Source organism: Melozone crissalis, unplaced genomic scaffold (assembly GCF_028551555.1).
Source record: "Melozone crissalis strain CALT ecotype California unplaced genomic scaffold, PUWL_Pcris_2 ptg000111l_1, whole genome shotgun sequence".
NCBI classification, from domain to species: Eukaryota; Metazoa; Chordata; class Aves; order Passeriformes; family Passerellidae; genus Melozone; species Melozone crissalis.
Genome location: NW_026535888.1, coordinates 6,231,168 through 6,371,757, shown reverse-complemented (window position 1 = coordinate 6,371,757; position 140,590 = coordinate 6,231,168). Strand labels below are relative to the sequence as shown.

The window sequence follows — 140,590 nt, the reverse complement described above, 5'->3', positions numbered from 1 at the left end:
TGGCTCCTGCTTATCAGGATGGCAAATCAGCCAGCCCCGTCTCCATCCCAGCAGCTCCCACTGGTTCTGACTTGCCAGCAGCCCTAAATCACCTCCTGAACTGCAGACACCCCTGGAGAGGAGATGGGAACCCCCAGGCTGAAGTTGGGAGCACCAAGATGTGAAGCAACAGCTTCTCACTGCAGTGTGCGCAGAGAGGGGGATCTGCAAACCCACAGTGAAATAGGGACAGACCCCACTGCAAACCCACAGTGAAATAGGGACAGACCCCACTGCAAACCCACAGTGAAGTAGGGACAGACCCCACTGCACACCCACAGTGAAATAGGGACAGGCCTTACTGCAAACCCACAGTGAAATAGGGACAGACCCCACTGCACACCCACAGTGAAATAGGGACAGGCCTTACTGCAAACCCACAGTGAAATAGGGACAGACCCCACTGCACACCCACAGTGAAATAGGGACAGACCCCACTGCAAACCCACAGTGAAGTAGGGACAGACCCCACTGCACACCCACAGTGAAATAGGGACAGACCCCACTGCAAACCCACAGTGAAATAGGGACAGACCCCACTGCAAACCCACAGTGAAGTAGGGACAGACCCCACTGCACACCCACAGTGAAATAGGGACAGACCCCACTGCACACCCACAGTGAAATAGGGACAGGCCTTACTGCAAATCCACAGTGAAATAGGGACAGACCCCACTGCACACCCACAGTGAAATAGGGACAGGCCTTACTGCAAATCCACAGTGAAATAGGGACAGGCCTTACTGCAAACCCACAGTGAAATAGGGACAGACCCCACTGCAAACCCACAGTGAAATAGGGACAGACCCCACTGCAAAGGCACACAGGCACTCCCAGAGCAGTTACAGACTTATTGAAAGTACTTCTTAAGGTAACCCTGGCTCTGGTGTGCCTTTGAATGGACTCCCCCTGCCCTGGGCCCTGGGTGCCCTGCTCTGAGGCCCTGGCACAAACACAGCTTCACAGGGGTGAATGTAACGCCTGGGACACATCCCATAATGTCACCCATCCGTGTCACTGCTGAACAAAGAGCAGGATCTGTCAGTGTACCTGCAGGGAGGCCCAGGCTCTGCTCCAGCAGGCCCAGCAGTGGCACAAGATGATGACACACAAATGAGCCCAGTGCCTGCTGGAAATGGCTAAAAGCACCACAAAACTGGATCTTTTTCAGCCTCTCTTTTATTTCTTCCCCTCTGTGCCCAAAGCAAGAGCTCCAGGGTGAAAGGAAGAGCAGTCCCAGTTCTCCCAAGAAAGGAACCCACAGGAAGGAACCTCTGGAAGAAGCATGGAAGCTGCAGCAGTGACATCTCAGGAGCTTTGGCCCTGAGCACTGCGTCCTGAGCAGGATTTCCATCCAGCTCTTGCTCAGGAGGTCTCCCAGCAGAGCAGGTCTGAAAACCACGGCTCTCAGGAGCAGCCTGGCAAAGGATTAATGCTCATTCCTGCTTCCCACAGAGCCCCGAGTGCCCCTGGATGGGAGTTCCGCTGTGGTTGGGCAGAGCTGCAGGAAATGACTTCCAGAAAATCCCCATGGGCAGATCTGGGCCCTCAGACCCTGCAGGGACAGACACTGTGGCAGCCAAACCAGCCTCCCAAAGCCTTGGGATCTCCACTTTGGCTGCTACAGAGCCTTGGAAATCTCCAGTTCCCTTCCAGAGTTTTGATCCTCAGTTCCCTGATGCCGTGCACTGATTTCCCTGCTGGAGGGCAGGGATGAGGTGTTTGCTGCCAGCAGGAAGCTCTGCTCTGCCCAGGAAGGCACTCAAGGAGCACTTGCAATTTTGGAGGAGTCCCTTTGGTTTCCTGCAGCCAAGGCACCCCAAACTGGCTGGGCTGCTGGAGCCCTGCCAGGTCCTGGCAGCTGGAAACACTCCTGGCAAACTGGGCATCTGCTTTGGACAATCTTGACCTCCAGAGAGCTGTACCAGAGCAAATTCCCAGCAGAGCCCTCGTGACAGCTGGAAAGAGATGCTCTCTGATCCAGGAGCTCCAGAGGATTTGCCCATGAAGAAATCCAAGGCAATGCAGCCTAATTCCAACTCAGACAATCAGCTATTTCTGTGAAAATAGCAGAAATCCTCCCCAGAAGCCTTCAATTTACAAACCTCACCTGAATTCCTTTTCTACACCCTTTGAGGGAATTTTACAAGTTTTGAGGGCTTTCACAACACTTTCTGGTTTCAGCCAAAAATATCTTTTCTCATTAGAAACTGCATTTGAAGGTAAAAATGCTCATTCCAAGATAAATATCTGTCAAATCTTCTCATCAGACAAGGAAAAAAGATTCAGGAAATTTGGCACTTTTCTCTATAGATAAGAACAGTTTTGACCACACAATCTTTTTACCAATGGGAAAATCCTTCATGTGAAAGTGTGTCCCATTTCCTGAGCCACGTTCCTAAGTGCTCCATATTCAGGAAAAGCAGCAAGATTTGGTTTGCCCTTGCTCCTAGACACACAAAAATCTCCACCTAAAATAAGGGGAAATAACCACATATGTTTAAAAAGGGGAAAAACTTTCAAATAAATTATCCTCTTTTTTTTGCTCCTCCCAGCTCAACTGTAGCTCTTCAAAGTTTCTCCTCTCATGGAGTTGAGTCATTAGTCTTCAGATAAGTGATGCTTGAGCCTTTGATTAAAATGACTGGGGAGCATCTCTGCGTGATTAAAGGGAGATAACACAATAAAAGGAAGAGGACTTTGCACCATTATTATGGCAAATAAGTGCAATTCCCTACCTGGGAGCTGCATCAACTTGTCTAATGTAATAAATGCTTCCCCTGCTGGAAACATGTCAAATTAGACTTTGAGATGTCAGCCTGAAGTGTTCAAAGGCCTCGGAGCCCCTTGGGGCACTGTGTGACCGCCAGGCTGGTGTGACACACACGGAGGTGGCACTGCCCATGGGGGACTGAGGGAGCAGCTGAGGAACACCAGGGCAGGCTCTGCCAGCTCTCACACAGACCCACAGATGGATGGAGAGGAGGAAAGAGTCTGGGGAGGCCGAGGGACAGATGGGAACATGGCACAGGATGCCCAGAGCAGCTGTGGCTGCCCCTGGAGCCCTGGCAGTGCCCAAGGCCAGGCTGGACATTGGGGCTGGCAGCACCTGGCACAGTGGCAGGTGGCCCTGCCCTGCAATCAGCTGCCATTGAAGATCCCTTCCCACCCAAACCACTCTGGCATTCACATTCCTCAATCAAGGATGGAAACCAGCACCAAAACCCATGGCAGCAAATGGAGAAAGGAAAGGAAAGAATGATTTCCTGGCTGGTTCCAGGTGCCCCCAGTGCCATTTGCCACAGGGGGTTTGTAGCCTGGCAAGGCCTGGTTAGAGAGGTTTGGGCTGTGCCAGGGTGCCCAGAGCAGCTGTGGCTGCCCCTGGAGCCCTGGCAGTGCCCAAGGCCAGGCTGGACATTGGGACAGTGGGAGCTGTCCCTGCCGTGGCAGGTGTGGGACAACAGCTCTGAGGTCCCTTTCACAGCCCATCGTGATTCCATGATCTGGGCTCCAGGAGAGGCTGGCTGGACCTGTGCAATGCTCCTGCAGGTCTGCCCAGGTCAGAGCCACCAGCTGCAGGTCCTTGCAGGGAGATTCCCCAGGGCTTGGGCAAACAGCGGGGGAACAGCTTTGTTTAGGCAGAAGAAACATCATTTCCAATCTTAGCCAAAGTAGACTAGGGCTCTGAAGGGGGATAAAAGCCATTTTTTGTCCAAATCCTACCCAAGGATTTAGTCAGACCTACCCGATCTGGCTCCCTGATGGAGACCAGCCAGGAGTCTCTGCTCTCTTTTGGCAGAAAGAATCATTCATTCCCTCCCCAGGCACAATGTGGGGCTCCATTCTCTGATTCAAGGAGCTGCTGTAGTGCTGTAGCTTGTAAACGTGCAGACAGATAGTTCACAGACACATCCTATTTGTGGCTTAAAATACACCAGTTTATCATGCAAATGATATGTCAACAGAATAGCTGCACTTGGCAATACTTCCCGGAGTAAATTAAGCAGTTAAACATACCATGTGTAATATTAAAGAGGTTATGTGTTACATATAATAAGCACTCGAAGCCAAGTTGTCAGGAAGCCAGGTTTCCTCAGAAATCTGAAATTCAGCTCGCAGGAGCCAAGGTGCTCCTTCCCCCTTGAGCGGGCGATGTTTGGGAAAATGGGGGCTCTGCCAGAATGCCTCAGGCACTGTGCTCCCAGCTGGGCCCCATGGAGGGTTTATCCCTGGGATGAATGGTCCACTCTCAGCTCCCTGGTGGGCATTTCAGGAGCTGTGGCACACTCAGGGCTTGCTCTGTACATTTTTCATAGCTTGTGCTCTGTGCATCTGGGAACTATTTGCAACGGCAAAAATATTGCAGGATCCAGTCTTCTCAAGGCTTTGCACTTCCTGCAGGGTGGAAATACCAGGCAGGAAAAGAAAAAAAAAAAAAATCTTGGATTGTTTCAGCTCTGCAAATTGCTCCCTGAGGCAAGTAATTGTTGTAAAAAATATACACAAATATTCAGATTCAAGTTTAACCAAGTACCAGGACATTGGGATTTATTCAATGTCAGCAGCCCCCAAGCTTGCCTGCTTATTTCAGACCCCTCTACATCAGCAAATGCTTTCTGTTTCACAGAAATTCAAAGTCAAACCTGGGGGCTCACAGGGCTCAAAAGAGTAAAATAAAAATGTTCCTTGCATGCCCCATGAACTAGCTCATTACACTCTGCTCTCCACAGTGGGAACAGCTCTGGTGATTTATGGGGAATCAAAGCTAAAATCCCATTTGTTTACCGAGGTGATGCCTGTCTCCAGGCTGTTGTTTTAAAGGGATGTAGTGGAGTGAGGCACGAGGAGTTCCTCAGTCCCCCTTGCCTGGGCTCTGCCCCACCCAGACCCCAGCCCAGACCTCCCCTTCCCCAGCCCTTCCAGGGAAAACCCAGCTCCCCACAGCCCAGTGTAACCCCACTGCACCCAGCGTCTTCATGGACACCTCACTTTGAAAGAGAAGCTCATCTCTGCCTCAGACTCCAAATTTCAAGACTGCTGTGAGCATTAAGGGTAATATTTTTCACACATCCTACAAGCTCATCCCTCCTCCTGCACACCCATGTGCACATTCCTTATGGTTTGCTTCCCATGAGGGCTGCAAGGGCCTGAAGAGATGATAAAGTTTCTGTAAAGTAGGTGTTTCTCAGCCATTTTCCACAGTTCACGACCCTGCTTAAACCCCTGTGAGAAACAAAGAACGATGCATCATAAACCCCTGCAAAAGGCTGGGTTTGAGTTAATTGCTTCAAAAACACGCAGTGATGAGAAATCCAGAAATACAACTGGACAAAAACCCCTCTGCTGTTAAAAGCATCACCCTGCTCCCAGGCTGGGCTGTGCTGGCAGAGCCCCCCAGGCACTGCTGCTCCTGCAGCCTCTCCCTGCCATCATGGGAAGGTTTGGGAAAGGATGTTCCTCCTCCCTGAAGGTATAATGAGGCCATCAGCCAGATACTGCTCTTGCTTTGCTGAATTAAACCATCACACTCCTTGATTTTCCCTCCTAAAGGTGTCATTTCCTATTCATTAGTGTTTTTCTAGCTCTTCTTTGAATCTCCCCCAAGGTTTCTGTGCCCTTTTGGAACCAGGGCTCCTGAGCCAAGCTCAGGTTTATTCCAGCCTTCCTGTGCAGAACTGGCTGGTGGATCACAAGTTGCTCATCGGGGACCTTCTGTCCCCAGGGCTTTCCTGGACCATCAGTTACCCAGTCCTGCAATGATCCTCTGCATTGCCAGGCTCCAGAGCAGGACATCCTTCCCCAGATTTAGCCATGTGGGAGTTGTGTGAGCTGCTCATCCAAGCTGTGTCGCTAGAGAGAAACAGAAACAGGCATTTCCCAGAAGAAATCCATCCCACTCCCGGGGTTATCTAAGGTCCAGTGAATAACTCCTGCTCTGGAGGTGCCTCCTCTCGTCCCAGGACCAGCAGTGCCCCCCCTGCCTGACCTTTCAATGGCCTCAGCTCAGGAACATGAATTATCTGACATTTGGCCATATCAAATACTGTGTTTACTCGACCCAAGGCTCAGTGTCATTAACAGGGCTCTGAGAGAGCCCCTTTTCCTCCCCAGCATTTGTGTCACTCCAACATTTATCCATGAAGATTTTACAGCTTCTTCTCTTTTCTCCCCCTGGCTCCTTCCTGGGGCCATTAAATGGGATGGGGTCAAGACCAGCCATTTCAGGTCTCCAGGAGAAAAAAAGCTCTTGGCCTGGAATCTCCTTTTAAGACTCCATTTGGAAACCAATTACAAACCCCATTTATTTGATGTGCACCGTGTTGATTTTGGATGGCCTCGCTTTATCCATTAGGATTGTCCTATGACATGAAGCCAAATGCTTTTGAGAAGTTTGGCCGACATAAGAACCAGTGTAGAGGTGACTGATGAGCCTGAGCCTGCTGGGCTGGGAGGGCACAAAGGATTGGCACACCCAGCGCTCTGACCCCTGAGCGACATAACTGCAAAATTCCATCCACTAGGCTCCTTTGAAAATCCCAGCTATAAACCTTCCAGGCCCAATTCTTTCCCTGCAGAGCTCCTCTGGCAGCAGAGGTTGCTCAGGAACCTCATTCGGATGCTGGTGGGGACAGGAAGGGAAGGGTCCATCTCCAGCTGCACTCGGGTCTCTCCTTCCCAGCAGCAGACTCCCAAAAGGATTCATATTTTCCATGTTGCTAATTTTAGGCTTTAACTTTGCAACACCCCCAGACTTGGAGACACAGCCCTGCTGCCTCTGCAGCTTAAATGCTTTCTAATGGCCTCAACCCCAAGATTTACACTGAGCCAACTCACTTTGAAACCCTTCCATAAAAACGCCTTCTGCAAACAGATTTGTTTCATTATCGTCGGGCCTGAAAGTGCCTGAAGTAACAAACAACTTCAAACTCCTTCAGATTTATTGTGGCACCAGGTTTGCACTTCACTGCAGCCCCGTGTACCTGGGAGCGTGTCTGAGTGGGGACGGGCAGGGGAGGTGGATGGAGAGCCCTGGTGCATTGGATCGGTGATTATGGTGCAATAAATATGGGAAGGAGGATCTATGATAACATCTATTATGGCTTTATGAAATATTGATAGTGTCTGCATACATATTGCCTGCTGAACAGCTCGTTCCGGAGATGTTTAATGAAAGACATCTGTCGTTTTATCCTTGAATCTCCATGCAGGAGAAGGATGGCCCCGGTGAGGGCTGCAGAGCCGAGAGGAAATGGGCTGAGAGACTCAGGCGCACGTATCCAGAGGCATGGAGAGACACAGACTGCTTTATGTACACAGAGCCTTTCATTTGGGGAATGAATTAACTCCGTGCTCCTCCGAAATCAATCCCTGCACAGACAACTGCCTTTAATGGGGCTAATAAAAAGAATGCACCGACTGCTGTGGAAAGGGGTGGAAGAGACTGGAGACTCCAGAAAAATCAGCTTTTCCTTCAGACTCTTATCCCTGATCCTCCCCTCTCCCCACTGAACCCTGTGTGCAGCGCTAGGACACAAGACTCCCCCCAGGGAATCCAGTCCATGATATACAGTCCCCCCAAATCCTGGAATCATAGAATGGTTTGATTGGAAGGACCTGAAAGCCCATCTCAATCCATCCCCTGCCATGGCAGGGACACCTGCCACTGTCCCAATGTCCAGCCTGGCCTTGGGCACTGCCAGGGCTCCAGGGGCAGCCACAGCTGCTCTGGGCACCCTGGCACAGCCCAAACCTCTCTAACCAGGCCTTGCCAGGCCACAAACCCCCTGTGGCAAATGCCACTGGGGGCACCTGCAACCAGCCAGGAAATCATTCTTTCCTTTCCTTTCTCCATTTGCTGCCATGGGTTTTGGTGCTGGTTTCCATCCTTGATTGAGGAATGTGAATGCCAGAGTGGTTTGGGTGGGAAGGGATCTTCAATGGCAGCTGATTGCAGGGCAGGGCCACCTGCCACTGTGCCAGGTGCTGCCAGCCCCAATGTCCAGCCTGGCCTTGGGCACTGCCAGGGCTCCAGGGGCAGCCACAGCTGCTCTGGCAATTCCAGCCCAGCCCCTGCCCACCCTGCCAGGGAACAATTCCCAATTGCCAAGATGCCATCCAGCCCTGCCCTCTGGCACTGGCAGCCATTCCCTGGCTCCTGTCCCTCCATCCTTGTCCCCAGTCCCTCTGCAGCTCTCCTGGAGCCCCTTCAGGCCCTGCAAGGGCTCTGAGCTCTCCCTGGAGCCTTCTCCTCTCCAGGGCAGCACCCCCAGCTCTCCCAGCCTGGCTCCAGAGCAGAGGGGCTCAGCTCTGTCCAACTGTTCCCAAACTCAGAAGAGATTGGCTCCATTTTAGCACTACTGCTTTATGAAAATGAGAGGAAGACCTTGCCTTTTCCTCTAAATTGCACCACTTCCTACTTGAGGCTTCAAACCAATTTAGTGAACACCCTGAAAGCCCTCATGTGGACATTTCTTACACTGGTAACTTACATGGGATATTAAATAGCACCTTTAGCTGAATGAATGGTAATTTAAGTAGTGTTGTATAAAAATAGATTCATACCCCTCGTGACCATTTATCCTGTTCCAGTTCACTGCCCCAGCCCAGTCTGGGCAGCTGCAGGCTCTCAGCTCACCCAGCTCCTAGGAGGACCAGAGGGACATGGTCAAGGGCCAGATGAGCACTGCTGTGGATCAGGGCTGGGGCTGGAACTTCTCTGCAAGAGGGCAGAGGTCCAACTCTCCCATCCCAGGCTCGGATGGAGATCCCCTGTTTGAACGAGCACAGCACAGAGCCAGCAGCCAAAACCAGGCTTGGTCCTCCCCATCCCACCCTCCTGCACCTCCTGCCACCCACAGCAGCGTTTGTTCTGCTTCTTCCCTCAACACCCCTTGTCCAACAGCATCCCCCCCTGCTGCCACCTGGGTGCTGAGGAGCACGGGGACAGTGACACAGGACAGTGGCACAGGACAGTAACACAGTGATACGGGACAGTGGCACAGGACAGTGACATCGGACAGTGGCACAGGACAGTGACACCGGACAGTGACACAGGACAGTGACACGGGACAGTGGCACAGGACAATGACACCAGACAGTAACACAGGACAGCGACACGGGACAGTGACACAGGACAGTGACACGGGACAGTGACACAGGACAGTGACATGGGACAGGGACATGGGACAGCGACACAGGACAGTGACACGGGACAGTGACATGGGACAGTGGCACAGAACAGTGACATGGGATAGTGACATGGGACAGTGACACTGGACAGTGGCAAAGGACAGTGACACAGGACAGTGACACGGGACAGTGACACGGGACAGTGACACAGGACAGTGACACAGGACAGTGACACGGGACAGTGGTAAAGGACAGTGACACAGGACAGTGACACGGGACAGTGACACAGGACAGTGACACAGAGCAGTGACACGGGGCAGTGGCACAGAACAGTGGCAAAGGACACTGACACAGGACAGTGACACAGGACAGTGACACGGGACAATGACACAGGACAGTGACACACAGCTCTGGTGTCCCTCCTGCCACAGTCTCCTGCCGTTCCTGGGACAGCAGCAGCAGGTTAGACACAGCGGCTTCTCCAGGGGTTTGTGGCTTCCCTGGCAGCTTTCCTGGCTCAGCACGGCCGCTTTGTGCCCCTCTGGGCCCCGGGGACAGGCACATGTCCCCTCAGCAGCGGGACCGTGTCACGCGTGCCGTGTGCGGTGCCACACGCGGCTGGTGGGGGGCACAGCCAGCGACAGCACATCAAAAACACATTAAACAAAGCCAGCAGCCTCAGCTTGGGCGGTGGGGGCTTGGGGGGAAAGGGATTTTTATTTTGTTGTGTGAAGCGAATGAATAATTCATAGGCAAATCATTGACATGATAAATTCCTCCATTTCTCCTCTTTTGTGAATCGACAGCAAACAACTTCCCCATTCCTCCCCTCTGCATTTTCATTATTCAGAATTATTCACTAAACAATTGCTTGGAATAATTCTGGGGAGCAGATTCTCTGCCGAGGATGTCGCTGACGTCAGTGGAGCTGGAGCCAGCAGGAGCTGGGTTCAGAGGCCCTGAGCCCCAGCATCAGGCTTTGGGCTCCAGGTTTGAGCCACTGTCACCGACATCTTTTCATAAAAATCCTTTCTTTAGGATTTTCCCTTCTGGGAAGCTGAGGCCCCAGAAAAAGAATGTAAACAATGGTTATCTGCTGCTGTGGAATGCAACAGGTGCACCCTGTGGTTGGCCCATGTTGGATGTGTATAATTAATGGCCAATCCAGGACCGAGCTCTCTCAGACAGAGTTGGAGAGAGCTCCTTTGTTATTCATTCCTTTTCTATTCTTAGCTTAGCTAGCCTTCGGAGAACTTTCCCTTCCATTTCTTTTTAGTATAGTCATAATGTAACATGTATCATAAAATAATAAATCAAGCCTTCTGAACATGAGGTCAACATTCTTGTCTCTCTCTTCATCCTGCAACCCTTGTGACCACTGTGACAAGCCACCCTGACCAGAGCAGGCACAGAGAGGCTGGATGCCCCCATTTGCCCTCTCATTCCATGAGAGATCTGCAAATCAGGTTTTCCACCATGAAGATTATATTTACAAATGACCAGAGGCTGGAATTGCTGGGATGCAGCGGGAAATTGCTGGGTGTCACACTGGCACCCCCAGCAGCGCTTCTGCCACCATGTCTCATCTGCAGCCCTGCAGGACCAAGGGACAAATTGGGATTTCTCCATTTCATCTGCTGCAAATGAGCGTTGCTCTTCCCAGGAACTCTCTGAATGCACCACCAGGCTCACCAGTGCAGCCCTGCCTTTGATATTCATGGGAAGTGAAAAGAAAACAACCCAAGGTTTGCTTTTTAATTTCATGGGAAATTTTGCAGGTGGCTTTTGCTTGGTTCTGCACTTCATTTATTCATTTACACACTGACCCAAACCCCGCATGAACAACTGAATGTCTCCAGAATACCACAGCTCTGACTCAGAAAGTCCTTGATATTTATCTGCCTGCAGTTTCCAATAAGTTAAACCCAGCTGACCTGAAATACCAAATTCCGAGGGAGCTCTTTGACTGATGACTCCCAGTATCTGACAGGAATTGTCTGGGGTGCATTCCCTGTGTTTATTTATTATAAATGAGACACCTGACACCATGAGATCATAAGCAATTTCCAGCTCTCTCCAAATCACCGGTAGGGTTCCAGTTTGAAGCCTCACAATATCATCAATTCTGCTGCAAAACTTTTCTGTGCTGATTGCCAGTAATTTGCAATGTGTAAGCTGGAGGGAGGGAATTGCTTGGAATTGCTTCCAGTTCTCCTCTTCACCTTCCAGTGGAAATCAGCCTGTGTGGAGCAGGCCAACCAGACTGTTGTGACCACAAAACCCTTAAAAATCTGGAGATCTGATTCTCCTTTGATTGCCAAAATGCAAATGTCATATTCCTGTTTCCAGTCCTGCCTCTGTGAGGATGCTGACTCCTTTGGTCATTTCTTTGGTTTAGCATCTGCCTTCCCCACATCACACCCTGCATCTGGATCTAGGTGAATTCCTGTCACCACCTGTTTACAGATTAATTTCCCAATGAGATACAACATTTCATAAACTTGATTTCTGCAAAAATCTGCAAAAATCAGGATCTTCCCTTGCTGCCAAAACCCTCTTGTCAAAACTTCTCCCACCACAGCAAGAAGGATCTCCCAACGAGGGAATACAAATGCAGAGCTGCTTCCATGGAGCCTCAGAAAAGTGCCCAACAGAGCAGGAAGGAGCTTCCTGTGCAGCTGTGTCCTGGTTTAGGGCAAATTTGGGAGAAAACTTCCAAAAGGGCCCCTCCAGAAAGCAAACTCACATGACCCTTCCCACAACCAGGTTGGGAAGGATTCCTTGGAGAGAAGTGGAAAGAACCTGTTTATTTAACAGGCACAGCACCCCCAGCACACAGAATGAACAATACCAGGTGACACCACTCTGTCACCGCTCTGACAAAGATGACAAATTCAGAAAGTCTCTCTTGGGGGTGGTCGCTCTGTTCTCAGTCCCTCCTGTGCTGGGGCAGCTGCTGCAGCCACAAGGTGCAAACTCTCGGTGTTCCCAGGGCCCAGCCCGGAGCAGGTTCGGGATGGTCCAAGAAAGGGAAAGGAGAAAGAGTCCAGGGAAAATTTGGACTGCTCAGCTAAACTAACTAATGAGCAGGAGCAAAAAGCAAGAGCAAAGCAGAAGCAAGAGCAAAGCAAAAAGCAAAAGCAGCACCATGTACTGCCCTGTTTGTGTGCCCCACCAGCCGTGGGGGAGCGGCTGAGAGCAAAACCAAAACAAAACATTCGCTCTACAGAGCCAGTCTGGAAGGCACAGAACATGATATCCAGCATGAACAGAACACAGGGATGGGGATACAGCATCATAACCTCACCCTAGGACAAGCTGAAATCCTCAGACGTTTCCTCTTCACCCCTTTAAATCCTCCTGTGGTGCTCTCGCCCCTCCAGCCTGTGCCGCAGAAGCTGCAGGAGCAGGAGTGCTCCTGGCAATGAGGAGCCCGTTCCCTCCCGTGTGGGAGCTCCTCACACCTCAGGATCCATCCATCCCACAGCTCCTCGCCCCTCCGGATCCATCCATCCCACAGATGTGTGCATGGAGTCAGTGCTGGGCCGGCTCCAGCTGCGCTGCTGCAGGGGCAGAGCTCACCCACAGCACACAAAGGGATCATCCCGAGGTTCTGCAGAGATCAGGACACGTCCAGGGGCTCGCAGCCTCAGTCTCACTCTCGTTAGGATGTGCAGCCCTGTGCTCCAGAATGTCTCATTTCTGTTACCAAGCAGCTTTTCCTGCCCATCATCCTCCTGGCCTCGTGTCTGGCGAAATCCAAACTCAAGTTCAAGTCCCTGGCTGTACCACGGACCATCAACGTGCTGATCTAGGCCAAGATGACCCTTCTCACTGCAGGGGGTTGGGCTAAATAACCTTTATTTGTCCCTTCCAACCCAAACCATTCTGCCCAGCCGCTCCCACTGTGTGCTGGGGAATGGTGGGGACAGAAAGGATTTCACAGTGTGGCCCCAGACTGGGAGCCAGGGCAGGCAGATGTCCATCAGGGACATCAAAGGGTTCTCCAGCTGCCCAAGGGAACTGTAGGTGGAAGTGTTTCAGGTTGAACCCTGTCCTTTGTTGATGGCAATTAAAAGCAGTGAGTGGTGCAGCAGAGCAGATTGACACAGAGCAGAACCAGTGACTGAGCTTGTGAGACCAGTGAATACAGACCCTAATTATTTCTGACCCCACATCCCCATTCCCCCTTTACTGGGTGCAGTTCACTCTACTGGAAAAGTAGGAGTGAGCTGAGCCATAATTTCTATTTTATTTGGTGAGCAAACACCAGGCAGGGAGCAGCACTGGGCACCCCTGGGGACAGGGCAGAGGGGCTCAGTGTGGGCACTGCCCCGAGCCCAGGGCAGCAGGGCTGGCACAGTCAGTGCCCAGGAAACACAACCCCTCACTGCAGCGTCCTTTGATTTGGGCTCTGGAGGACATTGTGTCCTTCAAAGAGGCTAAAACGGCAAACGAGATCAGACAGGACCTGGACAAAAACCTCCCCAGCCCTGACTCCCCCACATCATCCTCTGAGACAGAGCCCATGAGTCAAACCTGGCTCTTCCTCCTCCCCTCAGAACACCCTCGCTCCTCTCAGCTCTAATTAAAAGGAAGTGAGGGCTGGAGCAGGAGATGAATCCTGTTGTGCAACGGGCTGGGATGAATCATCCCTCGAGGACATGGTCCTCCTGGGGGCTGGAGGGTCCTCCTGGCACAAGAGGAGGCTCGGCAAGGAGGGAGAGCCAGGACTGCTCCCAGCCAGCCCTCAGTGTGCCCTGCGCCAGCTGGCACAGCTGATGTGGTGCTCTGGAGCATCCTCATCTCCCCAGGAGAGGCTTTCACTGAGCTCTCGAGCACTGGGAAATGGAGATGCTCAACTCATCCTGCTCTGCCAAGGAGGAGCACGGGAGGGGGCACAGCTCGTCCCTGGCTGTCACCCCACAGAGGCTTTGCCCTCCATTAGTGACAGCTGATTCATTCCCAAGCAAGCTCGAGCAAAATTGGTGCCTCTGTGATGGGAAAGCAGCAGAAATTTAGCTCTGGCCTAGAAATGACCCACTGTGGATCAGACAGCACAGGGGGCACCGAGAGCTTGGGTCACACTGTCCATGGGGCCTGAGGGTTGGTCCATGCCAGGAGGGTTGTAAATGCACAGCCTTTCCTGGCCAGGAGCTCTCTCCAGCCCGGAATGGCCATTTCACTGTGGAGGGAAGGAGCCACTGCCAGCACCCAGAGCTGTCCCTGCTGTGCTCAGCCCGAGAGGTGGCACCACAGCTGGGAAGTTTGAGCACCTGGGGATGGACCCAAGCTTGCTGTGGTGACAGTGCCAACACCACGGTGTCAAGATGGGGCCCCAGCCCTGGGGTGGAATGCCAGGGGTCCCCCAGCAGCTCCTGCACCTGCAGCGGGGCTTTTTCCTGGGATACCTGGGAGGGAGCAGGGCACCGAGGGGAAGTGGCACAGCCTGGCACAGCCCCCACCCCCAGACACCCACACAGGCTTTGATGCCCCCTCCCTGCTGCCCCGTCCCAGCAGCACAAAGCACCAACCTGCCCTCCTGGGCGCTGCTCACGCTGGGTTCTGTGAGTCACATCACTGATGTCACCTCCCCGCGTCACCGGAGCTCCGAGATGGATTTAATGAGCCTTTGTTTTCCTCAGCTAAGAAAAACCTCAAAGAGGCTCAGTCTCCAGCATCCTGAGGAGCCAGCAGGTCGCTCTGCCACTGTCTCTGTCCCCACAGGAGGACAGAGAACTGCCAAAGGGGCCAGCGGGCTGGCTGAGAGCTTCAGAGACCCAGGGACAACACCCAGGTCACTCCAGAGCACCTCTGTCCTCACCAGAACCTGCCACCCTCTGCACAGGACAAGGCAGGTGAGCCCTGCTGTGCCTTGCACTGCTCTGGTGCCATGAGGGAACGAGGGACAGGTGGCAAAGGGGCAGTGCCACCATGCCTGAGGACATGGGACAGCATCTGCAAAGGCCTCTGCCCGAGGAGCTGAAGAGTGTGACATTCCTGGCTGGAATTGTCACCCGTGTAAACTGACACACTGTCACCATGCTCTGCCCTGCAGCCCTGGGGCCACCAAACCCAAGGGACAGAGCCACCCTGGCCACTCCCTGGGGCTGCCCAGCAGCTTTTGGCAACACCTGGGGACTGAATCCTGATTTACACCAATATACACAAGGAATTTTAAGCTTGTACTGCTTTAAATCCAGAGGAATAAATCACTGAAAAGCAGAAGGGAAAAAAATTCATGACAAAAATCGAGGGAAACGAAGATCACTCTTCTCTCTTCTATGAAGGTCACTAAAAAGGGAAACATCACATGAGGCCCCTGGGAGCCCAGCAGTGTAAATAGTCAGTGGACAGAGGGCATCTTCTATTAAAGAAAGTGTCTCGCTAAAATACATAGGCATCATATCAATTATTGGATAATGAAATTCCAGTTAATTTGCTGCCTGGTCAGCCACAACCCTCCTGCCATGCTCCTGAGCAGAGCCAATAATCTTAAGAAAGAATTACATTGGTATGGAGGCAGCTGGTCAGTGGAATTTGGGAAAGAGCAGCTTCTTCAGGACGGGGGTGGGGAGGGGGCACTGCAGCCCCATTGCCCCACAGCCCGTTCCCCCTTGTCCTGTCCTCCAGGCCCTTTTCCAAAATCCCTCTCCACCTCTTGGAGCACTTTAGACACTGGAAGGGGTCTAAGGTCTGCCTGGATCCTTCTCTTCTCCAGGTGAGCATTTCCATCAGCTCCAGCTCCAGGCTGTTCCCACCTCACCTCAGCAGTGTCCCGCAAGGAGCAGCCAGCAGCAGATGCCCTGGCAGGGCACACGGAGGGGATCACCCCACACAGGCACTTCCCAGGAAATCCCTTCCATCCCTTTCCCATTTTCAGCTCTGCAGTGACCAGCCCTGGTCACTTTGCCCAGTTGCTCCCAGACTTCTCCTCTCCCCGCTGCCCTCAGCTCTGCCCTGTCTGCTGGGGCTGCAGATGGGACAAGGATTGCCTCTGTTCACTGGGACCTCAGGGGGTTCCAAAAAGGCCAGGAGACAGCCACCCCTTTGCTGCACAGGTGCCTTGATGCCAGGGAGGACACCAGACCCAGGAAGGGGAAGGTTGGGAACTTCTTCTCCTTCAAAAGAAGAACTGCAGCGTTTGAAAGTGCAGGATCAGGTCTCAGACCCATGGCGTGGAGTGGGTTTCCAGTACAAATCCCACTCTAACCCCATTTCCAGTACAAATCCCATTCTAACTCCTTTCCCATTACCCTTTTCCTTTCTCCCTCTGCTGCTGTGAACCATTGGCACTTTGTAGTACCAAATATTCTGCATGCTCCATGCAATTTAAAAGCCATTATGTCAGCTGCTCTCTCCCCCCAGCTCTTGAAGCCCCCAGTTGCTGTGTCAGAATGTAATTAGCTTTTGATGGGATGTTAAGATTTCTTGAGCTCCTGTGGAGAGGCAGCGTGGGGAGAGGCAAGGCAGTGGATTGTGATTGTCACTCCCCGTGGGAAGCACTCGAAGACCCTGGAAGACTCATTTACAAAAATGTTAAATAAATAAATAAATAAATAAATAAATCCAAAAGCAGCAGACTCAGTAGGCATTGGTTTAATCAACTGAAATCACTACGATTTTTTTACCTCTGTGCTCTTTCCTTTTGGAGGCAAATGGGAATTAACTCCCTCATGACCAATGGAAAGTGCAATGGGGAGGCCCAGCCAGGGGTCTATTGCACACCCAGCTCCTGGGAAGCTGGGAAAGCCCTTCCTGAGCTGTTCATCCCTGCCCGTGGTAAGGAGATGCTGCAAGCTCTGCTGCTTCCCCCAGCTGTTCCTTTGCTCCTGCATCCACACTGGGACCAGCCCCTCCATCCACACTGGGACCAGCCCCTCCATCCACACTGGGACCAATCCCTCCATCCTAACTGGGAGCAATCCCTCCATCCTAACTGGGAGCAATCCCTCCATCCTAACTGGGAGCAACCCCTCCATCCACACTGGGACCAGCTCCTCCATCCACACTGGGACCAGCTCCTGCATCCACATTGGGACCAGCCCCTCCGTCCACACTGGGACCAGCCCCTCCATCTAGCCCAGGAGCAGCAGGAGACACTTCCCTAAGCACAAACCTGCCACAAACTCCCTGCAGACACAGCGCCCTGAGGTCAACACAGCCCTGGCTGTGCATGGTGCTGTGAAACACAGATGGATCCAATGCAATCCTGAGCCATTCCCACTGAATGCCAGTTCAACTGGATAATGGGCCCTATTGATTGCTGCAAGGGCCAGACCAATCTCACTTGTCCTTTCAATGATTATTGTGGCATTCTCTACATTATTTCTGCTCAGTAAAATTAATTCCTCTTTGCCCACCCCTGTTCCTGTGGATGGGAGCGTGTTCCAGTCTCCATTCCTGCGGAGGTGGAAGTTAAGGAGACCTCTGCAAGGACTGGACTTAATTCACTTCTGAACTGTTGTCAGACAATTTGATATTTTTTTTGTTTCTCTCTAATACTGTCACTGGCATTAGTAGATAAAAAACAATAGCTGCATCTGGTCACTTGAGTAGTCAGCCTCCCCTTCCACAGCTCTGCTGACATTTCTGTCTCCAGCCTGGACACTAATGCATTCCATTTTAATTTTAGCAAATGCTTTCTTTATGATCAGAGACATTTTTCATTTGTATGTGTTTGCATCTCTCTTAAAATTCAATACTTCATTTGGGGCTGCCAGGTTATTGCTGCTCCTCAAAATAAAACATTTGTGGCACAGGAATATTTCAAATTATTTTCTCTGGTTTCCTCCACTCAAGAGCAGCAATTGCCTTTCCAGCTGCTCTGGGAGGAGCAGAGAGGAGTCAGGTCCCAGTCCCAGTCCCAGTCCCAGTCCCTGCCCTCTGCACAGAGGATCTGGAGGGAAATGGGGCTGCTTGGGGCTGCCCTGTACAGAATCACCCAAAACAATCAAAAGGAGAGGCTGAAGGAGATGTTTGCCCTCCTTTGGCCATCACACTAAAGCTCCTGGAAAAGACTTCCCAGCCAACAGCATTTTACATATAATCATATTTCCGTGGGGTGCAGCAGGAGATTCCTCAGGTGGTCTGGATCCCTCCCGTGCTGCCTTGAGCAAACAAACCAAGGGAAGGGCTCTGCAGAGGGGCTGCGAGGGTTTGTTTGCCCGTGCCAACCTGTGCATGTCCACCTCGGACAATCCCAAAGCATCTGGGGAGGGAGCAGCCCCTGAGCAGCCCCTGAGCTCGCAGGGACGGGAAGGAGCAGGAGGTAATGATTCCTGCGGGATGGAGGTAACCAGCACTGGATAGTTCTGGGAGCAGGAACTCATCTCTGAACTCCCCTAACAACGGCGCAAAGGGTGCAAGCCCAGCTCTGCCAGCCCAGCCCTGCTAAACCCAGCCCAGCCCAGCCCTGCCAAGCCCAGCCCTGCCAAGCCCAACCCTGCTAAACCCAGCTCTGCTAAACCGAGCCCTGCCAAGCCCAGCCCAGCCCAGCCCAGCCCAGCCCTGCCAAGCCAAGTCCAGCCCTGCCAGCCCAGCCCAGCCCGGCCAGCCCAGCCCAGCCCAGCCCAGCCCAGCGCCCCTCAGGGGCCCTGCAGGAGTTGTGTTTGCACGGCCCGAGGAGAGGAGAGATCGTATTTTATATCAGCAATAAATGTCAGCAGCTAAAATCAGCCTTCAATTCCTAACTGTCGATTTTCCATAACAATGAAGGCTGGATACCGAGCTGGGCAACCCACAGGTGAGCTGGCAGAGCCAGGCAGCTGGGATTCCTTTAAACACTGTGATACCTGAGGCTATGAGAAATCTCACCTCCTTATCACAGAGCAACCCGTCGTTAACAGTGGATTTCCCACCTCTGAGCATGCTCTGGCATCTCAGGATACACAGGGTCAGACATGTCCCAGTACAAGAGCCCTCAAACCCAGGCACTCTTGCATCTACAGCATTTCCCCCAGTATTTGCTTTCCCAGTGTTTCTGCCCAGCCCAGCTGTAAATGACTGAAGTAATAGAGCTCCCACCATTTCCCCTGGAAGATTATTCCATGGTCTAACAGATTTTGCCATTAGAATTTTTTTCCGTCCTGATGCAATTTAATTTCACTCCATTATATCAATGTATAGAGAGAAAAGAGAAAAACCACAGGGGTGACAGAGAGGGCAGAAGGGTCTAGAAGGGGTCTGGGCAGGATGGAGCTCAGGAGTGACAGTCCCATGACAGCCGTCCCAGCCTGCTGCAGAAGGTTGGATAATCCATCTCCATCTCCTCCCCAGCCTCTGGAGGCTGTGCCTGCCCTGGAGAGATGCTCCCAGTGACCACGGGCTGCCAGCACACACACAGAGCCACCGAATTCCGCCTGAAAACTGAACCCAGGGAAGGAAAGTTCAGGGTGTTGCAGCGCTGGCAGGATGTGCTCCTCCTTCCCTAATCAGGATGTGTTATTGGGGAGCGCTTAAAGCCAAGTCAGGGGTAATTAAAGGTAATTAAGTGCCCTCAGTGGGGAGTGAGGCGCTCGGGGATGCAGAGGAGCTGCCCTGCGGCTCTCGAGGAAGGGGATGAGGCTGTGCCGGGCTCGGGGCTGCCCAGAGCACACAGGAACAGCCCTGCAGGCCAGGCAGGTTCAGGCCTTTGGTGTTCCCCTCTGGGGCATCCTTCCTTCTGCAGGAGCTGGGGGAGAGCTGAGCCCAGGGAGCAGCTCCCAGCCCAACTGTCCTGAATGTGACGGGGCAGGCCCTGTGACAGCTGAGGGGGCACAGGACCCGGGATGGGAATGAAGCAGCTGCTGGGACTGGAAAAACCCTGGCTGCAAATGGGAGCTCAGCCTGAGCAGCAAAAGCTGTGCCCAAAAGCCAGCAGTCACTCTCCACAGCGTTCATCTTCCCTGCATTACTGGGAAAAGCAAGTAACTCCTGATTTACCCCGAGTTCCTGCTCACGCGTGCGAGGAGCTCCATAAATGCCCATTTTACACGAGTCCCCACACAGCTGATGAGCAGCAACAGGTGGAGCTCCAAGCGCTGCCAGCGTCCCGGGAGCAGAGCAGAGCCAGGCCGGAGTGTCCCACCCTGGCCCTGCATGGGACAGGGCCAGCCTGGGCTAAATTGCAGGTGAAAACCCAGCACATCTCTACCTAAACATGGCCAACCACTCGCAACTCAACTTCCAAGATGCTTCCTTGTCTATCATAGAAGAACTGATAGGATTCCATGACCACACCCTAATGGTTGCAAGGCAATCCGCAGCCTAGTCCTCTACCTATGAATCCGGATACTTACAGAAAAACTGTCACCAAGTACAGCTGATGCACAAGAAATCGACCTCGTCTGAACGATCCTCCCAGCCATAGTGCTGGTCATGCTCGCCCCACTGTCCTTACAAATCCTCTACATAACAGACGGCATCAACGAACCCGATCTGACCCTAAAAGCCATCGGTCACCAATGATACTGAACCTACCAATACACTGATCTCAAAGACCTCACATTGGACTCCTACATAATCCCCACTACAGATTTACCCTTAGGACACTTCCACCTGCTAGAAGTCGACCACCGTGGTGTCATCCCTGTAAGCTCCACTGTCCGAGTCATCGTCACTGCTGACAATGACACACTTCACTCATGAGCTGTCGCCACTCATGAGCATCCCCCGAGCTGCCATGGACACAGCCAGGCTGCCAAAAGAGTCTGCATGGGGAATATGGAACAGGAAAGCCTTATAAATATGATTGTCTGGCAAAAGATTTTGAGACTATGGAAACTCTAAGTGAGATTGAAATAAAGCAAGCTTTGAGATCCCTCAGTTACTGAACAACTGGAAAACAATGGCATGGCCAGCTGAAGGTGATCCCCTTTGGATCAAACAATACCCTCTGCTTGTAGACAGGCCCAAGGCTCAGAGCAGATCCTGCCAGCTTGGCAGAAGGGGCCCAAAGAGGAGTTTTTAGGGTTTAAAATGTAACCCAGTGTGGTAATGTAATGATTCTTATAGGCTGTGTGGAAATGCTGTAGGATTTGTATCTTGGACAGGATTGGTTAGTGAGAATGAGAATATTCAACACCGAAGATTTATTGTATTGTAACAGGAACCTTGCACTCTTATTCTCTTATCCTCCTTTTAATCTCTCATCCTCTCTCCCCCTCTCTTCTCTCGGGCCTGCTCTGAGCTGTGTTTGGCAGCTCCCAGCAGGGCCCTGCACCCAGGCCCTTTGCAATAACCCACAAGTTCCCAGCCCTGGCTGCAGAGATCTCTGGTCTCTGTCCATCCTGACTGTGCTACCCCCGGCACTCCTAAAAGTCTGCATGGGGAAGACCTTTGCTTTGGGAAGAACTTGGGCATTAATGAACTTGGGAGGGATTTAAAAGCCATGTGGATGTGGCACTTGAGACCAGGCCAGTGATGGGTTTGGAAGTGTTGGACTCAATCTCAGAGGGATTTTCCAACCTAAAAGGTTCTGTGAGGTCGTGGCTCTTACTGCAGGTTCTGTGTCTGGCTGTGGCTTTGCTGTCAAACCTGGACTCCAGACCTTGCCCAGTTACTCCAGCAGAGCCAGATTGCAGCTCTCTAATTCCAGTTTAACTCACACTAGCAGTGCACAACCTGCACCAAGCTCCTTGGGGATTGCTCTGCCTGTATGGATGTAAAGAGGGTGCTTCAGCCAGCCAGACCCTCACTCACTGTCAGGACTTGGTTCCTGCAGCAGGGCCCCGTGGCTGAGTGCTCCCTTTGCACCCCTCAGAGGAGTTCTGCAGAGCTCATGACCTCAGGAGACAGGGAAAGCACCACAGCAGAGCACTGTGCCTGCAGGAGCATCAGGCAGGGTGGAAATGCAGCATCCCTGGGCTGACACCTTGTTTCTGGAGTTTGTCATGCCCATGGGAACAAAGCCCTGAGCCAGCCCTGCTGCTGGGTGCCAGGGTGCCAAAGGGAGGCAGTGCTGGGTGGGAGCAGAGTGTCCCCAGCCTGTCCCCGTGTGCCCACAGGGCTCTGGCAGGGGCTGCTGGGGCTGCTTGGATGGAGCCTCTCCAAACCCCATGTGCCACTGTGGGCTGGGCTGTCTCCAGCTTGGAGAACCTGGGTGTCCCAGAGAGAGCCCAAAGTGGGGAAGCCATGCCATCTCCAGGCTTTGGACATGAGGAATGTTGGCTTCAATACCGACATTTTGCCTGCAGGTCCCAAAGCATCTTGTGAGGCCCTCACCTGCTCCATCACAGCAGCAGCACATCCACAAAAGGCACTCAGACACCACTTTTGGGCTATTCCTGCCTGATTTATTTATCAGGCCCTTCCCTCTAGGTCTGCTGCACTTCTGTGGATACAGAGCTGTGCATCAAAAAAGGGTTAAAACCCCAAGGGAGCTGCTGATTACATTTTATGTAGTTCAGAAAGGCCAGTGAGGCCCTGGAACCAAACATTTTTCCTTTTAATGACACCCTCATGGATTAAGAGGGACCTGTCTCCCCACAAACATTAAAGCAATGGATGGATTACCCTGGCGACCCCACCTGTGCACTGCTGGGACACCAGGGAACAGCCTGCAAAAGGGCCACAACAGCTTTGGGACAGGTGTGGCACAGGCAGGGCAGTGCCACTTCCCTCCACTGTCCCCAAACAGCCACCCTGGCAGTGGAGCTGGGCCAGGGAAAAAGAAAGTGGAAAGGGGTTTTGGGGTGAGAGGAGGTGTTATTGCAGATGTTTGGGTTATTGCAGGGGTTTGCCTAAAAGGAGGAGGAGGGAAGGGGAGAGGAAATATCTACCAAGCTTTAGGAGAAGCAGATGGTGGCAGTGGAAGGGAAAGTGCCTGTGAGATGAGTCCAGTGAGTGGGATTAGTCCCAAGCTTGCAGAGGTCTCTCAGTGCTCCTGTTCAGGGCCATCAAAGCCTCGGGGGGTTCTGGGCAAGGCAGGGTCTCTGGCTGCCTGGGGATGGTCCCAGGGCTTTGGCAGCATCGTCCATCAGCACCCCCTGTGCTTTGCCCTGGCAGGCACCCAGCCAGGGCCCCTGTGTCACCATCCCGGGGGCCCAGCTGCCACCTGAGCTGTGCCCAGGCCGTGAGCCACCTCCAGCCAGGGCTGGCAGGGGACACAGTGACCCCTCAGGCACTGGCAGGGGATGCTGGCCCTGCTGGGCCTCGCCTGTGACTGGCAGGATGGAAATCTGCCTAATTAGCACCAGTAAAAGCAGCAGCAGCAGCAGCAGGGGCCCGGGCAGCCCCTGCCAAGCAAACATGTTCAAATCAAACTGCAGCTCCTTTGCTCCAAAGTTTACAAGATGTTTCTTTCAAACCCTCATTAAGCCCTTCTGTCGTCCCCCCTGTGCCTCGGTTCCAATGCCAGCACACAGAGCCCTGCTCCAACGCTGTTCTAACCCTGCCCCAACCCTGCTCCAATGCTGTTCTAACCCTGCCCCAACCCTGCCCCAACCCTGCCCCAGCCCTGCCCCTGCCCCTTCTGGGCATGTGATGTGGGCATTGCCGGCACAAGAGGCACGAAAGGGCCAAGGAAGTCTGAGGGATTGGATTTTCCACTGTCCAGGCCATCCTCCTGACACAGTCACCTCTGCAAAAGCCCCAGAACAGTTTGGAAGTGGAACTGGAGCCATTTCCTGGCCAGAGCAGCCCCAAGTGCAGCAGGACAGAGCCTGACCTGGAGGGAGCTCGTCCTGCCCACCCCAGGCAAGGCACACAGGCCCATCCCTGCCAAGCTGCTCTTTGGCATCAGCAGAACGGTCTCACATGGGAACAGCCCGAGCCTTGAGCACAATTTTTGGAAAGAATTTAATTCCTTGGACTCTCATTAAGTGTTGGGCACCAAGTCCTGGCTCTGGGTGAGCACCTGGGCTGTTTCCCTGCTACTGGCACAGCCCCACATTGTCCCCTCCCCAGGTGACACAGCCCCGAGGACAGAGCCAAACCACAGCCCCATGCTCCAGGCAGATTTTGCTCCTGAGCTGACACCTGCCCTTTATCCCACGGGTCTGGGAACACCTGACCAGGGTTTGGGGCCCCCAGGTTTTGTGCCAGGGCGTGGCATCCCTTGGCACATCCAGGGATGCTGGGAGCAGCGAGCAGGGTCATGCCCCAGGGGAGTCCGGCCAGCTCCAGGCACTGGAAAAGCTGAACCCTCTGCGAGGGTTCACTCAGAACTTCGGGCAGTCAGCCCTTTTCCTTTTGCTGAGCTCAGGACTGCGTGAAGTGCAGCTCACAGGCAGCAAGGTGCCCCACAGAGAGCCTCGGAGGTGAGGAGGGAAACGTCAGGAGGGGAAATTAAATGGAGAAACTCAGCTCAGCCCCAAGCAGAGCATCCCTGCTGCTGCCCTGAGCAGAGCCCTTGGAGCCTCCTGAGCCCTGCCTGGCCTGGGCTGCGGCACAGCTGCATTCCCTGCCCTGCAGGGTGGCCCTGAGCAGCACCCTGGCCTGCCCTGGCACAGGCTCTGCCGTGGCATCACCTGCAAGGAGCAGGGGGTAAAGGAGAAGAGAAAGGGCTGCAGGTCAGTGCTGGCTGATTGTGACACCCCAGTGACACTGCCAGCTCCTGGCCAGGGTCCCTGAGCTCAGCCAGAGCCAGAGCCAGAATCAGAACCAGAACCAGAGCCAGAGACACAGCCAGAGCCAGAACCAGAACCAGAGCCAGAGACACAGCCAGAGCCAGAACCAGAACCGGAGCCAGAGACACAGCCAGAATCACAGACACAGACACAGCCAGAGACACAGCCAGAGCCAGAACCAGAACCAGAGCCAGAGCCACAGCCAGAATCACAGACACAGACACAGCCAGAGCCACAGCCACAGCTACAGCCACAGACACAGCCACAGACACAGCCAGAGCCACAGACACAGCCAGAGCCACAGCCAGAGCCACAGCCAGAGCCACAGCCAGAGCCAGAGCCACAGACACAGACACAGACACAGCCACAGACACAGACACAGCCACAGCCACAGCCAGAGCCACAGCTACAGCCAGAGCCACAGACACAGCCACAGACACAGCCACAGACACAGACACAGCCAGAGCCACAGCCACAGCCACAGCCACAGCCAGAGCCACAGCCACAGCCACAGCCAGAGCCACAGCTACAGCCACAGACACAGACACAGCCACAGCCACAGCCACAGACACAGCCACAGACACAGACACAGCCAGAGCCACAGCCACAGCTACAGCCACAGCCACAGCCACAGACACAGCCACAGACACAGACACAGCCAGAGCCACAGCCACAGCCACAGCCACAGCTACAGCCACAGACACAGCCACAGCCACAGACACAGACACAGCCAGAGCCACAGCCACAGCCAGAGCCACAGCCACAGCCACAGACACAGCCAGAGCCACAGCCACAGCCACAGACACAGCCACAGACACAGACACAGCCAGAGCCACAGCCACAGCCACAGCCACAGCTACAGCCACAGACACAGCCACAGCCACAGACACAGACACAGCCAGAGCCACAGCCAGAGCCACAGCTACAGCCACAGACACAGACACAGCCACAGCCAGAGCCACAGCTACAGCCACAGACACAGACACAGCCACAGCCACAGCCACAGACACAGCCACAGACACAGCCACAGACACAGCCAGAGCCACAGCCACAGCCAGAGCCACAGACACAGCCAGAGCCACAGCCACAGCCAGAGCCACAGACACAGCCACAGCCACAGACACAGCCACAGCCACAGCCAGAGCCACAGCCAGAGCCACAGACACAGCCACAGACACAGACACAGCCACAGCCACAGCTACAGCCACAGACACAGACACAGCCACAGACACAGACACAGCCACAGACACAGCCACAGCCAGAGCCACAGCCACAGACACAGACACAGCCACAGCCACAGCTACAGCCACAGACATAGACACAGACACAGACACAGACACCGCCACAGCCAGAGCCACAGCCACAGACACAGACACAGCCACAGCCACAGCTACAGCCACAGCCACAGACACAGCCACAGCCAGAGCCACAGCCACAGCCACAGACACCGCCACAGCCACAGCCACAGACACAGCCACAGACACAGCCACAGACACAGCCACAGCCAGAGTCACAGCCACAGCCACAGCCACAGACACCGCCACAGCCAGAGCCACAGCCACAGACACAGCCACAGACACAGCCACAGACACAGACACAGCCAGAGCCACAGCCACAGCCACAGCCACAGACACCGCCACAGCCAGAGCCACAGCCACAGCCACAGCCACAGCCACAGCCACAGCCCCAGCCAGGGCAGGAGCAGCAGAGCCTGGCAGAGGCTGCAGCCCTGGGTGCAAACAAGCAGCAGGCGAGGCACAGCCAGCACAGCTTGTCCCACCCAGAAGGAAGAGCACAGAAGGATTTTGGCTGGAAAAGTCTTTAATGTCATCAAGTCCAACCATGGAGGCAGCAGTGCCAAGCCAAGCCTCCCCTCCTCCCAGGTTTCTGCAGCCCCAGCTGTGTTAGGGCCCCCTGGGCTGGGGGCTCCAGCAGCCCTGGCACTGGGTGGGACATGCTGGGCTCAGGAGGGATCTGTGCACAGGCACTGGGGTCAGCCCACAGAGCTCCCTTGGCAATGTTCTCCAAGCTCTGCTAAACCTGTTTGGGTTTGGGAGGTGGGGGAAGAACCAGGAAACATCAGGTTTCAACACTCACAGGGTTCTGTTATTCCCCTTTTGATGCTACTTTTTATTTTGATTAAAAAATGCTTTGAGGTCTGACACAAACCTCCTTCTTGCCCACGGAGCCAATGTCAATACAGAGCTCTGTGAGCTCCTCAGGGGGAAACGTTTGGAATTACAGAATGAAAAAATAAAAATTAAAAGCACCAGCCTGATCTTTTCCGAGCTTTGCTCCTTCCTTTGCAGGCATATTCAGAATTTTTCTCTTTTCCCTATGAAACATTTTGGGTTCCCAGAGCACCCACAGCTGAAGCAAACCCCAGCTCCCAGTGGGCAGTGTCCAAGCTTCTCTGCTCCCACCCTGCGTACCATCCCAGGAGAAAGACCCTGGTTCACTTTTCCTTGCAAAATCTCTCCTTTTGGAGCCAAGTCAATCACCTTCCCCTCCTGGCATGGGGCACGGAGCCCAGCCAGGCTATCAGCAGTATTTAGTTAATGCTGGAGAAACCTTGGATCAAAAGGAAAACAACATTTTCCCACAGAAAATGCAATCTCCAACCCCTTCCTGTGCTCGATTAAAGCAACGCCACTAATTAGGCTTCCATCTACCCATCCCACACACTCTCCTGGGCCAGCAGTTTCCTGCCCACCCTTGTGCAGCCTTAGGCCAGCCTTTCTCCAAGTGAAAATGCCTGTGAAAGGCGTGAAATTGGGCAAGGACAGGTTTGCAAACAACCGCAGCTTCTGGAGCTTGGCAAGATTTGATTTCAGCAGAGAAACTCAAACCAAGAGGGACCTTTGCCAAATGGTCTGGCACCAGGGCAGCCAATGCAGGCAATTCAAGGTATTTGTGTCCCAGCCTTGCATTTTCTCTTGCTGTGGGAGCAGGGAAGGGGGAATTCTGTCCTTCCACCTGCATTTTTGTGACTCTGAATGGCTCCAGCCAGCCCCACTAAAGCATCTGCCTGTGTGGATGCATTTGAGGTGCACTGGGGGTGTGAACCTGTTTATTTGTGTGTGTTTGTGTCCCTGCACTCCGGCTGTTTGCTGGAACAGGCTGCACTTCCCCCTGCATATGTCTCTGTGGCTACGTGCCTGGCTGCGTGGGAGAGCTTCCCGTGGCTCCTGGTGCCATTCCCAGGAAGCCCAGACAGCAAAAGGCACACGCTGCACTGGGGAATTATTAGTGAGAGAAGCAGTGGGGAAGGGCTGAGAAAGGGTTAATCTGCAGAAAATAATCCAGATGGGCAAAGAAGTGCCACAGAGGGTGTTTGAGGTGGCTCCTCCCGGAGAGGTGGAAGAGAGAGGACAGGAGCTTTGGGAAGGGTGAAAGGGAAAGCCACAGGGTGGGAGTCAGGGGGCAGGTGCACCCCAGGCTTCCAGCCTGCACATTTTCTTCCCTGGGGTTTTAAAGGGATTCTTCCCACTGAGCCTTTTCTGGCATCAAGACAAGAGGCATCGAGAGCAGCAAACCCTCCCAGCAGCACCTGCATGGCCCCCAGGAATTCCAGCCCCTTAACACTGATGTCACACAAGGCTTTTCCCAATGGAAAGGTCCTCCAGTTGCTCCCAGAGCAACTCCACACAGCAGCCTCTGAGATGACCAGCTGGGATCTCCATCTCCGCAGTTCTAACCCAGGATGACCAGCTGGGATCTCCAGCTCTGCACTTCTAACCCAGGATGACCAGCTGGGATCTCCAGCTCTGCAGTTCTAACCCCAGGATGACCAGCTGGGATCTCCAGCTCTGCACTTCTAACCCAGGATGACCAGCTGGGATCTCCATCTCCGCAGTTCTAACCCAGGATGACCAGCTGGGATCTCCAGCTCTGCAGTCCTGAGGGAGCCCAGGGGCTCCTGTCCATCCCCAGCTCACCCAGGCCATGGAGCAGCATCTGGAGTTCCCTCCAGGACAGGGGTCCCTGGGGGTCCATCCATTACTCTCCTATCAATGCCCTTCTCGGTTCATTTCTTTAACAAATCTTCCCTGTACATCTTGGTGGAAACAGCCCAGAGATAATAACAGTAGATATGGGTTGACCTATGGGATTCCTGGAGTGATCAAACTGTCAGATAACAGAATAAATCTTTCTCGTGGGCTGGGATTAAATCAGAGAGTGTTGGCTGCTGCGGCTTCTTATTTATTTGTGTTCTCTTAAATTGCATTTCCCTTCCCCCCATGAAGAGCACTGGCTGCCTGCAGCTGTAAATTACTGCAGACCTTCTGGTGAGTTGAGACACCGAGTCTCTTAACCTTGCAAACATCTCCTGCTTCCTTTAATGGCTTCTGAGAGCTCCCAGGAAAGAGAAAGCAAAATGGGGGGCATGATTTGATGGGAAGTTCATACCTTGGCATTGCCCCGGTCTGGAGATGCCCTGCAGCCCCTTGCTGTGGAACTCCTGGATGTTTCATGGCCGTGGATGCAGCATTTCCTCTCGGCTTCCCCAGCCTGCTCCTGGCCCTGGTTCCCTGCAGCACCGTGGGGCAGGGGCTGGGGCTGGGCTATGCCTGCAAACAGCCCTGGGGAGCTGGGAATCACAGCCAGGGAACCACAGAGCCATTCAGGCTGGAAAAGTTCTGTAAGAAAAGGGGGAACAGGGTGCCCAGAGCAGCTGTGGGATCCATCCCACCCTGGAGCCCTGGCAGTGCCCAGGGCCAGGCTGGACACTGGTATAGGTGGCCATTGAATCTTAGTGTGTATTGTATAGGTGGCCTTTGAGCCATAGTAAAGCCTATGCATTGTATAAGTGGCCTATGAGTCTCAGTAAAATCTGTGTATTGTATAAGTGGCCTTGCTCCAGTCCTAGTTGTTCTAAATGGGCTGCAGCTGTGATGTCCTTAATTGGGTGGCAGCTGTGGCTAATGAAGATAACTGGGATAAAAGGGGGTGAGTTGGCTGGTCAGGGAGAGCCTTGGAGGAGCTCTGATGAAGAAGCAGGAACAACACTGCTGTGAAGAGCTGCTTGTGAGAAAACCACCCAGAAGGTATGGGACTCTAGAAATATAATAACACACTGGGGCTGGAAGCACCTGGGACAGTGTCCCTGCCATGGCAGGGGTGGCACTGGATGGGCTTTGAGGTCCTTCCAACCCAAACCACTCCATGATTTAGGATTCTAAGATCATCAAGCCCAACCATGAACCTGGCACTGCCAAACCCACCACTAAACCACGTCCCTGGAAGGGGCCATGGCCCTGCTCTCCTGCCCGAGCACACTCCCAGAGTCCCCATTTGCTCTGGCAGGGCAGCACGTGGATTACTGGGCTCAGGCAGCATCTCTGGAGCTTGGCTGGGAGATCCCATGACAGCTGTAGAGACAGGACCCAGGGGCTGGCTCAGGAGGGGTGCTTGGAGAGATGCCCAGAAGGGTTTGGTCTCCAGTGGCAAGTCAGGAGAAAATTCTGACAGGGTAAAATACGTCCTCCTTTAAAAAAAAAGTTAAAATAAAATAAAAAAAGAAAAAAAGTACAAACCAAATCCAAACCAAATCAAGGTGTGAAATTTGCTGTGAAAGGATTCTGGAAAAGTTTCTACATTTCAGTGCTTAAGTCCCAGTTTCAGAGGAGGTTCCTGCTGACCCGCTGGTGCTCTTCCACCTCCACAGAGTGAGCTGCAGGGGAGGTGGAAGGGAGATCCAGGGAAGCTGGGGTGTACGTACATCAGGATGTCAGTCCAGGCCTACATAGAAAAAGCTCTCACACTTTCTAATCCTTCCTAGGAGCAAAAATTTTCTGAATCCCACCCCAACAGCCTCCATTGCCAGAACCAGTGAATTCCCAGGGGTCTGCAGAGCTACCAGCACATCCTCAGGGACAACTTCCCCCATCCCAGCCCTTCCCACAGCCATCCAGCCTCCCTGCCGTGACCTGGACACTCCTTGGTGTAAATCCTGAGGAAACAATCAGGCTATGGGACCTAGTTCCCAGCCAGACATTTCTAATGAATCTGATTTTGTAAAAACAGAAATCCTGGAGATGCAGAGTCACCAATTGCTCTTGAAACCTCATCAAGCGTCCCACGGAGCAGGGAGAGATGAGCTGCTCCGTATTCCCTTTTTGTGCTGTTTGAAACACCATCCCTTCTGGAAGGGAGAAGGGGGATGCAGCATCATCATCCCCAGGGTGGCAGGGAGTGCTGGGAGATGCTCTGCCCAGCACAGGGGCTGCCCTCAGCCTTTCCCCGGCTGCCACAGGCAGGGGAGCAGCCCAAGCACTGCAGCTCAGATAAAGTCAGGCTGAGTTTAGGAAGGGAGAGGTGCAGCACTGAGATCTTCTCCAGAACGTGCACAAGGAGCTGCTGGCAAACCCACTCTTGCCTTACCTGAAGGACCATCCTCCAGCCCACCAGCGGGTCAGAGATGCCAAGAAACTCCAAGGAGCATTTCTCAGTCCACTGGCTCCACCAACACAGTTTCTCTGGGATTGGAAGTCCTCCCATCGCTTTCTTCACCTCCTGGGACCATAAAAAAATTATAACTTGGCCATTGACCCTGAAATGCAGAGGGTCTGGCACATGGAGACCTGCGTGCAGAGCAATTAATGTGGAAGGGCTGACTGAGCTCCCATCGTGTCCATCAGAGATCCCCTATGGACCCCAAGGCTGCTCAGGAAGGGGGAGATAATTCCCTGCAGCTGTTAATCTGCAGAGACACCCAGGACCACAGGAAAATCACAGGTTAAAGCTGTTCCACCTCTTCCAGCAGGAACACCTTCCCTGTCCTGTGAACCTCGAAGACACGACACACAGAGGAAAGTTAGATAATTAATTTGTTTTTCCAAACCATGTCCTGGAAAAAAAAAATCAAAGTTTTTAGCTAGAGGAAAATTGTTTTGGCAGCCCAGCCCTCCAGGAGCTGTTCTGGAGTTCATTTTAGTTGACTGAGTGTGCTCACACATCTGTGATTAGACACTCTACAGATATTTTTGTTAACCTCCCTATTTGAAATTCTCCCCAAACTTCCAGAGCAGGATTTTCTTGTCCAAGCATTTGTGTTTTGTATCCATGCTGAAATACTGCTTTATAAATAGCAAGAGCTTTATCTTGACTCTAACCAACAACCTCAACTTAAAGCTAAATGCATAATTTACTGCAAATTAAACTTAATGGGACTGGAATAATTATGTTGACTTTTGGAAGTACTTAAGGATAAATACATGATTAGATATTTTGCACACCGTGAGGAAATATTTATTTCAAAATACAAATTCTTCCCATTGAGTCTTTGGATGGAACATTTAGAGGTGACATGAGCAGCATAGAGATTACAGCCCAGTTAAAGCTGCTTAAACAAATTCTCCTACAGGACTTGGAGCATTGGAGAGGTGGGAAGTCTCTGTGCCATGGGATCACGGCTTGGGGAGGTGGGCACATTCCTGCCTGGGGCTCTGCAGCCTCTGCTCCCTGTGCCCACTGTGGATGAGGAGCCCTGGGCTGCCCATGGGAACAGGATCATCCTGCCCAGCCAGCCCTGCCCACGCCTGGGCCCCAAACACAAACCCAGCAAGGAGGGACAGGCCCGTGGGCCAGCAGTGGGCTGGGTTTGTCCTGTTCCAGCCCCAGCTGGGCTGGGTTTGTCCCATTCCAGCCCCAGGGCCAGCAGTGGGCTGGGTTTGTCCCGTTCCAGCCCCAGGGCCAGCAGTGGGCTGGGTTTGTCCCATTCCAGCCCCAGAGGCAGCTGGGCTGGGTTTGTCCCATTCCAGCCCCAAGGCCAGCTGCTCTGGGTTTGTCCCGTTCCATCCAGGCAGGCTTGGGCAGCCCCACAGGGCTCTGCAGTTCAGGGTCAGAGGATGAGGATGAGCCCAGCCTGAGCCACAGCAGCTCTTGGCCTTGCAGGGACATCCCAGGTGATAAATGGGCATGTTGAATTTGGTTTCATTTTAATGAATTCATCTGCCAGGTCAGTCAGGAGGGTTAACACAGCCTCCCTCAGCCCTGCCTCTGGCCTGCCCCTTGGCTCGAGGCAGCTTCCAAAATGCCACATCAAAAGGAACAAGGCCAAACTTTAGAGGGCTGAAGTGCCATGAGGTGCTTGGAGGGACAGGGATGGGGGCTCCAGGTGGGACCCCCACCCTGGGAAGGGTGTGGCTTCTCCTGCAGGAAGAGAGGAAGAGGAATCCTTGTCCACCATTCCCTGACAGCCTCGGGCCTGGCCCTCTGTACCGGGCTGGGTGAGCTCTGGGCACCCTCCTGACAGCATTCCTCATGTCCTGCAGAGGTTTTGGGGCTCTCCAGGGGCAGGATGGCCACGGTGGGGGCAGTCAGGACAAAGCTGAGCATCCTCTGGGAACAGCAGCCCCTCTGGGCAGGTGGAGAGGGATGGCACAGGGGTCCCCACCTGCCCCCTCTGTGGCAGCTGCTGACACCCCTGGGCTGGAGCTGAACTCCCCAACACTTCCAGCGCTGTCTGTCAGCCAGGATTAGGGAAAGAGCCTGTGGATGGAATGAGAATATCCAGGTCACCTCCAACAATACCATGACATTGGCTTAGGGAAATTATTACCAGCTCTACCAGGCATGTGTGCTGCAGATAACAGCACAAAGGAGGCATTGAGCTGGCAAGCAATTGCCAAGAGTTGGGCACTGGACATGTATTTGGATGGGTTATTGACATGCAAAGTGCTCCCTTTAAGTGGCTCTGATCCATCCAGGCCTGGCAGAGCAGCAGCAGGACCCGAGCACCTCAAGCCATGCCCATGCCAAGCTCTCCTGGCTCTGCAAAGCAGGGACAGGGGTCCCATCCCATCCCCAGCTACCCCCAACAGGTCACTCACCAGGACACTGATGAATCCAGGGTGGGACAGAAGGACATCTCCACAGGATGAGCACCTGAACTTCTGCTCCTGTCCTGGCTCTGGGGCCCTGCTGGCTCTCTGGGCTGTCCATGCCTCTTCCAAAAGATGCAGGAATGAAGTGAGGAAGGACACTGATGCCACTCACACCCCTGAGCTCCTGGGGCCACAGAGAACCACCAAACTCAGTGGCCACCACCCTTGTCCCCCACAAAACTGCTCCCATTTTTACCTTCACCAGCCACAATTCTCAGATCCTGCTGGGAGCAGCTGCTCTCTCTCTTCAGACCGGTCTGAGGCCACCCTGCCCTCCAGGACAGCCCTGGGGACACAGAGCTGAGCCCCAGGGACACCCTGCCAGGGCTGCACCCACACACCCAGGGCCCTTCCCAAGGGCAGGGCTTGGTTTTAATTTGCACGATCCCCATTTTTATTATTTATCAGTAAAGTGTAATTACTGCTTCCTTCACGAGCCTTAATTAAAGATGAAAAACAATCCTGACAAGTCAATTAGATTTTTTTCCTTGGTCTCCATTAAATTAAGACTCAAGTGTTACTGGAAGTGTTTCATATCACAACACATTTAACTGAAGGCTGCTTCATAATAAATAAATCACTGAAGACAATGCAGGAACTTTTCCTGAAGGCTCTTCTTACAACAGGATTTCATTTTCCAGCTGGGAAACGCTCTGGTGCTCTTTTTGCTCCACAGCACCTCTTCCACAGGAGTTGTGGGCAGCCAGGGTGGCTGTGACCTCCAGGAGGGCACCAACAGCAAAACTCTGGAAGCACAAGGCAACCCCATCTCCTCTGTGCCATGGGGACTTTGCAGGAACCTGGCCCTGCAAATCTATTCCCAAAAATGCCCTTTAAAAGATAGGGCTGAGAGAGAGGCTTTTTCTGCACCTCAGGGCTCCCCACATCACAGCTCCCAGCTCAGAGCCAGGAAAGAACTCCAGAGGCCATCACAAATTTGGAACATTTATTTATGCAACTAATTTTCTTAAAAGGAAAGAAAGCCAAAAATAATATAATAACAAAATAATAAAAAAACCATTAACAACAGCTGGATGTGTGTGGTACAATCCACATCAGACACGTCCCTCCCTCGGTCCCAATGCTCCATCCTCGTCCATGGTGGAGCTGCCTCATGGTCCCAAGTCCCTTTGGCACCAGGTCTGGGATGCTGCCAGCTTTTAGGATCACTTTGACTGCATATAGACAAAATTGTTCCAATTTGCTGTTTTTCTTGGGTTTTAATTTTTTCCTTTTTTTTTTTTTGTTTTGTTTTTATTTTTAAAAAAAGCACCACTCCAATCTGTAATACCAATAAACATTACCCATCTTAAGAACAGTATTTATATTTTTATATATAGATTTCTATATATAGATTTCTATGTACAAGATGTCCTTGCCTCATGTCAGAAGAGCATGTCAGTAGGAGTTGGAGATGGGCGGGGTTTTATAGCACTTGGATTTCAAAATCTGCCCTTCACCAGAGATGCCCTAAAAACCCAGAGACACCAAGCAAGGAGGTATCAAAATAAAATAAAAAGGGAAAACTCTTGATTTTAAAACATATATACAACTCCTCCAGTCTCTGTTGTCTCTGTAGGACTAAGTGGGGTTTTACCCCTCCTCCTTTTCCCCTTTCTGGCAATACTTTACCTGCAGAGTCCTGTGGGATGCTCCCTCCCTCTGGACCACAGGCAGGATGTAGCCCAGGCAGCAGCATTGCTGGACAGCCCCCAGAGCATCCCATCCCGTTCCCAGGGATTTTGGAGGCTCAGCTCAGCCATTTTCATACAAAACCAAACAATTTCTGCACTCAGCATGCAGCACCTTCCCTAGGACAGCACGGGCAGGGCTATGGAGAGATGGGTACTGGGAAAAGGACACAGATTTATCCCAGTGTGAGTACTGGTGTAGTCAGGTACTGGTTTTACTGGACCATTTGGGGGTAAAAAAGACCTTTTGGTGACAAGACAGAATGGGCACACTGCAGATGAGACAGCAGGGATAGCAAGAAGGAAGGAATGATGTCATATAGCCCTTGGCATAAGTTATTGTCAGACTGTGAATTCCTCAGGGAGGAGGTGGCAGAACCAAGGGTCTGGGATGGTGCTGAAATCCCCATCACCACAGCAGTGGCACATTGTCCAAGGGCAGAGAGGGCAGGGATGGCTCTTCCTGCTCTCTTTAACCCTTGGAAGGTGGATGGAAACATCTCCTGGGTTTGCTCCTCCGGCCATTTGAGCTGTGCAGCCTTCCTGATTCCCTGGGCAGAATTCCCTGGGCAAGGCTGGCCAGCCCCAGGCAGGCAGGGCAGGGAAGCTGCCCCTGCCCTGGGCAGGCATGGCTGGAGAGGGGGGAACACAGATGGACGTGAAGGGGGCAGATGGATGAAGGACAGGGCTGCCCTCATGAAAACTCCAGCATCTGGAGGGGTTTCTCACCTGCTCTGCTCCATCCCCCCCAGAAGTGATGGTAAAGGGCTCAGCCTGGCCCTCAGGACAGAACCAGCCTCCCCTCAGTTCCCAGATCTGGATCCCTCGGGATGCACCTTCCCAAGGCCATTTATTTTATTACAACCAGGCTGAGAGCAGTATCTCTGGAATTACCACAACATCAGATGGAAAAAGTGCCATTTCACACCCGCCTGCAGCAGGATGGAGCTAAAACACCTCAGGTACCTTCAGCCTAAAACACCCCAGGTACCTTCAGCCACCAGCCCCGGTGGCACAGGAGTGTGGGGACCTTTCCCTGTGCAGCCCCAACACACAGCCATGGCTTTGGCACAGCTCAGCCCAAAATCAATCCTGCTGCCCCACCAGGCCCAGCAACTGCCCAGGGGTGGCACTCAGGAAGTATTTGGGATAGACCCAAATTTTGAGGATTTTGCTTTAAATGCAGTGATGCACAAAGGCAGGGTTAAAAACAGACCCATGGGTCAGTGGGACATCAGGAGGAATTCACTGCTACAGATGGAGAGGAAGGTGTGGAGATGCTGGGGAACCATCCCCTCCAACACTTTGCAAAAGCACCAGGAGGGTCCAGGTCAGTCCTTGCAGAGGGACATTGCATGGCCAGTGCCCCCATCCTCATCCCTGTCTGTCCAGGCTGGATACACAAAGGGTCAGAACTCACAGAACTAACAGAGGATCAAACTCATGGTGCCTGGGGGCAGAAACTCAGAGCTCCTGGGGGATTTGCACTGGCTCAGAGTGAGCCCCAGCAAGGGAAAACCCCCAGCAGCCTCCGAGCTCCTCGAGGAGCAGCTTCAGTACCACACACAAAAGAGCAACATCTCCCAGTGTCCATCCTTCTGTGATGGGAAACAGCCTCAGCTCCTCGTGGCCTCCTCTTCCTCCCCTCCCTGGCCTCCTCTCCAGCAGCTGCAGAGACCCAGCAGCACCAAGGCCAGGCTGTGACTCCAAGGAACCGGCTGAGCTGTGGGATCCACCCACTGGGACATGCCCAGGGCAGGGAGGGAAGATGGAGAGCGGAGGATGAAGGTGGAGAGTGGCCAACACATCTCCATGTCCTTTTGTTTCCCGGATCCCAGGTTTCCTGGAGGGTCCTTGGCTGTCTCCCTGAGCAGGGACACAGTGCCCAGCTGGGAAGCGCGGCTGGCACGGCCCTGCACGAGCCCTGGTGCCCCTCTCGTGGCCAGGTGCTATCTGCTCTCCAGGGACTCCAGGTATTCCAGTGCTATGTCGTAGCAGAAGTGGTACTGCTCCTGTTCAGAGAGAGGAGAGAGCGTGTTACAATCCGGAGGGAGCTGTTTCCCTCAACAACAGGAAAGTTGTGAGGAGAAAGGAGAAACACATGTCACCAGCCCTCAGGAAACACCTGCCAGCCTCCCAGGGCCCCCTGACAGTTCTGCTGAAGCCACAGCCGGGAAAAACTCCACTCCTGGCAAACAACACCCACACTGGGGCAGGGGCGTGGTGCCCCAGATCCAACAGCTCCACACACACTGAAACACAGCATTTTGGGGACACACAGCACCGTCACCTGCCCCAAGGGAGGAACCAGGACTGCAACATCCCCTTATTGTGAAAATACCTTTATTCACCACCCCAGGTACAACCAGCACTGGGGGCTCAGCAACTTAATCACCTCAGTGACTGACATGTGTCAGTCAAATGATGGAAGAGACGTGGGAACAATGGAGTCTGGGGTCAGAGGTGTCCACAACAAAGCCTTAGGTAGGAAATCAAGGAGGTTTTGTTTCTAAGTTCAGCAGAGGCTGGAAAAGGGGAGAGCACCCAGGCAAATATCCATGGTGGGAGTGGATGGAGATACCCTGCCCTGGCTGCCAGGACATTCTTTTATCATAAATTCTCTTGCCCAGCAGGACCAGGCTCTTTCTCCCATCTTTTTGTGAGACATCCAAGGATGGTGTCAGCATCCTCCCACCCTTCACTCCCCGTCAGCTGCACAAAGGGAAAGCCCAGAGTGTCTGACTCCTGGTTTTGAAACAAAAATCCCTGAACTGGGGCTTGTGAGGGCAGGCTCATCCATCCCTGTGGTCCTGTCCATGACCTGTTCCCATGCTCTCCCACCCTCAGACAAATGACAGCACAAAATCCTCATGAGAGCTCTGACCGTGGCAGTGCCCATCCCAGGAGAGCAAAACCCCAAACAAATCAGGATTTTGGTGCTGCTACAGGCACTGGGACATCAGGTGGGTGTGAGAGCAGGGAGGGAGAGGGCAGAGCTCCTCTCCCCAGATCCTGGCCGCAGGCTGGGGATTGCAGCCTGAGCAGTGGCACAAAAATCCTGTTATCCCCCACAGGATCCCAGGTGGGAGCAGGCAGAGGGGGAGAGGGACTTCAAAGCGAGGAGGCTGCGGCAGCCCAGATTAAAAGCACATAATGCTTTTTGGATTAAGGAAAGGGATTGTTTCCATTTATCATCGTATAAAAATAACCCCTGGGGCAAACACAGGGGGAAGGGGTGCAGGCAGCAGGAAGTGCTCTCTGCTGGGCTGAGCTCCTTACACCAGGCATGGATCCAGCCTCCCAGTGACTCTGGGAGATTGAGATTCCCAGAATAGCCAGTTCAGCTTCATTTGAGGCAGGAGGAGGCTTGTGTCCTGATGGGAAATGTTACCTTTTCTTAATACCCTTGCAATTTAGCCCAATGGGTCTGGTGGCTTCATGCTTGTCACATCATCTTTCCATTATCTGCATCCATCCCCTGCTCCCCTCTCCCCTCCCTCTCCTTCTCCTCTGCTTTTAATTCCTAATGCAAATCACATCCCCTCCTCAAAACCATTTCATTTTGCAACTTAGGGATTATTTGATCTAAACAGGGTAAACATTTCCAGCTGACTTGCTTTTAAAACATCATGAGGCACCTGGATCCCTCCACCACAGGGACAGATAAGTGCCCGCTCCCTCCCCTGTTCCATCATCAGGGCCTGAATTAGGGTAGGGGCTTTTTGCCCTGACCTGCTGCCAGCTCCAGCCTCCTCCTCAGGACACATCACTCCACTGCTGTTCCCAGCAGCTTGTGCACCCATTAATTTCACTCCAAGTGCTGCTCATTCCCTTTCAAAATTCTGACAGGAATTTCTCTCACTCCACACCAGCGCTGCTCCCAATGCCACAAACCTTCCAAAGGACCACAGTTACATCCCATGGGTTAACATGACCGGGCCTTACAGATCCTGGGGAGGATTTCCAACAATCCCAGCACTGACTCCAAGGCAGGATGAAGACAAGCCCAAGGCTGCTTTGAGGAGCTGCCTCACTTCCCAGCCCACCCCAGCACAGTGCTGCCGTGAGGATGCCCATGATGCTGATCAGGATTTGGGGTGGAAAAGGCAGCATTTTGGGAGGTGAGCATCCCCAGCAGCTCTCCTCCGTGCCAAGACCAGAAGCCAACGTGGACAGGGAGGGTGTGGTGCTTACCAAGGTCTCCACCATATTTGGTTTGTAGTTGCGGAGGGTCTTGGCAGCAAAGAAAACATCTGCCATGTTGTGACACTTGATCATCTCCAGGATCATGGTGGAGGCACAGAAGGTGCCACTCCGGCCACCTCCGTTCCTGGTGGGACAAACACACGTGTCAGGGGTGACAATCAGGTGGCATCAGAGCCCCTTCCTGCTCCCTTCCAAGTCTCCCTTTCTCTATCTGACCCTGCATCCCAGGGGATGTCCCAGAGCAGGGGCTGTACCTGTACCAGGGGACCTGAGCCTGCCCCATGGGGTGGCAGGACAATGATCCTGCCCTCCAACCCTCACAAGAGCATGAAAACACCCTTTTGGATTACCAAGGCTGGATCTTGCACATTTGGGCTCAGGTCCCAGCCCTGCCATGGATCAGCTCTCTGTGACCTTGGGGAAGCTGCCATGTCCCTCCTGCCCTGCACAGGGTGACCCTGGGCTGGTGACACGGTGCTGCTGCTGCCTGGAGGAACTGACCCACAATCCACACAGGGCACTGGGAACCTCCCCAAATCCTGGGCTGAACCCCTGCTCCCACACCACCACACCTGCAGCCTGACAGCAATGGGAACACGGGAGAGGAAGAGAGAACACTATGCCAGAGCTTTATAAAGCATGTTCTCAAATTATCCTTCAGCTAACGAAGATGGACAAGGCTGTAATTAGTTTTTGATTAAAGGCTTCACTTCTGTCTTTTCCCATCTGTGAAGGTGCTAGGTCCCATCTGAGGGGAACACACAGGAACACACATGGTGTTCATGAGCCAATCCCACTGGGAGGACAGGGGTGGACAGGGCTTGGAGCAACCTGAGGTGTCCCTCCCACTGGAACAAGATGAGCTTTAAGATTCCTTCCCAGGAAATCACTCCATGATTCTCTGTCCCCCCACAACGAGCAGCAAGTGGGAGTGGCACAGCTCCTGCCACGTCCCTTCGGTGCTCTGTTACACACAGAGGATGTGGGGACAGGGCTGGGACCTCTGCCAAGGGTGGGAAACCAGCACAAAGGGCAGGTTGGTGTCGCCCCTGCTGAGCACCCATCTCATGGAGGAGGTGACCCAAAACACATGTTGTGGCAGAGGCACAGAGGCAGCCCCATCTGGGGACAAAGTCACCCCAGTGAGGGCTTTGTGAGGATCTCCAGGCAGTGCTGTGGACACGGAATCTGGAGGCATCTCTCCCTGGGCAGAGCCTGCTCCTCCCCAGCTGACACTCACAAGCAGTGCACCACAGTCCTGCCATCACCACTTTCCTTCTGCCACCTCTCCACCTGGGCCAGGAGGTGCAGGAAGGACTTCTTGGAGTCCGGGGTGTCTCGATAGGCTGACCAGCGCAGGTACTGGAAATGCCGGACCATCAGGTGCCCCTCCTGCAACTGGAAAAGTAAAACTCATCAGCTGCAACCCATGGGCTGCCCTCATTTGCCTCCACTGGAGATCTCACAGAGGGCAGGAGATATTTGATGGGTGGAAAGACAGGTTCGCCACACATGGACAGTAGAGGCAGAGAGGAAAACCCTTTCCTGCTGCTTTAACGTGGGTTTTTCAGCCCTGACCTCCAGCTCACACTCATTCCACCACCCCATCCCACCCAGGAGAACTCCACTGCCATGGTTTATTTGACCTCACAGCATCTTGGGCTCTCTCTGTATCTCCCAAAACCTGCTCCCAGGCCCCTGAGCGTCCTGGAGGCTTCTCCATCACACCTTCTTCTTTGCATGCCCAAGATCCATGAGATGTGGTTCTGTTGTGCTCGCTGTAAACCAGGAGGCTGCTGAGAGGCTGCCACGGAGGCGGGAGCTTAATACCTGGTAATCTGGTTAGTTTGGGAAGCTAATCTGGTTAGCTGGATCCAGGAGGAGGATTACATGCACGGAGCTCAGCAGGCTCTGACTGGGCAGATGTGGGACTCCTGCTCAGGAGCACTCGGAGCATCCTGAGTACAGGATGGGATGAGACCACGGTCAGCCCCCCAAACACAACCTGGGGCTCACAGCTCATGTGTGGGGAGCATGTGGAGGAGAAAGGGGGGGTCAGGGCCAGATGGGGGGTCAGGCACAGATGGGAGAAACTCAGCTCTGGAGGCTCCATCCACACAGTTTCAGGTGGCTGTTGAGTGGGATGAGCACCAGACCTTCCCCACCAGCAGGACCAGGTGTTCCTGTGGGGGAGTTGGTATTCCTGGGGACTGAAAGTTGGGGGCATTTGGTGCCCACTCTAACCTGCACATTTCAAAAAAGGGGCTTTTCTGAACCTTTTTGGGAGCTTTCCTGAACCTTTCTGGGAGCTCTGATGTGAGCTGATGATGTGCCTGTGATAGCCTGACCACCCTAGGCTCCAGTTTTTGCTTCCAGCTGGAAGCCAGGAAAGCAGAGGAGGAAGAGGAAGCAAATAAGTGGAGTTAAAACAGAAGAAAACTCCTTCAACAGCCTGGGAAGGAAAGTTTTGGGATCTGCTTTAAGTGAGGTGAAAGCTCTGGAGCACTTGTGACACCCCCAATGCCCATCTCCATTCCAGCAAGGCTTGGCACAAAGTGGCTCCATGCATTTCCCAGCCCTGCTCCAGCAATCTGCTCCCTGGAGGAATCTCCTCGTCGATCCAGAGATTTCCATCACGCTGCATTTTAATTTAGCCCAGAGTATATCCTACCACCTGAGAGCTGAGCATATTTGGTGTAGGATTTTGTGCTGACACCCAGGAAATGCCAGATGCTCTCTTGTGAACCAAAACCCTCTTTGTGTTAAGAGTTCAGATAATCAGGATTTATCTCTCCTGGCCCCAGCCACCCTGCCCAAGCACCTTCCCAGCCGGGCTGTCAGCCAAGCCACACATTCCCTTCCAAGCTCCCTAATTCCCATCTGCCCAGTGACCTTCACTGGGGCACTGGCCTCAGCCTCTTGGCAACCATTAGGAGTTTAAAGACATCAGGGATGCCATCTCCTCCCAGCTGGCATTTATAGGTAAATCAGCTGCTTCTTTGTGTGTACAGCTCTGCATCCTTTCCCTGCTGCCCTGCATTTCTCTTCTTTCAAGACAAGCTTAACCAGCCATGCAACACTGACAAAGGGTAAAAATCTGTGTGGATCTTCTCATCCTGCAGGGAAAGGGCTCTGCTGATACCAGGGGAGCTGCCGTGCCCACGTGGGGAGTGCCCATCCTGTGCTATGTGTGTGGCAGGGCAGAGATGGAGCTTCAGGCAGGAGGAGAAAGGTCTTCCAGCAGTTTTCTAACACCTTTCAAGGACATGCGAACTTCAGAAAGGTTGGATGGAGCAATGGCAATTTTACAAGTTCCTCTCTGCAGGAGGAGAGCTGGGGCTGTCTCCTCTGCAGGAGGAGAGTTAGGCTGGAGACCCAGCAGTCAGGAAAGATCCTACTGCTCTCAACAACTCCCTGAAATGTTGAAGCCAGGTGGGGTCAGCCTCTCCTCCAAGGTAACAAGTGATTAAAAAAGAGAAGACAGCCTCAAGCTGCATCATGGGAAGTTTAGATGGGATATCAGGGGAATATTTCTCCACCAAAAGAGTTGTCAAGCCCTGGCACAGGTTGCCCAGGGAAGCTGTGGCTGCCTCTGGATCCCTGGAAGTGTCCAAAGCCAGACTGGATGGGGCTTGGAGCAACCTAGGATAGGGGAAGGTGTCTCTGCCCATGGTAGGAACAACATGGTTTTCAAGTTCCCTTCCAACCCAAAGCATCCTGGGATTCTGTAACTCATATAAAGCAGCTCACCCGTGTGATGTTCTGCACTCGGAAGAGCCGGGACACGATGTCCTCATCTGCCACTCCTGAGATGTATTCCACCTCCATGGGGCCGTAGTGCTGCAGCCCTGGCTCGGGCCAGTACTGCAGGCAGGGCTGTGGAGAGAAGCACAGCTCATCAGGCTGGAAATGTGTGCTGGGACACAGGCAGGGGCAGCAGGAGACACCAGTGAAGGCAGGGCTGGTGCTGGACCCTGGGGGCTGCTGGCACGGGGTGGCCCCAGGGTGGGATGGTGGCCCCAGGGTGGAGTGCTGGACCACAATGCCATTTCTCACTCAGAACATTAATAGCTGGAGGATCTCCCAGCCTATTGAGGGATCAGAGACGAAAGGTCAGGTCCAGCCCCAGCATCCACACAGTCCCCTCACACTGCACAGACACAACAGCTGACACAGCCTGGAATGGACACTGCTGTTCCGGGAGGATGCAGGATGGGCTCTGCCCCAGTTCCAGCACAGACCTGAGCCTGCACAACAACAGAGCAGGGCTGGGCTGCTCCCAGCTGGCTCTCCAGCCCTGCTGCTTTTAGGAGCCACTCTGCCACCAGCAGTGACAGCACCATAGGATGTCAGTGCTCCTCATCCCATGGCCAGGACATCCCACTAAGCCAAAGCAATCCCAGCCTGCATCTCTGGGGAGCAACTCCCCTCCCTGTGTCCATCATGGCACTGATGGATGGCTCAGTCCCTGGAGCATGGGTGAGATTGTTTTCACAGTGTGACAGCTGGGAAACCAGCACCGACACAAAATTTACGATGTTTGTCACCACACTTTCACAGGGCATTTAGCAATGCAGGTCAGTCACGGCCTGGGCCCAACTGCACGGCAAACGTGTCTCAGGAATAATTGGTTATTAATAGGGGCTATAAATCTCTGAGATCTCTGAGCCTTCCAGACTCAGAACTATAATTTGGATATTAAAACTTCCCTTGGCAAGGCGTAGTTCAAGTGAGGGCTGTACCCTCAAAGTCACCTTTCAGAGCTGCCTGCTGGAAAGGTTGATTTATTACCTGTTGGTCTTATACCAGTAAACATTTATGATCCAGCTAAATATTGTAACCCAGACACCCCTGAAGAACAGACAGCGAGAGAGAGGCAGGGCAGAGTAATGAGGAAAAATGGCAGAGGGAAGGGAAGGGATTCTGTCCCTCTGCCCTGCTCAGGTGAGACCCCACCTGCAGAACTGCCCCCAGCTTGGGGAACATGGACCTGTTGGAGTAAATTCAACACCAATGGAACACCAACATCAACTCAAAGCCAAGGCAACATCAACACCAACACAAGACCAATGCAGCACCATCACCAATGCAACATCAACACCAATGGAACATCACTACCAATGCAACACCAATGCGACTTCAACACCAATGGAACGCCAATGCAACTTCAACACCAATGGAAAACCAATGCCAATTTAATGCCAACACCAACTCCGAGCCAATGCCAACTCTCAACAACAATGCAACATCAACATCAATGCAACACCAACTCAAAGCCAACCCTACACCAATGCCAACACTATGCCAACACAATGGTAGTGCAACACCATCACCATGCACCCAGGCTGGGCTACTGCTCAACACCTCTCTGGCTCCAACTGGCCAGCCCTGTGCTTACAGGGGACAAATCCTGAGTGCTGCATACAGACCCGTGTCCCCTTGCAAAGGAGGAATTTCTGAGGGAGCAAGGCAAGGGGCTGCAGCACTGCCAGGGCAATGGGGACAGAGCAGGACAAAGCCACCCATGGTGCAGTGCCAGGGCAGCAGCACTCACCCAGGCAGAGTTGGACTGGTTGAGCTGGTTGAGCATGACGATGGAGGTGCAGCCATAGTCGTACACCAGCCGCCAGAAGTCGGTGGTGGTGTTCTGCAGCGGGTGCAGGGTGACAATGAAGGCAGCGCTCTTGGTGTAGCTCTGTGGAGAGGAGAGACAAGCACCAGTAAGGACAGTGTCACGGTGGTGACACTGGAGCCACTGCTGTCACACCCCAAAGAATCAGTGCAGCAGATGAGTGGGACCAAAACCCTCTTCTCCATGCCTGAGCAGAGCTGGTCTCCCTGGCACAGCCTCAGTTCCTCCATGTCCTGGTGATGGGGACATCCAAGTGATCCCTGCCCTTGGTCAGGATGAAAACACACACATTTTGCTTTCACAGGAAAGAGTATTTTGCATAAATAACTAGGGAAAAGATGCCACCTTTGAGCAAAGAACAAGCAGTAGCTGTGACTCCAGCTGTGCACCTGGCCCTGACTGGAAGTATAACCCACAGCATCACCCCCACTCACAGCACTCATAGCACCCCACCACCAGGCACTGAGAGCAGCAGAGACAACCACTGACCTGGGCTCAATTTTTTTTTTTTTTGTGGGGGGGAAAAAAGCCCCCCAAAAAAAGATTCCAGAGTGTGGCCACAGCTCTCTTCACAGAGAGTAGCAGGAAAACTTTCCCAGGAAGAATCCCGGGGAAGGCAGTAAGAAAGCACAAAGAAAGAGAAAGACAATTCTTATCTCTATTTGTTGCACCTGTTGTTTGGCACATGTGGAAAGTGTTATGGAGATTGTTTACTGAAGAGGGATTTCTTAATTAGACACTAGTGATGGGTGGTTTAGATTGATTGAATTGATGGTGATTTAGATTGAATTAGGTCAAAGCTGTGTCATGACTGTCTGAAAGGGTCACAGGTTTTTCTTTTAGTACTGTAGTATAGTAGTAGTATAGTATAACATAGCTCAATAAAGTATTTGTTCAGCATTCTGAAATCATAAAGTCAATGCACTGCATTGGGGGCTCCCTGCAACAATACTAGAGATTGCAAGAAGGAAGTGGGTGGGAAGGAAATTACTGCATCTCTGATTTGTGCTTTGAACAAGATACATCCCCTTGGTGATCCTGCGGCTGCTTTGCCAAGGGACAGCTGAGCTCAACAGTGCATCAGGCACACCTAAATTAACTCAGTTTGGCTCAAGCCTCTTCAGACCCAGAATCAGCTCAGCTCTGTGCTCATGGGGGTGCTCTGCCTGCTGTGGGACCTCCTGACTGAGCTCACAGAAATGACCTTATTGAACCATTCCTATGGCCCTGTCCATGGGCAGCAGCGAGACCCAGCACTCAGCAAGAGCTTTCCACCTTCAAGGAGGGGCATTAGAGCAGCAAGGGGAAAGAGATTTCACCATGTGTTGCCCAGGCTTGCCTTGGCATCCTCCTCTTGGCACAGGTGTAAGTGACAGCAGGGTGTGGAGCAGGGCACGGCTCCACTGGCACCAGCACCACTGACAGGTGGCACAGGCCAAGCTGATCTGACAGATGGACACACTGACTGAGCAAACCACTTTGGCACTTAAAGAGAATCAGACTTTTTTTTTTTACCCAAAGAGGGAAATAGGTTTTATCCCTTCAGCAAGAGTTTCATCCAAAGGGCTTTGTCTGTCTATAAAAAATATTTCATTCACTGACCCTTTAGTAGAGATTAAGGGAGGCTCAGTGATGCATAAAGATAAAATGGGAATGCAAACAGCAAGCAAGCTGGAAACAAAACTCCCATCCCACTGCAGCACTATGAGAGCCACTCCCCACCAGCAGCAGCTCACTCTGCTTTACAAACTGCTTTTGCTGTGGGAGCAGGAATCAGGGAGATGGGATCTGCACAGAGATCCAGCAGGATAATCACCCACAGCATAGCAAACATAATGTTCAGCTTGGTGCCAGTGCTCAGCTGTGACCAGGAGGGTCTGGGGAAGACGCCTGAGGTGTGGGGGGCTCTGTGCTGCCCATGCAAAGCATTTCAAGGAAAGGGAAGTGGGGCTGCTGATGAATGACCCCATCCCTCGGTGAGGGCTTGGAGCCTGCAGCATCCTCTGCTCTGCTCTGTGACCATCAGATACAGGGGATAGCTTTGTCACCACAGGGTCCTTTCTGACTGCATCAGGGGGATGCATGGTGGCTCTGGGAGCAGTTCAGAACCCCCTCAGTTGCATCAGAAGGGGCAAGAGGATCACGGGGGGGCCTGACAGCACATGGGGGGCATAATGCCACCAACCCCCCCAAAAGGTTCCTCTTCCTCCCCTGCTCCAGTGTCACTGCAAAATCCTCAAGTCCCTCTGTGCCTGGCTCATGAGAGCAGGAGAAAAGCTCTTGCAGGGTGCTGCTACACAAAAGAAGGGGTGCAGGACCCCCTTGCACCATCCCAGCCCTTCCCTCCCTGCACACAGCTGCCGTGACCCTTCCCGCCCATGTGCAAAATGAGGCCATAAATCCAAACCAAACGAAGTTCTGCCATGAAAAGCTGCCTGAGCCCACAGGAAGCAGCCCCTTCCCTCCCCAGGGAGCACTCACGTCAGTTAAGGCCGCGTTGATGTAGTTGTTGCTGTCTCCATCCACGGAGATGAGGAAGGGAAGGCATCGGTCGGGCGGCAGCACGTCCATGCTGCGGTTGCGCTCGCGGTTGCGGGGCAGCAGCGCGATGCTGCACTCCTCCACGTCCAGGTGCGGTGTCACCGAGTTCAGGGTCTGCGGGCACACGGGTCCCCTCAAAGCCCTGCCTCGTGCCAGCAGGGCTGGGCACCGGGAGGGGGAGGACAGGGGGGAGTTGCAGAGGTTTTGGGAGCTCACCTGGAACTCCTCCCGCAGCTGCGAGGAATTGCTCTGCGGCTCTATCCTCACCATCTCCTTGTAGGTGGGCTTGAACTCGCTGGCAGGGATGCTGGTCTCCCCACACAGACAGGCCTCCAGGATGGCATCGTGGATGAAGATGTACTGCTCCTTTGGGGAGGAGAGGGGACAGGGCTGAGCCTCCAGAGCTGGCTGGTGACAGCGGCTGTCCCCAGGTGTCCCCAGCTGTCCCTGAGGCCGCTCACCTCTGTCTGGATCATGTTGATCCTCCGTGAGCAGAGGGTCTTCACGCAGTTGTAGATGTCCACGACGCCCTCGCACTCAGCCATGTCCAACATCACATCCAGCACGATGTAACAGCCAGTCCTGCCCGTGCCAGCACTGGGGATGGAGGGAGAAACGGCAAACACATTCCCAGTCTGTGCTGGCATCCACACACAGCCTGAAAGGCTGCTGGGCACCCAGCAAGGCCTCTGTGGGCAAGGGCTCAACACACAGATCCTGTACCAGGCAACCCCACAGGGCTGCCAGGACCTCACACGCCTCCAGAGCCTGGTTTAGCCTTTAACCTGCCCAAACACCCCTGCTGCAGCCCCAAGAGTGCGTGAAGGTCAGGTGGGCATCCATGTCTAAAGCTCATTTTTCATTTAAGGCAGCAGAACACATGGGTTTTGCAACAAAACCAACAACTAAACCATCTAAGTGCCAACAAGTCCCCTGGGATCGCAGCCCAAAAGCACCAAGGAGGGTTCAGCTCTGAGCCCTGGGAGAAGCAGGGAGGTTCCCCTGACATGAGCAGCTCTGGATGCACCAGGTGAGACCTTCAGGGTAAGGCTAAGGCCCGCAGGGTACCCAGAGCAGTGGTGATGTCCCAGGCCCTGGCATGGCTGGAGTCACAGTCAAAGACCTACTGTGCCCTGACACAGCCCTCCAGTGATGTGCCAGGAATGGAGCCACCCCCCTGTTCCTCTCCTACAGAGTCTTTTCCAGTGAAATACTAATTTCTGGGGCTGATGAATCACTCGTCATGATTATCAGTGATTACAGGCTACGGGCACTAATCACACCGGCTGGTGAATGAACGCTGATGAGGCAGTTGACAGGGAGAAATCAAATAAAAAATAAAAAAATCCCTCCCACTCATCAGCTCCTCCTGGTTTGCCCAGAGGAGGAAAAGCCATTAGCCCATCATGTGGGAATGCCTGCTCAGGGCACAGAGAGCCACCAAAGCTGCTCAGATGTGTCACTCGTGTCCTCCCAGCTCTGGCATCCCAGTGGCTGAGCCCTGCAGGGACAGCCCTGTGGGTAACCCTGGAACGGGGCTGTCCTGCTGCCTCCTGCCTCTCCCTTCAGCCAGACCCCCCGTCCTGCCCATCAGCAGTGGCCAAGCTGCCCATTGCCGTTTCACCTTTGCCCACTGGGACAGAGCTGTCACCAGTAACAGGCTGGAGGAGCCCCAAAACAGTGCTGCTCCCTGCTTGTCCCCCTGCACCAGCCCCTGCTGCCACCAGCCCATTGGTGACATTTCACAGATGCCATCGCAGAGGGACATCAAGGCCAGGCCGGACAGGGCTTGGAGGAATCTGGACTAGTGGAAGGTGTCCCAGTCGTGGTGGGGGAATGAGCTTTCAGGTCCCCTCCACCCCCCTGCCACCCGTGCCTGTCCCCACCTGCAGTGGATGACGACGGGGCCGGCGTCGGGCGGCGTGGACGCCTTCACCCTACGGATGAAGGCCAGCAGCCCTGTGGCGTGGTAGGGGACACCGTGCTCGGGCCACGACATGAAGTGGAACTGCTTCACCTCGTGCCGGGCCGAGTAACCCCGCTGCAAGGGAAGAGTGAGAGGGCAAGGTCACTCAAACACTTGATTTCCTCAGGAATCCATGATTTCGCCAGCTCAGGATCCAGGCAGATGGACCCACAGCAGTCACATGCTTGGGCAGCCCCACAGCTCTCTCCTCTTGGCTCCAAGAGGGTTAAAAACCACCAAGGAGAAAAAGGAGGAGGTGGCAGCAGCCTCAGGTGTCCCTGTCCTATAACCAGACAGTAATTTGACGTTGCTGTAGATTAATGGGTAAATTGCACCGGTTCCATCTCCAGTTACCATGCTGCAGACTGATGGCTACATCACCTCCAGCCCAGAGGAGAGGAACACATCCTTCACCCCCACCACACTCACACAAAAATTAAACACTCACTCACTGTCCAAACAAAGGTGGGACTGAGCTGCTCGCCCGGCACAGGGTGCAGAGCCAGGGAAAAGGCAAAGGAAGGAGCGACTGCTGACCCCATATTGGGTTAAATAAACAGGATACTGGTAAATGCCAAGCTATGGAGTGTGAGAGGTGCCCGAGGGTCTGTCCCCGAGGAGGGCAGGCAGGGCAGGGCCATACCCTCTCCAGGGCGAAGGTGCGCACAGCGTACTCAGCCAGCGTCTCCGACTCCACCAGCGTGATCTTGATGTCCCCGTACATCTCGGAGTCATCCGGCCAGTACTTGGAGCATTTCACCTGCAAGGAGAGCACGGGATGGGGGCTAGGCTCTGCAGAGGTGGCTTCCAGCAGGGATGGCATGGCATGGCATGGCATGGGAACAGGGATGCTTACCCGGCCCACCTCCACCAGCTTGGTGATCATCACGATGCTGGAGCAGTGCTCCTGCCACACCATGCGCCAGAAGTCGTACACCATCTCCTGCTTGGGCCCTGGGGGACACAGTAAAAGGCCCCACGGATGGACGGACACCACCAGCAGAACCCAGGCCTGGTAGCGGCCCAATCCTCCCTCCTGCCTCTGAGGCACAAACAGCTCCACAGCACCTCAGAGCCCTTTTCCCCAGGGCTGTGCGGTGCCAAGGGGAGGCAGGAGGGGTGGGAGCAGCTCCACATTGGCCCCCTCACTTCCTTTCCTGCTCCTGTAAGGTTTAATTCCACCAGGAATAAAACCTGGCTGCTACACAGGAGGTGAGGAACTACTGGCTGAGAGGGCAGGGCATGACTCACCTTGTGTGGCTATGAAGTGGTTGGACCTGTGGTAGCCCTGCAAGGGAAGCAGAGACATCATTCCCAAGCTGGGGCACAGACCCTTAGACACTTCCCAGCCACCCAACTGGTAGAAATTCCCCACAGCCACTGGGCTAGGTCCTGCAAGTCCACCACAGAAGGACGAGGAGGTTAAGCAGCCATCCCACACTCAGCACACCCTGTCCTGGGATGGTGCATCTCCTGCATCCCACAAGAGGTTCATGTAATGCCCAACCCACAGCCCTGCTCTGCAAAATCCTTTATCAGCACCTTGAGGGATCCATGAGCTCCACTCCAGCTCCTGCTGCCAGGAGAGCTCCATTAGTGATCCCCCCATTGCACAGCAGCCACTTGGTGCTGAGACAGCCCCACTCCCTTCCTTCATCCCAGCTGCTCAGCCCTAAACAAGAACATGCCAAAGAGCACATTCCAGCCAGGCCACTGCCAGAGGGACTGTGAACACAATGTCCCACACCCTGGCCACAGGTCCAGCAGAGTTAAACCACACCACACGCATGGAGGTGACAGTGGCTTCTCCATCCCCTGTGGGTCTTTTCACAGGGGACTTCTGTTGGTCAAATTCAACCCTTTCTCAGAGCACACAGGCCCTGCTTTCCATGCCCCAGTGCCACACAGACCTTGCTTTCCCATTCCCTGGACATTCCCAGGTTTATGGACACATCTTCCCAGCCTGCCTCTCCCTGATGGTATTTAGACCACACTGCCCAGGGTGAGGCCTGGCAGGAGATGGAAGCAGAGAAGGGAGGAGAGAGGGAAGAATCTACTTACTTCTCGGTTAATCCGAATCTTAACGATCCCATTGGGACACAGGTTTGAGAGAAAAAGATCAGAGATATTAGTGAGGCACAGAGCAGAGAGGGGTTAGAGCACCTGCCCTGGAGCAGGCCATGGAGAGACAGGGCAGAAAGGACACAGGGAACAGGGACAGGCTGAGGGACACTGCTTGGGCACTGGGATCAGGCCACACTGATGGACAACACCCTCTGGGCAGGAGGGAAAAGTGGAATTTGCTGCTGCTTCCAGGAGATGCTGGAGCCTTCCTGCAGCTGCTCTGGTCTCAGCATCACTGGAGGTGGCAGGGGACATCGCTCTTGGGGGACACTGCTCTCAGAGGACACTAGGGCTGGGCTCTACCCAGATTCACACACACCAGCAGGATCAAGGGGTGCTCCAGTGTGAGCCCCTGATGGTCCCTTGTTCCTCTCAACCTCTGCATCCCCCACCCAGGGAGAGGGAGATCCACGGCCACATGAGCAGGTGAGGGGGAAGAGGATAGAAAAGCAGAGAGGGAATGAGAAGGAGGAACAGAGCAGAGCAGAGAGAGATGCAACACGCAGAAACAGCTGATGAACACAAATAAATCAGGCAGGTCCTTCATGATGTACTGAACTGCCCACCCTGGGCTGCCCAAAGTCCTCCAAATGCTGCTGGACAAACCCTGAGAGGCCACAGGAAGCTCATTTGCAGCCCAGAGCCGCAGGGACACAGGCCCTGTCCCCACTTACATCGATGTAGTTGGCATTGATGTAGTCGGAGTTGGGGTCCCCCAGCAGCGGGTGCAGCTTCACGCGGTGACGGTCATCTGGGGAAAGGGGACAGGAACCATCAGCGCCTGCTCACCCACCAGGCCACCCTGGGCAATCACTCTGGCCCAGGAATCTGCAGAACGTGGGGTTCTGAAGCTGCTTGGGGTGTCTAAGCCTTTGCTAAGGGCACTCACATGTGGACACATGATCCTGTCTCCCTTTGGTCTTGTCTTTCTTCTTTGAAGCATCCCAGCCTTCAAAGAAACTCTGTAAGGAAAGGATGGACATCTCAAGCTCAGGGCAGGACTCTGGGGTTCCCCCAGCCCCAAAAGCTCCCTGGGGAGCAGGAGAGACAGGGTGGTCCCTCCACCCCAACACCTGGTCCGGGCAGCCTCATCTCCACCTCCACAGCACACTCTGCCAGCTACACACTCCTGTTACATCCACAAAACAGCCCATTTTCCAGAAAATTACAGACTGCCTGGCTTGTTTTTTTTTACTAGGGTTGGTTGTAGTTTTTTTTATTCCTAAACCTCCCCAGCTCCTTTCTCTCCCCAGCACAGAACAGGTTTGTGTGTAATAACAGTGACATTCATAGATTGGCGTAAGAGGTGGAAAGTGGAAGGAAATTACATGTTTTCTCCCCTCCCATAATATCTGAGTGCTTTCAAATGACTAGTTCCAAGAACATACAGCAGCTTTTCAAGGAGCACTAATGATTATCGCAAGCCCTGGTTTGTCCAATGCGTGAAAGCGGGGGGAGAGCTCCTGCTCCTGAAACAGCTGAGCATTAAACAGTAATTTCACTGGGAAATTTCAATCTCCAGACCTGTGGGACACTGAGGAGACAGGAAATGACCCCGCTGGCTGTGCTGAGGCAGAGACTTGTGAAATAACCTGCTCTGTTACAAGTGCTCTGACCTGGCCAGCTGGGATGGACATGATGCCACCAACAACTCTTGGGAAAGAAATCCCTTCCCCTGACATCACCCTCCACAGCATCTTCTCCCCAGTGTCCTTCTCCATGGTCTTGGAGCTGCCAGATTGTAGAGGATTTGCTTGTTCTTAGACTACGGCCATGCTTATCACAGGCCAAGTGTGCTGGAGAGCAGAAGGTGACACAGTGATGCCCAGGGAAAGGAAAGGGAAAGGAAGGAGCAGCCCTGGCCTACGCAGGAGAGCTGGGATGGTGCACTGCACACAGGGCTGGTTTGGCTCATCTCAGGGACCTGCTCAAGCTGAGAAATAACCCAGAGCTGCCAGCACCAGCCATTCAATCCTGCCGCAGGGACAGCCCCCATGCTGACAATGCCAGCCCAGAGCTGTGAGCTCCAGCTCCCATCCAGAGCTCCAGACCCGGAGCATCGTCTCCTCGCACACAGATCCCACCCGTGTCCCCCCGTCCATCCCACCCCCCGCTCCCCTGAGGCGCTGCCACAAGCTGTCCCCACCTCATACTCCTGCTTGAAGCCGTAGCCCTCGGCGGTTTTCATCTGGTTGATGTGCTGCAGGAGGTCGGCCACGCGCACGGCCGGGTGCAGCTGCCCCGTGTGGTACGGGGAGCCCTTGCGGCCGCACTGCCGCCGCGGGGAGCCCCCCAGCAGGCTGCTGGACTCGTTCACCACGCTGCTGCGCTGGTCACCTGCACGGGGAGGGACAGCCGGGGGCTAGCAGGGCAGCAAAACCCTGGGCTGCAGCCCCATCACCTCCTCACGGCCACAGAGGCTGGGGGAGACACACTGGGAGATGCGGCTGCTGCAGGCCCTCTCAAGGGACCGCTCGGGCCCGGCCCGCAACCCCGCTCCCACCCCCTGATGCTCTCTACAGCTCCTCCTACACCACAAAGCCAAAAATGCCCAGCACAGCCTTTTAGGACCTCAGCAGGTCAATCAGAAATCAGTGGGCAAGGCCATAAGGGGATAATAACCTCATTTCCCCTCAGCTGGAACAATGAGCTCCCATGCAGACAAGCAAGAGCTCCATGCCCAAATATTCACACAAGATTCTAAGTTGAAAAACCACCTTGCCAAAGTCTCCAGCACAGCTTAACAGTTCATTTCCCTCACTGCTAGAGACCAGCACTGGATACCTCATGTTGCCACAAATGGAGCTTGCTGCTTTGATGGAGAGCCTGTGCAGTATTTACCTGGTTTATGCCTTTGCTGTGTCATTACCAGCAGAGCCAGGCTAAGACCTCACGTGTATTTGTCAAGGCAAGTTCCCACACAAGATCCCAAAATTTGGGTTTGCACAAAACCCGATGCTCTGAGCTACTCCCAGAGAAGGGCAGGCAGGGATCCAGGGAATGGTTTGGTTGGAAGGGACCTTAAAGCCCATCCAGTGCCACCCCTGCTGTGGGCAGGGACACCTTCCACTGTCCCAGGGTGCTCCAAGCCCTGTCCAGCCTGGCCTTGGGCACTGCCAGGGATCCAGGGGCAGCCCCAGCTGCTCTGGGCACCCTGTGCCAGGGCCTGCCCACCCTCACAGGGAAAAATTCCTTCCCAATATCCCATCCAACCCTGCCCTCTGGCAGTGGGAACCAACAGGACAACCCAGGAGAGCGCCTCCACACCCCATGACCTGACCAATGGGCTCATCAGCTGCTGGGATTAAAGAGGAATTAATTAATTGCTGGCATTTGCAAGGTGCTGCCACAGCCACACGCTGAGGAACCACTGGGGTTTCCATGAGAATCAGTGACTTTCTTTTAAATGCACAGAAACTGAAGTGGGTGGGGGGTACAGCAGTCACCAAGTCATTAATTTCCCTTCCTTAATTAAAGATGTTCACAGGCAATGGAGACTCTCCCAGCCATGGCAGGCAGCCCGAGCTCCCCAGCTCAGCCCCACCAGCCTTTGAGAGTTTCAAGGACAGTGAGCAAAGGGAAAACACACCCAACCTAGCTCGATGTGTAAAGAGGAGGAAAGTTTGCCCTCTGGGCTTTAATGATCCATGAGACAGTGGCAGGAGGGCATCAATCCCGCGTGCAGGCGGCATCTTGCAGCTACTGTAACAGATGTTATTAGCATATGGCTGAAACTGGGGCAGCCAGAGAGTTATTTTACAACTAAATCAGCATGGAGACACATCCTCCGGTGGGTGTGAAGTTATCAGTCTCCCTCTGATAGGAGAGCAGGGGCTTGTTAACCCTTCAATGCCCCGGCTGTGTGGGGAAGGCTGGGGGGAAGCTTCTAACCTCAGCATAAACCAGGAGGTGGGATTCACCCAGTTCCAGGGGGCTGCAGCCAGATCCTGAAACCACAAATGGCCTCAACTGGCCCAGCCACAAGCTCAGATCTCCATGAGAAAACAGAGATCCAGCTCCCCACAAGAACTTCCCCTTCAGCACAGCCTGGATGGTGGCAGAAGTTCCAACACAGATGAAATGCATGACCTTGGAGATTTACACAGGGCAAGGAAGAACCTGCTATGCCACACACAGTCCAAAACAGATGTAACACCAAGCCTTCAAGAGAATCACAGAATATCCTGAGTTGAAAGGGACCCACAGAGACCCCTGAGTCCAACTCCTGGCCCTGCACAGACACTCCAACAACCTCACCCCCCTGTGCCTAAGAGTGTGGTCCGAACACTCCTTGAGCTCTGGCAGGCTGTTTCTGTGATATTTTGGGGTTATTGGGCACCTTTGTGGCTGGAAGGAAGCAGGGGGATGCCAGGGTCCCCATCCTTACCTTGCTTGCCACAGCTGTGGGGGGGGGATGCCGGCTACCAACCTCACCTCTGTTTCCAGAGTTGTGGAGGGAGAACAGGCGATGCCAGGCTCTCAGGCTCACCTCTGTTCCAGAGTTGTGGAAGGAGCACAGGAGATCCCAGGCTCCCAGGCTCACCTCTGTTCCCGTAGCCCTGGGTGTCCATGAAGGACAGCCCCAGGCGCTCATCCTCCTGCAGGGTGCTCTGGTCAGTGAAGCTCCTGTCGATGGCACTCATCATGTGTGTCTTCTCGTGCCGGTAGTTTATGGTGGCCTTGGTCATATTCACAGGTTTCCTGCGGTGGGGAGGAGCAGAAGTGAGCAGGACTCACCATCAGGCACTCGAAGGTCCCCTCAAAGCTCGGATTATTCCAGGAGCAGGATGGATTATTTGCAGCAGCGTGGCCATCACGCTTCGGTTCTCTGCTGTCCCCAACCAGTCACAGCCACACATGCAGCATCCCTCGCTGGCTGCAGCAACTGCAGCTGCTCAACCTCAATGTCCCCTCCTGCCCCCTGCCCTTGGACAGCCAGGTGTGCTCCTTGTGCAGTCAAATGCTCTCTCCAGCCATCACATGGACATGCCCCAGCTCCCCAGGCACGACTCCCTGGTCTAGTGGAAGGTGTCCCTGCCCATGGCAAGGGTTGAAATGAGATGAGCTTTAAGCCCCTTCCAAGTCAAATCATTCTGTGATTTTAAAGCCATGTCAGGGGCCAAATCCATCCCAAGGGATGGGCTGGATCCCCCCTGAGTAAACCTGCGCTCAGCACCCACTGCAGAGGCTTTTTCCCCCACGCAGGGTCTCTTTAGGCACCTAATGAAAATGCTGGGAAATCCCAGGAGTTCTCACTGGGACAGAACCTCCCACCCCAAATTCAAGTCATTTAAAGAAACCTGAATGAACGTTTTTGAGAGGCAGCATCAGGCTCCAAAGCCAGAGCAGCGATTAAGCCAGAAGGATGAACAGGAGATCTGAGCCCATGTCAGCATTGTGATGGGGCTGAACACTGCAAGGCACTGCTAAAATCCAGAATTCAACTCAGAGTACCTGACCCTTCCCCTTTACACTGCCTTCTGTCTCTAACAAGCTCGGCAGCATTATTTTCCCTGATCCAAAGAGACCTTTAAAATGCACTTGGCAAAGATAAGGACTGGTTGGAGCAGCAGGGTGAGGGGGGCGGCCAGGAGGAGGGTAAAGCAGGAGAATGACAATTACTTACGGGTAATAGGAGTAAGAATAGTAGTTCCTCCTGGCAAGCGAGCAAAGAGAACAGCAGAAATTGCATAAGCAGCTTTTCTCCACTATTGGGAAGGGAGGTTACAGGGCAAGTCAGCTGCCAGAAAATTCAATGCACCATAAAGGAATCAGGCTCCCCTGTGGCACCCACAGGTTATTTACTCCAGGCAGGAGCTGGCATCCTGGCAGGAGAGCACAAGCACCGGCTCTCAGCGGGACCACACTTGTGGTGGGTGTCCACAGCACCCTTGTCCAAGGGGCTCACCCATAATTTTTAAGAAGGTTGTGTCAGATGTCCCAAATGTAGGGATTTCCCCCAGGCTGTTGGTTAGGGGCCCAGAGGGGGAGATGGCCTTGGCATGTCACATTCCCAGTGCACCATTTACTAGAGACAAACATATTCCAAGGCTGCATTTCCATTCCAGCACATCAGTGTTTCTCCAACAGCAAAGCACTGTGGAGATTTATGAGCTCATCCCAGCTTCCCAACAGCCCCAAATTCAGGCTTCTCAGCACCAGATCTAATTTGTGGCTCTAGTTTATCCTTCAACAGGTTCATCCTGGGATGCTGAAGCAGAGCTGCTCCTCCTCATCCTGCCTGGCAGCACTGGCAATGGGAATGCAGCAGCCACACTCACAGCTTCCCTCCCACAGCATCACTCCCCAAAACACATCAGCGCTGCTGGCATCTGCTCCATCAGGGAAGGAGCCAACCAAGCTGTGAGCCAGCCCCACACCTCAAAGCATGCAGGGATGCCACAGCCCTGCTCTTCCAGCAACGTAAATCCACAAGGATCCTTCCAGGGTACACGCAGCCATAAAGAGCTTTGCAGATTTAAGGGGCCGAGGCTCTGCCCTGCTGTTTTTCTCTCCCTCTGGCTGTTCACGTACTTTGCTCCATCCTCCCAAGCCCCGTGTTTAATTGCTGTCCTTTATCCCAGCTCTGAGAGCCCCCCCGGCCCAGTGCTGCCTCGAGCCCTGCACAGAGGCAGCCACTTTTCCACTTTTCCCCTTTTCCAGGGCGTTGCAGCCACGTGCACAGCAGCGGCCGCCTGCCCAGCGCTCCCGGGGATGCGTGTCCCCAAAAGCCCTCGCCCTCCTCCCTCCCACCCCATGAGCTCCCCTGTGCCAGCCCCCCACAGCGGCCACATCCATGCTGGACGTGCTCCTGCTGGCCTGGCCAAGGCAGCAGGGAAGCCCAGAGGCAACATCTCATCTCAACAACATCCCATGGCTGCTGTTGGCAGGGAAGAGCTGGTGGGATGGGGACAGCTGGGCTCAGCACCGGGGCAGGGCTCAGGCACGGGCCAGAAGCATTTCCATCCATGCAGGATCACAGAACAGCACAAAGCCAAGAACCAGCAGGAAAAGAAGCAAAAACCCAAAAAATATGGGGGAGAGGGACAGTGGAACAAAGCTGCAGAGGGAGTAGGGACATCCCCAGGACTTTGCTGCTCTGTGCCCAGTGAGATGCACAGGCACATGGAGACTCAGCTCAAGGGAGTGTCTGGAGGCTGCCCAGAGCAGCTGGATCCTCACCAGTAACTCCAGTTAGTGCTGGGGTGGTGGAGAAGAGCTGAGCAGGGAGGGAGGGAGGGACAAATAAAGCACCAGCTGCCAGCCCAGGTCTCCTTACCCTTTCCTTATGGCGACGATGATGGCTCCCAGCAGGATAATCAGGATGATGAGCCCTCCAGCACAGATCCCCAGGATCAGGCCCATCTCCTCCGAGTGCTGGGACACCTCCAGGGGACGCTTGCTCTCTTTGCAGGCAGCTGCCAGGGGACAGGGACAGGCGGGAGGGGTGGGTGGATGAGGGTGCTGTGAGCACCCACCACATTCCACTCCAGGGGGACTGGCATCATCAGGCATGAAAACATGAGATTTGTCCATGGGATGCTTGTTTCTCCATGAACACAAGTTATTCAACCAAGATGCTACAGGGCTCTGCAGTGCCACACTATGACCATGGACAAGTCCCTCTCTCAGTTCCAGTGGGGTGGGACACTCCCTTTGTGCACCTTTCATCACATCCCACGTAAGATCATCCATCCCTGGATTCAGCATCCAGCACCACCATTCCAGCCCCACCTCCACCATGGTAACAGCATTACGAAGGAAAATTCAACCAAGGGAAAAACCTCAGATGCCAAAGAGAGTGGGAAACAGAAGGGTGTGGGGTGGAGCTGGAACAACCCATCACATGCAACCCAACCACCACCAGGGCTGGTCCCAGCCCACGGCAGAGCCCTGACCACTGGAGCAGCCACGGGGCCAGAGCCGCCATGGGGCCGGAGCCGCCGTGGGGCCAGAGCAGCCACGGGGCCACAGCTGCTGTGGGGCTGGGGCCGCCGTGGGGCCAGAGCCACCGTGGGGCCGGGACCGCCGTGGGGCCGGAGCCGCCATGGGGCTGGAGCCGCCGTGGGGCCGGAGCCACCGTGGGGCCAGAGTCGCCTTGGGGCCAGAGCAGCCACGGGGCCGGGGCAGCCATGGGGTTGGAGCCGCCGTGGGGCCGGGGCCGCCGTGGGGCCGGAGCCGCAGCCTCGGGGGGTCAGGGCAAAGGGACGGCTCACCTTTGCGAGCGATCCGGACACAGTTCAGCCGAGTTTCCTATAGAGGTAAAAAGGGGGGGTCAGTGCTGGATGATCTTCCCAGCAGCTCCGCTCCCCACTCTCACCCAAGCGAGGCCGGGTGGGCACAGGGCTGGTCCATTGGTGCCTTGGCTCCCAAATTGAGGGAGTCCATGGGTGATTTGTGCTGCAGCACCCAAAGAGCTCCTGGGAACTCACAGCCCAAGAGATGCTGCTGAATGATCTGTCCCCAGCATTCCCAGGTTTAGCTGGAGCCACAGCTCCTGGCACAGAGGGGATGGTGAAGCTCAAAAGCATGGAGAACCCAGCAGACGCAGCCAAGCCACAAGTCACCGATGTGCCACCAGCTACAGCTGAAACATGCCCAGGTCATTCAGAGCTTCATGGGCTTGTCTTCCATCAGTCAAAGTTTCAAACTCCAGATCTGCATCTGCTGCCTAGGTTGCCATGAGGTTCCAGCTTAAGTCTCCAATAGTTTTAGCATTTGCAATTTAGGGATGAGTTCAGCTAAAATATTCCATTTTTCCATGCATCCAACTTCTGTTGCAAAATAAAAAGCACCACGTTGGCAGTATTGTCTTCTCCAAGCATCCTCCAGCCTCTCAAGACACCAGGCACCAATGTGCTCCATCCACTTTCGGCCCAAGACCTGCCCATGCCGCATGCCCAGGGCAGGGCCAGCTACAGCACTGCTCTCCTTGGGATCTCCAGCTTTTCCTTCTCCTGCTCCTTGCTTCATCTGGCACAAAACCCATGGAAAACCCCAGCTACAATCCAGCGTTCTTCCAACATCTGATGGCCACTGGGATAAATCCAGCACCTCCCAGCAGGAAAGATGTAACGCAGCATCAGTCACCAGCAATCATCCAGCAGTGCCGAGGGCGCCAGAGCCACAACCCTCCCTGTCCCTCTCAGCTCCAATTACAACGAACCAGTGAGGTGTGAACGATCCGGAGCAAAGAAAAGCACTCAGTAACCACTTTCCAGCAGGACAGAGATGTGCAGGATGAGGATGCTCCCGCGGGTCTGACAGGAGCTGCTGGAGCAGCTGATGCTGAGAACAGTCCCCACAGGGTCTCAGTGGTCCAGCCGGTGACATGCAGGAATCAGCCCGGGGGGTGCAGGGGTGCAGCCCCACAGAGGGAACTGGCAGCAGCAGAGAGGGAAGGGCAGCCCGGGAGCTCCAGGAGCTCTCTGGAGCTGGGACTGGCTGTCCTGCCAGCGCTGGGTCCCAGCAGTGACACACAGCTCTGGCTGCCCAGAGTCCTTCTCCAAACCAGGAGCAGCCCCAGGAATAGGGGCTCCCCTGCACTGGTGCTTGTTGGTGTCCTGGCTGGTACTGCAGTGGGTGGGGGAAATCAGACTACTCCACCCCAGCATTGGCATGGGGATGGGGACAGGCACCACCAGGGGTGCTGGAGCAGGACACCCACCCATCATCTCAACATGCCATAAGGGTGGCCTGGAGCACCAGCTGCCCTGGCAGGACATCAGTGGTAAACCCAGAGGTGATCTGGCGGAGGGCAGTCTAAAAGTAGTCCCATTTTTACCAACCCCCAGACCCCAGCCTGCCCTTACCTGGTCCAGCCCCTGGCTGGAGCAGGGTGCCAGGGCTACTCACCCCTTTGAGGTTGCTCATGGCCTGGAAGTAGATGAGATAGGCCTTCTTGGGCTCCAGGGGCGGGTTCCAGTAGCCACTGTAGGTCTGGTTGTCCCCCACGGTGAAGGGCTTGGCCTCGGTGAGGCTGCTGGCGGGCAGCTCTGCTCCGAAGTAGTGCACGGAGCCGCGGGACACGGCATCGTCGAAGGTGAGCGGCACCGGGAAGCACTCCTGCCCCCCCAGCTCCCGCTTCAGCTTCCTGGGCCGCTCCTCCTCCACAATGACCTGATAGGTGCTGTGAGGGCAGGCATGGGTTAGTTCTGGGAACAACAATCCTGCCCCATCCCTGGACCCTGCTGTATCACCCCATTTTGGGGTCTCACCCTCCTGCAGCCCCGACCTACCTGATGGGAGCCCCTCTGCCCTGTGCCGGCCGCAGCAGCACCGTGATGGTGCTCTCTGACTCGCTCAGCGGTGATGGCATGTCCCCATAGTCGAAGGTGGGAGCTGCAACAGGAGCTGGGGTGAGTCCTGGGGCTCCCCTGGCTTAGGGGGAAACTGAGGCATGAGCAGTTTTGCCCAGGGCAAGGCATCACCCAGTGGTGTCATATGAATTATTGCAACTAAAGTAAAAAACCTCTCCATGTCTTGAACAAGAGTTGAGAGGTGACCCCTGGGTGTGCACAAGGGAGGTTACCAACACCAGTCTAGCAGAGGGGAAGAAACCAAGAATGGGATCCAACCTCAGCAAGACCCAAATGCTCCAGTCTTGAGATGTGCTCAAGAACAGCACCACTCAGAATCACTGGCACAGTGTGAGCTTCCCCCACCCCATGGCAGAAGCACACCTGAGCCAGCCCAGCAGCACCCCCAGAGCAAGGTGGGGGACACCCCTCATACCTGGCATAACCTTGTGGTCCCCAAACCATCACTGCCAGCCACTGGGACCCAGCTTGAGTTGCTTTGCCCCAGTACCCTCATTCACACTCAGTTCAGCCCATCTGCTGCAGTTAATGTGACGCCATGGACATGAGCAAAGAACCCTGAGTACTGCAGAGCTTATTAACAAAGCCCAATTAATCCCTCGCTCATACACTGAGGGCTCAGACAGCACCAGCCACCAGCACTGGGCTGGCCAGGCTCCCCAGACAGGTACCCACCAGTCTGGGGACTGCCCGTGGGCTCACAGCACAGCTGCCACCACCAAGGGCATCCTTCTAAGGCAGCATCCAGCCACCAAACACTGCCAGTCACCAAAAGCACAGGAGCGAGCCAGGGGCTGCACACCACCGTAGGACACCTGAGTGGAGGAGAAGCCCCAGCAGCAGGAAGGAGAGGGGAACCCACCGGAGATGTTGGTGGTGATCTCGGTGAGCGCCGTCTGGCCAAAGCCCTTGCCGGTGCGGGCGCGCACCGAGAACAGGTAGGTGGTGCCGGGGTGCAGGTTGGAGAACACGTGGTAGGTCTCATTGCGCAGCTTGGACACCGTGCGCCGCGGGCCCGGCACGTTCACCGCGGGGTCTGAGGACTCGATGCTCTGGTAGCTGATCTGCAGAGACAGGGCACAACATCACCCATGGGAGAGGGGATTAAAACAATGACAGGGCACATCACCCAGATTCAGGTGGAGAAGGGATGAAAATAATGAATTCAGAGGAGGAGGTGGTCACGGGGCAGCCTGGAGGCAGCCAGGGACTTTCTGAGATGAAACAAAAGCTGAGGTTCACTGGAAAAGCCAAAGGGCTCAGGAGCAGCAGCAGCTGCCTCTAATCCTCATGGCCGACAGCCGAGGTTGTCCCAGACCCCTCCAACACACCCCTCAACAGGACCCTCCCGTGTCCCCATGTACCCCAGGTGCCACACCAGCCAGGATGTACCTCGTACTGCGTGATGAGGCCATTGGGCTCCACTGGCTCCTCCCACTTCAGGAATATCATGTCCTCCAGCGGGGTGAAGGTGAGCGACTCGGAGGCAATGCCGCCAGGCACTGGGGAAGGAAAGATGTGCTTGGATGCAGCTGGAAACCAGTCTGTAGGAAGAAATCCTCCAGGAAACCCCTCTGGGTGGCTGTGGCAGTTGTGCCCTGTGACTGAGCCACCACACTCCCTGTGCCATGTCACCCACCTCCAGCATGTGCCACCAGACAGGACTGGTGGCTCCCCAGGGAGACACCCAAGGCATTGATGCACCTGGACCCACTGGTGACACTTTGGCACGGGAGGGGGAGGTTCCCACACCAGCACAAACCCCACAGGTTTCAGCACCTCAGCCCAGGCACCAGCAGCAGCACAGGGTGCCTAAGCTTTCCATCATGAGGAAAAGAAATAAATTCCCTTTTTCTCCACAACCCAATTCCCCCCTGGAGCCATTAGCATCCTGTGGAGACACCGCCAGCAAGCAGCAACATCCTCACATGCAGACGGGCTTGACGTGGCCCAGCCTCCCCTCTAATTAACACCACCACAATAATAACTGTAATCACTGACGGCAATCAGCGGCGCCGGGATCAATATCCGCTCCCTTAGGATGGATTCCCCCACCCGAGGCGGTCAGCAAGGAAAGGCAACAGCTCGGGACGGCACCAGCAGCATCCCCCACTCCCAAACCTTGCAGGGGACAGCAGCTCTTCTCTCTGATTGGCTTTTTTCACAGCTTTTGTTCGGGTGTAATTACGGGACTGGGAGAGAGGGATCACCTCCCGAGCTTCCCACCGTGCAAACGCACCGTTTCCACCTGATTTACAAGTTAATTTAATCAGAGGCACTGTGTCCTACACATGTACTCAGGCACTTATTAAATTCGGGAAGAATTACGGAAACCTGTAGGGCAGTAAAGTGTGTACCTACAGAGATTGGGTTTTAATATACAGAACCTACACTATATAAAATTATATGTTATTTTCTATTATTATATATAGACAATTACATCTTATTTTCTATTATTATATGTTGTATCATTGTTATTGTCTCTATGATAATTTATATATTATCTTAATATTATAATACCTATATATTCACATATATATATATATATATACACATATACATATATACGTATATATATATATATATATATATATACACATACATATTTACATATTCAAGTAGAGGTATCGTGCTTCCATCCCAGGTTGAGAGAGGCACAAAATGCACACAACAGCTCCCAGGTATGCACATACCCCTCTGCTATCCATATTTGCACACATATATTTATTTATGGAATTATATATATTTATCCTGGCTTGCATCACATGCACCCGGCCTGCTTCCAGGAGAAGTGGCTCCCTGCAGCACCATCACATTGCAGAGACATTTCCACAGGTCCCTGGGATTGAGTTTCATCATTTCATGCACACACAGAATGAAGTCTCCAGCTGTGGGTCACCTGGATCCATGGGGGGCACTGAAACACCAGCTGGACAATCTATGGACACAGCACACCTCCCTCAGTGTCCTGCCCACAGACCAGCACAGCTCTGCCTGGGGTCCAAGAAGGATGCTGTAAACAACAGCCTTGGTTTGGCCCAGTTACTTGGATTTTCCAGCCCCAAACCAGGGTTTACCAGTCAGGATGGGGAGGCTGCATCTTTGCAGCCTACCAACAGCAGCCCCAGGGGATGCTGCTGCCAAAACTGGCCTTGTGCCAGAATAAACCACAGTTAAACCTATCATGTTTTAATGATAGGATTCTGAGTCCTATCATTAATAAGCTTTCAGCACCTTGGTTTACTTGCAGGGGCAGCTGTTCATCCTGCAGTTCGAGGAGCTCAAACCCTCATCATCCTCCCAGGCAGGCTGGGCCAGACACATGAGAAGTATTTGCCACATATCCGTAGGAGAATATCCACAGATCCATTGCCATCAGACTGAATGTATACACAGCCTCAAGTTCAATCCAAGGGGGAAGACAGCAGCCCCGGTTAATTGAGGCACAGGAAAAAGCAGCTGGAGTGATTATAGTATAGCAAAAAGACATCTGGAGCTCCTGTATTAATATTCCATAAGCAAACAGCTGGAGCAGTCACAGCCCAGTGAGAACAACTGGAGCAATTATAGCTGGAAAATAAAGCTCTGGCAGGGCAGAGCAGGGTGCCCCTGCTGGGGCAGGCTGAGGGCTGGGGATGTGGAAAGTGTACAGAGGAAGGTGCTAGATTTAGGCCTTGAAGACGAAAAAGGACCTGGAGGTGCTTTCAGCTCCTCTCCAGCTCTTCAGGTTTTGATTTCCAGCCTGGGAGACAGGAGCAAGCTTTGCACAGGTAACGGCAAGTCCTGTGCAGGGGAATTCCATGGCAGGCTTCTCCTCAGGGGTCCTCCAGGGCTCTGGAGGCAGCTCAATCATTTGCAATTACCAAGTTCCTTCCCTTTAATTGATGATTTTTTTATGCTAAAAAGTGCTTTGGAGATTAATTCCATTCTTGTTTAACAGATGTCTCTTCCATGAGAGCCAGGGATGCTCCAGCCACACTCAGCAGTGGGAGAGGCCAGCTCTGGATGCGGCCTGTCACTGATGGGTGGCACTGGACACACAGAGCCACCTCTGTCCTGTAGCTCCTGCCATATCCCTTGGATCTCCAGAGCCCAGAGTGACTCAGGCACTGCTGATGGCAAGCTGCAGACAGGGTGAGGGGCAGGTGAGGCCGGACCTGGGAGACCTCTCCAGCAGCCTCAGCTTGAGCAGATCCTCAGGGAAGGGCTCATCAGAGCAAGAGAGTCCAAAACCAAGAAGTCCTAGAGCAATGCTGGAGCATCCATCAAGGATGTCTACCCACTCAGGTGACAGGGAACCCAGAACAGGGTGCAGCCAGAACAGAGGGGAAACAGGAGCAAAGCTGCTGCCAGAAATTGGGGCCTGATCACTGCAGAGCTCTCTGCACAAACCCAAACCCACCTGAAAGCAAACTTCACCAGGGAAGAGCACCAGGGAAGTCAAGAAAAGCTGCACCTGCCCTGGTGAACAGCACTTTCCCAGAAATGCAGCAGTGCCCAATCCATCAGAAACCAAGCAGATAAAAGATGTTACCTGAGTGCAAAGCATTAATTGTTTTAATTGCTGTTAGTATGGCTGCCAGGCTTTGGTTCCCAAGAACGGGTGAGTGAGGACAACTTGTGCTGAGAGAAACTGGGTATGAGCCAACTCCCACACCCGCCATTGGGCCAGCCAGGGATAAAATTCCACTCCAAGCACGAGGGCAGTGTGTCCACAGTGACACCCTCATCCAATCCCTGATGAGGGTGTCACAGGGATCCCTCCCAGGCCCCTGGCATCTCCCTTCCCCAGACACCCTCAGTGCCCCTTTCCCTCACCTCCTGTTGCACACCTCTGGGGCTGCAAGATCCTTTTCACCTCCTCCTTGGCTCAGGAGATATTCCCATCATGCCCATAGGCCAGGAGCCAGGGATGCACACCATGCCACAGGAAAAACCCCAGCAGCTCACCAGCTACAGAATTCCAATTTTGGGGATGACGCATCTCCCCGAGCAGACTCACCATCCTCATCTGTCTGGAATATCACCTCCTTGCCCTCCTTGCGTCCCTCAGGGTTGGAGAGGATGAGCTTGACGTGGATGTTCTTGTAGGGCAGCAGATTTTTGATGGTGTAGCGGTTGGCGTTGCGCTCCATCTTCACACACTCCTGGAAGGTCTGGTTGTGGCCGCTGCCCACGAAGTAGCGGTAGCACAGGGACATGGTGTACGTGTGGCAGCGGGTCAGGTTGTAGCCCAGCGGCTCCCACTGCAACGTCAGCTGTCGGGACTGGATTTCAGAGAAAGCCAGGCCCTTGGGGGCTCGCATGGGCTCTGTGGGGAACAGAGACAGGGAGAGGTGAGCAAGGAGGCAAACTTCTCATGGATTTATGCGTCTTATCAGGGAAAACCCTTTTGTCCATAGGGACAAAAGAGATGACTGCAGGCAGAGAGCAACCCTGACTGCAAAACTGGGACCACCCCAGCATAGAATGCTGCTGCCCTGCAGAGAGGGCTGGGGACACCACTGGGGACATCTCTCAGCCACTAACCATGCAGCTGCCCCAGGCTCATCCTTCCCCGTGGGGGTGAAGCAGGGTACCAGCCCCACAAGCAGCCCCAGCTGCCCAGAAAGGTGCCTGCACCACAAGGGCCCTTGTGGTACCATCACGCCCAAGTCAGGCTCTTGAGACAAGAGGGACCAAGTGCCATCAGTGGGAGGGAGTTTAATCAGCTCTAATTGGACTGAATGGGAGAAGTTAACGAGGGGGCACCTCTGCCAACAGAACACACACAGACACACGCAGGTGCCTTCGGCTAGCTCCTCTCCTCAGCACAGGAAGGAGGAGGGCTGAGGTGCCAGGAGAGCCGTCCCAGGACGCCATGGGGCCCACCTGCGCACTTGGTGCGGCTGATGAGGGGCGGCCCCGGTTTGCCGGTGCCCCCCTCGCCGGGTCGGGTGAGCAGGACGCTGATCTCGTACTCCGTGTCGGGGTCCAGGTGCCAGAGCTTGTAGGTCTGCATGTTGACAGCGTGCACCTCGGACCAGGGCCCCGAGGTCATGCGGTACTCGATCTCCTTGCGCACGATGGGGCCGTCCCCGATGATGGAGTTGGTGTTGAGCTGGATGATGAGGTAGGTGGAGCCGGCCCGGAGCAGCTGGGGGGGGGCAATGGGGGTGGGGGGCTCTGCAAGAGAGCACAGAAGGGGCAGCTGGAGCATCCCCAGAGCCAGGCCAGTGCTGGCACAACCACAAGTACCACGGTTTTATTTTATTGTTTACAGGCTGCAGTCAATACATTTCCAGTGTCTCTTCCCACACCAACCCACCACACTCAGGTTGGAGAAGGGAACTTTTGGGGTGACCTAACTGTGGCCTTCCAGTATCAGAAAGGGGCTACAAAAGAGATGGAGAGGGACTTTTTATAAGAGCATGCAGTGACAGGACAAGGGAAAATGGCCTCACACTGACAGAGAGTAGTTTAGATTAGATATTAGGGAAAGATTCTTCCCTGTGAGGGTGAGGAAGCCCTGGCACAGGTTGCCCAGAGAAGCTGCGGCTGCCCCATCCCTGGAAGCGTCCAAGGCCAGGCTCTGAGCAACCTGGTTGACTGGAAGGTGTCCCTGCCCATGGCAGGGGGTGGCACTGGATGAGCTTTAAGGTCCCTTCCAACCCAAACCATTCTGTGATTCGTGCTGCAGAGCACAGAACAAATTCGGATTCCCCACCCAGAGGACATGGGAGTCACCCAAGTACAGGACAACACCATCCAGTCTTCAAACTTCAGTCTGTGCCTGCGCCCTCCATCACTTTCAGAAGGCTTCAAGAGCTGCAATAGGGTTTCATCTGATCAAACCTTAATTGTCTTCATAAGTCACACAGCCCAGCATGGTGCCACACAGTTTCACCATAATTAATTAATTCCCACCTACTGCAATCAAAAATAAATTATCTAAGGCCACCAGGAAAGGAGTTTCTGGTTTTATGCTGCACAATCTGTGTTTAGCAACTCTTCCACAGTGAGAAACTGCAATCCCAGTGTTCCAGGCATCCCACCTTCCTCTGCACACAGCGGAGCAGGAGCAGATCTCCATGGCACAGGGGGCAAGGGCAGCTCACCCACCTTTGACGATGAGCTCGGCGAAGTTGGAGACGCCGGCGCCGCGGGCGGACTGGGTGACGCAGCGGTACAGGTCCTGCTCCGCCTTGGACACGGCCTCCAGCTGGAACGTGGCCAGGAAGCGCCGGTGGCTGATGTGCTTCACCGAGGCGGCAGGGACCACCTCGCCGCTCTGCCTCTGCCCACGGGACACGCACGGCGTCACAGGGGGCACGGTGGCACCTCCAGAGCCACCAGGGGTGTCCCCACATGATGTCTGCTCAAAAGCAGGGGGATGGCCCTTCTCCCGCCGTGTCCAGCGGGGTTTTGTCCCACAGGAAAGCCGTGTGTGGGGCTGGCTGGGGCCGTTTCACCACCACCATTCCTCACCTGCATGAGGAAGCGCTCGGCCTCGGCAGCCTTGCCAGCGGCCACGCACTGGAAGGTGGCGTTCTGTCCCGCGTTCACCTCCACATCACCCAGGCGGGAGAAATGAGGCGCTTTTGCTGCCGAGGGACAAAGCAAGAGGTGAGGAAGGACCTGAGGTCCAAGGAGACCCACAGCAGCACTGCCACAAAAATCCCTCCCCACCCAAAAACCCACCCAGGATGTCACAGCTGAGCCGAGGTCTGGACAGGCCTGATGCCCACCCTCAGAGCCTGGCTCCAAGTGAGGCATGTGTTCCTGTCCCCACAGAAGCAGCCCAGGGAGGGATGAGCCTTTCTCTCCAGCACCCTGCAGTGCTGGTGCCAGATGCAGGGTATGGGATGATAGAGGGGGCAGGTCTCCTGCCCAGCCTGGAAGAAATAGGATGTGACCCCAAGAGCCAATGTGTTGGGACAGTCTGGGATTTGGGACCCCCACCAGCCCAGGTGGCCCCTCCTGATGGGGACACTCAGGCCTTGTGTTCAATCTGTGCTTTTCCAAAGTTTTATAAAAACTGAAAGCAATGTTGCAGCTGGTGGGGATAGGGATGGAGATGCAAAAGGGGCCTTAGAGGCGCCCAGGAGATGGAGATCCACCAGTCCAGGTAACACCAGGACACCCAGGTGCCCTGGCATTAGGCCCTCCACTCTCCCCAGGACCATCCCAATGGACACCAGCTCCAAGCCCTGCTGCCCAGATCCCCTCCGGTCCCATCCCACAGCACTCACAGCATGGATAATTCAGGAGCAAAATGTCATCCAGGCCCAGGTAGCCCCTGCGCTCACTGGAAACCACGGCCTCGAAGAGCACCTGCGGCACCAAACAGGGGTCAGCCGTGGCCGGGGGCCGCAGTGGGGCCGGGGGGCTGCTGGGCCTCACCTGGTACTCGCTGGGCCAGAAGAGGCTGACTGCCAGCTCTGCCTGGTGCCACTGGCGGCCGTGCGAGCCCGAGGCGTTCCACACGGCGCTGCCCAGCAGGCCCCCGGTGACCCAGACGTAGGCGCTGAGCGTGCCGGGGCTGTGCCCGTCCCGGCTGAACATGAAGTAGCTGAACTGAAGGCAGTGCGTGTCATTCTCACTCAGTGCCTGGAAGAGCAGCTGAGCTTTCTGGCCCGGGGTGTGCTGAGAGGAGTTCACCATCAGGTAGGAGCCTGCAGCAGTGGGGGAGAAGGGGGAGAGAGTGGGGTTAACTGTAAGGATGGTGAAGGGTCTGGAGGGGCCATACAGGGGGTGCCTGAGGGCTCTTGGTGTGTGCAGCTGGAGCAGGGCAGAGCTCAGGGATCTGCAGCTCCTCCCGAGGGGCAGCTCCCATCTCTGCTCTGGGACAGGGACAGCAGCCAGGGCACGGCTGGGGCTGGGCCAGGGCAGCTCAGGCTGGAGATCAGGGCAAGGCTCTTCCCCCAGAGGGTGCTGGCACTGCCCAGGCTGCCCAGGCAATGGGCACGGCCCCGAGGCTGCCAGAGCTCCAGGAGCCTTTGGACAGTGCTGCAGGAATGCCCAAGATGGGGTTATTGGGAGGTCTGGGCAGGGCCAGGGCTGGACTGGATGATCCCTGTGGGTCCTTCCCAACTAAGGAGATTCTATGATTCTAATCTCTCTGTTCCACCTCTCCTGAGCTTTGCCAGCAGGGAATCAAGAAGGTGGAGGATATGGGACCACAAAGATGCCCATGTGCCCCAGGGCACTGGTCCATGACAGTCAGAGAGGATGTGCAGGACAGGAGGGACTTGGGATGGAGCCAGAGCAGACATCCTCTGGGCAGCAGCAGGACACTGCAGTGGGACCTGACTGCTGGATGAGGAGGGGAGGATCAGCGCTGCACCTCCCCAGGGCCCCGCGGTCAGGAAAGGCTCCGATGTTGCCCTCCCTTAACTCTCAGAGCTTTGGTTGCATCAGTCCCGCCCCCAGCCGGGCCTCAGCTGTTCCCCTCCATTCCCCACTCCTCGCACCATTTACCACACAGTTGTCACAGGGAAATCCTCCTTGGCTTAAGGAGCAGCAGCAGCATCCCAGCTCTCGGGGGTGCCTGGGATGTCACTCCCAGAGCTGCCCCACCACCAGCAGCAGCTGCTGGGATCCCACCTCCCACCACCCAACATCACCAGCAGCAAAACCAGCACAGCCTTGAAGCCATACTTATAGGGCAGGCAGGATGACAATGCCAAAGGGGATCCCTAAGGCAGCAGCATTCCCTGCCCTGCACGCTCCAAGCCAGGCAGTCTGGAGGCAGGAGGGGGATGCAGCAGTCCCAGCCCCTCGTGGCAGCTCCCAGAGATGTCCAAGACAGCCATGGGGACATCCCATACAGGATGGATGGGATACAGGATGGATGAGAAGCTGCCACACCAAATCCTCCCCCTCACCAAAGACAAGGGGATTATTAATCTCCATTTTAATACCAGCAGAAGCTGTAAGTAACAAAGCTGGGTCATTTATTCAAGCCTACCATTGTTTCCTGACAGTCAGTGCTTTATTACCAATTAATTCTAAGCTCAGGCACTTTCCTCCCCTCGACTCCCACTGAGCAGCTCCAAGAGAAGCCAAAGGAAGGTGAAGGGGAATTGCAGGGGGCACCCATCCATCTCCCAACAACACTTGGGGTTGCAAGGGGGCACCCATCCATGCCCATGCAGCATTTGGGATCACAGGGGAGGCCCATCTACTGCTCCAGAGTTTGGGACCTGCACCTGGGGGAACCCCAAAGCACCCAGGAGGTCACAGCACCAGCTGGGGTGACACAGAACCAGATGCATCTCCCAGTGCACCCTTCAGGGACGGGAGCTGGGGCAAGGGAGAGAAATCCCTGAAAGGAAAATCTTCCCCACACCACTGACCTGTGTGGCTGCCTGGCCCTGCCAGCCCCTTGGGGTGGCTACTCAGGGTGAAATAAAACGATGACAATTTATTTCCTCGGAGTCCAGCACAGCTCGTTTCACCCACCGAGGGGAAGGCACTATGCCCATGCTTCTCTTTTTTCTCTTCTCATTTCCCCCAGCAAAATTACTTCTGCTCTAATGAGATCAGCCCCATTTGGTCCAGGCGACAGCAGAGTGGAGAGAGACCATTGACCCACCCCATGCCACGGGACATCTCCCAAAAGCCACCTCATTAATGAATGGGCTCTTGTTAACAAACACAGACCCTTCCTCTGCCCTCGCTTTACAAACAAAAAGCCATAGGACCAAAATAAAGAGGCCAAGACTAAAATTAAACCACTGATGAGTTATTTTAAAAGACAGAGAATGCCCATAAGGTCACCTGGGAGCAGTGATGCACCTGAGCATCCCTCATCAGGCAGGGCTTCCCACACACACTATTTTCCCCTCTTCATTTTCTTCCTGGTGTTGCACATTGGAAAAAGCAGGTTCCAACCACTCGCTTTTGTGCTAATTTTATCCTCCTCTGCTGTAAATATCTGACATTAGCCTGAAGCCCAGGGTGTAGGTTGGGTTTCTTTTATAAACATAAGAGAAGCAAAGGTACTTCAAACTGCCAGAGGGCAGGGTTGGACGGGATATTGGGAAGGGATTGTTCCCTGTGAGGGTGGGGAGGGGCTGGCACGGGTGCCCAGAGCAGCCATGGCTGCCCCTGGGTCCCTGGCAGTGCCCAGGGCCATTGAAGCCCTGACTGCCCATGGGAAGGGGCAGCTCTTCCCATCACGCTGCCCATCCCAAGGGTTCTGCCTGCCACTGCATCCCTCCAGGAAAAACCCAAGCAGCCCTGCAAGAAGCAGAGGGAAGAACTCATTGCCCCCACTTCCCTGTCTCAATATGTTTTTCCTCCTACAAAATCACTGAGAGATAAAAATAAATTAAAAAAAAAAAAAACAACTTCCAAGAGCTATTAGAAGGCAGGGAAGGCAGGCAGGATGACAGGGAGAGGGTGGCACTGTCAGACAGGAGGTGCCAGGGGAGCAGGTCTGAGCTCTGCAGCATCTGCCTCCAGGAATTCCCGCTGGAACACAAAGCTGACGTGTGCCGGATCCTGCTCTGTGTCTCAGCCAGCACGGGAACCAGGGAACCACTGACTCCCCACTCTGTGCTGAGCAGCCCCAGCACCAAGGGCTGACCTCCCACCACCACAGGGTCCTTGGACAAACTGCAGCAATTCCCAAGGGAGCGAACCATCAGGCTTTGTTGGTCAAGGGTTTTATGGATTGCAGCAGGAGCTGATTGGGAAGCACTGCTGGAGCTGAGAGCTGAAGGAGCAGCTCCTTGGATGGGGAGACATCAGAGCTCTTCAGGGTGGGGACAACCACTCAGTCCCTCCAGCACAGGGATTGGTTTGTGCAGGGACACAGCAGTTCCATGCACTGAGATGCTCCAATGCACAAGGGGTTTCCTAATGTCAGTGAATTTGGAAGGAAAATCTAGGAAAAATCACATTTGAGGGGAAAAAAACACCCACAAATATGTTGGTTTAATATTTTGAGCGAGGGACCTTAGAGCCTCTTTCAGTACTAAAAGAGGAGAGCTGCAGAGGGGCTGGGGACAAGGACGGAGGGACAGGAGGCAGGGAATGGCTGCCAGTGCCAGAGGGCAGGGCTGGATGGGATCTTGGCAATTGGGAATTGTTCCCTGGCAGGGTGGGCAGGGGCTGGGCTGGAATTGCCAGAGCAGCTGTGGCTGCCCCTGGAGCCCTGGCAGTGCCCAAGGCCAGGCTGGTTGGAGCTTGGAGCAGCCTGGGACAGGGGAAGGTGTCCCTGCCATGGCAGGCGTTGGAACTGGATGAGTTTTAAGGTCCCTTCCACCTCAAGCCAGTCTGGGATTACAAGCTCACACCTGCCTTACCCAGCTTCCTGCAGCTGCTCCTTCACAAAAGGAATAATAAAGAGACAAAAAAGAAAAAAAATCAAGATTGCAACATGGGAGAGACCCATTCATCATATTTAGGTGAAAGAGAGACAAGTAGTCAAGAGAAGCAGGGGGGAAAGTCCTAAACCAAACAAGAAAGCAAGAAGAGAGAAGGATGGCAAGGCAGCAGCAGGTGGCCAGCAGCCAGCACCCACTCCAATAAATCCTACACTCCTTGAAACTGGCTGATCTCCAATAAAAACTCATTTTAATCTGAGACCACGAGACTCCTTTGGAAAGTGCTCCCTGGAGAGGCCCTGGCACTGTGAAATCCTTCTGATCCCCTGAGCTGCTGCAAGGACCAAGGGGGTGAGGGGGCTGCAAGAGCCTCATGCACAGCTCCCCACCCAAAACAGGGTAAAACCACCCAAAAACAGGGTCCCTGCACCCCCCTGGTGCCCCATGATCATGAGCAAACAGCACTACCTGGTCTGAGGGGAGCTCCAGGGACAGGAATCCTCTTCCTGGGGTGACACTGCAATGCTCACACCCTCCAACCCGAGATGTCACTTCCCCATCAGTCCTGGAGTTTATTCCTTAAACTCTTTGTGTTCCTTTAAGGCCCCATCTCCTGCTGAGCCACAGTTTTTTCCTCAAGCAGGGAGAGAAGCCCCATTCCACCCAACCCTCCAACCCCCTGCAAGCCCCCAGGCTTTTAAGTCAGGCAGTTCACTGCAGATTTTAAATTACAGCTGAATATTGAGCAGAAAACTCAACTAATTACAAGTTTCAGACACTCCATCATGAGCCACCTCAAGCCCCAGCTCTGCTTTCCCCAGGAAACGCCCTGGACACACACCAATTAGGGTAGCTCAGTTTAAAGCAATTACTTGGAAAAATCATCCAGGGAGGATCAGGGATGTGCCAGCAGATCCCTGCCCTCGCCCTGCACCCTGGACATGCCAGGAGGGACAGGATGGAAGGAGAAGGTGATGGGGAAAGGTAATGGCAGACCAGAGTTAGTGGAGGGGGAAAAGCCAAATTAACCCCTGGCATGAACAAAGCCCAAGACAAACAGCTGGAGGCAGGTTTGATGGAACAGTAGAGAGTTTCCTATAAAGTAGGTAACATATTAATAAACAGAAAAGGTGATTTTTACTGTTGAGCTCCAAACAAGCTCTCCTGTTTTTCTGCCCATCCTCAGCACAGGACTGGCCGCTCAGGATCAGGCAGGAGCCAGCAGTCCCAAAAACAAGGAGCATCCCAAGTCCAGTGAACCTCACTGAGCAAATGGGCTCAGAGACAACTCAGGGGGGTCACAGCAGGAGAGAGTCCAGAGCAGGGAGCGAGCAAAGTCCCCAAATGCACCCACACCATCCTCCTGGAGAGGGGAGCTCCTCACACCTGCCTGGCCGGGTCTGCTCCCCCAGCCTGGCCAGCAGAGAGGAAATGGACCCAGAAAATAACACAGAACAGTTCTGAACCAATGAGATTTTCTTTAAAGTCCATTTTAATTTTCTTCCTTACTATTCCCACCACTTTGGAGATGCCCCCACCTAACAAGCCCTTCCCCACACTTGAAAACACCAGAAACAGGTTTTTTCCCCCATTTCCCACATAAGCAGGCCAAAGCCAAGTCTAAAACACTGCAGGAATTAAACCAGGAGGAGTCACACAGTCCAGCCCTGGGGTCAGGACACAAAGGCAGGGTAGGGACAGAGGGCCCAGGGGGACCCTGGCACTCACCGTGAGGCAGGTCAGGCACCAGGTGAGGCATCAGGTAACTGCGCAGGAGCTCCCAGTCGAAGTCATCATCCTCACCCTGGCTGTACTCACACTGGTTGGGCTCACTGTCCTCCTCGAAGGTGCAGCCAGCTGTGGGGACAGACCCGTCAGCCCCTGAGCCCCCAGAGCGGCTGCTCTCTCCCCAAAAGCCCAGCAGGAGTGGGTGATGGCCCTGGAACGCCCCACCAGGAGGGGACTGCAGGCACTCCCCAAGGGCACTGTGAGCAGGGCTCTGCCCCTGGGTGCCACCAGGCCCCCACGGCTCCTGTGCAGCTTCACCAGTGACACAGGCCAGCAGGCGCCAGGGAGGCCCTCACAGCAGGAGCAGGATGCAGCTCCCAGCTTGGCTTCTCAGGGCTTGGTAGCACAAGGGGTTTCCCCCAAGAAATATCATTTGGCTGTGGCGGCCACACAAAATTTGTGCTTTGAGCCCAACTCTCCACCTGTGGCTTGGGCTCCCGGGGGTCTCTCCGTGGCCTGATGTGAGTGTGGCAGTTCTGAGTCAGGACCCCCAACCCTGAATGCAGCCCTGAGCCCCCCCTTGGCACTGCTGAGTCCTTTTGGCAGTCACATTTTATTACAGATTTACCTCTTGGGGGTCTGAGGGTGTTTACACAGCACCTCCCTGGTGCACAGCATGCTCAGCTGAGCACGGAGAAGCGCAGCAAATGCCACAAGGCCGCTTGTTCCCACGGGATGTGACACAGAGAGAGGCCCCTGTCCCACATCCAGCCCCTCCCGTGATCCCACATTCCAGTCCAGCCCCATCCAGCCCTCCCATCATCCCCCATCCAGCCAACCCCGGAGCTCAGGTCGGCTTTGCCGTGGGGCCACCGGGGGCTGTGGCTCACACTGCCCCATTGTCCCATTAAAGCCACGATTAAGGGACCGGGGCACAGCGCTAATTAACGGGGCCGGGCTCACCAGGGGCCCCGGGAGCCCTGAGCAAGCGGAATGAACAACAGCAAACATCCCCCAATGCACCGGCAGGAAAACAGACCTGGGCCAAGGGATTATTTCTGCTGTTTTCTTCCTATTTTATCCCAAATTACATCAGTAATTCCGCCCGCCACCTGGGGATCTGGCAGTTAATGGCCTCGCTGCTGGCACGGGTTGTGCCTCCCTGTGCTCAGGGATGCTTGGATGCAGCATTTAGTCAAACACGAGTCCAAACACTGGGAAAAAAGCCCATAAGATGCTCAGGAAATTTCAATTCCCAACTCTTTCATATATAAGAAGGCATTTGTGGCTTTTTTCGCCCCTTTGCACTCATTTTTTTAAAGCACAAGGGCACATTCCAGCTCCATCACCAACTGTTTTTTCCTCTCAGAGCCTTAAGAAACTTCTTTTTAAAAACCTGTAAGCAAATTCTGTCCTATTCATATGTCTGGAGGCACTGAGACATCACAGCTTTCTTAAAGCCCTTCCCGAAATGGAGCGTCTGCCCAGCCCACGTGCGGATGTGCCCCCGCACCGCAGCCCCTGCTCCTCAGCTCTCGCCACGAGATGTGTTGGATTCTAGAGTCTGGAACTTGGCTGCACTTTCTAACAGGAGGAAAAGCACAAATCTGTCAAAATTTTCCAGGAAGGAAGGGAAATAAAATAAATTTCAAAATAAAACACTGTCAGAGACTAAGTGCCAAGTGATTTAAAAGAAAAAAAGGCCCAAGTGTTTCTTTCCAAGATCTGCTGAGCAGGATATTCTGGGAGGCAGAAATTTGTTCTTGGGGGATTTTTTTTTGGCCTGATAAACCAGAGCAGAGTCAAACAATGTTTCAGTCTGGCAGAGCCCCATTTCCCAGGGAAAAGTGATTCCTTCACCCCCAATAAACCATTCCCAGCCACTGAAAACATAATATGTACCCTACTCCTCCTCCTGGCCTGCAGCCCCCCACCCAAATCCTGCTGCCATCCCCAGCACAGCCACTGCCACCAACCCATCACCCCACACCTGCATCCTCAGCCACCCACGAGATGATGCCAGGCTGCAGAAGTTTAAAATGCAATTACAGAGCAGATATGTGCTGGCCGAGCTGATCCATCTCCCTCCTCAGACAGGTTTACTGCCAAGGCTTTTCCCGGCACGAGCCTTCCCTCCATCCACGGCACAAAACAAAGGCAGTTCCACTGGCCACTCCATTTCCCTGACGAATTTGTCCATGATTTGTACACACAGGGAAAAAAGCCAAAGGGGCTTCACAGAACCTTGGTTTCCATGAGTTGGGGGATGCTTCTGGCACCATCTCTCCCCAGCCAAGGACAGGGCTGGGAGAAGCCCGACCTCCAGCAGACTCTCCCTCCTCATCACAAGATTAAGGGCATAAAAATTAACACCTGAGCAATTAAATGCCAACAGCCCAACTCCATAGGGGGTGACTGGAGGTGCTCCAGCAGCTGTGGAAAGTCAGAAAGGGGAAACCCAGAGCAACCTGCAAAAAATTAATGTTCCATCACAACGCTTGCAAGGAGGGCAGGGAGGCTGCAACCCAAAATATCCACCTGCAGCAGTGGGAGGGTTATTCCATCCCAAGGGCAGCAGGACAAGGACTGTGGGAGCCGGGTGAGGCTGCTCCAGGTATGGATGCATCCTAAAAAGGAAGCAAGGAGCCCCCTGAGCTGGCCCCAGGCCAGGTGACAGCAGCTCCGGGCGCGAGGTGAAGGCAGCGAGCGCAGGAGGTGCGATCCCAATGCAACAGCAGCTAAAAATACTGCAGGGAGCTGGGGTCTGCCACCCCAGCAGGGGGTGGGACGTGTCCCAGACACAGCCTGAACACCCCAGAGCTGCCTAAATCACCCCCAACACAGAGCCTGCCCCATGCACAAGAGGCAGCCTGTGCCAAGGATGAGACGCGCCCCACCAAACACCCCAGAGCATCACACGTTCCTGGGCAGAGGGCAGAGAGGGATGAGCACCAACACGGGGGCTTAACAACAGATGGACCAGAATTATTTTTAAAAAAGAGATAAGAGGTGGTTTGAGAGATTTGCTATGAAGATGGGGACCAGTGCTGCTCAGCCTCCTCCAGGTGCTGCTACCACCTCCATGGATCCACCACGTGCCCAGGTGGAAGGGAGCAGAGAGACAGGCACCAGTGTAGAGGTTAAACACCAGATGAAGCAAAATTGTTTGAAAGAAGGCAAAAAAAGGTGGCAGGAGGGGTTTGTCAAGGAGTCTGGTAACAGGCTCAGCATCTCCTTGGGTACCACTGCAGCACCAGGGCACACTGAGAGAGCAGGGGCATGGGCACCAACATGAGGGTTAAACACCAGATGGATTAAAAATTCTTAAAAAGAAAGAAAAGAAGGTGGCTTAATGGATTCAGCAGGGAGAAGGACACCACTGCCACCCAGCATCCCCCTCTACAGGGATGAAGAGGAGGAAATCTGGGGAGGGGAGGGACTAGTGATTCACAAAGAAAAGGGAGGAAAAGAAAGACCAAACAGCCAAGTACAAAGGACAGCATCTAATTAATTCTCCGTGGCCACCGAGGAACGTGGCCGCCTGCCTACAGCCCACCCCGCGCTCTTTCATCCACAGAGTCTGCACTGCTCTTGCTTCCAAGTTAATTACACACTTAAACCCTTCCTGTTTAACCTCCTGCACCATGGGACACAATCCGTGTCTTCTCTTGCCTTCTACTGAGCAGCCTTGAGAAGCCTCCTCTGCCAAAGGGCAGCCCAGCACCATCCAGGACTGGGATCACAGCCCAGCCCCATCCGGGATTGGGATCACAGCCCAGCCCCATCCAGGATTGGGATCACAGCCCGGCACCATCCGGGATTGGGATCACAGCCCAGCCCCATCCAGGATTGGGATCACAGCCCGGCACCATCCAGGATCGGGATCACAGCCTGGCACCATCCAGAACAGCAGGACTGGGATCACAGCCTGGCACCATCCGGGATTGGGATCACAGCCTGGCACCATCCGGGATTGGGATCACAGCCCGGCACCATCCAGAACAGCAGGACTGGGATCACAGCCTGGCACCATCCGGGATTGGGATCACAGCCCGGCACCATCCAGAACAGCAGGACTGGGATCACAGCCCGGCACCATCCGGTATTGGGATCACAGCCCGGCACCATCTGGCACAGCAGGATTGTGCTCTCCCCCACCCAAGACCCTCTGGGGTATCGTCTGATGGGAACAAAACACCAATAATGTCCCAAAATGGGGACAGGCTTTGTGAAAAATGGGCTCATACCAAAACTTTAGCAAGTAAAATACAATGCAGCCACCCAGGACACCCAGTCCTGATGGGAAAAAGCCCATTTTGCTCCTACCCTGGCTTAGCCAGGACTGGATCAGCTCCATGGATCAGCATCTCTGGGGTGCAGCATCTTGGGAGCACAAGCCCCATGGCACAGGCACCAGCCAAGGGAGATAACGCTGGTCATATTTCAGAGTCAAAATAAATTTTTTATCCCTGGCCTTATCCAGCAGCTCCAGTCCTCCACCCCAAGTAATTGTCAGCAGGAAATGGGGAGGACTCAGGTACCCACATGACACATGACATGCTGCCCTGGCAGTCAAGTGCAAACACCCTGCAGAGTGAAACCATCATCTGACCATAGCAAGATGTGGCAGGGGATGAACAGAGCTCTCTTGCCATCAAATCCAAAGTTTTCATTGCCTCCCAGGAGAAGGGATGGAGGCGGAGGCTTTGCAGTTGCACACCCCCAAATTATCATGCCCAAGACCTCTCCTCTTAAATGCACGTGAGGAAGATGCTCTTTGTCTGCACCAAAGGATGAAGTTCTTCACACAGGATAAATGGTCAATGAGCTGCTGTAAATGGGGAAACCGAGGCACAGAGGGGATGTGGTGCAGTCCCAGCGGACTGGCAGCCCGGGATCACCCCAGGGATGGCAGCAAGCCCAGGGAGCTGGGTGTGATACAGAACCACAGCTCCAGCAGATGCCACCACGGTGCCATTCCTCCCCAGCACCCCGAGCAGAGCCAGCCTCCCAGCTCCCAGCTCCCAGCTGCTACTGAAGGTGCTTTCCTTGGCACACTCCCAGGGGAACTGCCCCGGGGAGGAAACGCCGGGAGCTGCTTCCCTCCGGGTGCCGGCACACACGGGGCACAGGGAGCACACTCTGCACCTCATCCAAAATCAGATGCACTTCCCAGCCAGTGAGATCCTGCACACAGCACCCCACAGGCTCCCAGGCGGGGGTAAGGGATCCAGGACCATTTCCATCTGCAGGGGGCTCAGATTCCCGGGGGTGGGATGTTACAGGGGCTCTTCGGCACTGAGGAATCCAGCTCAGCGGGAAAATCCAGACAGGGAGAGGTCCTGTGCGCCAGCACCCCAACATCTCATACTGATGGGGAGCCCTGCCACACTGTACACCAACAGCCCCATGGCCAAGCCCAAACACCCCAGGATTTCACTGGGAAAACCTCTTCCAGCCCAAGCAGAGGGGAGCTGAATCCCTCTGTAGCTGCACTGGGCACATGCAGAGGGCCTGGGGCACTAGCACAACATTGAAAGTATTTCTGTGCATAACACCCCAGAGATGATGACAAACCCCGTCCCTGCTCCTCTGCTCCCCACTTCTGCCAAGAGACACTTTTAGGAGAAATATCACTGATTTCTCAGCCCTGATAAAAGCTGATTGGAAGAATATGGAAAGCAGCTCCATTAGAATTCTCACCAGTAGTTTGTTTTGGTTCTCCAAATCATTTTAAATATTGTATTTAATAGAAAAATAATTTACTCAGCTGTAAGAAACATCAATTTGCAACTTGAAGCCTTGTATATTAGCCAGAGAAGCTAATGTGTAAACATTAGCAGCTCCAGGAACGTGTGGGGTTTGGCCAATGCAATTCCAGGGAGAGAGCAGCCAGATATTAAGACGGAGGATTTGCATAATAAGTCACTTATGCCTGATAACCTCAGTGTTTGGAACACGCAGGACTAGAGAACAATATCCATCTGCCAGCAACTACAGAAGACAAATCTCCTTTTTTTCCTTTTTTTTTTTTTTAATTCTTGACTGGTAAAGACTCTTTACGGCTTTTACCTGCAGGTCCCCAAGGAGTTGTCAAACTTCCCACAGTGAGTACTCAGTCCCAGCAGCCTCCAAGGAACCCCAGGGATGGGGAGAATTGGCAAATCTGGATTCATTACAGGCATTTTGAAGCAAATACAACTGGGAAAATACAACTCCAAAGGCTTTGCAATGCCACAGGGATGGCTTGTGCTTGGGCAAGGACCAAGTGTGCCATACATCACTGCATGGTGAAAACGCATTCAAAAGCAAAGGGGGCATAATTAATCTTGCCAGAATCATTCCCTGGGGCAAACCCAGCTGCCAACTGCAGCTCCACATGCCCTTAGCTCCAGAGAGATCAGCACTCCTGGGCCAGGGGGCTGCATCACCCTGCTGCAGGCAGCACCAGCAATGTCTCCCTGGAGTGCCCCTCCCTGGCTGCTCTGGGGATGCTGGGGGACACAGCCCAGGAGGCTTCACCTCCATGTCCAGAGGGGATGTGAGGATTTAACATCCCATCCAAAGGCTGCTGGTGCCCAGCACCTGGATCCAGCGAGTGCTGTTCCCAAGGAAGGATCAGCATCACTCTGTCACTCGAACCCTGCTCAAGAGAGGTCCTGCAGCACAAAAACACCCTCGAGCTGAACAGCCAGGAGGCCACTAACCCACTGCACAAGTGCTTTAATAATGAACCATCACTTAATTAACATCATCAGTGCTGCCTGGTGGACTCCATGGGGAAAAAAACAAGGCAGGAAACCTTTGGAAACCTCCATCCTGCCATTATTGATCACACCCGGTGCAATTACAGCTCACGGGCTGCAGAGCTGTGCGACACCTCAGGGAAAAAAACGGGAACAAGTTAAAATAAACTAGAAAAGGCAGGGGAAATCATGCTCATTTCTCCCCCTCGCTCCTTTATTACTATCAGGTCCCCCAGGTGTCTGCTGGGGACCATCCACTCCACATGCCAGGGACCCAGAGAGACCAGGCCCATGAGCCCCAAGGGGCACACGCTGCTTTCAGGGGACGCCTGAGGACACAGAGATGCTCCCACGGCAGGAATTCAGGCAGGAAAAGCAGCTGCCCTAGGACACATCAGTACCGTACCAAAGTCCTGGGAGACTCCAATATCAGCTGCAGAAATCATGGGAAAGAGCAAGTTTCCCAAACCAACCCCATTCTGCAGGGGCTAAGAAGGGGGCACCCCTCAGCCTCCCCTCCCACAGCAGGTCCCGCATCTCTGCGGTGATGGATGCAGGAGCTCCCGGGATGGAGCCTGTGCCAGCGCTGGGAGGGCCTTGGAGGCAGCTCCAAGGGTCACTGATGGCATTGCAGGGCAGGGAATGCAGCCGGGGAGCCCTCAGCCCCAGCAGGGACAGGGACAGGGCCACAGCATCCCAGCCAGCCCTAGGGGGGATACAGGTGGGGACAAGAGGAATAAGGCTCAGTGCCATGCAAAATCCAGGCCCCATCCTCCTCCTCCTCCTTCCTTGTTCAGAGCCAGGAGCAGCAGGGTGGGCTGGCTGACGCGGGGCTGGGAGGTGACACCGTGTGACATGGGCACAGCCATCAGCAGCGCCAGGACTCGGCTGAACCTCTGCTGTGGCACACAGGTTAAAGGCAGGAGCCCTCATGGGAGGAATCACAAGGAGCCGTGTGCCCAGCAGGTCTGTCACAGCTCTGGGAACACGCTGGACCACGCCAGGCACCCTTCAGTCCATGAATTTGGCTCAGCCACCCCCGTCATGCTGGCTTGGGCATCCATCTATGCTGACCTGGAGAGCCCTCAACTCATTCCAGCAAAAACTCTGGGATTGCACTAGGTGTGCGGGAATAACTGAAGAAGAGTCCCTGCAGTGTCAGAAGTGCACACGACACCCTGCAACCCCATGGGAGAACCATGAAACCCCAACACCCAGCACTCCCACATCCTGCCCCAGACAGAGCCCACCTCCCATCCCCAACCAGCCACCATCCCACGGGAAGGAAGGCAGGACACAGCCTCTCAGACAGAGAAATGCCATTCAGAGCCAGCAGGTTCCCAGACAGGAGCCTGGGTGAGAGACTAAAGAAAAAGTTCAGCTGCTATAAAGAAAAATAACCCAATGAGGAGATGCAGTGCTTTAGTTTAATATTTTTATAATCCAGAGAAAGCAGGCTGGTTGCTGGCTGCAGAAAATCAATGGGATATTATCACTCAGCAGACAGATGAAAAGACAGTAAAAATAAGAAGAAATAATAACTGAAGTAAGAGAGTCCTTGGGAAGAGCCCCAGAAGGGCAGTGGCTGAACTTGCACCACAGGAAGAGTTCAGAGGCTGCCCTGGCATTGAGAGGCTTCCAAAGTCACTCCAAAGCTGCTCCTTCCCCAAAAATACCCTGGAAAGCTCCAGCACCCACCTCCACAAGGGGAAGAGGCAGGTGCCCCATTGACACCACAACCACAGAACCAGATGTCCCAGTGAGAACTTTGAGGTGCCAGGGGTGCCCAGGATCACCCACCTGTGCCAATTCAACAAACCACATTGAAGCACCACGTAATCAAGGAAAGAGCATTTATTATATAATTACCCAGGGTGTCAGCACACCTCTGCTAACAGGCAGGACGTGCTGGCAGGGAATGAGGACCTGGCACCCAAGGGTGTGTGGGGCAGCCAGCAGCAGGGAAGGACTTTGCAGGAGACACATCCTTGCATGGATCTGCCTGGACTTCCTGACCAGCCCTGAAAATTGCTGCTGTTCCCATCACAGCTTTTGGAGGAACCCAAGATTCCAGGGTCACACGGCACAGGACAGAGCAGGGCTGCACCCCGAGGAGCCCTACAGAGCACCCCAAGACCACAAAAGCTCCATAGACACCTCCAAATCCATCCAAGCCAAGGAATGCAGTTTGCTGTAGCCCATCCCTCTCCCTAAGCAAGTGGCCACAATGTTCCATCCCCTCAGGAGAAAAGCCATTCCCACACCTCCTGTCAGGACGCAGCAGCAAGACCCCTCGGGCAGCACCCCAAAGTCAAGCCTCACGCTCTGGGGGAGCAGCTGGGCCATGGTGAGTGATTCATCTCCTCTTCTGGACTGGCCACCCCTCGCCCCTGGGGACAGCCTGCTCTGGGGAGCTGCCCCAGGGAGTGCCCAGCAGCTGAGGGGCCGCGGCACAGGGGCTCCTTGGCTTGGCCAGCTGGGCTAGTTAGGCTGAAGGCCTCCAGCACAAAGCAGCACACAGCTCCAATGCCCAGGGCTCACCAGGGCTTGTGTCCCGAGCAGGGCCCTGGGGACAGTGGCCTCGTTAAGACTCATCAGGTCACTGATGTCCCCGTCCCTCATCCTCACAGCATCTCCTGCCTCTCCATCCCAGCCACAATCCTGATCGACTTAACGATGGCAGGAAAGGTTGGATCCACACGGGGAGTCCAGGGAGCCAAAGCAGTTATTGGTCAATTTAGGGCTCCCCAGCACCAGGACAGCCCTGGAATGAGCAGGGATGGACCCTCTGGCAGTCCAGGATGGCTGCAGGGAGCTGGGGGGGGCTGTGCCAGCACAGCCACCCTGTCATGGGTGATTTGACAGTATTTTTCAAGCCCAATTTAAAAAAAGGGAAAAAAAAAATTGTGTACGACCAAAATACTCAGGAAGTTGCTCCAGCTGCAGCATACTCCCACTCCCCAGCTGCAGTGCAATGCTCTGCTCCACTGCATCCCTGTCAGGGACAGGGGCTCTCCCAGCCCCAGCCAGGGCCCACCCTGGGTGGGCAGTGGGCTCCCCAGGTAACAGGGGAGGCACATCCCTGCCCTGCCTTCAGCAACAGGGCTGCCCAGAGTCCCCCACCACCCCTGCTGCAGGGCACCGGGGTCAGCCAGGTGCCAAAAGGGGGCCAAGCACCCTCCCTTGCCCCCCTCCTGTTCCGCAACATCGTCAGCACTTTGGGAGGCAGGAAGGTCAGGAAATAAATTTATGGCCAAAGCCAGTCAAGAGGCTTCTCCCAGCTGTGAATCCGTCACACAGAGTCAAGGTGACACACAAGGAGACCCCGCTGGGCCCCAAACTGCAGGAGCATTGCATTCCTGGCATTCCCACTGCAGCCCAGGCTCCTGTTGGAGCCAGCAGCACCCCAGCAGCCAGGCACCCCCAGGAACAGCCCCTGCAGCCCTCAGCACCCCATGGCACAGGGGCAGTGCTGCTGTCTGCTCCTGCAGCCAGCACAGACCAGCACCCGGATTTGGGGTCTGGCAGAGGCATCCAGGGACAGGAAACAGGGCCAGCCCCAGGCTGGCTCGCCACAATCCACGCTTGGATTCCCTCTCCAGGTGGGAGAAAGTGGGGTGCAAAGCCTGGGCCCCTTAAACATGTAGTAAGCATGCTCCCCAGCAGTGCCCAGGCAGGAGCTGCAGAGCTGGGCTGCGACACCCAGGCAGGACTTGGAACAGCACACAAGCAGCTGGGAATGAGCTGCAGCCAGCAACCATCCAGCAAGCAGGAACAACACTTCTGATCTTAAAAAAAAAGACATAAAATAACAGCTGCAAAGGGCAAGTGACATTTGAGCCCCCAGTGCTGGCAGCAGGGAGGGGCAAAGGGCTGCTCCACAGGCAAGGGCTCCTCTGCCTTTGCCTTCCAGCAGCTGGAAGGGCTGGACTTTGGCCTTTGATCCAGGCAGAGCCTGCCGCTCCCAGGGCCAGGAAAGCAACAGAGCAGGAACACCCAGGAAAGTCCCGGTGACAGCTGCCAGCTCCACAGGCACTCCCCAGAGCCGCCTTCGCCCGGCGAACAGCAGCAGATCCCAGGAGCGCTCCAGGCAGGCTGGCACAGGCTGACACCCCCTCCCCACCATCACCCACCCACAGCCACCCCAGCACAAAGGGGGAAAAGCAGCAGCAGCTCCTCCAGGCCACCTGCAGTGGAAAGGAAAAGCTCCATCTCCAGGACCTATTTATTTTGAGGCTGCCAAGGAGGAAGCAATTAGCTTCAGGGGATTAACTGCTGGGAATCCTTCTTGTCCAGAGGGGAAAGTCTCAGTTTCACCAAGTACAAGGAGGGATCTCCAGGCTGGAATGAGAGAGCAGGATCAAAGGAATGCTGCAAAGCAAATCCCAAGCTGCCATGGGGGAGAAGAGGTTTGGGAATCTTGACATTTAATCACGCAGTAACCAAAGGTTTGCAGACATGTCTAATAAGACAATTATAGTGCATGTTAATAATAGATTATTAAAAAGCTTATTTATGGAGGTTTAAACAGGCAGATGGTAGGGCCATGGTGATAAGGCTCTCTCTTTCTAGAGCCTGTGCTACCTCCCAGCTCCCAGAGATGCAGCAGGGATTTGCCTTCCTCTGCCTCCAGCTCCCTGTGCTTAACCCTCACATGATTGCCCAAAGCAAAGCAGCAAACCCCTGCAGAGGGCCTGCAGCCAGGAGAAGATTCTTATGGGGCATTTCAGGGTGCTCAGAGCTCCCAGCCTCTCTGCAGAGCAAGGACTGGGTGATGAAGTGATGGAAAAGTTCATCTCAGGTGCAGTCAAGGGAAAAACCAACATCAACAGGCAGCAAGGAGTTGGTCACAGCCAGGACGGGGTTAAAGCCACCAAGAAACACCTGCCTTGGTTTTCCAGGGGGTGTCCCTCCTCCCCCAGAGCCCTGATTCCAATAGACTTTATTCTGGGAAGGCTCCCAAGGAGGCTGGAATAGGGCTGGTTTGTCTTAGTTTGGATAACAAAGGGTAAAATGTGCATTTCGGGCCAGGAGGTGATTCACCAGCATCCCTGTTCCCGGGGCCAGGGCAGGTCCAGGCACCCAGAGGAAAAACAGGAAACAGGAGCTCTAGAACAAGAGGACAGTAAAAATGAAACAAATGCAACTGCAAGTCTCGATGGGGAAGGAAAAAACCCAGACATTGCCAGGCTGTACCATGGAGCTGCAGATCCAAAGCCAGAGGGACAGGTCCATCCAGGAGCATCAGCATCACTCTGAGCCTCCCTAAATTCTGCTTCTGCCTCATGGACGGTAAAAATCCACCACACTCCAGTGTCCCTCTGCACACACTGGAGAGCCGAGGGCTCAGGAGCCAGAAACCTCTGCCCTGGGCACACTCGGGCATGTCAACAGGATTTTCCGGAGCATCTCGACACAGAAGCCTCAAGGGTGTTTGCACTGTCTGGGTGCTCTGGGAAAGGGCATGGCATTCTCAGGGCATTAAAAACACACGTAGGAGCAAACAAGAGAAAGAGCTTCTTCCCTGGCACGACAGAACAGGCAAGAGGAAAAAAAAACAAAAACAAAAACCCAAACAAAAAAACCCCACGAAGCCTGAAACAAGCTGACAAGGAAAATGTAAGGTTCTCGCACATTTTATGCGCTTGGTGAAGGCGGGCTGGGGAGAACAAAAATGCCTTGGCATCGGAGAGCACACAGCCAGCCAAGGGGAGGGAAACAAACCCCGGGAAAAGCGCTGCGAGAGCAGCATCAGGCACCGGAGCACTGACCCGGTTCCCCAGCAGCAGCAGCCGGGACCACCTCTGCTCCTGACCCCCCTCCCCCGAGCATCCCCCGCTCATCCCCTCCCCCGTGACCGTTAACGGGCGGGGGCTGCCCCGCTGCCGACCCCAATCCCCGCCCCGGCAGCGGCGTCTGCTCGGCGGCTCCCATTGACCCGAGCGAGCCGGCCCCGCCGCGCCGGGTCAGCGTCACCCGTGCCACCCGTGCCACCTCCTGCCGGCCCCGCCGGGTCACCTGTGCCACCCGTGCCACCTCCTGCCGGTGCTGTCGCGGGGGACAGGGACGCTGGAGCCCCGTCCCCCCGCCCGGCCCCAGCCGTCACCGCAGCCGGCAGCCACCTCCCCCAGCAGCCTGAGAGCCTCCGGAGCCGCCACCAACGCCGGTCCAGCGCTCCCTGGCAGTCCTAACCTCCCAAGTGGAAGCTGCAAACCCAAATATTGTATTTGCTTAATTGCTGCAAACGAAGTCGGAGCCGAGCGCAAACAGCTTCCGCATAATTCCGGCAGGAGTGCCACGCAGCAGCGCGGCTGTGTCCCCATCGCGTGTCCCCATCGCGGGTCCCCGCCGCAAAACAGCCCGGGAGCGCGGGCTGGGACCCCTGAGCAGCTCACCGCGGAGTTCTTGGGGTGCAGCACACAGAAGCAGAGGTGCACCTTACCATGGAATCATTTGGGTTGGGAAACATCACTGAGTCCAGCCATGCCCGCAGCACATCCCCAAGTGCCACATCCACCTTTCCTGGCAGGGGAGGCAAGAGGGAGCCTGCACAACCTCCTGCCCCCGGGCGGCTCCTGGCCACGGGCTTCCAGCAGGGAAAGGCTCCTGCCGCAAAGAGCCCGGGGAGGAGCGATGGGGCTGCCAAAGGCTGGTGCCAAGCACAGGTCCCCATCCCAGCCTGCCGACACCACACGATCCCCTGCACCCCTCAGTTTGGGCGGTCAGCCAGTGCCTCCCAACCTCACCCAAGTCCTCTCCGTGACAAGCACAACGGGCCGGCAATGACAGCTCAGTCACCGTGAAACCTTCACGAACTACAAGAAGTTGGAGGGCTACAGGAAGGAGCAAAGAACGCCCTAAGGCCGTGGTGGGCTGTAACCAGGGCATCCTGCTTCCTCCCCGTGCCTCACTTCCCCCACCTGTAGAAGGGACCACCTACGCCCCTTCTTCACAAAGGCACAGCTAAAAAAACCCCATCTTCTGAAAATATCAACCGAGACACGCAGTGTGTCCTCCCCAGAGGCCCAGGGCACGTGCAAATGGCTCCAATATATTTTTCCTAGCCCTTGCCCACTGTGCAGCCCCAGGGATGAGCTGGGCACCCTCCCCACAGCCGGCCAAGCCACATCAGCAGGATCAAACAGCAGATCCAGGTGAAAAGCAGCCTGCAGTGGAGCAGGGGGGCTGGCAGCAGACCCCTCACCTCCAGCTGGATCCAGTCCCTTCAGCTCCACTGCGGAGCTGAGCCTGCTCTGCATCTGCCAGGGAAAGGGAGCAAACGCACTCCTGATTTACTCCAGGAGCAGGCGCGATCCTGCCCTTCGCCGATGCCGTCCTGCAGGGAAGGGACCCCACAGAGGGAAAAGGGTTTGCTTGGGAGGGGACCCTCCCCACAAAGCCGCCCCAGCCCCCGGTGCATCCCCAGCACTGCCCCTCCAGCAGCTCAGCCCCGAGAGCCAGCACAGCACCACGCACCAGGGCTGGGGAGCAGCAAACCCCAAATCCCCCTCTGAAACCAGGGCAGGCAGAGGCCTCTTACTCCACCGGCCCCCACCAGCTCCATGCCTCAGTTTCCCCTTTGCCCCCTGCCCAGCCCCGAAGCTCAGAGCAGAAGCACACAGCCTCTCCCCCCAAAACACAAACCCGTTCCCTCCCCGTCTCCCCCACCCTGCAGGAGCCGGGGGAGCCTGAACGGCTTCGCATCCCCCCACCCATCGTCCCTCCATCCCCCCCCCATGCACGGGTCAGCCGCCGCTTGTTTTCTGCTGATGGGTGTCACTATTTATAATCTTTGGAGAAATGCCACTACCCAAAAAAACAAAATCAATGCACCACCACAGGGACTGTGTGCAGGTGAACAGCTTGGATTTAAAGGTAAAAAACCAAAGAACTAGGCAAAAATACACTTTAATGTGTATTTAATGTGATCAGCATCACCCAGGAGCTGGGAGCAATAGCACCAGGGAACCCTCGGAGTGAGGCACCAACTCCCGTGGCTCCGTTTCCCCAAAAAAGCGCTGGCAGCCCCCGGCAGCACCTCGGGAGCCCCAAATTCCCATTCTCCGCAGCGTCCAACCCCATTTCCAGCTTCCCGAAGGGACTGGGAGCCAGTCGGCATCGTCCCGCACGCCGCACCAGCTCTCCCCGAGCCCCTGCCCGTGGGTCCCGGGGGGCGCAGGGCTCAGCGCCGGGTAGATCGGGGGAGGAGGGGAAAATTAAAAATACGTAAATTAATCAAATTAATCGATCGATCGTATCTCCGTACAACTGCCCCGGTACCCCCCCAGCAAAACGAGAGCCGGGAGGTTGCGATCGGAGCCGCCACCTGTTCCTACCGGAGGGTCCCCAGCTTCCCGCCGGAGCCGCCAGTGAAAGCACCGGGATCCCGCCGGGCACCGGCCGGGGGGGCTCCTCTCGCCGCGCTCCCCCCGCCGCCACCGGGGGAAGTTTTCCCTGCCGGGAGTGCGGCGGGAGGGGGGGGGTCCCGGCCGCCGCACTCCCGGCAGGGACAACTTCCCCCGGTGGCGGCGGGGGGGGGGGGGGGCGCAGGCGAGAGGAGCCCCCATACCGGTGCCCGGAGGGGATTCTGGTGGTTTCACGGAGGACAAGGGTCCCGAGGCGGTTCGGACACCCTCCGCTGGGAACAGGTGGCGGTGGGCCGGGCGGGACCCTCCGCATACCGGGGTCGGTGTTGCCCCAGAACCGCACCGAGCGAGCAGGACCCCTCTCCCCAGCGCACACGCCGCGCTCCGTTCCTACCGGCGGGCGTCTCGGTGTCCAGCGCGTAGACCCGCAGGGCGAGGGCGAGCAGCAGCGCCCGGGCGCTCCGCATGGTGCGGCCGGTGCCGGGACCGAGGGGGGGGCGGCGGGGCCGTGGCCGCCGCCGCCGCTGCGCGCCCGCGGTTCCGGCGCGGCGGGGGCGCAGCGGGGCCCCCGTGCCCGCCCCGCGCCTCAAATACCAGCGGCGGCGGCTCGCGCCCGCCGTGACGTCACCGCCGCCCGCGGGGGGGCGCGGGATGGGGGGGGCCCCGGTACCGGGAACGGCAACGGCGGGCGGGGCGGCGGCGCCCCCTGGCGGACACGAGCGGTGGCGCTGCGGGGGAAGTTTGGGAGCAGCGGCGGGGGCGGTCCCGGGAGCTACGGGGGCACTGGGGGGGCTCTCTGGTACCGGGGGATAGGAGAGCTGGGGAGGGGTCCCGGGAGCTGCGGGCCGCGGGCGGCGCTCGGCTAAGGGAGGAGGTTCTCTCGAACTGGGGGGTGCGGGGAGAGGGGCGGTCCCGGGAGTTAAGGGGGGGGGGCGGTGCGTGGGTAAGGGGCGGGGGGGCCTCCTGTACCCGGGGGGTGGGAGGAGGGGAATATCCGGTACCGGGAGAGAGGGGCAGGAGGTCCCAGGAGAGGCGGGGAATGGGGGTCCCGGGAATTACGGGCTGAGGAAGGTGCACGCTTAAGGGAGGGGAGGGCTCCGGTGCCGGGGGAGAGCGGCTGGGGCTGCCCGGGAGCGCCTCTTGCGTGAGGGGTGGGGCACGGGAGGACCCCGCAAGGGTGCGGAGAAAGCCGGGGGGCCCGGCTGCAGGGAGGTCCTGCAGAGCTGCTGCGGTGTCTCCTGTTGCAGCGGAGCGGGGAAAGAGGGGTTCCCTGCGGGCAGGGGGCTGCCAGGCTCTGGGGGTGGGGGGTCCCTGGTTTTCGGGGTGTGCAGGGATGCAGGGATAGTCCCCAGCTTGGGGGGGGCTGCCTCCAGAAGGATCCCCACGACTCCCCAAATGCAGGGGTTGTCCTCAGGGGTCCCAGTTGTAGGGTCCCCACCGAGCTGGGAATGGATCCTGCAGGGTTTCCAGTTGCAGGACAGGTGCTGGGAGGAGGCTGGGACAAGGGAGGTGATGGTGACACCCACTCTGGCGTGGGTTCCCCCAGCCCTCGAGTGCCCCCATCACCCCTGGGCTGTGCCCGAGGCTGTGGGGCAGAGACAAGACCCTATGGACTGGGCACTGGGGACAGAGCCTCCTGCCCCTTGCAGGGTGTCCTGGGACCCTGAAACCCCCCTGGTCCTCCACCACAGGCTGGATGTCCCTTGGGGGACAGGGACAGGATGCTTGGCTCCACAGGATGGTGACAGGGAAAGCCGGACAAGGCTGTGTGGGAGTGGCAGTGGCACCTGAGCCCCAGACACCCAGCAAAGCCACCATCCCCCCAGTGAGGGGAGGTGCAGGATCTAACTCAGAGTGAGCAGAAAGGAGAAAAACCTGGAAGGACTGAAAAGGAGGAAAATCTCTGTCCAGTTCCCAGTCGAGTGCACAGGATCAGGCACGGAGCACTGGCAGCCCTGGTGTCCCTGCCGGCAGTGCCAGCAGAGATGAAAGGCCCCTTGTTTGTTGACATCCTCTCCAGCCCTATTTCTGGAGGAAAATGTTTTCCCAGAGGTTTGAGGTGAGGAGGAGGGGAACTTTGCATCAGCTTTCTGGTGTGATCCATGCTTAGGTCACCTAGCCCTGGCTGCAGCTCCACGGTGTGAAACTGCCTGGGCACAGGGAAACTTGGAAAGCAGAGGGAACAACGCTGGAAATATTGGGACTTCTTACCCCAAATCACACAGGGAGAATCCCTGGCATTGGCATCACCCTGCGATGATTCAGCCTTGTCCTGAAGGACAGCACCCGGTTGCCAGCATCCAGCAGGGTGACAGAGGCAGGGGGATGGTGTCTGGGGGTTGCTGAGCCCGGCGAGGCCACTGGGGAGCTCCCAGCCCCAGAAGTAGGACAGCACTGCCCGCCAGCTCCATCCGAGTTCAGCTCATCCCTAGGGATGCTGCTGTGCTGCTTCTCCTTTTGGGCTGGCTTCATTACCTGGGGACACTGCACTGACACATGGCGCTGCACAGCCCTGGGGACACTACACAGCCTTGGGGACACTGCACTGACCTGGGCACACTGCAGAGCCCCCGCCTGGCCCCCTCCTCCCTGGGACAGGGGTTCAGCACATCTCAGAGCTGCCAACCCCAAATACTCCTGTCGGTGTCCCCGGTGTCACCCCTGCCTGTGCCAGGCGGGTACAAAACGTTCATCTTCCATTCCCAGCTGCCCCCAGCAGCTCCCCCAGCAGGTGAGCACCACGGTGACACTTCTTGCAGGATCCGTCCGTCCCCATGGATCGGGACAAACCAGACCAGCACCGTGTGTCCCCCAACCAGGACGGCACATCTGGGCTGAGGGCAGAGGGTGATGGACACTGCTCTCCAAGTTGCCTCACGCTGAGCGTGGAGTGATCCTGACAAATCCTCTCCCCAGTGACACTAAAAGCCTGTTAAAATAATGCCCAATAAGGGAATTAAGCTGCTTAGATTTGTGGCAGCGAAGGCAGGAGAGGGCTGGCAGGCTGGCACGGTGCTGAGGGTGGCACTTTGCAGGGTCCCCCTGGAGTTTTTTTGAGAAAAATCCCCCAAATCCTTCTGGGAAGAGGAGCTGGGTGATGCAGCAGCCGAGGGATGAGCTGGGGATGGTCTCTGCCCAGACTGGGGAGGAATCTGGAGGGGTCTTGACCCAGCAGCTGAACTGAAAATGTTCATGGAGGAAATGCAGCCAAGGGTAAGCAGAAGCAGAATATTCCCAGGATTCTGGGGGAATCAACCAGGAAACATGGAGTTTTTAAGCTGCACAAGCCTGTTGGAGCCCTGTGCTGTGCTTTCCACCACCTTTTAAACCCCTGAATTGTACTTCCAAAGCAATCACTTCAAAAAACAATAAAAAGGGGTTTTGTGGCAGCCAGCGTATCCCAACAGAACTGTTCCCATTCCCTGTGGTCACCGTGCTGCTCTGACAGTCCCACAGCCCATCGGTGCCACCTCCTCGGGGGAGCCCTGGGGTCCATCGGTGCCACCCCCGTGCTTCCCCAGTGGGATCATCAATGCACCAGGAGCTGTGGGAACTCAGCACATCACTCCGGATGTCCAGAGTTACCGAGACAACCCTTGGGGGGGCTCAGAAATCCTGGAATGTCGCCAGAAGTGCCTGGTGGTTGGATTTTGACCCTGCACGGGATGTGCCACCTGTATGAGGACAAGAGAATCACTTGGGGATAAATGGTGTAAGAATTAAGTATTTACAGGGTGGAAATACAGATTTTAGGATTTTGGTACAGGGGGGTTATGGAGACAAGACGGAGGGATCAGGGCGTGTCTTGTCCTTCTTCTTTCTTCTTGTCATCCATTTTCTGTGGTGATGTTGGCACTTTGGGATTGGTCCTTGGTGAAGGTGCACTTGCTAATATGGGTGAAAGGTATTGGGAAATAAAGGTAAATATGATGTATGTAGTTTTTAGTATAAAAATAGAGGATTGCCCAGTGGGAGGTCAGAGTGCCCTTGGCTGCCTTGCTGGTCAGACCTCTGTCGGGCTGGAAGAAAATTTTGTAGATGAGAAATAATAAACAATATCAAAGACTGAAAATCTGAAGAGCCCAGACTCGTCCTTTGGAGCGCGGGCTGTCCCAAGGCCATCCTACGCGTGACCGGGCAGAGACGAACAGCCGGAGCGGTCCAGGCGCCACCGCGCACTGCGGGCACGGCACCCATTCACCCATTCTGCGTGAGCGGGACGGGCACGGGGCTCCACAAAGGCTCCTTGTCCCCAACAAGGGCTGGCACTGCCCCGGGGCAGGCGGGCAGCACCTCCCGGGGGCTCCTCCCTGGGGAAGGGGCTTGGGGGAGCCCCCCAAGGTGACGGAGCTGAGGCTGGGGAGGGATGCAGGCAGGAATACGTGGATGGTGTGCATTCATGTTGTGACTGGGTTTGGGGACAAGCAGGAATTGTCCTCAGGGCTCTGCACGAGGACAGTTACTGACAATTGTCCCTCCAGCACATCCAGCTCAATCCCACCGGTCCAACAGGGTTGAAAGGGAGGAAAGCTTGGCCAAGGACCCAGCACTGCTTTCCTGAGCTGGGGGGGACCTGTCTGGCACTGACAGGGCCACAGGGACACAGGATGTGTTTGGAGGGGACACAGCACCCATCATGCGTGGTCTGGGACTAACCCTGCACTGAGGGAAGAAAGGAGGGACAAAGGGAAGCAGTGAGGAAGGAAGGCTGGATGGGCAGATGGCACTGCCCCATGCAGCTGCAGGGATGAAGCCAGTGGCAACCCATCAGGAACAAGCTCCATCCCATTCCTGAGGTGCAAATCCTTTCCCCTAACCCTTCCTAAGCACCTCCTCCCACCCTGAGCACTGGCAGGATGAGCCTGCAGTCCCCTGCCCTGTCTCCCTGTGTCATCAGCCCCCGACGGTCTTGCAGGAGCAATCGAGTTAAAATGAAGTAATCACTTTTCAAGTACAGTCATTTGCAGGAAAAATATAGGCCTTGCTGTGATTGCAAATGGTCTCCACTGCAACCATCCCTCCCACTCAGGAGAGAAATGTTTTCAGCTCCGGGGTGTTCAGTGACAGCAGCCTCAACCGCAGCCAGTGTGGCTACATCACGTCTTATGGCTTCTCCCAGCTTGGGGGTAAAGAGATGGGACCTGGGGCTTTGAATTCTTAGGAGCCAGCAGCACTTTCAGGAGGATTCTTTTGCTCTCAGATATCTCTGTGAAATGGCAGGTTGAGGGAGTAGGGCTGCCCTGAGCCCTTATCCCAGAGCTCAGGGATGGGGCTGCAGCACCCACTGGTCCTCCCCAAACCACTGGGCAAGCATCTCCATACTGACCACACCAAAACCCTTTAAATTTTGACTTATTTCAGAATACCATCTTTTGCTGCCAGCACAGTAATTCCTCATTTTTCCCTATTAAACCCACAGGACACAGAGCCCATCACTCCCTCACCGGCATCACTGCCAGCAGTGCCTTCCCTGCAGCAAACAGCTCTTGCAGAGCTGCTGGGACACAACACCCCACACTGAATTTTAAGCAATTTCACCCCCCAAAAAAATTTTTGCCTTCTGGGCTTTTTTCCTCCTTTCCCCTTTACTCCAGTCTCTCTCCCTCTTTCTCCCATATCCCCCCGTTTCTTTTTCTATATCTCCACCTATCACACCCCCATCCAGCTCTAACAACTCTCTGCTATTTTCTTAAATCACCTGCCTTTTGCTAATGCCAAAAGCCCTTTTTCTTTCTTAACAGACAAAATAGATTATCTCATCCTGCTGTTCTCCTCCCTGTCTGTCCAGCCCCAAGTGGTCAGACGCCCGCCGCGGTGCCGTGGCCGGATGTAATAGGGCTATTAGATGAGTTATCACAGCCTGAAAGGATGAAATAACTTCTGTGCCTTCATCCAAATAAAACTCCCTATTCCTGTTCAAAGCAACAAATGAACAACAGTTCCCAGGGGAAATAGCTAGGAAAATGTTAGAAGATGTTACAAGGTGTTAGAAGGTGTTATTTAAGATCCAACCCTTCACCAAGCCACCTCTTGCTTTGGGCTCAAAGGGCGTGGGGGTTTTCTCCATGGGGAATTGGCCAAGGGTCAGTGCCAACACACAGAGCTAAATCCTCACCCGGGTGCTGCTCCCACATTTTTTGACTGCTCAGTGGCACAACCTCATCAATGTCCCACATGTGGCTGAATCCTCAGACCACTTACATCCAGCAAACTGCTGTCTTCTCACCCCAGCTACTAATTCCAAGGAGAAACTTTGCTTTTCATCTCAGAAAGAGATGTCTCAAGCTGTCCCTGCATTTCCCAAGACTCCATGCAATGTCCCCAGATGTGCAGGTGGAACACCCAGGCCAGCCCACAGCAGCATCCCAGCCCCTGTGGGAGATGCTCTGGAGCTGGGCAGGAGCTCTGGGTGAGCCCTGCAGGCCACCACTGCCCTGGCCAGCCCTGACTGACCCTGTGCCACCAACTCCCGCAGTGGGGTTTCACAGCACTTCCTCAGCGGGATGCAAACCCCCAGGGCCTCCCTCCTGGGCTGGTGAGGAACAGCCCAAGGCAGCAGCTCCACTGCAGAATTTTAAATCCCAACACCTCCTAGGACTCTGCTTGTTCCCCCTCTGTTACCGTCCTAAACCCTCCCATTTCTGTCCTCTCTGGAGTGTGACAGACATGAGGACAGCGGCACCACAGTGTCACCTCTGGGCACACCGTGATGCTCCTGGGGCTGCACCCACGGCACCTGGAGCCACAGCTGCTTCCTGGCCACCTGTGCAGGAAAAGCCCAAATGTTTCCTCCATGTCACCTTGTTGTGGGCTTATTTATCTTCCTTCGAGTCATTTTTGTCTCTTTTTTTTATTCCTGGAAAGACCTCTGGGAGTGTGGGGTAGAAATGCAGGAATAGCTCTGCATTACCTTGTGGTCCCCACCCTGGAATTGTCACATAAACAGTTAAAAATCACATTACTGGGGACACAAGTGTCCATTCCAGTCCCTCCCCTGCTTTTGGAACTGTCTGGGAGCATCATCAATGCTCCTGGAATTTTTGCAGACTGCTTTTAACCCCAAAACACACCCCAGCACCATGCACCATCCGTCTGTCCACCTGCTCAGCAATTCACCCAGCCCAGCTGCCATTCCAGCTGCTCGGATTTGCCCATCCCTAAACCTCGCAAAAAAATGACCTTGATTAAAAACCAACCAGAACCAAGGCATAGAACCCAGCCAGTTCTACGCCAAAGCTCTTTGTGCTGCTCCTTCGGTGTTGCCTCAGGATGGAGGTTTTCTTTGGGGGGATGTAAATCAGCTGAGGCATTTTGTGTCTCTGATCACATCCAAAATCACAAATGTCATTTATTTTCAGACCTGAGGTTTGGCTATTGCTCAAATTTCTCATAATCATGTCTCAGTGCTGACAGGCTGGAGCCTGAGCACAGAGCTGGCTGTGCAACCAGCTCCTTTTAAAATCCAACAGCAAGGAAAGGAGGGAACAGTATCACATCCAACCTTTATTTATTATCATTTTAAATTTGGTTTTACATCTTGTTTGGGTTTATGTTGTTCAGTTTTCTGTACAGGAGAAGTGTCAGCTCTCCTGTCTCTCGTTTGCCCTCCTCTGAGCATCGGCAGCTCTGCTTTGGTGCCTTTCCAAATCCCGTTGGGGAAAGGCTGCGCTCGGCAGTTTGTGACAAAAAGAGTTTATCGGGCATTTCATGGGAACAAACAAAACCAACTGGCTCAGGCATGGACAGAACCCAGACATCCATCAGTTCTTTTCCCAAATAATTGTTCACACTAAAAATTTCCTGCAATGACGGGGAAATTTCAGGTCTACAGACAACAGAAGGAAAATGAGAATTTAAAATGCAGTTTTAAAAGGATAAGAGACACCAATTTGGTGCCTTTCTTCACCTGGGCAACTTTTAAAGCTGTTCCAAGACATCTTCCCTGCCAAGTCACTTGGGATGATGCCTCTGGGTGCCATTGTGGCAACATGGGGCCCAAAAGAAGCATCTCTCCAAAAGCAGCGTCTCCCCTCCCCACCCCAGCCATGCTCTTCCTCATCCCTGCGGACATCACACCTCACTTCTGAGTCACGTCCCAAACACCAGCCTCCGAGACCAGTTCCTGCACTGTCCCAAGCTGGAAAAATGCCTGAACAGGATGATTTTTGCATCAATCACCCTGAAAGTCCAGGGATGGAAGAGCTCCACTGCACAACCTGAATACTGGCAGCACAGGAAAAAGCCGTGACGGGAAAAGCAAGGAGCAAGCAAGGACGATGTCCCAGCACAGCTGGATCCTCTCAGCATCTCTCTCTCCTTCCTTATTTATGGCTGGAGCTGAATCCTCCTTGTTCATCTCCTTGGCAGAGGATCAGAACTCATCAATCCTCCATTCGCCACCGAGCGTCATGTTTCTTCCCAGACATTTTTTCTTAATTATCTGACAATAAAACAACTTAAAGGGGGATTAATAAAAAATCAGAGAGGCAAAAAACAGCCATCAGTGTGCTTAAAAAAATAAACCTCTGTGGGCATCCCATCTCACTGCCCTCATCCCCATGTGGACTTGGGAGCATCAGGCACACGTTTTGAGGTGAAGAATTCAATAGTTTATGGGATTGGCCAGCTCCATCAGAGATGTTAAATGAGGGATTCAGGGATAAACCAAGGATTATGTAAAGCAGATCTTTAAGGACAATGTGTTTTCCATTCAAAGATTCAGGCATGTCTAATAAAAAGCGATTGATGTCAGAGCAATGGGGTTCTACCAGCAGCGCTGGGTTTGGGGGGAATGAGGCTCAAAATGGGAAAATAACCAGCTGAGCTGCTCTTAAGCATTACAAAATGCAGGGGGTGGGGAGGGAGTGGCCCCAGGAGCCTGCAATGGACACAGGAGCAGGATGGTGGGAGAGGCAGAAGGCTCTGGGCACACGGGAGCTCAGTGCTGAGGGCCGGGGCAGCCCCTCCATTGCCTCCCCCACGGGGGATTCTCAGCATCCCCTTCTCTGCCTGCACAAGGGAGATGTTTTGCAGCTTGGTTGCAAGCCTTGTCCTTTTGGTGCATCCCAGCCCTAAAATCCCATCCCAGCCTCCTGACCTCGACCTGATGTCCAGGGGATCCAACAGGGCTTGCACCACATCTAGCTGCCCTGGAACAGGCACAGAGATGCAACATCAAAATCCCCCCTCAGAAACCCTTCCCAGAAATCTCTCCAGCCTCAGCTTTCTTATTTTTTTCCTAAGCAAAGCAGACACACACCTTCCATTTCTCCACCAAAAAGGGAAAAGGCAATAAATTATTATTCCCCTTAATTAAAAGGGGTGTCAGTCTTATAAGCAGTTAATTAATAATTCCACATTAACTTAATTAAGCACTGGGAGAGCTCGAGGCAGCACAGTCCACACGAGGCTCCTGGGCTCAGGCTGAACCTGCTGGGCTCAAGTCCTCCTAAACCAGGAGATAAAATCTCTGTCTTCAACAGGATTTAGGGATGGAATCCCAGCACATGCCACCCTGGTGTCACAAAGGTGCTTGTTCCCACCCTGCATCCCCTCATGCCTGCGGGAACAAATCCAACTTATCATCAGCACTCTTGCTTTCCAGCCATGCCCAAGCGTGAACAATTGCAATTAATTGATGGCTGTAAATCATGACATTGTGATAAATCAGAGCTCGTTAACAATAACAGGGGTTAAAGCAGAGGGGAGCAGAGGACAGCATTCCTTCCCCCTGCCAGGTGCTGGGGAATCATCTCCTCTTCCTCCTCTGCCCGCCCACTCCTAAACCCTCAAGTGCAAAGTGGATTTTCATGCAACGCTCCTATAAAAAAAGTGCAATTCCAGGATGTGAAGTAGTCATTAATCACCCGGAAATTGTGCTTGTTACAGGAGAAACATTAACAAAATAATCATAAATCGTCTGCCAGCTCTGATTTGCGGGAGCACACGTTTGCAAGGGGATGGAGAGGCCTCTCATTTGGCTTCTGTAATTAGTGATTAACCCTTTGCCATGCGGGGCAGAGCACGGACACAACCAGCATTCTACACCATGGATTGCTTGTGCATCCCCCAACACAAAATATCTGAGGCATTCCTGGCGTCCTTGGAAAGCTGTAGGTTTTGAGGTTATTAAAATCCCATTATTTTATTGCTGTGGTTAGATTAAAATGATTAAATGATTGAAATGTCCAGCCATGCTGGAGGCAGCTGGGGAGGCCCCTTCCTGCCTGGAGGTGGAGGTGCTGCCAGGACCTGGATGTGCCCAGGATCCCAAACCAACCAGGTGGGAAGAGGCTGTTTTGTCCTGTGACTCTGCTGTCCTTGCAGTGCCATCACATGGGAGACTTTTACGTCCACCTACAAGTGACCTTAAGGCTCCTTATAAACTGAAGAAGTTGGTGAGAAAAGTTCTTTATTAGTCTCTCTTCTCTGTGCTGTCACAGAGGCTCTGGTGGGAACACCCATGAGCCCTCCAAGGCACCCCCAAAAGCAAATCATAACCTAGAAAAGGCAGAAAACCTGTCACCAGCACTTTGGAAGAGAGTTTTTTCCAAACCTGGACATTTCCTTCATCTTGAATCTGAATTCACACCCCAAAAACTAGGTTGGTTTCCTTTTTTGTTAAAAAATTATGTGAACATATCAAGCAGCTTGACTAAATCTTCTGCTTAGGATCACGACAGTCTTAGGGCTGGGTCACCTGAGACAGAAAAAATCCTGCCCTGAGCACCTGGCCTTGTTTTAGTACCCACCAGTATCCGTCTGTGCTGGATCCCCACAATGGGGCCAGGCTTGGGACGATCTGTGAGGATCCAGGAGGGATCTGTGGGGCTGAACCAAGCAACTCCTCCCCTGGATATCCATCCTTAGCAAAGCAATCCTCTGTGACAGGTCTATCTGGAAGGCAGGAGGCTCTGCTTCTCTTTTCCCCCTCTGATCTAGTCAGTTATAATTGGAAGACTAAATGAGACCTTTCCTTCAAGATAATTATACAAAACATTGAATTAAATTACTGTCGGATTTTTTTTCCTCACCACTTGTGTCAGGCATCTGTTGTTTTAAGTAATCATCTGACGAACACGTTCCTGCAGCTCTCCCTGCCAGGAGTGTGTCTATCCCAGACAGGACCGGGCAATAAAGCAGAGAAAATGGACTTTTCTCCCCAAAATCACAGAACCATGGAATGGTTTGGGTGGGAAGAGACCTTAAAGCTCATCTCATTCCACGCCTGCCATAGCAGGGATACCTTCCACTGTCCCAGGTGCTGCCAGCCCCAGCGCCCAGCCGGGCCTCGGGCACCGCCAGGGCTCCAGGGCTGATCCTGCAGGTATTTTCCGATCTAAATGATTCCATGATCCAGTGACCACTCGGACCGAGATGCTCCTATGCCCGTCAGCGACGCTCATTTGCGCAGACCGGACACAGTCAATAACTTGGGAGCGTTTTGGGGACGAACGGGCGGGAAGCGGCCGCGGGGAGGCCTCGCCAAGGCCCCGCCCCCTCCGCGCACGGGCGGCCGGGCCGCCTTAAGCCGCGGGGCGGGGCCGGCCGGGGGCGGGGCCAGCCCGAGCGTCACCGGCGGCAGCGCCGGGCTCAGCCGGGGAGCGCCGAGACTTGCCGAGTTCAGCCGAGCGGAGCCGAGTTCAGCCGAATGCAGCGAGCGGCAGCGCGGGTGCTGCGCGGGGCGCGGAGCCTCCGAGTGCTGACCCCGCCGGCACGGAGCCCGCAAGTGCTGACCCCGCCGGCACGGAGCCTCCGAGTGCTGACCTCCCTGGTCCGGACCCCACAAGTGATGACCTCCCTGGTCCGGACCCCCCCGGTGCGGGCACGGTCGGCCTCGGCGGGGACCCCTCCGCTCGGGCTGCTCTATGAGCGGCACGGGGAGGCCGCAGCCGTCGTGCAGTAAGGGGGGACCCGGGGTGCATTGCAGGGGGTGCAGGAATGGGGTGGGTGTGAATGTGGGGGGGCACTGCAGGGAGGGGGTGCAGGCGTAGGGCCAAGGCTGGGGGGGCACAGCTGGGCGGAGATCTGGGGCTGCAGGGGTGCAGAGAGAAGTGGGGGTGCAGGTTTTGGGGTGCTTTGGGGGTGCAGTGCAGGGGGGTCAGGAGTTGCCCATCCCAGATGTAGAGGATGGGGATGGGTTGCAGCTCCCTGTGGGACCCCTGAACATGCAGGGGGACTGGAGCACCCTAGGATGCCCCAATGTTTTCGTGGTGCCATGGTCTCACGGGTGGATGCTGGGGGTGATGCCTCCGTATCCCCCACCCTCCTGCTGCTGCTCTGTCAGTTGGTCTTAAACCTCATGTTTTTCTCAAAAAGCCCATTCTTGCTTAATTTGGGGTACGACAGGGAGTCCAAGCCTCAGCATCGCTGTGCCCCAACTTGGCCCTGGGTTGCATCCCACTGATGGGTCTTCCCTTTGAGATCCCAATTGAGGGACTAAAGCAGCATCACAAGCATTTTTGGAGCAACTGCTGATGCTCAGCATCAAAAATCCTGGAAAGGAGAAATTGTCGTTTAGTGGAGTTTAGGCCATTTTTTTCAAGGGAGGAGACTTTGAGCTCCTGCTGCCCGTCTTGAACCAGCTCAGTTCACGCTGATACATTATCCAGGTGCATCCAGACACCAACCCCCTGGTTTTTTTGGAGGACTGTTGCTCTTCCGAATGATCATTTAGTTGTGCAATGGTGCTTGTCAACACTGCTACTTCCTGAGATTTGCTGTTACCACACCATTGCTTGTGCAAGACTGGTCTTGCTTTGTGCTTTGTGACTTCTCCCTTTTCACAGATTTCCAGAAATACCCCAGTTTCCCATAACGCTCGAGCGGGGCAGGATGAGCCGTAAAATCCCCAACCAAAACCGCAGCTTTTTTACACAACCTGCTGAGTTTGTTAAGTTTAGTGAGCATCTCTGGGCTTGGTGACACAGGATTGTTTTGGGCGGTTGGCTTTTAGCAGCCTTTTCAAAAATCTGTCCTTCTGTCTAACAGAAATCTGATTGTTTTGATAGGATGAGGCATGCAGTGCTATTAATTTAGGTGAGGTGTAGGTGATACAGGCACCCTCCAGCTTCAGCCACAGCACAGAAGGCATCAGCAAACTGGTGTTGATGCCCTTTTCCTTTGTGTCTCCCTGTTCAGACTGAAGGACCTGGAAGTGCCCAAGCTGGGGGACTGCGATGTCCATGTCAAAATGTTGGCAGCACCCATCAACCCCGCCGACATCAACATGATCCAAGGTAGTGTGTTGGATCAGTACTTTGCGCGTTGGCTCTTGCAGGATGCTCCGAGTTGGAAGGGACCCACGAGGATCTTCAAACCTGTCCCGTTCCCGGCTGTTTTTGATGGCCTGGAAAGGCTTGGGATGGCCTTGGGATAGCCCGCGCTCCAAAGGACGAAAGGAGTCTTCCGGTTTTTTCTCGGTCTTCAGTGTTTATCAGTTTTTATCTACAAGATTTTCTCCCGGCCCGACAGGTCCGCACAGCACGTCGGCCATGAGCACACTGAGTGCCCTCGGGGCGGTCACTTATCTTTATACCCAAAACTATGTATAAGATATTTACCTATTTTCCCCAATACCTTTCACCCTTATTGACAAGTGCACTTTTAGTAAGAACCAATCCCAAAGTGCCACCACCACCACAGAAGATGGAGGCCAAGAAGAAGAACAAGAAGGACAGGACATGCCCTAATTCCTCCATCTTCTTTCTCTAGAACCCCCCTGTACCAAGAGTCTAAAACCTGTGTTTCACACTCTAATTAACCTATCCCTTCACCATTTATCCCCGTGTGATCCTCCCATCCTCATACAGGTGTCGTCTCCTGTGCAGGATCAAAGTCCAGCCACCAGACACTTCTGGCAACATTCCAGGACCTCCGAGCCCCACAAGGGTGGTCTCGGTGACTCTGCACATCAGGACTGCTGTGCTGAGATCCCACACAAACCCAGCTCCTGTCTCGGAGGGTTCAGAGATGGCTCCTGACACGGGGATTTTGGGGTGTGAGGGGGTCTCCAGCTCACCTCCAGCTTCCCTACAGGAACCTACCCCCTCCTGTTGCCGCTGCCCGCCGTGGGGGGGAACGAAGGTGTCGGGGAGGTGCTGGAGGTTGGGCGCCACGTGAAGGCTCTGAAACCTGGGGACTGGGTCATCCCTGCAGACGCCGGACTCGGTGAGTTCCCCTCGGCACTGCTGAGTCCTTGCTCACCCCCCCCTGCAAAGCATTGCTGAGTCCTTGCTCACCCCACACTGCAAAGCATTGCTGAGTCCTTGCTCACCCCACACTGCAAAGCATCTTGCCAGGAGATTTTTGAGGTGCTGGAGCCCATGGGGGGTGCCCAGGATTGCCCAGAGAGCAAACCCATGGTCAGCTCCTGTGTGAGCTGCTGCGGGGGTTTTGGGGGTTCCAGAGCAAAAGCACAGCTCTCCAAAGCACCATCTTTGCAGGGTGTGGGTAGAGCCATGAACCCCTGCACTTACAGCAATTACACCTGATGGGATGGGACTCAAAATGGGGAACAAAAGTCCATTAGGGAATGCTGGGGGAAGGAAGCAGGAGTTGGAACCAATGTGAGACCAATCATAATGAGACAGTTGGGATGATTGATGGGGTTATTTCTTACCTATTTATGTCTTTGTTTATTTTCACCACATGTTTTTCTTTTAAATTAATTAATTTGTTTTTATTTTATTTTTAATGCATTTTTTAAAAGCAAGCTCAGTTTCTGCTGCCCAGCCCTAGCAAGTGATGCTGCTCATCCTCCACAGACACAGGAACATTCTCAAGAAGGATGGGGGTCCCCAGGGAAGTGGCTTTTGTGCACAGGACTTAGCATGCACCCTAGAACACCTGGAATAGGAGCAGTGGCAATGCCATTCCTTATGCCAAACTTGAATTTTACAATAATCTTCTGTAGCATAGACCCTTTATGGGATGTCTGTGCTATTATAAAGCATTGCAGCAATCTGTATTTCTCAGGAAACAACTACATTTTGTCCCATCAGCTTAGAGCTTCCCTAAAGACCTGGGATAAAATATTTCACACAGGCAAGGTCATGGTGGCCTCTCACTGTAGTTTTCTCTTTAATAATGCTCTGCTGGGAAAGTGTGGGAATTTATTTCCCAACAAATGTCTCCCATGCTCCTCCAAAATGCCAATGGCCTGATATTTGCTGGTTGTGGTTTAGTGTCACAGCTTGTTCTTTGCCTGTTTTCTTTTAAAAGACTTTCTGCTAAATGAGAGAAGGAAAACGATAGAGTTAAGAGCCTAATGGGGTATTTTTAAGCATAAAACCACTGTAAATAGATGTAGAGGGTTAAATTAGATAGAAGCATAGAGGGAGTAAAGCTGACTAAATTGGCTTGGAATATATGGGCTCATCCATAGGATGGAGAGTATTTCCATTATCTCTGCACACATACCCAGGGAGCCCCAGTCCCATTATCCCTCTGGGAAATGATTAGGCTTTGTTGGGTGATAAATCTTGGCAGGCAGCAAGGAATCCATTCCTTGCCTCATGGAGTATTTTGATTCTACCCATATGGGAACCCATTCCGTAATTCTCTCTCCAGGGTCTAGCTGGTTCCCAGCACCTGATGCTGTGCTGCCAAACCTACAATGTGAGCTGATGGTTTTCCTTTGCTTTCCCCCCTGCTGTGCCCATGGTGCTGCTGTTCCCAGGGACGTGGCGGACACGGGGAGTGTTCCCTGAGGAGATGCTGCTGAAGGTGCCCAGTGACATCCCGATGCTCTGCGCTGCCACTCTGAGCGTCAACCCCTGCACGGCGTTCCGGCTGCTGGCTGACTTCGAGAGCCTGGCGCCCGGTATGGCCCCGCCACGAGGGAGCAGTTCCACACGGATTTCCCGGCTGCCTCTGCAGTGGAATCTGCGTTTATTCCCATCCAGGTGACTCCGTCATCCAGAACGCCGCCAACAGCGGGGTGGGCCAGGCCGTCATCCAGATCGCCAGGGCCTCTGGCATCAAGACCATCAATGTGGTGAGGGACAGGTGGGTCCTCTGGGGAGGAGCGAGTCTGGGAGCTGGATCTGATCATCCTGCCCATCCAACCCAGGATTTTCTCCCATTTCCTCCTCTAAATTGTTCTCCAGCCTCTTCCCTGTTGTCCCCATGCAACATCAGAGCAGAAGGAAGGAGAAGGGGGAACTCTGCTTCCTGCTCATCTAGTCCTCTTTTTTTATCTCCTTTTCCCTCCCCAGACCTGATCTCGCAAAACTGGTGGAGAGGCTGATGGCCCTGGGTGCTGACCATGTGATCACAGAGGAGATGCTGAGAAAGCCAGAGATGAAAGATATATTTAAGGTACCTCAATGCTGATCCCACTAAGAGATGGTCCAGGGCTGTTGCTGCTGTTCAGCACTGCGAGGAAATGCAGGGATGATGGGAAGGACAAATTTCTCTCTAGAAAAGGATTTAGCTGTGACTTGGTCACAAGGGTTTTCAGGTGAAGAGAGAGGCAGGAATGTTGATTCCATGTTCAGAAGGCTTGATTTATAATTTTTGATATATATACTACATTATAACTGTACTAAAAAGAAATAGAAAGAAAAGTTCTCAGAAGACTAGCTAAGCTAAGAATAGAAAAGAATTAATAACAAAGGTCTGTGTCCTGGCAGAAAGCGAGAGCAGCTCTGCCGTGAGTGGTCAGTAAATCCAAACATCCACAGGAGACCAATCACAGATCCACCTGTTGCATTCCACAGCAGCAGATAACCATTGCTTACATTTATTTGTTGCTGAAACTTCTCAGCTTCAGCAGGAAAAAGTCCTAAGAAAGGATTTTAATGAAAAGATGTCTGCGACATTTAGCCCTGGTAGTTGGAGGGATTTTGCTGCTGCCACAAGGGAAAGATCACAGATTTTGGTTCCAATCAGATTGGGCTTGAAGCAGCCTGGTCTAGCTGAAGGTGTCTTCTGTACATGGCAGGGGATTGGAATGAGTCCCTTCCAACCCCAGCTGTTCCATGATTCTGATGGATTTTAGCTCTACTACTCTCAGCAGCCCTCAGGTAAATGTTGAGGTTAATGCAGATGCTTTATCAAAAACCATGGTCCCATCCCCTAAAGAAGCCATAAAATTTGGGAACCTTTGTCATAAACCCTTGCAGAGCATCCCGAGGCCCCGGCTCGCCCTGAACTGCGTTGGAGGCAAAAGCACCACAGAGATGCTGCGGCATCTGCAGTAAGTTTGGCTGGATGGTGGCTTGGGCACAAGCTTGGGGACAGAAACTGGCAATGGAGGGTCCTGCTCTGGAGTCTGTTGAACTTTTGAAGAGGAAAGATGAATGGAAAAGTGGTTTTGGGCAACAACAGCAATTTGAAGTCTCACGCTGCTGGGGGTAGTTGGGGTCCAGTTGTGAAGGTTCCCCAGGTCCTGGCCAGGTGTAACTGGTGTGCTGAGCTGGCTGAGCTGCAAATTCAGCTAATGGTGCACAGAAGCAAGAGGAGAGCTTGGAAAGTGGGATCTGAGAGGTAACGGGGGAGCCCTGGGTGCAAGGACAGCCCCAGGGGGGTTGGGGATGACAGAGGAGGAGGTGGCAACTCGGAGCTGCACTTTTGGGACCACCTAACCCAATACCCCTTTTTCTACTCCAGGCCCAAGGGGACCATGGTCACCTATGGGGGGATGGCAAAGCAGCCTGTGATGGTGCCTGTGGTGAGTACTCCCTCTTTAGTCTCCTGCTCTCCATTGCACGTCCCCATCCCCTCAGTACTGTGGGCACCTGGCTCTCCTCAGGTGCAGACTGAGACCCTCCAGCCTTTTTAATTTGCCTGATGACATCCGTCACAGGACAAGCTGCGTCCCACTGCTGGGCTCTTGGCTTTTTATATGGAGGGTTTGGGCTGCCAAAAAATTCCAGGGGGGAAGTGATCCTGCAGATGCTGAGCATCAAACCTGCCCTGACTCCACATCTCAGAGTCACCTCTCCACATCCCTGGCTCACAAATGGCAGCTCTTACAAGGGGCCTTACTGCCGCTTTCCACCACTGTCACGCTGGGAGGGGACACACACGTGTCACTGCCTGTGTGAGGGGACATGGAGTCACTGGATGCACAAGGGGACATAGGAGTGTCACTGGCTACCAGGAGGACACACAGGTGTCACACATTCCACAGAGTGCCTTCATCTTCCGGGACATGCGGCTCCGCGGGTTCTGGATGACGCAGTGGCGGAAGGACCACGCACAGGGTGAGCTGGGGCGCTGAGGGACCTGAGCTGGGGCGCTGAGGGACCTGAGCTGGGGGGGCTGAGGGATCTGAGCTGGGGGGGCTGAGGGACCTGAGCTGGGGGGTCTGAGGGATTCGAGCTGGGGGGTTGAGGGACCTGAGCCAGGGGGGCTGAGGGACCTGAGCTGGGGGGCTGAGGGACCTGAGCTGGGGGGGCTGAGGGACCTGAGCTGGGGGGCTGAGGGACCTGAGCTGGGAGGCTGAGAGACCTGAGCTGGGGGCACTGAGGGACCTGAGCCAGGGGGGCTGAGGGACCTGAGCCAGGAGGGCTGAGGTCCCCTGCCAGGCATGGGAGTGGGAACTAAAGCCCACCCAGCACCATCCTCACTCCCACTCACAGAGCCATCTCTCTTGTCCCAGTGATGCCTTTAGAGGCTGCGTAGAACAGAGGCTGGACAGTATTAAAGGAATAAAGTAGGGATTTATTAAAAGGCTTCCTTCAAAGGACACACCTTGGGCAGTACAAGAGCCTGGCTGAGGGTACACCCAAGATGGACCATGGGTCCCAAGTTTTCACACTTCTATAAGTTTTGGTCTGTTTCCATATTGGGGTTAATTGTCCAGTTACAGTCCCACCCTCCCAGTTTGCTCTCCTCAGTTCGCTGTTGTTTGCACTTTCTGGGCCTGAAGCTGCAGCGGTGTCCTTGGTTCTGGGGCTGGAAAAGGATTGTTCTGACTGAACTGTGAGGAGAACTTGCTGACACTTTATATGAAGTTCAGAGTTACACACTAATGCAGGACAGAATCTGGAAAATAAGAAAGCTCAAACTTAAGGCATCACCAGGGTGCTGAGACACTGGTGCTGGCCTCAGGCAGGGACCCTGCCAGGGGCTCTTCCCTCATCCCACATGCCTGAGCTGGGGCATGTCACACCAGGGACCCCATATAGCCTCGGGCGGGTGTTCCCAGGGGTGGTGGATGGCCCTGCATGGCGCAGTGAGAGCTCCCTCCTTCCCGTGCAGACCAGGGGAGCGTGGCTGCGATGATGGACGCCCTGTGCCAGCTCATCCGCAGGGGCCAGCTGACAGCGCCCGCCTGCACCGAGGTCCCGCTTCAGGACTACAGGGCAGCGCTGGAGGCCTCCATGAAGCCCTTTGTGTCCTCCAAACAGATCCTCCTCCTCTGACCTGCAGCTCCTGGAGCCCTGTCCTGTTCAAATGCTTGTCCACAGACTTGAGGGGGGAAAAGACCCTACAGATCCATTGAATTTCTTTTTTTCCTTTGTTTTTCACATTTTGGATGCCCACTGAAAGCTTTAAAAGCCTCTGCAGCTTTGTGTGGAAGTGCTGCGGGAGGGAGGCTGCATCTCACTGTGGCTGGGGGCAGTTTGGGATCCCAAGTGATGGCTAGCTCAGCTCAGGGTGTGAAAAGAGCAGCAGTTCCCCCTCAGATGTGCTTTTGGGGCTGGCAGGGCTGTAGTTATCCCAGCTGGAGTGTGGGATGGGCAGGGAAGCCCTTGTTATCTCCCTGCAGCCCTGCTGCCTCCAGGCCAGCTCCAAGTAGGAGGAGGAAGGGGCATGGAGTGCCCCAAATGACAAGGGGTGCTGTGGTTGGAGTGGCCCTGGGTGCTGCTGCGGCTCCTGGAGGAGCCCTGGGTCACCCCTGGCTGCGTTTGGCCAAAAGCACTGCAAGGGCCAGAGCCTCTGGCCGTGGAGGGCTGGAGCCAGACCCTCAGTGTCCCTGAAGGTGCTCCAGTCCGGGTGTGGGACAGTAACTGCGACACTGCAGAGCAATGTGAAAAGATTTATTATTGAGAACAACCAACAATGTGTTCTTGCTTCCTCCTGTGCTGCTCTTCCACTCTATGACCCCACAAGCTCCCTGTGGCCCCTGCTGTCCCCAGCCCAGCCGTGCCGAGGCCCGGCAGCGCCGGCCGTGCAGGTGCAGGTGGGGCAGTGGCCGCGGGCCGGAGTGCGGCCGGCCGCGGGCCCCAGCGTGGCCATCCCAAACCACGGACGGGAGGGCGGCGGCGGCTCAGCCGCGGGCCCCTGCGCAGCCCCGGGGTTTGGCTGCTCAAAGCGGAGTGTGGGCAGTGCGAGCGTGCGGGGCCCGTGTGGGGCAGCAGGGGCGGCGCGGGGCCGAGCGGGAGCGGCCTGCGGGGCGCCGGTGGGGCCGTGTCTGCAGGGCCGCTTGTGTGGGGAGGGCCCGGCCGTGCCGGCCCGGGGGGCTGTGCCGGCCCGGGGGGCTGTGCCTGCCCGTGCCTCGGGCACCGTGCAGCCGCTGCTCGGACATGGCTGGGTGTCCTCATCCTCCTCCGCTCCTGCCGCCGGCTGAGCATCCCACCTGTGAAAAACGCCAATCACTTGTTTTTAACATTTTTAAAAGTTTAATAGTAATAAAATGGTTAAAAAGAATAGCAACACAATTAGAGTAATAACAATTTGGACAAATTGAATTAGGACAATAGGAGACAATAAAAACTGGGCATCACGAGCCCGAAAAAGGACACCCGTTAACAAAGGATTAACCCTTAAAAACAATAGCCTGTTGCATATTCATACACTTCATACATAATGCATAAATTCCATTCAAATGCAGGATTCTGTCTGGTCAGTGTCAACTTCTTCCCTCTAATCCTAAGAGCGCCTTCGAGGCGGGAAGAAGTTTGTTTCTTCCGATAAGAAGGCAATAAATTCTTTTTCTCTGAAAGATTCAGGTGTCCTGTGGCTGCTATCTTGCTGCAAGTCCTTTCTTTTAAACAAAGCATCTTACATAGCATAGTATCTATTTTAACAGTTTTTTATAACCTAAAACTATATTTAACACAGTACTTGAGAAAATTAATACAGCATTGCTTTCTAACACAACACATATAATATTCATTTTAATATTTGCGAAAAGCCAGTCCTAAAATACATGGATTTTTCACACCACCTTTTCCTTGGGAGGTTTGCCAGGATCCCCGTGCCCAGCGGGGGCACAGCCAGGGGGTTTGCGCTTTCCCCAGCACCCTGCAGAGCCCTCCGGACACCGGGCAGGTCATCCCTCGTGAAAAAGGGGTTGGAGTAGAACAGCAGCTGCAAAAGGCAAAGGAAAGGAGTTGTTTGCTGCAAGGAGGAGGAAGAAATCTGAGAGAGAGCTGAGGAGTTGGCTGGAAAGGACAAATAGGTGTTTAAAACAGGTGTTTAAAGGACTCTGGCTTTGGCTGAGTAAAGTGTTAGGACAGAGCTTTGTTAAGTCACATCCACCCTCATGTTTTGAGCATTTGGGAGCAGAGAAGTGTAGGGTTTTCAAAAGCCAGAAAAATGCTGAAGAAACCCAAAGCCCACTAGTTTTCAGGCCGCTCAGCATGTCCAGAGTAACTGATCCCAAGATAAAACAAAGCTGTTTGCTCCCATCCAGTCTCCAGCCTTGTCAAGGCTCATTTTAGCTGAACTTGAACCTCCCTGTGAGTGTCCCAAGGAAGCTCTGAGTACCTTTCCCAGTGCAGACCCAGCTGCTGCTACTGCTCTGAGTTCCTCCATGGAGGTCAGCAGGGGAGAATCCCCTTCCATTCTGCGGAAGCCGTGGAACATGAGCTGGAGAAGGAAGCTTCTCATGGACTCAGTCTCAAAGATCTTCTGGGGCCCCCTCCTGCCCAGCACTTCCTTCCTGAAGAGCTTTTCTCCAATCACAATGCAGTTCCCATCGTTGCCCCACCAGATGGACTCGAAACTCTGGCTGCTCAGGATCTCCCAGAGCTTCTTGAGGAAAGAGTCAGTCAAAGGTTTGATGCTAGCAGAGATCTCTAAGGAGAAAAATTTCATGTTGTGGTCCCAGGATTCATCAGGCCAACCTTCAAGGGCGTTTTTGTCTGCAGGGGGTCTCACAGCAGCATCCCAAGATGGTCCCATATCATCTCTGGGATGGTCAGGAGAAGCTGAAGCCACCCACCAAGCTGGATCCTCCAGGACAGAAGCACAGGATATCTCCTGTGAAGATAGCTCCATTTAGACTTATTTTTCCACAGCTTGGCTGCCTCCAACCAGCTTCTTGGTCCTGACAGTCAGCAGGATGGAATCCTGTGGCTCCAGCTGCCTGGGAAGTTCTCCAGTCTGTGTTCCATCACAGTGACATCACAGCGTGACACCTGTCTCCTGGCAGCAGGAGGTGGGAGATGCAGAAATAACCCCAAAACCCTGATTTCCCAGAGATCTGTTTGAGCCCAGAGCTGAATCCAGCTGTGTTTCCATGTGGAATGTCCTGCCAGGGCAGTGCTGTGTCCCAGTGCCCCTGGGAGCAGTACCCAGGCAGGGATGGGGAAGGGAACAGCACTGGACATCCAAATGCCCCAGACCTCAGGTTTTTCATTTGGGACCTTCTCCCCCATGCAGAAATGCCTCTATGGAATGCCTCTGGAATGATCCAGGTGTGTAGTGTCCACAGGGCTGCTTCTGCTGTGACTGTCCCTGTTCCTGGGTGATGTTCTTGGATCCCAGCAGGCTCTCCATGCTGCTCCACAGGATGAGCTACAGGGGAAATGTTCCTCAAACACATCTTGCAATGGAAATGACCTCCCTTGGGTTGGGTTCCTCAAACTTTCTTTGCCTCAGAACCTTCAGAACCCGGCCCAGGGACCTCACTGGGGCTCTCCCACCTTGTGCCCAGTTCCCAACATGCTCTGAGTGGGAGGACAGCCCAGGAAGGTGTTCCTTCATTTGGGGGATTTTCTGGTTCCTGAGAAGAGGAGGAGAAGAGCAGGGCAGGAATGTTGCTCAGGATTGGAGGGAGCAATGTACAACTGCATGTGCACTTGGACAAGAGCAGAACTCTCTGAAATTAAATCCCACTGCCACGCTGGCCACTAAATGGATGTGTCAAAGCCATTTCATCCCCCCAAAACCCCTCCCAGAGACCTCCCCTAGCAGAGAGCAGGTGTGCCCCAGGATAGACTGCACCAGCATCTCCCTTCTGCTCCTCCATCCCTAATAAATCCCTCGATATTTTGTATTTTCCTTCCCCATGCCAGCATTGGAAGCAGAGCCCCATCCTGTGCCTTGGTGCTTCCTGATCGATGGATAAAGTGGGGGAAAAAAAGCAAAAAAAGAACCAAGAGATCGTTATAAGCACTATTAAGCGTGGCATAAACCAGAAAAATTAATGCAGAGCTTTTATCCCCCATTGTTTATTGGGCTCAGCGATAAAACCCAACATGCTTTAGAGAACTCTTTCACAAAATGTTCCGACCTCTCACTCCTATACCAGAGCACAAAGGAATAAATAAATAAATTTAATTCTCCTTGTCAAATGAGCAAGATCATGGCTGGAAATCCAGCTGCTGGTCTTGTACCTACACAATATTAATTGTTTTGGAGGTGATTGTGGGGTTTTTCAGGGGGGTGGCTACTAATGTTGGAATGTTCCAAGAGCCTCTGCTGGGATTTGGTGTGATTTAGGCATCTGACGTCTTAACCAAAAGGATAAAAATAATTCCCCAAACCTGACATTTAGAGTTCAGCAAGAGGGATGTTGTTGCTCGCCAGAGGGAATGAGAAAAAGCCAAGTCTGCTCACGGATGGGGAATGCCATGGAGGGACACCTGGGCACCCCGAGTGTGGGGATGGGGGACCCCCATCCCTGCCTGCCTTTGGGGTGCCATCAGGATCCAGCATTTTAGGAGTGGGGCAATCCTCAGACCCCTGCCAAAGAGCGGACCCCATAAGCGCCTCGGCACCGTCACCAGCGCCCTGCACGGGGGAAACGGGGGATCGATCCTTCCTCTCCACAGGGAACGGGATCCCCACGGGAAGGCAAACCCCAATAAACCCCGTGGATGGGGAGAGGGGACCCCACAAGCCCCCTGAGCCGTGGGAAGGGGGATCGCACGCTGTCCTGCCCATCAGACACGGGGGAAAGGGGGATCGAGCCATCCGCTCCATGGGGAACGGGACCGCACCTCCGGGCCGGTGGGGCCCACCCGGCAGCATGGCCCCCTTAAGAGCCAGCCCGCGCCAGGGGCGTGGCCCGCCGTGACGTTGCCCCGCGTCGCTGCCCGCGCGCCGCCGTGACGTCAGGCGGCCGCGCGGCCCCCGGGCCCCTGACGGGCCCACCCCGGCCCCGCGATGCCGCGGGTCTACATCGGCCGCCTCAGCTACCAGGCCCGGGAGCGCGACGTGGAGCGCTTCTTCAAGGGCTACGGCAAGATCCTCGAGGTGGATCTCAAGAACGGGTGAGCGCGGGCTCGGCCCGGCTGCCGCGAGGGGAGGGCCCGGGCGCCTGAGGCTCTCGGAGGCGCCGCGGGGAACGAGGCCGCCCGGGCGCTCTGGGCAGCGGTGAGGGCAGGACGGCCGGGTCGCCTCCTTTGGGTGCGGTGAGAGGGGCAGAAGCCTGAGCTCCCCCGTGGTGGGGGACGCGGAGCGTGCGCCTTTATTGGGGCGGCATGTTGGCTTCTCCCTTTTGGGAGATGGGCAGGATGCTGGAACTTCCCCTGGAGGAGGGGCCGGGGGCTGGGTCCGCCCTTTCTGCGGGGAGAGGATGGCTGGGGTTTACTGGGAGAGGGCAGTCTGCTTGGTTCCTTGTTTGGGGTGACGGAACGTTTGGGTTTCTCCTTTATTTTATGGGGGAGGGGGCAGGAGGTCTGGGCCCTGCTGGAGGGGGACAGGACGCGTTGGTTCCCCCTTTGTTGGGGAGGCAGGGCGGCCGGGTTCCCCGCTCTGGGCAGGGGGACAGGTTGGGCGGGTTCCCCGCTCTGGGCAGGGTGACAGGTTGCTGGGATCTCCTTGGGAGGGGATAGCGAGACACCTGGGCTCTGCCCTTGGGGAAGCAGGATGCTCGGGTTCCCTCTAGGGATGGGGACCGGGTTCCCCTTCTCGTCAAGGGGGGACAGGACGTCTGGGGCTTTTTTGGGGGTGCAGGATGGCTGGGGCTCTGTCGGGGGGATGTGGATGCCTGGACTCTCCTTTGGGTGGGATGAGGGAGGCTGGACAGTTGGGTTCCCCGTTTTTTAGAGTGGATGCAGGATATCTGGGCTGCCCCTCTGGGGAGGGCTCAGATGGGTGGGCTTCTCCTTTTTGGAAGGTAGGACACCTGGGATTCTGTGACAGCCGGGGGTAGGACAGCTGAGTGTCACTTCAGTTCTCAGGGCAGCTCATGTGTGTTCTGCCCTGCCTGCTGCAGGGAGGGGGTGTCACCCTGTCACCCCCCAAGCCCCTCTGCACCCCAGGGCAAGCCCTGCAGGGTGAGCCAGGCTGCACCCCAGATAACCTCCCCAAAAGAACCCCATTGTGTTGGCAGAGCTGCTCCCAGAGCCCTCAGGCTGTCTGGGGGTGTGTTCTGCCCCCCCACAAACACCCCAAACTCGCCATATCTCTGTGTTCTTACCTGTGCTGTTCCTGTAGCTGAGCCCACACTGCAGCTCCAAGGGTTGGATCCTCCTCCACCAGGGCTTGGCCAAGGCATCCAAAGTGGATTTTTGAAGAAAAAGCAAATTGCCATTTTTGGTTGGGTTTTCCCCAACATCCAAAGCCTCATGAGTGCCTTTGCTTTTTGCAAGAAACTCAGCTTGAAGCCTTCCTTAGAAAGGTTGAATGGAATATGGATTTATCATTATATAGCTAGGAGAGGCAGGTACTAATTACAGTGGAGAAGAGGAATTTCTTGTACAAGTTACTCCTTGAGCATTAAAGTGAAAGAGGCTCATTAAGTTTTAATGCTGCTTGTGCTGGCAGGTGGACATTTAACAGGTTTATAAAATGAATAAAATCCATTATTAAAGCAAAAAAGTGTTCATGTGTCAGTGTTTTAACCCACACAGCCTCAGGAGTTGTTGAAGATTAGCTGAAATACCTGAGGCTGCTGTTTTCCATTCCTGCTGTGTATCCTTGGAAATGTTGGGGGTGGATGGGGCAGTTTTCCTATTGCTGAGTAAGGCCCAAATTCAATATTTGTGCTTCATACAAGTTGGAGATGGGGGGGAAGGGAAGCCAACTAAACTTCCTTACCAGATGTGGAACTGTTATTATGTGGCTGATGTGGTGAAGGGACTTGTCTTTCTGCTTTTATGTCAATTTAATTGGTTTTTTCTAGTTTTATATTCTGAAGTCTTTTGACAGGTTTGAAGTTAAATTCTTTGTCAAAAGTGGAACTTGAGCAACCAGGTTTTGTGTCTGTGCTTGGGAAGCCCTGGGCTGAGCTGTGCTCTCCTGAGCCTTCCTCCATGGCTTATTTCTGGTATTGCCTAGGAAACAATTCAAACTTCCTGCATGATGTTTGACTGCAGAGATTCTTGCAGTAGTTTCTGGAAATCTGGGGGTTCTCCTTGCTGGATCCTCCACGGGGTGTTCCAGCAGCTAAACTGGAATGCTGGAGGGAGACAAGGGAATGCAAAGTGATACCACAGAGCTCTAAAAGCTTAGCTGCTGCTCACTACTTGTAATTTGAACTTGAAATTCAATGGCTTAAAGCAATTATTACCTGAGGGAAGGACAGGAAATGAAAGTGTGGGTCATATAGGATTCTCCATTTCAAATTGCAGTTTTTAATTGTGTGCTCTTAGTTTTCACATTCTTTCCTGCTCAGAGCTGCACTGACAGTCACAGCTCTGGGACTGTATGTATAGTCAATGTATGAAGTGACCAGAAAATGGAACTTTTCAGCCTGCTTTTTATCTTCTATGAACACACTTCAAACTGCTTGTGATGCCTCTAAGAAAAAACCCAAACCAGTTCTACTCCTGGTGCTTACCTGCCTGCATTACTCTGGGCAGCTCTGAAGAATTCAGGGCTTCATCCTAATGCAACACCTGCAGGACAGGGGGATGTAACTTGTGCAGTGGATTGAGGAACACAGGTCAAAGCTTCAAACTTTCATGCTTCCATCTACCTCAGTTCCAAATCAGTGTTTGCTTTCCAAAGAGAAGTGGTTTGGGTGGGAGGGGACATAAGGCCCGTCCTGCTCCCCCCCTGCCAGGAGCAGGGACCCCCTCTGCTGTCCCAGGGTGCTCCAAGCCCCCTCCAGGCTGGCCTTGGGCACTGCCAGGGGTAATGGAGGCCATGTCTAACATCATGGTCAGACTCCCTGATCTTGGAGGGCTTTTCCAATCTGAGCAGTTCTGTGATTCTGTGTTTATTTATTAATTTGGGTGTGTGGGGTAGTGCTTACTTTTAGTGGGGAGAGGTTTAACATCTACCTTTAAAAAGATAGATGACACCCTTGATTTCATCAAAGCGTATGCCATAATAGTAATCTATTGGAATATGAATCCCAATATTACCAGTTAGATGGTGCCTGGGCCAGTCTGACCCTCGCTGCTGGGCCAAAGGCAGTAAATGTGGTGTAACACCCCAGAGATACCTTGGCTGCTGGAGATTGCAGCTGGGCACTGAACAAGTCCAGGCTTGTTAGGAACTCGTTTACCTCAGGAGGAAAGCTTCAGGCGATGGTGAAGAGGAAAAGGAGATGGATTCTGCTGGAGGGTTAAATCCAGTGGTTTATTCCATGGTTACAGAGGTCTGAACGTGAGCAACAGCTCCAACAGAATCCTGACTGCATGGTCTCATTACCTTTTAAGCTCAGGGACAGGGGGAGGGGAGGGGACAGATGGGCACCAACCAGGTGGAAGGGGCGGGGTCTCAAGGGACGAGGGACACCTAGACAGGCCAATGACAATGACCCCTGGGCATAGGGGCATCCTTTGAACTTGACCAACCACACGACGCCTTGCTGGAATGTTAGGCCTGATTGACAGGACTCACTCAGCATGGGGGCGAGGGGGAAGGGAGAGAGGTATAGGCACACCTGGGGAAGGGACCCGGAAGTTCAAAACAGTTTACAACACACTGCAACAGTAATCTTTTGCTAACAAATGAATTCAGCCATTACACTCTCCATGATTTATCATTTTATTGATGAAGAATGACTTTAGGTTCAATTCAGCGAATCAGCAGATGTGTTTTCATGCCTTCCTCTTTCTCTCCCTGGTTTTGGAAGGGTTTTCAGTTTTTAGGTTTTTTTCAAGGCTCAAAGCCTTGAACCCTCAGGTACACTCAGGAGGCTCATCTGCAGGACAGCACGCACAGGGCTCTGCAGAAACCCACGAGATGCTTTTGAGCACAGATATCTCAGTTCCTGCCCAGTGATCCCTTTTCCCTGCCTGTCCCCAGGTATGGCTTTGTGGAGTTCGATGACCTGCGGGATGCCGACGATGCTGTGTATGAGCTGAACGGGAAGGATCTGTGCGGGGAGAGAGTGATCGTGGAGCACGCCCGGGGCCCGCGCCGCGACAGCAGTTACGGTTCTGGACGCAGTAAGCACTTGTGCATTTGTATCCGTGGCTTCTTTGAAATAAACATCGGTTTACTCTTTTATAAAAGGAAAGCAATACAAAGTTGTGACTAGTGTTCTGTAACTGTAAATGTAATTGTTGATCTGAATATTTATTAATTTGTTTGTTGTATTAAACTCTTTTAATTGATACATTAATAAACACAGTTTCTTCTACCATTCTTATTATTATCATTTTGTTTAACTATTTGAATGGTTATTTGCAATGTGATGTTTAACATAGATTTAACAAAGACCTCAATGTTTTAATTGAAAGAGTCCTTTGAGGCTAAGATGACTGCCCGTTCCATTTGCTGACCTTGGGGTACCTTTCCATGAGTGGCTCTTTGACCTTTGTGGCCCTTGGCTGTCCAAAAAAAAAGAAGCCATGTGACGACCTCAAGCTTTTCCCATTAGACCTGGGTGGTGAGGATCCCAAGGGCTAGAAACATACGAGATTAATCTAAAATAGGTGCCTGAAAAGCTTTATTAATGTCAGATATTCAGAAAAGTATTAAAGTAAAGTTTCAGAAAAGTTTTAAAGTAATGTAAATAACAATTATCAACTGGCTTTATTCAGTTTCTTCTTTCAAACTGTTTTAAAAATAATATTAAATATAATTGCATGTTAATTCTAGCATAATTATAATTCTGTGCTTGTTTAATGACAAGCTTGTAGTAAAACTGTTGGAATGCTTTGGGTCTTTGCAAGGTGTTCCATAAAGGGGGTGGATGTAGCCCTGAGGGGGGCTGTGGTGTCTTTGGGAGCGCCCAGGGCAGAGCGGTTCCGTCGGGCGGAGAGCGAGGCTCCATTTCCCTGGCTGAAGCTCTGCTGTCTGCTTGTCACCTCCTAAAGGTGGATATGGTTATAGAAGAAGCGGAAGAGATAAGTACGGTCCCCCGACCCGTACAGAATACAGATTGATTGTGGAAAATTTGTCAAGCCGCTGCAGTTGGCAGGATCTGAAGGTATGGGGCCCCTTTCCTTACCCTCTCTCTGTTACAGAGCACAAAGGGTGAAAGACATCTTCAGCCAGGCAAAGTGATGTGCTGCTCTGCTTTGCTCCAGCTGAGCAACTCCATGGGCAGTAGATTTTAGAAGTAACACACACCTTAAAACGGGACTATGTTTGCATATGTGAAGCCGTTCATGAGAGGTTGGGAGTTGGACCTGCAGAACTGGTGGCACTGCACAGGGGGAGAATAATTTTATCCTTAGCACCAGCTAACATCACATACAGGTGTGTTTTATCTTAAGCCTTGTCAAAACAGACTCAAATCATGCCAGGGGTAGGATTCACTAGAGATGAAGGAGTTTTCCCTTGTCAATTTGGATTTAATCCATCAACTTGTAAGGTGCTAGAGCTGTTTGAAACAACAGCATTGTTCCTGCAAATTCTCTGTTAGGATTTTCCACATCATCTAAAGCTGTTTTAAGGAGAGTTTCAGTGTAAGGATGCTTCCAGAATGAGTAATCATGAAAAATCTCTGCCAAAAACTTATTTTTGACATCCAAAGGAGTGGCAGGTGATTCTAACAGTGGAGGTGTTGAGTGACACTGTGGAGCCCACAATGCCTCTGAGTACTCTGGAGGTGACATGTTGGCTTGTGATTATCCACATCATGGATTCAGGGAGCAGGATTTCAATAATGGATGCAAAAAGATTAGTGTTTCCTTATCAAACTGAGCAGCAATGGTTAAACCTACTTGTTCTTACTGGAACACTTTCTCTTATGGTTCTCTTTTAAGGGTGTGTAAAATTTGTTCTAAACAAACTTTGACGTAGTAGAAACTGGTCTGTAAGTGAATTTTACACTAGTTCAGGTACGTACAGAGGTGCTTCCAGTGTCTTTGTTGCTAATGCTTCACACTATCAATAGCTTGTCTTTGCTTCTGTATTAAAATCCTAAGTAGAGCATGGCATGATTAATCCTCCAGTGGATGCATTACTGCTTTTTTGGGAATAGCTTTCATTTCAGTGTACTTCAAATGGGAGTAGCTGGGTTGAAAACAAAGCAGAGCTCTGTGCCCTGTTTCCACTGCAGCCAATTTCCACAGGGGCTGAAAGATGCCCTGGCCTGGCAAAGGCCCTGTTCTGCCTTGCTCAAAGCAGGGCAGAACAGACCCCTGATAAACCCTCTAAAGAGAGGTTTAGGAATTGAAACAGAGAAGCCAGGAAGCATGAAGTGGGAAAAAGAATTGAGCTTGGAGTTCTGTGGGGGTTTTTCCAGCAGAACGAGCTGTGTTGACAAGGCAGAGGATGAAGGGAGGTCTGCTTCTCTGTGGGCTTCTCGCCTCTTCATATTCAACCTTTATCACCTTTCCTAATTATTTCTGAAAACATGATTTGGAGAGCAAGCATTTTACTTCTTTAATCACTTCTATAATTTGAAACTTGAGAGCCCAGAGCATATTTGATCTAAGACTTGAAGTGGGAGACCTTAAATTATAATTTGTCTCAAAGCTATCAACCTGGTTCTAATCACACCAACTCTGTGAAGTCATAGTGTGTTATTTGGCACTCCAGATGCTGTTTGGGTCAAACGCTTGCTGACATCCCTGTGAATAGAAGCTGCTCAGGGAGCATCACGTCAGAAGTGAGCAGGGGCAGCTGGAAGCCTGGCTCTGGATTCAAGGCAATGGTGATTCTGTCCTCTTCCTCTAGGATTATATGCGTCAGGCAGGGGAAGTGACATATGCAGATGCACACAAAGGAAGGAAAAATGAAGGTGTGATTGAGTTCAAATCCTATTCTGACATGAAAAGAGCCCTTGAAAAGCTGGATGGGACAGAAGTAAATGGCAGAAAGATTAGATTGATGGAAGACAGACCTGGATCGAGACGGCGCCGCTCTTACTCCAGAAGCCGAAGCCATTCACGGTATGTGTGTAACGAACCTCAGGCTGCAGTTAGGGAACACAGAGCGGCTTGAGACTTTTGGGCTCCAAAACACTGGAAATGTTTGGAGTTCTCAATGGGTGTAGTTTTTTGAGCATGTATTAATATCCATGGCAAATGAGGGCTGTGTTCTGAGGTGTCTCTCTTGGTGGATGTGTGGACCTGCTCCCTGAGCACCTGTCACTGTTCTTCCCTGATAACTCAGCCCTTGTTCCTTGTGGGAGCAGCTGCGTGGCCGGTGGAGCCATGCTCATGGAATGAAACAGAAGGTGCTTCTAACACTTCAGCTCTGAACACTGTGTTCTGCTCCAAGCACAGGACTAACAGTTCTTTCTCAGCTTAGAAACCTCCACCTGTTTCCTGTTTCTAAGAGATTTGTTGCTTTCCTTGACTGACCAAGAGCTGCTTCAGCAGCACCAAGTGTACTCCCTTTTCCATTCTGGGGTAGAACTTGTTGCAAGAAAACTCAAGCAAATCTTTACTGTTCCTAGAAGAACTTGCTTATGAAATCAAAATCTGAAGTCAAAGCTTTATGTCAGTGTCTTACCATATTCAAACTCTGATTTGATTGGGAAAGTGATTATCCCTTAAATAAACTGGCATCTTTTCTTTCAGATTACTACCTTACTTGCAGCCAGACATGGCAGAGGGATGAAAGGGGGGGAGAGGGTGCTCTGAGTTTGTAACTGTGTTGTGTAGCTCTGAACAGTTGGCTGCTGAAAGGTGCTTTAGCCCTGTGGGGTTCTGCCCGCAGGGGTCGCAAGCTCCCCATGGACACGTGCTAACGTGAGGGTGGTTCCTTGTGTTGCAGGTCTCGCTCTCGAAGCAGACACTCCCACAAGAGCAGGAGCCGCAGTGCCAGTAGCAGCCGCTCCAAGAGCAGATCCAGATCCAGGTATGTCTTTGTCTTGGGAGAACTGGGGGCTCCCACTTCAGTGAGAAGCATCATGTTAAATTTGCAGCAGGAACACTTTGTTTTTCTTTTCCCTCCCATTCTCTACACGCTCTTGCCACACTAAAGCTGAGCTGTCTGTTGCTTTTGCACTTCCAGGTCTGTGTCCCGTTCCAGAAGCAAGAGCCGTAGTCGAAGCAAGAGCCGTAGCAGAGGCCAGAAAGAGAAAAGCAGGACTCCAAGTAAAGAGGATAAAAGTAGGAGCCGCAGCAGGAGTGCAGAGAAATCCCGAAACAAAAGCAAGGATAAATCTGAGGGCATTCTCCATAACAGCGATGAGAAAGCCAAGAGCAGGAGCCACAGCAAGGAAAAGAGCAGGAGCAGGAGTGGGAGTAAGGAGAGGGGAGAGGCGAAGGAGAGCATGAGGAGCAGAAGCAAGGAGAAGAGTAGAAGCAAAGACAGGGAGAAGAGCATTAGCAAGGGTAGAAGCAGGAGCAAAAGCAGGGATGAGAGTAGGAGCAGGAGCCACAGCAAGGATAAAAGGAAAAGTAGGAAAAGGAGCAGGGATGGTAGCAGAAGTAGAAGCCGGAGCCACAGCAAGAGTGAGAAAAGCAAGAGGCGCAGCAAGCGAGACAGCAAAGGCAGCAGCAAGAAGAGGAGAAAGGACAGCCACGAGCGGTCCAGGTCAGGCTCCAAAGAAAAGGAGCAGCTCAAATCTGAGGCAGACAAGAAGGAGGCGAAAAGCGAGGGGGAAGATGCAGTGTCCCGCTCCAGGTCTAGATCCATTTCCAAGTTCAAACCAAATATCAAATCAGATTCTCGTTCCAGGTCTAAATCTGATTCAAAGCCAAGGTCCCGCTCCAAGTCCAGGTCTAGGTCTGCCTCTCGGTCACACTCCCGGTCGCAGTCAAGGTCCCGCTCCAGGTCCTAACCTTGCTGCAACGCCACTTGGAATGGTTGGAAAAGTCTTTTGTACATGTTTAGTAGCTGTAACCAAGTGATTGAAGTAGAAACCCTGTCGATGCTGTGTATTTTTAACAACCTGATGGTCTGTCTGTCATTAACTGCAGTGCTCTCTCCCTGCAGCGCTCTCTGGTGTGAGGCTGCTCCGCTCATTTTCTATCCAATAGAAAGGTTCTCTTCTCTTTCTATCCAATAGAAAGGTTCTCTTCCCCTCTTCCTCAAGCCCCCAAATTGCCCTGTTTTCCAAGGAGAGCCTTGCAGGGAATGAGCCCAGGGAATGAGCGCTGCGCCCTGGTGGGTTTATGGAATTGCAGTGATGACTGATAGGTAGGTATGATGGATTCAACAGATTTTGCCCTCGATTGATGCCCTTTGATGTCTGCCATTTAGTGGAAGTGCTAAGTCTTAAGTTTCATACTACTTTTGTTCCATATTTTTTGGACTTACAAAGTTGTGAATAGCACAGTCAAAAGGAAAAAAAAAAATAGAGGTACTTGCAGTAATCTATAGGGAAAAGAACTATAGTTCCATATTCTGGTATTGTGACAATATCCTTGTTTTATATTAAATTTTTTTATTTTATTTTTCCCTGTCTTGCAAAGTACAGTGATCCCCGTTTCCATGAAATTTGAATAAAGACTATTTTTGCTTGATGACATTTGGTTACGTGGTGCTGTGTTGTGATTGTCAGCATTTTCTATTGATCAAGGTAAGCCTGAATTTGTAGAGAGTCACTCACAGAAAAAAGGTTCCTAATTCAGAAAGTCACTTCACATTCAGTGTAGGCACAACACTTTAATACAGTCCAGATAAAGAACTTACTTCTCCAGCATATTTTTCAGGAGTTTTTCCTCCTACTGAAACACCTGTGCTTGGGAAGAGCCTTCATAAAAGAAAAAGCTCAGGATGTGCTTCTGGGCTTGGAAGCATAGAGGGTGGTGGCTGTTCTGTGGTATGTCCCCAGCATCCCTGGAGACCTGGGGAGATGGGAGGGCTGCTTCTAGCAAGAGTTTTGTAGGTTTGTAGGTGTTCCTGAATAATATCCCAAATTTAGACTTTGGCCATTTGCAAATTGCTCAGACTGAACTTCCCACAAGCTCTTCTGCACAATCAGCTTTGAATGAAGAAGTGACATCCCCAGCACCTGTTCTGCCTGCAAGCAACATTCTGAAAAATAGAAGGCAAAATGTATTTTGTGAGTTCCTGGTCTGAAACAAAAAGGTTAGTTACAGCTTCCCCTAAAACTGTCCTTTAGCCAATTCCAAACTGATCACAACTTGATGGCAGTGGCTCTCCTACGAGAGTCACTTCATAGGTGCAGTAATTCCATATCATTTAATTATTTGAAACTTGTCCTGCCATATTAAAAAGATGAAGAGGTTATAGATCATAAGAGTTGCTTGCAACACAAAATATCTCCCCACACTTTGAGTGGAGTCAGGGCTCAGTAAGTGGCTCAGACTTTATCAAATGTCACATTACCACGGCAGCACGAGAAATCTCTGTGGAAGTTGAAATAAACAGGGCCAGGAAACTTCTTCTCCTTTTTAATACCATTATTAAAAGTGATCAGCTCAGGATTGGGCGGCTCAACGGGTCTGCAGCGTCCCGTCATCTCCCAAGGCAACTCACAGAAGAAGGATATGCGCAGCTTTGTCCACCAGGAACAGAGCTGGGGAATCAGATCCTCGTGGGAGCCTTTAGGGCCTGCTGATCCCCGTCAGATAGTGCCCCTCCCACTCCGTCAGCCTGGTCTCACCGCCGGGGTCGTCTCTCATGGTCAGGGCGAGAGGCTCCGAAGGTGTTCCGCGTCTCTGCAGGCTCAGCATTCGGCTCCTCACGTCCAGACATCACTCCAGTCTCTCAACTCTTATTTGGCTCGTTGTTTTTGGGGTTTCTCCGTGGGTTTGGAGTCGGGAGTCCCACAAAGCATTCTGGTCCTTGGAGTCACTTTGCATAACCCCCCTCACCTTCTCAGGTGTCTTCTCCTCACTGTTCGGGAAGGTTCCCACCCTTCACTGTGTCAGAGAAGGGCCATTATCTCGCCCTAGCCAGGGCTTTTACTAATACAAAAACAACCATTAACGACAACGACCTGTAATTACCATAACACAGGCAGCAGCCCAGCAGTAGTGGTAACTTTTTTCTCACAGAAAAAAAATCAACTGAATTTTTGTTCGTAACAGAAGTGATATCTTCTGTTACAAATGATCAAATCGGTAGCCAAATTTATGAAAAAAAATTTAGCAGATATATTAGGACGATAACAAAAATAGAAATTTCGGAAAAAAGGGGGAAGAAACAACCACAGCCATGACAGAGTGAGTCCCGGGAGCAGCGCAGGGTGACCTCGGGTTCCGGCTGACAGAGTGACAGCGTTTCCCAGAGGTACCCCCCAGTGCTTCCAGCAGCCAGCTCATATACAGTTTGTGGGATCTCAGCACATCAGTCCTGATGTGCAGAGTCACCGAGATAACCCTTGGGGGGCTCGGAGGTCCTGGAATGTTGCCAGGAGTGTCTGGTGGCTGCACTTTGATCCTGCATAGGAGGCAACACCTGTGTGAGGATGGGAGGATCTCACTGGGATAAATGGTGAAGGGATGGGTTAATTATAGTGTGAAACACAGGTTTTAGAATTTCAGTACAGGGGGGTTCTAGGGGACAAGATGGAGGAATTAGGGCGTGTCCTGTCCTTCTTCTTCTTCTTGGCCTCCATCTTCTGTGGTGGTGGTGACACTTTGGGATTGGTTCTTACTAAAAGTGCACTTGTCAATAAGGGTGAAAGGTATTGGGAGGAAAAGGTAAATATCTTATAAGTAGTGTTGGGTATAAAGATAAGTGACCGCCCCGAGGGCAGTCAGCGTGTCCATGGCGAAGACCGAGAAAAAACCTGAAGACTCTTTTTGTTCTTTGGAGCGCGGGCTGCCCCAAGGCCATCCCGAGCCTTTCCAGGCCATCAAAAACAGCCGGGAACGGGGGACAACAGTTCATTCTGCCTGGGGCAGGGATAACCACAGATTTCTTTGTGCTCCTTCCATGTAAAGATGAATCCATACAGATGTAGAAACAGACAAAGGTGAACTCAGGGATGCAGACGAATGTCTGAGTGTCCAGGCAGAGGCTGCATTCACATGTACCAGTTTCTGAGTACCGCGATGAAGTCATCACGTTCCAGGTGCATGTCTCGTGTGCTCCTCCAGACATTCCATTCCGGGAAGGTCCAGATGGTATCTCTGGAATGGAGGAACTGGAGGAAATCCCCCATAATAGCCGGGGACTATTCCATTCATAGGGTAACAGACCTGATATCATCTAAACGCTGTCCTGGAACTGGTTACAATAAGACTCTGTTCCCAGCCAGAGTGGTCAGAGACATACCTTTCGAATCTTTGCAATATTTTATACACACATATATCTATATGTATAGCATGAATTATCTCTAACATATACCACATCTTCAGAGGAAAAAGGCTTTTCCAGCTATATATATATTTAGTGCTTTAACATCTTATACTCTCAAAATGACGTTTTTAATCCTTTTTGCTGCTTAATACAGAAGGAATCCAGCCAAGGCAAGATGTTTGCTAGTAAGGGATAATTAGCTGAAAAATAATTTTAAGAAAATCTGCAAATTATACAGTCTAGATAAAGACTAAAAAGTGACTCCGGTTTCTGCTGTCTGGCAACTCCGTTCCAAGTGACCAAGCTAGATTTTAGTGAGCCCTTTGGGAAAAGCATCTATTCCTTAAATACCTGAGGACGCACCTCCCACATACCTAAGAGAGGTGTGTGGGAAACATGTCTGAGGTGGAGGTTGTGCAAAAAGGAGAGGGAAAGCCAAAAATCCTTAATGTGTGAGCACCTGGAGCGATGGCGGTTCCTGGGTGTTCAGTGCAGGGTTTGGACACGCCGCACATTGCAGGAGCTCCTGTGCTTTACTGCCAGGAGCAGGGACAGCCCTTGGCATGGGCTCATCCTCCCCAGCCACTACATGCGTGGATGGGAGTGTTGGAGCAAGAATTCCCAGGGAATGGATGTTCTGAGACATCTTAAGTGCTGATAATTGGTGTGAAGCGCTGGGAGTGCCCCCAGAACGGTGATTCCATGGGCAAGGCCAGGCACACGCCTCAGCTGGGCGCTGCTGCGTCATTTAATGTTCATTTCTGTCTCACAAACGTCACTGAGTGAGTCTCACCCATTAATTCTGCATTAAACTATAGGGTTTGCATCAAAACCTCCTACTTGTGTGGCTCCTTGGTGTGGGCACTTTGCCTTTCTTAGCCTGGAGTCTTGATCTGAAACTGCAGAGATCTGCTTGGCAGCAGGTGTGAAACCAGGGCAATGGTAATAATATAAAGTATTAACAGTAATAATTATATTGCATACCCAGAGAGGAAGATTAGTGGAATGTCTATTGCAATAATTCCAGAATATTCCCAAGTAACATTTCTGTGTGAATAATTATATACAAAGTGAGGACTCAGCTTTAGGCTGGAAGTACCTACCCAAAATGCACTGAAAAACAGCCCCAAATCTGATTTAGGCTTGGGGTAACTATCTTATGGGGCACCTTGGAGATGAGTTCTGAGGAGGGAAGGCAGGAATGCACGTGGTGGGCACTGGGTAGGTTCTGGCAAAACCATCAGTAGAGCAGGGAGATAAAAGGGCAAGAAGCTCCAAACTAGGAATCTCTCAACAAAACTTACAACAATTAAATTAAGAGTCTAAATAAATATGGATGGTTCAATTACTTGCAATTTTTTTTGGCTCCAACAGCCCTGTAAACCTGGACCCACTGAAGACTTCAACACTGGCTGCAAGCATCTGCAGGATTTGTTTTAGTTGGAACTTGCTGGTACAGATGAGGTAAGAAATGTATTTGCTTTCTGACTAGATTTAAAGATTCTAAAGGGTATTTTATGTGCCTCAATTGGGGGATGAAGAATATTGTGATGTGTATTTCAAATGAGCCATTGCAAATCTCTGTATTATTTTCCCAAAATCCCATTCCATTTAAGCTGTCACAGCTTGGGGCCTGCTTCTGCTCTTGGCGAAACCCCCCCCCACACGTCATTAAAAAATCCTACCCCCACCTCTTTTATTGTTCCAAAATTCAAATACAAAGGAAAATAACAGTCCCACATGAGAAGACAAACGAGTTTAAGAAATGCAAAGAGGACGAGGCAATAACCTCTGTTACTCCTAGGGAGGAGGCAGCGGGACACCGCGGTCACGATTTGCTGATTTATAGCTCCCATCCCATACCTCCGCTGCCCAAATCCCGTGTCAGCCATGAACGTGCCCCAGGGCCCACGGCCGTGCCCAGGCTCCCCCCGGCCGGCTCGGGGAGCGGGGCTGTGCCCTCACACCCACATGCCCCGTGCCAGTGCCCCCGGTGCCCCACGCGTGTCCCGTCCCAGCGCCAGCCCTATCCCCGTTCATTCCCATCCTACGCTTCCATGTCCCAGTGCCAGCCCATCCCAGTGCCATCCCTACCCCAGTGCATTTCCATCGCACTGCCAGCTCTGTCCCAGGTCCTCCCCGTACCCAGTGCCCCCTACCCCAGTGCCCCCTATCCCAGTATCCCACATCCAGCACCGCCCCGCTCCCGGTCCCCGTCCCCGTCCCCAGCCAGCGCCGCCTCCCCCGGGCCGGGGCCGCGCATGCGTTCGGGGGCCCGCGGGGCTCGCAGCGCTGCCTGGGCTCCATCGCGAGGCCCCGGAGCGGCGGCAGCGGCGGGGCCGGGCCGGGCCGGGCCGGCGGTGAGTGAGGGAGGGAGGGCGGGGGTCGGGGCCGGGCGGGGGCGCCGCCATCTTGGGGGGGTGGGGGGCCGGGAGCGCAAATGGCGCCGCCGGGCCGGGGCTGCCGGGGCCCCGCGGGACCCAAAGTGCGTTTAAAGCCCCAAAAGGGGCGAAACTCACCGCAAACCCGCCGATGGACGCCGGCAGAACGCGGGCTTAAGTTCTTTGCACGGTCACAAAGTATTTTCAGTTTCTGAGGTGGTGGTTTCCCAGTTTTGACCCAAGAAGTTGAGGAGAAAATTGGGGTTATCCCTCCTGGGCGCCGCTCCAGTGAAACTCCTCGGGACCGTGACAACTCAAGAATATTAACAAACATATAAATCCAGTGCAGTAGAAACAGTTCTTGGAGACCTCCCGAAAACCAGAAAGATTTAAGTTTGAAAACAGATTTTACATTACGGAAAAAAACAGAAAACCATCAAACTTTCTGGCAGCAAATTCAAAGTGCAGAACTAATGGAATGAGGATTTTGGGAGGGGAAGTCCGCGCTGAATAAATAGAGGAATAAATACAATAATTCAAAAGTATCGATCGGCTGCGGGTAGGGGTCGGTGTGGGACAGTCTAAATGATGTTTGGTGTCAGGAGAAAGAGATTAGGACAGTTTTATGGGCTCCTGGTGCTGCAAGAAATCGGATTAGATTTATACTATGAAAACATTTAATTTATTCAGTTACTGCCCAGGTAAGTTTTTAAGAATAGCCTGTAACTGGGATTAAGGGATAAAGAGCTCTGATATTTTGTGCCAAATTGTAACGGACCTTTTAGGTCTGTGTTTTATTATATAGTAAAACAGAAGTCAAAAGGAGGGAAAACTGACTTGGTGCTTCAAACTTTCCTTCCCTACACAGCAATTAAGAGCAGTCTGACGTGGTCTAATCAGCGTTTTTCTGCTTCAGTTTATGATCTATAATCTACTCAGATTATATGTTTTTGAGGATGGGAACAGTCTTTTCCTGAGCGAGTATTCCTGCTTGGCCGTGGGAGATAAGTAATAATGATTAATAGGAGTCCCCAGGGTAATCGGCTGGATTGCAGTTTTACAAAGTAATTACAGATGCAATTAAGACAGAGGATGTTTTTGGCCTCTGTGCGCTGGTTTTGCCCTAAAATTGATTGCACCTTATATTGCAAGTAATCCCATTAAAGTTGAACGTGTGTGAAATGAATTGTAATTCCCGGTGAGTGCTGGGGTGGACTCAGAGCCCGGTTTGAGCTGCTGGGGACAGCTGGGTACAACTGCTGGGCAGGTTGTGCAGGGCCAGCTCCGTTTGGCTTGGCCAGAGGTGATTTTCTCTGTCTTCAGGGTTTCATTGCCATAATGAGCAAGGTGCAGGAGGGCCGGTGGGTACACAGCCAGATGTGCTCTGCAGACCACTGCTGCCCCACTGACTCCTCAGGACCCAGGGTATGTTTTCCTTCCATCAACCATGCTGTTTGTCAGCAATTTTATCACCAGTTCTTTATTTGCTGAACTTTTAAGTCTTCGCACTGATTTTTAGAAGTAGCCTTGTGAATTTATTTGAAGCAGTGTCTGCAGTCTTACTTTAAATGTACTTAAAATTGTGTGGGTCTATCTGCAGGAGAAGGCCTGGCTAGCCCTTATCTCACTTCTGTCTTCATGCAAAGTGTTTAGTGCAGATACCTCTGGGTATGACAATATATTCCATTGGTGTTGAGGGTGAAGCTTCAGTGTAACCCCCTTGTCCTTTGCCATTAGTGCTAGTAGTTTTTGAGAGATGACATGTGCTGCAAGCCTGACACTGCGACATGGAATCAGATCCTCTCAGGATGATGATGGAGATTATAAAATCATGGAATACCCTGAGTTGGAAGGGACCCACAGGGATCATTGAGTCCAAGTCCTGGCACAGCACACCCCAACAATCCCACCGTGAGTGTTGTCAGACAATAAGGTATGGAGTGTCCATGTGCCAGTCCATGGCTCACCTCTGGGCAGGAAAGTGTTCTGGAGGCCTAAATCCCATTCTGAGAATTGCACAGCTTGAATATCAGGGAAATGTACATAGACTGGATCAAAACCAGATTGACCCACAGCAGTGGTTACTCTGGGCATTTACAGTCTCTCTGTGAAATAACAAGGTGATTCATGAGTTAGTGTTGGTTCTTCTTCCCCCACACACTGTTCTCTCTGTCCCATATTTTCTGTAATTTTTAATCTATATCAGCCTTTCCTCAAGCCCTCCAATTGTGCTGCATGGGCACAAGAGCAGGAAGAAGGAGACACAGTGGGATGAAAAATCAGATTGGAGACTGGGGGAAAAATGACCAAATGAGTCCTTATTAAGGAAGCCTGGCAGCTGCACACTCCTGCACGTGGAATCAGTTAGTAACCAAAGCCAACAGAGATCTGACCAAACCCTCTTTCTCCTAATTAGCATCACTCACTGTGCTCCACAGGTGAGGTGTGAGGGCAGATGTGCTTTGCTAAATTTGACAGATTATTTTCTAGAGAATGGTTCAATTTACTGCTAAAATACTTTACCCCCAAGGAATGGGTGTTTTATTGCTGGGTTTAGCATCTTTTGGCTCATCTCCTGTTTGTTTTGTTTTGGTTTTTAAATTTCTGATTGAATCCAGCAGAGTGATGGGATAAATGCATGGTAGAGCTAAGCAAACAGGTAGAGGTTGTATTCATGAATCACACAGGATTTGTTTTGACAACTCTATTTATGCTGTAGCTTTTAAACTTTTTGAAAGGCTGAGAGAATTGGGATTGTTCAGCCTGGAGAAGAGAAAGCTTCGAGGTGACCTAATTGCAGCTTTGCAGTGCCTAAAGGGAACAAACCTACAAGAAAGCTGGAGAGAGATTGTTTACAAGGGCCTGGAGCAACAGGGAGAGCAGGAATGTCCTCGCACTCACAGAGGCAGGTTTAGATCAGATCTTAGGAAGGAATTCTTCTCTCTAAGGGTGGGGAGGCCCTGGTACAAGTTACCCAGGATAGCCCTGGTTGCCCCTGGATCCCTGCAAGTGTCCAAGGTCAGGTTGGGCAGGGCTTGGAGCCACCTGGGATAGTGGAAGCTGTCCCTGCCCATGGTAGGGGTTGAGACTGGATGGGCTTTGAGGTCCCTTCCAATCCCAAACCATTCTAGGATTCTGTGATTCTACTTTGGGTCACTCCTGCAGAGCATGAAGGTTTTTTAGGTGTGTAATTCCTGTGTGGCTTCAGGTGATGTTCAGAAGTGTGTTTAAGTGTTGCAGTGATTACAGGTGATTCCCAGGGACTGGGATTGGCAGCTCTGTGGTTTCAGGCCTGCAGAGTCATTCCTGGGGCTCCCAGCTGAGCCCCATGGAGGTTTGTGCAGGGCTGGGGCAGTGGCCAGGTGCCCTCCCCAGAGTCACTGCCCTTCCCAGGCAGGAGGAGGTGAGGGTTGGGGAAAGCAGCTCAGCACCAAAGGCTCTCAGTGAAACCCACAAAACTGGAAGTGCACTCTGTATCTGCTCCTCTCTTTCCATGAAGGAACAGAAAGCATTAACTCTGTGGGCATGGAATAAGGTTTTGTGCCTTCTTTTGCATCCCTCCCAGTCTGTTTGGAATAGGTCAGAATGCTGTCCAGCACGGCACTGAGTGCCTGTAAGGACAGGAGAGAGGAGCTGCTGCCACACGGCTGTCACAGTGTCACCCAAACCTAGAGACAGGCAGCAACCTGGGTGTGGTGGCAAAGGGGAACAGTCCCACTCGAGGGGGCAGCACTGCCAGGTGTGTGATGCTCTGGGAACAGGCAGCACTGCCAGGTGTGTGGTGCTCTGGGAACAGGCAGCACTGTCAGGTGTGTGGTGCTCTGTGGGAACAGCACTGCCAGGTGTGTGGTGCTCTGGGAACAGGCAGCACTGTCAGGTGTGTGGTGCTCTGGGAACAGGCAGCACTGTCAGGTGTGTGGTGCTCTGTGGGAACAGCACTGCCAGGTGTGTGGTGCTCTGGGAACAGGCAGCACTGTCAGGTGTGTGGTGCTCTGTGGGAACAGCACTGCCAGGTGTGTGGTGCTCTGTGGGAACAGTACTGTCAGGTGTGTGGTGCTCTGTAGGAACAGGCAGCACTGCCAGGTGTGTGATGCTCTGTGGGAACAGCACTGCCAGGTGTGTGGTGCTCTGGGAACAGGCAGCACTGCCAGGTGTGTGGTGCTCTATGGGAACAGCACTGCCAGGTGTGTGATGCTCTGGGAACAGGCAGCACTGTCAGGTGTGTGGTGCTCTATGGGAACAGCACTGTCAGGTGTGTGGTGCTCTGTGGGAACAGGCAGCACTGTCAGGTGTGTGGTGCTCTGTGGGAACAGCACTGCCAGGTGTGTGATGCTCTGGGAACAGGCAGCACTGCCAGGTGTGTGGTGCTCTGGGAACAGGCAGCACTGCCAGGTGTGTGGTGCTCTGGGAACAGGCAGCACTGTCAGGTGTGTGATGCTCTGGGAACAGGCAGCACTGCCAGGTGTGTGATGCTCTGGGAACAGGCAGCACTGCCAGGTGTGTGGTGCTCTGTGGGAACAGCACTGTCAGGTGTGTGGTGCTCTGTGGGAGCAGCACTGCCAGGTGTGTGATGCTCTGTGGGAACAGCACTGCCAGGTGTGTGATGCTCTGGGAACAGGCAGCACTGCCAGGTGTGTGGTGCTCTGGGAACAGGCAGCACTGTCAGGTGTGTGGTGCTCTGGGAACAGGCAGCACTGCCAGGTGTGTGGTGCTCTGGGAACAGGCAGCACTGCCAGGTGTGTGATGCTCTGGGAACAGGCAGCACTGCCAGGTGTGTGGTGCTCTGGGAACAGGCAGCACTGCCAGGTGTGTGGTGCTCTGTGGGAATGCTGGAATGCCGGCTGGCATTGCCAAGCAAGGGGCTGGGTGTGGAACGGGCACAATCAGCAGCCACGGCCTGTGCCAGTGCTTTTCCTCTGACTGCTGAAATAGATACATGAGTGTGTTTTTGACACAGCTGTGTCAGCAAACCAAGATGAGCAGCTCAGAGGCTCCAACAGTGCTTTGGGCTTTGTTCTAGGAGGAGCTGCTGGTTTAAACTCACAATTTTGCTCTCTGATCCTATGAGCTGGTTGAGGTCACATTGCCGTGGTGTTGTTTGCTTGTCCCCCAGTGCAATAGCATACCATAATCCATACGTTATCATGTGCTTAGGGGAAACTTGGAAGGGCTGTGTTGTACAAATGAGCTGGACAAACTCCTGAAAACCCAAGGACTTCATCTTGTGATCCTGTGGCGGAACCTAGAGAAAAAGTCTTTGCTTCTCCTCCATACCAGCCAAAGCATCCCTCTCCCTTCCCAGACCCTTTTGCCACTCTAATCTTTCAGAGCAAAATTTCCCTTGATTTGTAGTTAAAACGTTTCCCTCTTTGTGGGAAACAAAAATTAGTAGGAAGTGCAAGGGGGGAGCTTGGAATTCCTCAATTCTGAATTTTGTCTTTTTTTCCTTTCGCTGACATAGACAGTCTCTTCACACCATTAAATGCTTGCTGGTGGCTCCTGGCGCTTTCTCTTGAGGCATTGGTACAGATCCATTGCAGCCTCTGAAGGTTCATTTCAGTCCCTCACAGATGAGGTTCCTGGAGATGAGGCTGGGGTTTTATTTGGTAATGGTATTAGTTCAGCCTTGCAAAACATTGCTTGCCTGAGGTGAGTAACAGGTTTTGAGGGTGAGTAAAACACCGTCTGTCACCATCACAGCCAAGTACAGGCGAGGTGTCTGAGCTCCTAAGGGTTCTGAGCAGTTCTGGGTTTAGTTGTGCTGCAAGGAGTCATGATGGGGTTAGTGTGTTTGTGTTTGAAGTGCAGCTCTGTTCCTCATTGGTGGCACAGGAGAGGCTGGCAGATGTCACCTGTCAGGTGCCAGACACCTCTGCAGAGCTCCCAGGAGATGGGAGCTTCAGAGCTGGTTTGCACTGCGTGAGAGGAGCAGCTTTGCTCAGCTCCTGCCCTGTTTCAGGGCAGAAGGGTGATTTGTAAATCAGTTGTTCCCAGAACAACACAGTATCAGATGGTTGCCTTGATGCCAGGTGCTTCTTGAGTGGGATTTTGCCTCCTGGTCCATGGAAGCTTTGCCAGAAATGCTGCAAACTTCACGTTAATACTTAATTTACAGTGTTTGGGTTTATTGCACCATTGCATTCCTCACCAGAGAGAGACACTGAAATCCTCATGTCATTGGAAATTATCCTGGCAGCACCTGGAATGGGATTTCTGTTGAAATATTTCTCTTCCCATCAAGTCTGATGGTGTTTATAGAAGTAGAGTGAACCCCTATCTACCCATTTAGCCTTCACACTCCCTTTGAGTGAACTTTACTCTTTTTTCTTCCTGTTGTTTTTTGTTTTTATTTTTTTTAATTTTTCATCCCCTAACAAAGGTAAGATGGATGTTAAAAGCCAAAGCTGGTTTTCTACAGTAACAATGAGATGGTTTCCCAAGCCTGCACTGGTTCAGGGGCAGAAATGAGATCAAAACCTGAGTATTTCTGGCCTTTTCCTGTGGATTCCCTGTCTAAAGATAAAGCATAGAGGTCTGGGTGGAAGCATATTAATTAGGCTTCATTATCTCTGTCCGCCTGGCAATCATTTATCATTTCATAAATCTGAATCTGCAACTTGGAACTGAATAACTCATCTCAGTTTTGAAGTATCTTCTTTTGCCTTAATGTTTCTGAGACTTAAAATGCTAAAGATGAATAGAAATCACAAACTGGGACAAATGAGGAATATTTGGGCCTGACTATGGTTCTTCACAATGTTTCATGTTAGTTTCTGCTCTCTTTTTAATTGCCCCATTTGCTTCCTTTTATTGGATTCTCTTGATTTTAATGCAGGTTTTACTAATAAGGGAGCATTATAAGAAAAGCAATTATTTCATTTTTCTGTGGGTTCTACTGGATTTATAAAATGCAGAGATGAGAAAGACCAATTATTTTATCAGGTCTTCTCTGCTTAATTTCCAAATTATTTTCTACATTTTGATTTTTGACATTTTTCCTGGCCCAGTTTGAAGTAAATTCTCCAAGTTAATTACTTCTGTGCAAGTAACTTCCAAACTTGTTCTCCTAGAGGGAGCTTTGTAAATAATCTTGGTGCTTGAGCTTCTTTATTTTTAAAGCCTGAACACAAAGAATAAAATCTAAAAAAGGCTGGGCTTGCCCTTGTTGAAACTGGTGACCAAACATTTGCTATAAACAAATGTTTATAGATGTACAAGGCTCCATCAAATATTAATATATTCAATACCACCCAACACAAGGCTCAGTGAGTGCAGTTCTGCCTCTCCCTGCAGCTGTGGGGATGGGGATGTTCTGTGACCCTGAACGTGGACATGGCCACAGATGTTCCACACCTGCACTTCCCATAAACCAGTGGAAGCTGGGGAGCTCCTGCAGAGGTTATCCCAGGTATATTTCCTATTGCCATTTGCAAACATCTGCCCTGCTTTTGGCCCAGTTAAAATAATCCTAAAGAGCTGTGGTGGTGCTGGAATTGGAGCTGCAGGAATGCTGAAGTGTCCTGTGCTGCCCAGCATCAGGTCCATGGGTCTGCCTTTGGTTGAATTACGCTCACACTGAACCTGTAGGTAGAAAGTTGAGCACCTGGAAGGCTTCAGGTCAAGAATGGAGTTCAGGGGCAAACAGGGCTCTCAGGAATCAGAACCAAGGTCTGATGGTCACAAACCTGGGGTTCTGTGTTAGAGGAGGGGGAGTGGCTGTTGACATTTGCAAATGAAGGCAGTCAGCTGTTCTGTTCCATTGTGCTGAAAACAAATACACAGAGTTGCCTTCAAGGCTGCAAGTTCTGAGTCTTGGGGAGGAAAAGATGAATTTCAAGTGAAATAAATTTGTGCTGAAGGAACTTGAGAGCTCTGAAAAATCAGGTGGTTGTTGTTGTTACCGCATCAGGCATTCAGAATCGGGTCCCTTACATTCGACCTGTGTTCATAATCTTCCTTTTCTTCCTCCTCCTCCCTTTGAGCAGTGGGGAAGGGCTGTGAAGGACCTTAAGCTATGAGGAGACAATTCTGCCAGCAGATGTGGATAAGCCTTCATGCTTGGGGTGTTCTGAGATCAGTGGGCTACACCTCCCATAAAACATGGAATTGGTCCATTGACTCCTTTGGGTTATTTTGCAGGGGTGTAACTTTTGCCCTGTGTTCAATCCAAGTCATTGCACTTCTGCTCCTTACCCAGCAGTAACATTCCATTGCAGAAACAGCTTCAATTTATTGATTCTTCCTAATGGCAGAGAATCAACAAAGCACCACATTATTTATTAGACTGAAAGACACCAAATAATAATGTGTTGTTTTATATTAGATGATCAAGTGGAAGAGCCCTCAGTACCTTGGTTAGTGGGTCTGGTTGGAATGTTCATCTGGAACACAATAACTGGCTGTCCAGAGAGCTGCTTTGTCCTTAAGATGCCAAATATTTTTTTTTCCCTGTTTAATCCTTTTTCCTCCTCTCTCTTCCTGCTATATTCCAGTTCTTGCATGCACAAAATACATTTTTCCTTAATACCATTCAAGAACATCTCTGGAAGGACAGATTATTTCTGGAGGGTTTGTGTGGATTTCATATTAGCGAACCTGCTCTACTGAGCTCTGTTGTGTAAAGGAAGATTCAGTCCTGATAGTAAATTCTGCATTTCCAGAACTTAGGAATGAGAGATAGAGCTGTGGGATGAAACTGGAGGTTCCCCCCTGATCAGCTAGGCCTCACCCACAGATCAGAGACTGTTAGTAAAGATGCTGGTTGTTTTTGTGATACAAATGTGTGTGTTCTGGGATTGGGGTTGGGCTTCCCCAGCTCACCTGGCCGCAGGTGCACTGTGAGGTTTTGGCAGGAGGGAGCCCTGGCCTCTGTCTGCAGCGGTTTGGGCAGAACCAGAACTGTTCATTCAGTGCAGGGGCATCACTGCCCTGGAGACCTCTGCTCCTGCAGTGCCTGGGCACCTTCCCAGCTCCTGGGCGCAGGAACTCTGTCTGGAGCAGCATGTGGAGCTTGGAGATCTCCTTCCACTGCCCTTCTGCCATGGCACCGAGCTGCCCCACCAGCCTCAGCCTCTGGAATCTGCACCAGGATGCTGCTGCTCCTGAGGTGTTTGAGGGAGATGAACTGAATGGAATCCTGCAGGAAGCTGAGTCCACTCAGAATTGTCATTTCTTCAGAATGGGACATTTCTCTTTGTGTTGAAATGGAATGATGCTCTGTCTCCTTGGGGCTGCAGAGAAGGATGTGAGCCTTTCAGAAGCAAGTCCAGCATCTTTGAAGCTTTAAAAAATACAAGCTTTCGATAAAGAGAGGGAAGAACATTTGGGATGAAGCTTTGATAGGGTGCTGGAGGCAGGATCCTGAGGCCTGGAACCATACAGAAGACAGAGGGGGCTTCTCCACTCAACAAAGGAGCCCTGTTTCAGAGTGAAGCAAATGCTTTCAGGCTGAAGTTTCAGTGAAGTGCAGATGGCTGAGAAAAGATCTCAGACTAATGAAGTGCTTGGAATAAAAGCTTTGGAGCAGAGCTTGCAAATGCAACCACCTTTGACTTGCCTCTTTCATTCTGGAGTTCAGTAGCTCAATAATGCACACAGTACAGGAGATCAAGGAGTGGGTAATCTTTGCAGCTTTTTGCTCATCAAAAAGGTAGTTTTTTAGTTTAATTTTTTTTAATATTTGGTTGCATTTGCAGGTCAGGAGTAATAAAAGATGCATAGTGACACTATTTAACACATTTTAATAATTTTATCTGGACCAGTAAAGCGTTCCTGCATGGCCTGTGTTTTAAGCTCCAAGGATGAATCTCTGAAGCCTGCCATGTATCATGCTTTTTCCAAAGCTGCCCTGTGTGTGTCTGGATGGCTTTTCTAGTTCTGCATCTGGATTTGCTGTGATGTCCTCAGCAGGACAAGCTGAGTGTGTGTGAGGCTGTAGTGGAGCAGGGATGAGTGTCAAACCCTCCTCCTTCCCAGCTCTCCCTCCTGCCCCGAGTGGCACAGGGAGATGGGAATGGGGGTTGTGGTCAGTTCATCACAAGGTTGTTTCTGTTGCTGCTCAGGGAGAGGAGTCAGAGTTCTTCCCTGCAGGGAATCCTCTCGTGGGCGACAGCTTTTCATGAACTTCTCAAAGTGAGTCCATCCCGTGGGCACCAGCTCTGCACACACTGCTGCAAGGTGGGCCAGCCCTTCAGCCTGGGGTCAGCCCTTCAGGCTGTTCAGCATCACTTACTTTGTAATCACCAGTTTCCTTTCATTAAATTATTCACTGCTTTAGCAGGGAGCTCCCTCACAGATAGTATCAAGGAGTCATTAACGTTTGAAAAGACCT

General features: G+C 53.3%; 4 protein-coding genes across 7 annotated transcripts; 3 read left to right on the top strand and 1 right to left on the bottom strand.

Annotated features, from left to right (window-relative positions):
* Positions 1-18,351: 18,351 nt before the first annotated feature.
* On the top strand, positions 18,352-26,124 carry LOC128947950 (procyclic form-specific polypeptide B-alpha-like; the record flags this gene model as incomplete). Its single annotated transcript, XM_054292473.1, is given in 3 exon segments — positions 18,352-18,462; positions 25,189-25,269; positions 25,942-26,124. Coding segments are annotated over 3 exon segments (375 nt in total), but the record flags the coding sequence as incomplete, so codon positions are not given.
* An 11,015-nt stretch (positions 26,125-37,139) lies between these two features.
* PTPRU (protein tyrosine phosphatase receptor type U) lies at positions 37,140-91,718 on the bottom strand. 3 transcript variants are annotated; one of them, XM_054292490.1, is made up of 32 exons: positions 91,632-91,718; positions 76,126-76,254; positions 70,466-70,737; positions 70,315-70,396; positions 69,551-69,666; positions 69,185-69,359; positions 67,955-68,248; positions 67,086-67,394; positions 63,476-63,585; positions 62,946-63,147; positions 62,003-62,105; positions 61,620-61,893; positions 59,981-60,017; positions 59,044-59,182; positions 57,391-57,420; positions 56,308-56,465; positions 53,911-54,101; positions 52,654-52,726; positions 52,439-52,515; positions 51,702-51,719; positions 50,892-50,928; positions 50,497-50,594; positions 50,284-50,400; positions 49,561-49,715; positions 48,136-48,271; positions 47,891-48,040; positions 47,615-47,788; positions 45,056-45,196; positions 43,252-43,377; positions 40,742-40,899; positions 39,490-39,625; positions 37,140-37,307 (listed from the first exon to the last, which is right to left on the bottom strand). In XM_054292490.1, the coding sequence occupies exons 1-32, from the start codon at positions 91,702-91,704 to the stop codon at positions 37,245-37,247; spliced, it is 4,353 nt and encodes a 1,450-aa protein (XP_054148465.1). In that variant the 5' UTR covers positions 91,705-91,718; the 3' UTR covers positions 37,140-37,244. The 3 variants fall into 3 exon arrangements, with proteins under 3 accessions (XP_054148465.1, XP_054148466.1, XP_054148464.1); XM_054292491.1 differs by lacking the exon at positions 51,702-51,719; XM_054292489.1 differs by lacking the exon at positions 51,702-51,719 and having other exon boundaries at positions 50,284-50,594.
* An 11,128-nt stretch (positions 91,719-102,846) lies between these two features.
* Positions 102,847-111,305, top strand: MECR (mitochondrial trans-2-enoyl-CoA reductase). Of its 2 annotated transcripts, none has more exons than XM_054292570.1 (10): positions 102,847-103,138; positions 104,378-104,475; positions 105,275-105,406; positions 106,917-107,060; positions 107,143-107,245; positions 107,455-107,557; positions 108,364-108,437; positions 108,851-108,911; positions 109,374-109,446; positions 110,447-111,305. In XM_054292570.1, exons 1-10 carry the CDS (start codon positions 102,888-102,890, stop codon positions 110,608-110,610), a joined length of 1,203 nt encoding a protein of 400 aa, XP_054148545.1. In that variant the 5' UTR covers positions 102,847-102,887; the 3' UTR covers positions 110,611-111,305. The 2 variants fall into 2 exon arrangements, with proteins under 2 accessions (XP_054148545.1, XP_054148546.1); XM_054292571.1 differs by having other exon boundaries at positions 102,984-103,055; positions 110,447-111,304.
* Positions 111,306-115,471: 4,166 nt separating this feature from the next.
* On the top strand, positions 115,472-125,135 carry SRSF4 (serine and arginine rich splicing factor 4). Its single transcript, XM_054292593.1, has 6 exons — positions 115,472-115,632; positions 119,564-119,706; positions 120,580-120,692; positions 122,390-122,604; positions 123,434-123,517; positions 123,674-125,135. The coding sequence occupies exons 1-6, from the start codon at positions 115,526-115,528 to the stop codon at positions 124,443-124,445; spliced, it is 1,434 nt and encodes a 477-aa protein (XP_054148568.1). The 5' UTR covers positions 115,472-115,525; the 3' UTR covers positions 124,446-125,135.
* The last annotated feature ends 15,455 nt before the right edge of the window (positions 125,136-140,590 follow it).

Bases quoted from the DNA above. Each gene is read 5' to 3' on its own strand.
- MECR (XM_054292570.1), top strand. From the start codon at position 102,888: ATGCAGCGAGCGGCAGCGCGGGTGCTGCGCGGGGCGCGGAGCCTCCGA. The intron at 107,246-107,454 runs GTGGGTCCTCTG...TTCCCTCCCCAG, and splicing joins ATCAATGTGGTGAGGGACAG to ACCTGATCTCGCAAAACTGG. The intron at 107,558-108,363 runs GTACCTCAATGC...AAACCCTTGCAG, and splicing joins AGATGAAAGATATATTTAAG to AGCATCCCGAGGCCCCGGCT.
- PTPRU (XM_054292489.1), bottom strand. From the start codon at position 91,704: ATGCGGAGCGCCCGGGCGCTGCTGCTCGCCCTCGCCCTGCGGGTCTAC. The intron at 54,102-56,307 runs GTGAGCCTGGGA...CTCCCCGTGCAG, and splicing joins CCAGGGCTACGGGAACAGAG to GTGACCAGCGCAGCAGCGTG. The intron at 48,272-49,560 runs GTGGGGACAGGC...CTCCATCCCCAG, and splicing joins CCCGTCGTCATCCACTGCAG to TGCTGGCACGGGCAGGACTG.
- SRSF4 (XM_054292593.1), top strand. From the start codon at position 115,526: ATGCCGCGGGTCTACATCGGCCGCCTCAGCTACCAGGCCCGGGAGCGC. The intron at 120,693-122,389 runs GTATGGGGCCCC...CTCTTCCTCTAG, and splicing joins GCAGTTGGCAGGATCTGAAG to GATTATATGCGTCAGGCAGG. The intron at 122,605-123,433 runs GTATGTGTGTAA...CTTGTGTTGCAG, and splicing joins AGAAGCCGAAGCCATTCACG to GTCTCGCTCTCGAAGCAGAC.